Source organism: Perognathus longimembris, chromosome 16, assembly GCF_023159225.1.
Source record: "Perognathus longimembris pacificus isolate PPM17 chromosome 16, ASM2315922v1, whole genome shotgun sequence".
Classification (NCBI taxonomy): Eukaryota; Metazoa; Chordata; class Mammalia; order Rodentia; family Heteromyidae; genus Perognathus; species Perognathus longimembris.
This window is the reverse complement of record NC_063176.1, coordinates 19,674,012-19,818,190: the sequence shown is the minus strand read 5'-3', so window position 1 is coordinate 19,818,190 and position 144,179 is coordinate 19,674,012. Positions and strand designations below refer to the sequence as shown.

General features: G+C 40.1%; 2 protein-coding genes, 1 long non-coding RNA gene and 2 pseudogenes across 35 annotated transcripts in view; 1 reads left to right on the top strand and 4 right to left on the bottom strand.

Annotated features, from left to right (window-relative positions):
- Nucleotides 1-51,287, bottom strand: part of Sec31a (SEC31 homolog A, COPII coat complex component) — a 69,884-nt gene extending 18,597 nt beyond the window's left edge. For 3 of the 28 annotated variants that reach the window (XM_048364573.1, XM_048364575.1, XM_048364579.1), the window contains exons 1-22: nucleotides 50,470-51,286; nucleotides 44,931-45,010; nucleotides 43,910-44,033; nucleotides 41,517-41,715; nucleotides 39,186-39,281; nucleotides 37,523-37,663; nucleotides 36,296-36,438; nucleotides 32,388-32,487; nucleotides 29,463-29,624; nucleotides 29,124-29,276; nucleotides 23,006-23,239; nucleotides 19,852-19,926; nucleotides 18,755-18,793; nucleotides 18,202-18,279; nucleotides 14,390-14,465; nucleotides 13,487-13,665; nucleotides 11,433-11,559; nucleotides 9,342-9,487; nucleotides 7,440-7,613; nucleotides 4,638-4,814; nucleotides 1,336-1,428; nucleotides 294-417 (exon numbers count right to left, since the gene is read on the bottom strand). In XM_048364573.1, the coding sequence (XP_048220530.1) occupies nucleotides 294-417; nucleotides 1,336-1,428; nucleotides 4,638-4,814; nucleotides 7,440-7,613; nucleotides 9,342-9,487; nucleotides 11,433-11,559; nucleotides 13,487-13,665; nucleotides 14,390-14,465; nucleotides 18,202-18,279; nucleotides 18,755-18,793; nucleotides 19,852-19,926; nucleotides 23,006-23,239; nucleotides 29,124-29,276; nucleotides 29,463-29,624; nucleotides 32,388-32,487; nucleotides 36,296-36,438; nucleotides 37,523-37,663; nucleotides 39,186-39,281; nucleotides 41,517-41,715; nucleotides 43,910-44,033; nucleotides 44,931-45,010; nucleotides 50,470-51,044 (3,295 nt within the window). In that variant the 5' untranslated portion in view covers nucleotides 51,045-51,286. Of the gene's footprint in view, nucleotides 1-293; nucleotides 418-1,335; nucleotides 1,429-4,637; nucleotides 4,815-7,439; nucleotides 7,614-9,341; nucleotides 9,488-11,432; nucleotides 11,560-13,486; nucleotides 13,666-14,389; nucleotides 14,466-18,201; nucleotides 18,280-18,754; nucleotides 18,794-19,851; nucleotides 19,927-23,005; nucleotides 23,240-29,123; nucleotides 29,277-29,462; nucleotides 29,625-32,387; nucleotides 32,488-36,295; nucleotides 36,439-37,522; nucleotides 37,664-39,185; nucleotides 39,282-41,516; nucleotides 41,716-43,909; nucleotides 44,034-44,930; nucleotides 45,011-50,213 lie in introns of all 28 variants that reach the window. The other 25 variants (XM_048364584.1, XM_048364590.1, XM_048364589.1 and 22 more) reach the window with 22 other exon arrangements.
- On the bottom strand, nucleotides 19,945-21,867 carry LOC125364849 (annotated as a pseudogene).
- A 1,861-nt stretch (nucleotides 51,288-53,148) lies between the features above and the next one.
- Nucleotides 53,149-62,406, bottom strand: LOC125364852. 3 transcript variants are annotated; one of them, XR_007213577.1, is made up of 5 exons: nucleotides 62,090-62,406; nucleotides 61,847-61,984; nucleotides 58,239-58,286; nucleotides 55,150-55,230; nucleotides 53,149-53,517 (listed from the first exon to the last, which is right to left on the bottom strand). It is a non-coding gene; the product is annotated as an uncharacterized LOC125364852 (long non-coding RNA). The 3 variants fall into 3 exon arrangements; XR_007213575.1 differs by having other exon boundaries at nucleotides 62,110-62,406; XR_007213576.1 differs by having other exon boundaries at nucleotides 62,291-62,406.
- Nucleotides 62,407-71,868: 9,462 nt separating this feature from the next.
- Lin54 (lin-54 DREAM MuvB core complex component) lies at nucleotides 71,869-132,607 on the bottom strand. 4 transcript variants are annotated; one of them, XM_048364754.1, is made up of 13 exons: nucleotides 132,465-132,607; nucleotides 117,710-118,425; nucleotides 113,337-113,460; nucleotides 106,542-106,684; nucleotides 88,813-89,029; nucleotides 83,019-83,092; nucleotides 82,495-82,692; nucleotides 80,608-80,699; nucleotides 79,674-79,745; nucleotides 78,814-78,916; nucleotides 78,534-78,671; nucleotides 75,361-75,563; nucleotides 71,869-72,982 (listed from the first exon to the last, which is right to left on the bottom strand). In XM_048364754.1, exons 2-13 carry the CDS (start codon nucleotides 118,391-118,393, stop codon nucleotides 72,781-72,783), a joined length of 2,250 nt encoding a protein of 749 aa, XP_048220711.1. In that variant the 5' UTR covers nucleotides 118,394-118,425; nucleotides 132,465-132,607; the 3' UTR covers nucleotides 71,869-72,780. The 4 variants fall into 4 exon arrangements, with proteins under 4 accessions (XP_048220711.1, XP_048220713.1, XP_048220710.1 ...); XM_048364756.1 differs by having other exon boundaries at nucleotides 118,373-118,425; XM_048364753.1 differs by lacking the exon at nucleotides 132,465-132,607 and adding an exon at nucleotides 130,286-130,547.
- On the top strand, nucleotides 104,812-105,138 carry LOC125364987 (annotated as a pseudogene).
- Nucleotides 132,608-144,179: the final 11,572 nt, after the last annotated feature.

Genomic DNA, 144,179 nt, shown 5'->3' with positions numbered 1-144,179 from the left:
TTCTATATCAAAATCATAGGACTCTGAATACTCTTTAAAAAGTCTTAGTAATGGCTCAGGAACAGTGCTAATTGTTCTGAACAGTGTGATAAAGAAGCTACTTCGTACTATGATGACTCAGGACACCTCTTAGGGAAACTGTTTTTCAAGAGTAGGAACTTGCTTAGAAGTCTTCTCAGAGTACTTATTTTATTAAAACTGATTAGACTGTAGCTGTGGTGCAGCTAAGTCAACGGTTACTACATGAGATAAGCCATGCTTCTGTGAAAAGACCTCAAGGTCAAACTACTTACGCTGTGTCTGTGGATAAGGTGGTACCTGGGTATGCATATGACCCGAAGATGCAGAAAACTGAGAGGCAGCATTTGGAGTAACATTTCCATGCAGTATAAAGCCTGGAGGTGGAGGATTTTCTCCCTAATAAATGAAAATATGGTTAAAAAAAAGAAGAAAAATATTATATTTGGGACCAAGAACCAAACAAGATAGCCTTATAATGTCTGAAATGGAAGTATCTATTGTTTGTGTGTATGTGCTAGTTCTGTGGCTTTAACTCAGGGCCTAGGCACTGTCCCTGAGCCTTTTGTACTCGAGGATAGTGCTATAGCACTTTGAGCCACAGCATCATTTAAAGATTTTTTTTTCCTAGTAGTTAGAGAGAGTCTCACAGACTTTCCTGCCCAGGCTGGCTTTGAACCAAGATCCTCAGATCAGAGCCTCCTGAGTAGCTAGAATTACAAGCATGAGCCATCGATGCTGGCTCCATTTCTACTTGCACAACTTTATTGTACAGGAAACACCGTATCTTATATGTACTATCTTCCTCCGAAAACCACACATTATGAGCAGTACATAATGATTTAAACATCCAAAATAATTACAATAAATGACAAGATGCTAACAGCCTCATAAAGGTTTCAATAATACTTGTAAGTCACCAGAACTTTTCATCAGTAATTTCCGTCCACTACTCCACACTCTAGAAATATGTATAAATGTCAATTTCTGCAATGCCAAATTAAAAAAGAAAGAAAGAAAAAGAGTAAACAGGAAAAATACCTTCAGGAAAATTACACTTAGATCATGGTTAGAATCTTGGTTGATATTTTTGTAGCTCAAGTCAATTTAGAATTGTGCAAGGAAAGATAGGGTAATAAATTAATCAATTGCCCTAAAACTGCCTCTTGCATCCCCAAAGCAATAAAATGCAATAAGCAGGCAGACTAATGCAGACAGGGGAAGGGCATGAAGAAAGGAGGGGGGGTTAGAGAATATATAACTACATCTATTTAGGTGAGCAGAATCTTGCTCAAAGAGGAATAACGAAGGATATACCTGTGTGTCAGAGGGAGAGGCTGCAGGTGGATGGCTGGGAAGGGCAGTAGGAGTTTTGTTACTCCAGGTAGTGACAGTAGGGGCAATTCTAACCTGAATTGAACAAAGAAATACCAATCACAGAAAATAAAAAATAAAAACGTTAAAAGAAGAAAAAAGAAAAACTTAAAAGGTATTAATAGCCGGATGCAAAGCAAAAAGTAAAAGCAGCAAGGTAACGTATATTAGTTAGGTGATTGCATTCAACAGTAGCTGGGATTTCAAAAGAAAAAAATATGGTGCAATGAAATAAAGGGAGGGAAACAGAAAAAGAAATCAATGTGAAAATGTAAATCAAAGCAAAAGAATGCCTTTCAAGAATCAAGAGCAAGTAGAGGAAGTGAGATCCTTTAAGATTCTGGAAAGAATAATGAGTAAAATAATGATGTCTGAAGCATTCCTATCTTTTCAGCTGCTAGGATCTGCAAACTTATCACTTATAAGCTCACTTTTTCGGAAATTATTGCAGTAAAAAAATAGTTTCAAGGCTGGGGATATGGCCTAGTGGCAAGAGTGCTTGCCTCGTATACATGAAGCCCTGGGTTCAATTCTCCAGCACCATGTGTACAGAAAACGGCCAGAAGTGGCGCTGTGGCTCAAGTGGCACAGTGCTAGCCTTGAGCAAAAAGAAGCCAGGGACAGTGCTCAAGCCCTTAGTTCAAGGCCCAGGACTGGCCAAAAAAAAAAAAAAAAAAAAGTTTCAAATGAGGCTTAAAAATCGCACAGAATATTTAAGTTGAATGTTAAGGATTAACCAGTCTAAGTCTTGCTCACAAAAATCAAGGCACAAAGTATGTGAGGGGCTTGTCATACAACTCACTGGTGACAGAGCTGGGACTGATTTCACAGCTCTGATTCTCACACTGGTGGCTTTGTATGTCACCCCATACTAACTACATCCGAGTCTTTTTTGAGTTTTGTTCTGTTTTTGTGGTGCCAATCCTGGGGCTTGAACACAGGGCCTGAGCATTGTCACTAAGCTTTTTTGCTCAAAAGTAGTATTCTACCACTTGAGCTATATCTGGCTTTTTGCTGGTTAACTGGAGATAAGTATCTTATGGACTTTCCTACTTGAGCTAGCTTTGAACAGATATCAACATCCTGAGTAGCGAGGGTTATAGATATGAGCCACTGGCGCCTGCTTGAAACCTGTTTTTTCTTTCCTTTGGTCAGTGGTGAGGCTTGAACTCTGGGCCTGGGCACCGTCCCTGAGCTCTTCAGCACAAGGCTAGTGCTCTACCACTTTGAACCACAACTCCATTTCTGGTTTTCTGGTGATTAATTGGAGATAAGAGTCTCACAGACTTTCCTGCCTGTGCTGGCTTTGAACTGTGATCCTCAGATCTCAGGCTCTTGAGTAACTAGGATTAAAGGCGTGAGCCACCGGCGCCCAACTTGGAGACTTATTTTTAAGCCATCAAAATCATTTTTGTAATAAAAACCTTTGTAGAAACTTGTGTATATGTGTGCATGTGTAAAATAAAAGGAAAGCTGTACTAGTTGAGGTGGGAGTAGAATATACAAATCTAGCCTCTTCATTCTTTTATCTGCCTACAAACACTACTTTAAAACTGCAAGCTGTGTCATGATTCACTCAGTTTATCATAATCTTTCATCAAGAAAAATCACTAATTTATGATTGCATTTTTTCTTAAAATTTAAGATTTGTAAATCAAAGTCTTTCAATGCTTTTACTACTTCCTAGAAAGACAGAGAAACCCAAAGACATGAGAAATAAATATTCTCTCCTCCCACTGTAGTTGCCTTGCTTTCGTACCCTGAAAGACAGCTATCCTTCACAAAGGGGGCATGAAAGTTCTAATCCCAACTTGGGTAACAGAAAAGAAGACACTTTGGAAAGAGAAATAATTAAGTAAAATAGTAATCTTTGAAATGTTACTATCTTTCAGGCTACTAAGAATGTATAAATACACTGTTCATAAGTTCTCTTTGCTGGATTTCATGATAGTCACAAAAAAAAATGCACAAGGGTTAAACACAAAACACACGAGAGACTATGAAAATCAAATGGTAAGTATTACCTAGTCTGCCAGAAAGGAAAACCAAAGCCCAGAGATGTGAGGGGACTAGTCAAGGTTCATATAACTCTCTGCCATGAAAAACTGAGAAATTACAAAACTCCGTGCCTTAGAACTCTGACAAGATGCTTGACATCTCTGCCTCTTATTTTTCCCAGACAACATCTGGTCTACCCCACTTTCATTACCAACTTTCTAAATGCAATACAATCCCCAAGTGGGTGCGAAATTTGTGTATTTTGTTTGGTAGGATCATCGCAAGCTAGAACAATGCCAGAAACTCACAGTCTCAAAAAGTAATTGTCAAATAAATGGAAAAAAATAAAATGGAGTGCTCTAGCTAGTAGTTTTGTTTAAGGTAACATATTCTGATTAAGTTCCAATCTAAAACAGAAAAAGAGTAGAATTATTTTTTCAGTTTTGTCTGATTTTGTTATAATGAAAAGTAAAAGAGCCTATCAACCCTATCACCAATTTTCTCTTCTTTAAATAAACAATCTGTTAATATTGTTATTAATCAAGACCATTTAGTAATTAAGGAAGAGAAACAACTTTTCATTTAGGAACATGAAGGTCATCTGTTGATCTGGAAATATAAGTTTCTAAGTGAGACAGTAAAAAACTGTAAGCCCACATTATATGCCATTAAACACTTAGTAATATAAATGAAATTATTAATCCTTAGCATTCTCCATGACTACTTTACCTTCATTAATTTGCTTTTCTCTAACATCCAAGGTATCTTTAAAAAAGGGGGTTATATTCTAGATTGTCTTTATTGTGTAGAAACGGAATACAGTTAACTTGTACTAAGGATGGAGAAAAGAATACTTTATAAAAATTATTTTATAAAGTAGTTTAAAAAAACTACATTGTAAGATTTTCTCAAATCCTTAAAAAGATTGTTCTCGGTACCTAACAGCTTTTTAGATTAATCAAATGGAAGTCTCAAGGAAAGATGCACATGCGTAAAGGATGTCTGATGAGAAATTACTGAGAACAAATCTTCCTATAGAGTTTAAAACTAACTTGTATCAAAATATAATCTATTTGATCAGACTAAAGGGATTATTTCAAATAGCAGGCCATAAACCCCACTTTCAGGCATCTACACAGTACAATTATTAAAACTATGTTTTTACCATCTCACAGATCTTTTGCCCAACAAACTATAAATTTAAATAAGAATAAACAGTCCTACTTTATTTGAATCATGTTACTCACATGGGGATAATATTGTTGAGGTTGAACTCTTGGCATCTGTGGGTGCCCAGCAATTGACCCAGGCCTGCCCTTGGATGGCTGCTGCTGCCTCTCGTAAGGAATTCTGGATAATTCCTGTCCTTGTACAGGTTGTCCTTGTGCTCTACACAGTCTGTCACGAAGCTGCACAATATTTGGCTATAAGCAGCAAGGAAGAAAAGAGAAAATATTGTTGCATTCACACAACAATGATAGCATGTTGATTTAAAGTAATGTGATTATGCGAGAGGCCATTTTTGTTAATATGGTATACAAAAAAAAAATCATACAACAGTCCTTGATATGTAAGGATTCAACATTGACTAGTACCAAAGGACCATCATAAATAGTGTGGCTTGTAGTTTAACTGAGGCAAGGATTTAAACCATGCTTATTTCATGTCACGTATTACCACTACTTTTTAAAATATTTATTTACTGTCAAAGTAATATACAGAGGGGTTACAGTTTCAATCACTACTCTTGTGATTTTTTTTCTTTATGAATCAACTAAATAAGGTCCCCAAAGAAAATGAACTTGCTAAGATACTGATGAAAGCAAACAATGATCTAAAAATGAATTTTTAAAAGAAGAGATTCTTTAAATAACTTAAGATACTAAGATGTCAAATTTGGATCTCTAGCACATTTAGATCTATGATTATATAGATTTACAAAAGTTGAGCATATATATGATGGCCATAAATACGTTTTAGGTGTTAGCAAAAATTTTAAAAGCAATGTGTTAAAATGTTTCATCAATAGCTTGTTTCTATGTCTTAAAAATTAGGCAATCATATAAATTTGTTAAAGGCTTTATGGGGTCATTTATACTTATAATATATTTTGTCTTTTATAGGGAGCAATTATATACTACAAAGATATTCCACAGTTTTAGGACTATTTAAAAATAAACTTGCAGTTTCTGGTTATATTGAAGTATATTAGTGTATACAATTATTAATGTAATTATATAATTATTAATATATGTTATATATTAATAATATACCTCAATATAACCAGAAACTGCCAAATAAGTAATACCAAAGAATGTTTTTTTTTTATATAAAGGATGTTATGAAAAAAGCATGAGAAATCATGTACAGAAAATGTATATAAGAGCCAGGTGATGGTGGCTCATGCTTGTTAACCTTAGCTACTCTAGAGGCTGAGATCTGAGGATTGTGGTTCAAAGCCAAACCAAGCAGGAGAGTCTGTGAGACTCTTATCTCAATTAACTACCAAAAAACTGCAAGTGAAGCTGTGGCTCAAAGTGGTAGAGTACTAGCCTTGAGCAAAAGAGCTCAGGGACACCACCCAAGCTCTGAGTTCAAAACCCATGACCAATAACAACAAAAAATACACCAGAAAATGTATATAATGCCAAGTGTGGTTGAACTTGCCTATAAATCTGACAATCTCAAAACAAAAGAGTACATTATAAGCAGTACTAAAAACAGTCTAATCCCTTTTTCTTTGTCTATCTCAACTATATCTCAGCTTTTGTGCCCATGGCTAGGGTTAGCTGGAGCTAAGAGTCTCACAGACTTCCCTGTCTTGGATGGCTTTGAACAAAAGATCCTCAGGTCTTAGCATCCTGAGTAGCTAGGATTACCAGCTAAACATAGTCTGATCTTAAGACTAGATGATCTAAAGGTCTAAGATTAAGTTAGTCTAGGATATAAGGTCTTATTAATATATCTCAATATAACAATAAGAAAACCAAAAGTTGTATAAACCGGGCACTGGCTACTGAGCTACTCAAGAGGCTGAGATCTGAGGATCATAATTTAAAGCTAGCCCAGGCAGGAAACTTGGTGAGACTCTTATCTCCAATTAATCACCAGAAAACCAGAAATGGAATTGTGGCTCAAAGTTGTACAGTACTAGCCTTGACCAGAAAAGCTCAGGGACAGTGCATAGGCCCTGAGATCAGCCCCACAGTTGATTTAAAAAAAAAAAAAAAAAAAGTGGGCTGAGACCGTGGCTTAGTGGTAGAATGCTTGCCTAGCATGCATGAAGCCCCAGGTTCAATTCCTCAGTACCACATAAACAGAAAAGGCCAGAAGAGTGCTAGCCTTGAGCAAAGGAGGCTCAGGGACAGGGCCCAGGCCCTGTGTTCAAGCCCCAGGACTGGGAAAAAAAAAAAAAAAAAGCTTTATAAAACTTCTTGTGCTGCAATCCTAGCTACTCAGGAGGTTGAGACCTGAGGACCACAGTTCAAAGTCAGCCCAGGCAGAAAAGTCCCAGAGACTCTTATCTCTGAAATTAAACACCAGAAAACCAGAAGTGGTGCTGTGGCTCAAGTAGTAGAGCACTAGCCTGGAGCTGAAGAGCTCAGTGACAGCACCCAGGCCCAGAGTTCCCAGCCCCACGACCGACCAAAAAACAGCTTGTGCTAAAATCACCATAAAGAAACACTTTCCCTGTCACCCAGCATTCCTATTAACAAATATTTTAAGATATGAGCTGGATCCTACAGTTAAGAATACACAAAAACAAATAAGCAGACCTGGATATATGGTGTGTGTCTGCATATACACATACATGTATATATTAAGTGCATATATTATACTACAATAGCCATCCTATGTCCCTGGCAGAGCTAGGGTACATCAAAATGATCCTTGAATTATGTAAGTAACATTTTCCATTTCACCTATTTAGGCAATAGAAATTCAACTGTTTCAAACCCTCCAGGTGCATGTGCATGTCTAATACCAATACCATGACTCATTTCATTCATTCATTAAAAAGACGAAAACAAATTGATGTTTCTAATTACCTGATTGGTGTTGTCAGGCAGAAAAGCCAAGGCTGCAGCAATACTACCCTGGGCTGCCAACAAATTGGCATACTGACTCATCTTCTCAGCTAAAAGAACTCCTACAGTATTTGTGTCCGTGGCTTGGGTGAATTGCACAGCTTTTCGGAGGATGACAACTTTCTCAATCAGATCCTAAATGAGAAAAATAAGGGAGAACAGAAATGCTAAGATCATTTGTATGAGAAGCAGTAGGAAAAGAGAAAGGCACTGAGATTTTCAAAACCTACTACAATTCCCATTACCAACCATATTTGAAAAGTGCATAGTATATTTTATATACTATATGTAATATATATGTACATCTATATGTGTGTGTGTATATATATATTTCATTTTAGGAAATGGAAAAAGAAGTGGGGAAGAGGAAGGTCTTTTACTTATGGATAGGACGTATGCTACTCCCTTCTCCTAAACATTCTTTTTTTTTTTTTTTTTTGCCAGTCCTGGGGCTTGGACTCAGGGCCTGAGCACTGTCCCTGGCTTCTTTTTGCTCAAGGCTAGCACTCTGCCACTTGAGCCACAGTGCCACTTCTGGCCATTTTCTGTATATGTGGTGCTGGGGAATTGAACCCAAGGATTCATGTATACAAGGCAAGCACTCTTGCCACTAGGCCATATCCCCAGCCCCTCCTAAACATTCTTAAATTGCTAGTTACTTGTCTACTGACGTAAGACAGGCAATTAGCCAAAGTGAAAGTGACTGGCAAACAGTTTCTGCCTTTAGGTAGAAAGTGTGTCCTAGCAAGCAGAGGAAAATTATGAGTGTAAACATCATATTATCTTTCCTATAACAATACCATTACTGTGGAGTGACCCATGAGCTTTAAAGGGAATATATGCTATAGAGTATGTATTGCTGAATGTATCCCAAGGGCCCAGTGACTTGGTATCCAAGGTGGGACTATTAGGGTCAGACAGTGAACCCTGTAAGTAGGGTGTACAAAGAGTGAAACAAGTGTTTTTCTTTCCGAAGCTCTTAAAAGGAACACTTTGATTTTCTACCTTATTTTTAGTTCCAGTAAAATGATCTTTAAAGCAATGACTCTGCTGATAAAATATCTTCCTATAGAGAATAAATATTATTAAGAAAATGTAAGACTGCTAATTATATGCTCTGGAAAAAAATCTAAAAATATTGCTGATTCAGTTGCCTGAGACTAGTCCCATTTTTACTTCTTCTCTTGTTTGTTTACTTGTGCTACAGGGAACTCCATTTACTTTTTTTTAAGTTCTTTTTTTTTTTTTAAGCCAGTCCTGGGCTTGGACTCAGGGCCTGAGCACTGTCCCTGGCTTCTTTTGCTCAAGGCTAGCACTCTGCCACTTGAGCAACAGCGCCACCTCTGGCCTTTTCTATATATGTGGTGCTGGGGAATGGAACCCAGGGCTTCATGTATAAGGCAAGCACTGTTGCCACTAGGCCATATTCCCAGCCTCCATTTACTTTTTACTTTCATTTTTCCTTCCTCATGAAGATTTTCCATTGGTTCTTGCATGCCTCCTATCCCTTAGCCAACAGCTCTTGGTGAAGTCACTGAAGGATGAAGGAAGGCAGGAGAGAGCAGCATAAGGTAAAGAGCTAAATCCTATGTTCAGTGTTCCTGCCATCACTACCCCTAATAAACTTCTATATCAGTCACAACCTTGACCTTGCAAGAGCTGCAATCCCATTTTTCTATTCTATCATCTCAAACATTGCTCCTTTAAAGACAGAAATAAATGCACATAATTATTCAGCAAAAAACTATAAAAAGTAAAAGATGAAAGCAATACATATCTAGAATAAATGAATTTCTAGAATATAATCTGATCTTAGAGTGAAAGAAAATGCTACAAAGCAAGTTTTTTTTTCCAGACACTAACCTGAAGGGACAGAGGATTGCTACCATCTTGTGCTTTAGTCCAACAGGCAACTAGTTTTTCTACATTCCCTGCACAAATATAGCAGAGACATGCCTGTGCCTGCAGGAGGCTATCTCCTTCACTTTCAAGCCTAGCTCCCAAAAGATCTACAAATCAAGAAGAAAACAACAAAGTTAATACATACATACATACACACACACACACACACATATACATACATACACATACACACACACACATATATATGGTTGTGAGCAGCTCAGTAATATTTTTGAGGAATGCACTAAATTTCATAGCCAGTGAGTGGCAGAGAGAAACAAAATTACTCTAAATGCTGGGTAAATATTTATCTTTAGTTAAGTAAGTGGAATTGGATTATAAATCACAAGTAGTAAGTGATTCCCAAAGATTCTATATCCAGCTGTAAAAATGATTTCCCTAAACCATATTAAAATAAAAAGGAAGAATATTTGAAAATAAAATTTCTAATGGTGAATGGAGAGTGAGCAAATGTATATATAAAAAGTTTTATGCAGGGCTGGGAACATGGCCTAGTGGTAAAGTGCTTGCCTTGTATACAGGAAGCCCTGGGTTCGAGTCCTCAGCACCACATATATAGAAAAAAGCTAGAAGTGGTGCTGTGGCTCAAGTGGTAGAGTGCTAGCCTTGAGCAAAAAGAAGCTAGGGACAGTGCTCAGGCCCTGAGTTCAAGCCCCAGGACTGGCAAAAAACAAAACAATAAAAATTTATATGTGTAAAAAACTACTTAGGGACAGGAAGAATAATGAGGGAGAACAATGGAAGGGGTGACATGGACTAAGAAGCATTGTACTCATAACTTAACTTATGGAATTGTAGCCTCTTTGTACAACTACTTAATAAAATAATTCCTAATGTCTCATTGGGAAAAAACTTATCAGTAGTAGATCTATAAATTATTTAGCAAAATACAGTTAATTGTCTAATTTTCATACTTGAATGTTTTCAAGGTAGGAAATGGTTGAAGCTTTTTTTGCATGGCATCCTGGGGCTTAAACTCAGAGGTTGGGTGCTGTCTCTGAGCTCTATTGTTCAGTGCTAGCACACTACCACTTGAGCACAGCTCCACTTCTGGCTTTTTTAGGTGCTTAATTGGAGATGAGAGTCTCCTGTCCTGGCTGGCTTCAGACTATGATCCTCAGATCTCAGCCTCCTGAGTAGCTAGGATTACAAGTGTGAGCCATTGGCACCCCAGCTGTTTGGAGCTTAAAAAAAAACAAAAAAACAATTTTGTCATAGCTAACATTTAGCAAATGAGCAATATATCAGTGCCATTTAGAGATGAATTCAATGAGATTTTAAAAAATAAATTTTTCCTAGGTAATAACAGGAGCAAGTAGCAGAGGCAAATATCTGAAACCAGAATCACAAAACAGTATTAAAAAGTGAGGCTATGGCTCAAGCAGTAGAGTGCTAGCCTTGAGTGAAAAGCTAAAGGACAGCACGCAGGCACTGAACTCAATCTCAGTATGGCACAATGAACGAACAAATGGGGAAAAGAAAAAAGTAATGTACTTGATTAATATATATATTTGTGTGTGTGTGTGTGTGTGTGTGTGTGTGTGTGTGTGGTGTTGGAGATTGATCTGAGCCCCTTTAACTTGCTAGGCAAATGCTCTGCTACTTAGCTTAGCTATATCCCCATCTCTATTTTATAATTCGTGTGTGTGTGTGTGTGTGTGTGTGTGTGTGTGTACACATGTGCACTAGGAGCTTGAACTCAAGCCCTGGGCGTTATTCCTTAGCCTTTTTACTCAAGGTTGGTGCTCTACCATTTGAGTCATAACTCCACTTCCAGTTTTTGGAGATGAGTCTCATGGACTTTCCTGCCTGCTCTGGCTTCAAAGCACAATCCTTAGTTCTCAGCCTCCTGAGTAGCTTGGATTACCGGTATGAGCAAATGGAAATGGCACTTGGTTTGTATTTTGAAATTCTTATTTGTGATTAGTAGGTTTACAACAATTTCTAATAAAGGACTGTCATTAATTTTATTTACAATATACTATGTCATTTATATAACATAATACAGTTAACGGAAAGCTTATTTCTTACCACAGAGGGCTGAAAATTCATCTGGTTTTGCGTAAGTCAATACTGCAGCTAAAGCCTCTCTCCAATTTTTAAGATCACAAGATTCAACAATTTCTTTCCAGTTCTTCATTACCACTGCAGTGATGAGCTTGGGAAAGGAAAGTGAAGGGAAAATTAACTTTTTATAATATTAACGTACTTTCCCCCCGCCCCTCCCAGTCCTGGGGCTTGCAGTCCCTGGGCTCCATGTTTTGTTCAAGGCTTGTGCTCTACCCCTTGAGCCATATAGCCACTTCTGGCTTTTTCTATGATTAGCTGAACCTACCAGGCTGGCTTTGAACCATAATCCTCAGATCTCAGCCTCCTGAGAAGCTAAGATTACAGGCATGAGCCACCAGTGCTAGGCAAAAATGAACTTTATAAATGCATAGTTAATTTAAAATTAACTCTGAAAAATTAACTCCGGCTAATCAATTACATCTTTCTTTCAATTCATTCATTCCTGCACTCATTCATTCATTAATTGGCTCACTCACTAACTTGTAGTACTAGGGATCTAACCAGGACCATATGCATAAAATCCACTACTGAACAGTATTTCCAGCAATTACTTTTCAAAACCACTAATCACAGTATTTCATATTAAATAAATTAGCTGCAAAGTGAAGTATATAGGTCAACCAAATGGCTCAATAGATAGCTTATTTTTCCTTAGAAAAGCATACAACATATTTTATAACATGCTGAGAAGAAAAGTATAACATGCTAATAGAACAGGAAGATGTCTGATGAATGAGGAAAACTGCCTAAATGTACAAACTTTTGAGAGGTAATTTAAAGTAGGAAATAACTTCACAGGAAGAAAAAGACATTCCAGGCCAAGGGGACACTGGGGACAAAGTCCCCACAGAAAGTGTATGTATGGGGTAAAAGGCTAAAGACAGTCACTGTGGCTAAAATACACACAATAGAGAGAAACACAAAGTGAAAGAGAAAGAGAAACTTGAGCCGAGGCTGCAGAAACTGACAACCAGTGTTGGTGGGATTCAAAACGGGTGTGATTTTATGCAAATAATTTCCACAAAAATTGCTCTTTATGATATTGAACATTCTTAACAGCTTAACAATATTCAGACTCTCTGCCCTAGAAATTCCTCTCCTAAAAATTAATCCAAATTTTGCACGAATCTTTACTCATAATGAAGGTTTTATTCCTGTACAAACAATAGTGTTTACCTACATGAAATCTTAGTATACATCTGAGCATCCCCAAATAAAGTATATATCTTTCCCATATTATAGATCAATTTAAATTTTTCTAAGAACCTTTAAATTATGTGGAAAAATGTTTCCAATGAAACTGTAATACTTACAAAGTCACATACACATATAATACACATAATCTACTTTTAGTCAGAAAAAATTCTATAAACACGGAAAAAAATCTGGGAAGCTATGTACCAATCCATTGGCAAGATTGTGGGCTGCTATGTTTTTATCAAATTTCGTGCACTAACCTCTTAGAAATATTATTAAAACTTTAAGTTTAAAAATTACATACATGGGGCTGGGAATATGGCCTAGTGGCAAGAGTGCTTGCCTTGTATGCATGAAGCCCTGGGTTCGATTCCCCAGCACCACGTATATAGAAAATGGCCAGAACTGGCGCTGTGGTTCAAGTGGCAGAGTGCTTAGCCTTGAGCAAAAAGAAGCCAAGGACAGTGCTCAGGCCCTGAATCCAAAGCCCAGGACTGGCAAAAAAAAAAAAAAAAAAAAAATACAAGAACCACAAAAACTGAAAAACATCTTGCCAAAGTGTCGACAACTATTTCTGAGTCAAGAAATTATAAATGGGTTTTTAAATTATAGGTTGTTTTCTGTACCTCAATTATATGTAATAAAAGTATATTACTTTTATAATCTAAAATGTATAAATATTTGTGTAATTCCAGTGCTCAGGAAACTGAGCAAGAAGATCAAAAGTTTGAAGCCAGTCTGGCTACATTTTGAGACTCTGTGTCAGAAATAAAACAAAAAGATAAATGTTAATGTTTACACTTTGAAAAATTACATACCCTGGTGATTTTGCTTTGGGATTTTGCAAAGTACTTTTTCTGGGTCCGAGCCAAGAGTTCTTGTCCCCCTGCTATGGCCAATATAATTGCATCAGCCATTCGATTATCATGTAAACAAAGGTCAACAGCACTCTCAAAATTACCAGTCAGTAAAGCTTGAGTAATTAAACCATCAATATCTGCAATAAGGAAATAAAACACGCAAATTATCAGAGATAGTTGTTACAACAAAAATGACATATGCCTGTTTTTATACATGACAAAAATGGAGAACATAGTGCCAATTTTTGAAAACTGGTGGATAAAATTTCTAACACAAATGTAGTATTTATGAAGGAGAGCTATAAAACTAAACTAAGATACATGTAAGATAGCATTTGTAGGCTGCTTAAACTGGGTTACTGAAAAATCACTTAGGTATCAGAATATCCTTCCTAAACTATACATTATCTCTACTAATTTCTTCCTCAATTCTTTCTATCTTTGATAAAATATTTCCAACCAGGCACTGTGGTATATGTCTATGATCCCAGCCCTTGGAAGGCTGAGACAGAATAATTACTTGGAAGACTATCCTGGACAAGATCTTATCTCAAACAAAGCAAAATACACATATATACACATACAAATGCACATACAAATGCTTCTAACTTAAAACTATCTTCAAATTCTTTTTAATAAACTTAAATCAACATTGGCCCACCTGCGTGTGGCAAGCTTGACCATGTGGTGTTTGCCTTCATAACCTGAACCTGAGATCGGCCGGGGGCGCGGTCCCAACTCCTGAGTCTGGGCTGCAACCCTGGCCAGTCAGTTTACTTTTTACTTCCCCAATAAATCCATCCTTTTATCATCTTTTTGCTGGGGGGGGGGGGAAGTTAAATCAAAATAACATGTACTTACCCCCACTGATGGAAATATTAAATGTTCCTTTAGCTGAGGGTAGAAATTCAGAGTCTTGCATTTCTTCTTTGATACACTATGGAGATGAAAAGGGAGCAATTTAGTCAAAGCCAAGTATAGAATAATTTTGGGGTTTTTTTGGCCAGTTGTGGGGCTTGAACTCAGGGCTTGAGCACTGTCCCTGGCTTCTTTTTGCTCAAAGCTAGTACTCTGCCACTTGAGCCACAGCGCCACTTCTGGCTGTTTTTTATATATGAGGTGCTGAGGAATCGAACCCAGGGCTTCATGTATACGAGGCAAGCACTCTTGCCACTAGGCCATATCCCCAGACCCAAGTATAGAATAATTTAACCACAAACAAAATTTATATCTGATGATTCTTACTGACAATAAATTGATAATATGCCAACTTAATCCAGAGATGGTTTCTTATCTTAGTTTACACTAGGCTCTATCACTTTCTGATTTATTATTTTCCTTACGCAGACAGAAAAAAAAAACAAAACCAAGGTGATCAGAAATGTTCTTAAAACAAACTCAAGCCAGGCCCTGGTGACACATGACTGTAAATCCCAGCTACTCAGGAGGCTGAGAGCTGAGGTTCATGGCTCAAAGCCAACCTGGGTAGGAAAGTCCGTGAGATTCTTATCTCCACCTAACCACTGGAAGTAGGGCTGTGGCTCAGGGACAGCACCAGCACCCAGCCCCTGAGTTCCAAGTCCCCACAACAAAACAATAACAACAACAACAACAAAAAAAAACCCTCAAGTGTATATATTTATTATAGGTATCAGAAAAGTTATTACCAAAAGTTAATAATCTGCCAGGCACCAATGGCTCATAATTGGAATCCTAGCTACTCAAGTGGGGATCACAGTTCGAAGCCAGGCCAGGCAAGAAAGTCCGTGAGATACTTATCTCCAATTAACTACCAAAAAGCTAGAAATGGAGTTGTGGCTCAAAGAAGCACAAAAGCTCAGGGACAGTGCCCAGGCCTTGAATTTAAGCCCCAGCACAGGCAAAAACAAATGAACAACAACAACCAAAAAAAAGTGAAGACTCTGTTTTCTTAGATACCCCAATTCTGAGTAGCTTGAAACATCTAAAATGTACATGATTTATATATAATTTAAGCCAGGTACCAATGACTCATACCTGTAATCCTAGCTACTCAGGAGACTGAGCTCACGATCGTGGTTCAAAACCAGCCCGAACAGGAAAGTCCGTGAGACTCTTATCTCCAATTAACCACCAGAAAACCCCACTGGCACTGTGGCTCAAGTGGTAACCAAGTGCTAGCCTTGAGCTGAAGAGCTCAGGGACAGCGCCCAGGCCCAGAGTTCAAGGCTCATGACTGATAAAGCCAAATAAATACATAAATATAATTTAAAATTTAAAACAAACATATTCGACACATCTAAAAATTCCAGTCTATTAGGTATGCTTATAGGGTCTTTTTGCTTTAATTAAATTATGAAAAAAATCCTTGATGTTTCTCAGTACAAAAGCAATATAGGGCCAGGTACCAGTCGCTCCTACCCATAATTCTATCTACTCAGGAGGCTGCTATCTGAGGATCTTGGTTTTGAAGCCAGTAGAGGCAGAAAAAAACAAAGAGACTCTTATCTAAAATTAACCAGTAAAAAAGTTGGAAGTGGAGGCACGGAAAAGTGGTAGAGCACTAGTTTTGAGTGAAAAAGTCTAGCAGGAACTTGAGGCCCTGAGTTCAAGTTCCAGTCCTAGCAAAAAAAACAAAACCCACAAAAACAACTAAACCCTCAAAAAGTACTATAGGGGGCTGCAGATAAGTGTAACTCAGTAGTAGAACACTTGCCCAGGATATGTGAGGCCCTGGGTTTGATCTCCAGCACCATAAAGAACAAATTCTATTTGTATATATTTGAACATAACCAAATCCAATTATATATTTCATGTTTACTCAAATTAGTCCTATCTGTCAAAACAGGTTAAACCGGATATATGTGTATGTGTGTGTGTGTGTTTGTATATGCACATACATAGATCTGTGTGTATAATTTGTAAGGCAATAGTTTGAGCATTGAAAAAAATTGAAATCTAAAATAATTCAAATCCCAAACTCTAGTCACATTAGGAACATGTAACTTATAAAGGCTATATTAATATTCTAAATCATTTCTTCTTAAAGAAAAATACTGCTGGGTACTGGTGGCTCACATCTGTAATCCTAGCTACTCAGGAGGCTGAGATCTGAGGATCATAGTTCAAAGCCAGCCCAGCAGGTAGGTCTGTGAGACTCTTATCTCCAATAAACTAATCAGACAATGCTGAAAGTGGAACTGTGGCTCAAGGGGTAGAGCACTAGCCCCGAGCACAGAGGCTCAAGGACAGTGCCCAGGCCTTGAGTTCATGCCTCAGGACAAGCAAAACAAAACAAAACAAACCAACCCTACTCTACAATATAAGACAAACTATCTTTTGTGCTTGTGTGCTAACTATACTTTAATGTAAAGCCCTAGAATTCAAAGTATTGTGGAACTGAGACAGTGCAGAGTACAGCATAACTTCAGGCAAAAAGTTTAACTCGTTATTACAAAATATCAAATATAACAGCTTCCTTTCCTCAACTGAATAAAAGCATTCAGAAGCAGCATGGAAGAGACCTTGGTTTTAATCCCCAGGATCATATACAATGCACACATACAAATTTTCCTTAACTGTTTTTCAAATTAGCTTTCTACAGCCTTTTATGTATGAATTTTTAAAATATACACAAGGTCAAAATGGTACAAAATTGGTAAAAGTGTAGATTTTATCCCTTTAAAGACAATTTTTCAATAATTGTTACCTATAATTCATGCTATATTATCAAATTATCTTTTACTTAAAATACAGTTAATGGAACTAAACACAAATGAATAAACACAGTAAGTATAAATAACATTTATCTATCTACAATTCTCTCAAGGCATTCCCAAATTAGTTCAAAAATGTTTAAGATTTTATCCCTATCTTGTTTTCTTGTTAAATGCTAGGAGACTGACTTCAAGGAAAAAATGCTTTTTAATGATCATCTTAAGTCTAAATATATTAATATATTGTTTTCAAAACTTACTAAATGATTATATAAAATATTCCATACTCAAGATATTCCCATATCACAAAAGGCAATGAAAAAGAAAAAGATGAGATGAGAAGTAAGAACTTGTGCATTAATTTTCCAAAATAAAATCAAATTAGAAACAAGGGAAGCAAATTATAGTCGTAGTTATTAGTGGTTAGAGTGCTCCAGAAAATCAAAAGGAAAAAAATTAACGATACAATTCTGTGTTCAAGGACTCTTAATTAGTGACAGCAATTATCAAGCATAACTAAGGAGCAATGAACAGTAAATCATGACAATCAGTTTAGTTCAGTGAAGTGTTCTTTATTTGCACTCCAAGTTCAGGGGCTAATTCAAAGCCTATACTATAGGTAATGGTCACTAAATATTAGTACGCTAAGAAAATGATTAAGTTGACATGCAGTAAGCAGCAAATTTCCAAATAAAATCTTTCATTTTAACATGCTAACAGCCACCTTACTATATTCAGTTAACTTCAAATCAGCTGTTATTTTTAAACAGTCCAATACACAAACTAGGTAAGAGAACTAGAGTTCAGGGGTGATACTTCTATCAGCCTAGGTAAATAGATTCCTACTGTATATAGCTTTAGGAAAACACTATGCTACAACTTCATTTTGTAAGGTAGTCAAGATAATTGTCTATGTTTCAATGTGAGATACATAAATATCACATACTTGCCCAATATAATATGAAAAAAAGTAAGTACCTCTCCCAAGAGCTGCTCTTCAGCAGCAGGGGTCTCCTCCCCATCACTCTGTGCTACTTGGTCAGGGTCTTTAAGAGCCTTTGGTACACAAAACAATTACAGAGGAAGTTGAAGAAGGTAGCATTAAAAGTTTATTAGTAACAAGGAAGACGAAAGACCAAACCAATAACATCCAGAGCTAGTGTGATCATAAGAAGGAATACCAAGTAAATTTACTTGAGAAACATTACAAGAAAAGCAAAGAACAATTACTAATATCTTCCCCCTTTATTCCTACCAAATGTCTCCCATTTGTTGCCTCAAGTATCTGAGCAGTCATTTGATTCCAATTTTCTTCTTTTACAAAACTTAACTATACCAAAATAAAGGAATGCTTTACCAGCTAAACTTAACTGAGAATTATGAATTTATTAAAATATTTAGGATCAGCATTATTTTTGTACCATAAAGTACAAAAACCATAAACAAGTTCTTATACTTTTTTCTTATCAACTTTCAGAAGGTAGCTATTTACTTTTTTCTCTGAAGGTGCTATTTTTAAAGACCTCCTTACCACATCGGATCCATCCACTTTGTTCAAGGCCAAAGCAATCTGAAATAAAAATAACAACTCACCTACTAACTGGAATTCTATTTTAGGACATACAACAAATGTTCACCTCTTAGCCTATTTTTGTTGGCAAAAATCCACAGAAGTTCTTATTAGGGATAGGTTTTTTGCTTTTTTTTTTTTTTTTTGAGGAAGGGTGATTGCTTCCTTTGAGCTGGTTTGGGGGCAGGAAATCAGGGCCTGGGCTATCTCTGAGCTTTTTTGCTCAAGGCTAGTGCTTAACCACTTGAGCCATAGTTCCACTTTTGGCTTTTTTGGTAGCTAATTAAATGTAAGAGTCTCACAAGCTTCCCTCCTGGCCCAGAGCTGGCTTTCAAACCCAGATACTCAGATCTCAGCCTCCTGAGTAGCTAGGATTAAGGGCACAAGCCACCAGTACCTGGCTGATTTCACCTTTTTAAAAGAGATTTTTAAAAAGAGAATTGCATTGTTACTAAGATGTTGTACAGAAGGGTTATCATTTTGTAAGTCAGGTAATGAGTACATTTCTTTTTTGGACAATGTCATCCTAAAAGGGATTTTTCTTTAAAGTTAAACTATGGAGCAAATCACTTGGGACTTTGGTTTTTATTCAGATTCAGTACAAAAATTCATACTTTTGTTGCAAAATATTTACTTGTTAGCCGGATCAACTCAACACAGTTTGAAAACTGTGTGCCAAAAGTATAAATAAATACAACTCAGGTGGATAAGTGTGGTACAAGGAAAAACAGAACTTGGGGGGGGACTTCTAAGTTTCTTCCCCCAACAAAGCCACTGTTTACATACCCTGTTAAAATCTCAATGTTATTTCTACTATTTGAGACTCATAGTGTGTTATTTGTCAAGGCCAAATTGTTCCTGACCATTTTGATTGGTTCTGGCAAATTCTAAGTCCAAGTACAAAGTAAGAGTTTTGCATTTCAAAATTTTAGCAAACTAGCACCAATTCTTATAAAATGTTTACTTTCAGATTGGACATAATTTGTGAACAACTTTATTAAAAGAGATAAGTGAATATTTTATTAAAGAACAGACACTTAACTTTCCCACAAGTTTACCTTCTTTCCAAGATCTTCTTTTCTGTATCCTAGAAGCTCCAGGTATTTCCCACGAGAATCATCCTCAAAATTTACCTAACAAAAAACAAAACAGATTTTTTTTTTCCTGCTAGAACAACATTTAGTCTTTAATCCCAGATCTCTGAAGGTGATGTCACAACAGGTGATTAAAGCTCAAGATGCAGTTTTATTGAAGCTGCATCTGCCCAAACTCTAGGCCTCAGTTCTCTCAGACAGAAAGCTTCAAGGCCCTGTGGTCAGTGTGGTCAGATGATTGGTTGCTGTTTCCTTGTTCTTCTGCCTTCAACTGGTAATGTGCTTCAGTAAGTGCCCTTAACTTCTCTGCAGCCTGCTCAGGGGTGAGGTCCCTCTGAGCCTGGGCAAGCATTTCATACCCAACCATGAATTTCCAGACTGTATCAGAGTATAGAAGTGGAGGGTAGTAATGAGCATGCAGCTTCCAGTGGTCCCACTTGGCCCTAGCTTCTGACCCTGTAGGAGCCCCATGCCAGCCCATGGAGTAGGGAAAGGATGTCTCAAATAGGTTGTCATACTTGGTCAAGAGCTTCTTCATGATGGAGGCTAGTTCATCTTGTTCAGCAGGGGTCAGCTCAGGCAGCCTCCATACATGCCGCCGTGGCAGCAGCAGCGTCTGGAAGGGCCACACTGCCCAGAAGGGGACCAGCACTAACCAGTGCTCACTTGTTAGAACCAGACGTTCCTTCCTAAGGAACTCCTGGCAACCATACTCCATTAACAAAGGCTCACCATGCTGACTCTGATAGGCTTGCTGAGACTGCTCCTCGTGCTGAGCAATATCTGGCAGGAAACTGCTGGCCCACACCTGGCAGTGGGGGTAGGGGTTAGAACAGCCCATCATAGCTCCTTTGTTTTCAAAGATCTGTACCCAAAGGTACTGAGCACCCAGCAACTCTGTGACTGAGGCCCACGCATTGATGACAGCTCGAATTTCAAGGAGCGACATGAGTGGCAGTGTCACATCCGACCAGGGGTGGAAGCACATGACTTTACAAACAACTCTCTGTCAGCCTCTGCTTGGAAAAGGGGGTGATCACTGGGACCTGGATCAGGAGCATCTGACAGCAGAGCTGGGAAGTCAGTGTCAAACAGGAAGGTGCCATCATAGTGGGGTTCATCTCACCATTGGCCCTTGTGGCCCCAGGACACAGAGGGTTGCAGGGGTCATGGCGGGGCACTGTTTTCACATGCTGGGGCTCCACTTGCCCTTGCCAAGGCCGCTTCATGCGATGAGCTGACACCAGCACCCACTCATCCTGCAGCGGGCTGTAGCGAACATGCTGATGCTCCCACTGGCTGCTCACTCATACAAGAGGAAGTGAGGGTAGGGATAGGAGATCTGCTTTTCTATTCTTTCAGCTGTCTTTGTTTGAGGACTACCTTTTGTAGACAGCTCCCATGCTATTTCCTATATCATACCAGCTGACTCCTGACTCCCTTCAGGGAAATCTCCATAGCACTCCTCTCTCTGTATCAAAACAGATTTTTTTAAACAAAGACATATTTAAAGCCTATGTATTTATAAGAACTGGTCAAATTGTAAGCAAGTTATTACAAATATTTAAAATCTACTGATCTGGAAGTCACTACTAGCCTTGAGCTCATAATTCTTCCTGCCTCAGCCTCCCAAGTACCAGGATTACTTTTTAGGTGTGTTCCACTACACCTCATTAACTGGCTACTACTAATAGTAAGTGTACTAGTAACTAATTAACCTGGTTGAAAAAGCTTATTTGCGATCTATAATTTTGCAAAGTACAACTCATGTTCAGTTTACGTGAGTACAAAACTTACACTATATGAAACATTCTGTAATCTAAAACTTTCATCAAAATTCACACTTAATTATGAAATATAAAGCCTACAATTTTAGAATTTAAATACGTATTACAGTAGAAGCAAAATGATCCGTCAGGAAATTTTTCTTGTTGATCTATTGTATGTTTGTTTGTTGCCAGTCCTGAGGCTTGAACTCAGGGCCTGAACACTGTCCCTGGCTTCTTTTTGCTCAAGGCTAGCATTCTGTCAACTTGAGCCACAGCTCCACTTCTAGCTTTTTCTATATATGTAGTGCTGAGGAATCGAACCTAGGGCTTCATGTATATGAGGCAAGCACTCTTGCCACTAGGCCATATTTCCAGCCCCTTGATCTGTTGTGAAAACTGCACTCCTATGAAAGGGATTTCTTACCTTCCTGAAATTCCTCTTTAATGAAAGGATAAAAACTATCTCTAACTTCTCCTATATGCCTCTTCTCTTTCTCTCTTCTCCCATTTTCCTTAACTAGTTTCCTTTTAGATACTAAATATTTTGTTTCTATTATGGTAAACTTTATGTTCTAATTTAAAATAGGTCTACTGAATGTTCTTTTCTTAAATATATCTTTGTATTATTATTTTAAAAATACTTCAATTTGGTTTGTCAAAGGAAAGAAGGAAGAAATCTTATGATGTAAAAAGTTATGTTGCCGGGTGCTAGTGGCTCATGCCTGTAATACTAGCTACTCAGGAGGCTGAGATCTGAGGATCATGATTCAAAACAAACTCAGGCAGTAAAGTCTCAGACCCTTATCTCCAATTAATCACCAAAAGGCAAGAAGCAGAGCTGTGGCTCAACTGGTAGATTGCTAGCCTTTAGCAAGGAGTAATGTTCAGTCCCTGAATTCAAGCCTAGGATCAGCACACAAACAAAAAAAATAAATAATTTTCTTAGAACTTTCAGAAGATTTTAATTGAAGTCCATGAAACTCGAATTAAACTCCAAAAGTGGAGCTGAGGCTCAAGTGCTGGAGCACTAACTTTAAACACAAAAGCGCAGGGACAGTGCCCAGGACTGGTTTAAAAAAAGTAGTTAGGTACACTTCTTATTAGGTTTTCAGTCAGTTTCTTTCCAATATAGGCAAGAATGGCCTTGACCCAAGATCTTCCATTCTTAGCATCTCAATTATAGGGATTATAGGCATGCAATACCACCTTAGCTCTAGTTTCTTAAATTTCACCATAAAATTCCTTTTACACCTTTTTAAGGCTTTTACACCTTTTTAAGAGCGATCTTAAAATAAGGACAGGTAATTTTACAAATAATAAAATACAATGGTTTCAAATACTAACTTTACCTTCAAAAAGGACCACACATTTTTCTCAAACTCAGTCTGAGAAGCATCGATTTTTTTCTGGCAGTAATTGCTAAATCCTTGTGACTGGACGACCTGCTGCAGTTGATCTGACCGGCTGAGAAACTCCTTTTCTGTTACCACTTGACTAATAAATACACGCTGCGGCAGCTGCTGCTCAGCTCCCTGCTGGGCCTGCACTCTGACGTTCTCAAAGGTAACTAGTTTGCCTCCAAACTGTAACAGAAGAAGTGAATGGGATCACATTTAACCATCATAAAACACTATTGGAAATGATCAACTGTGGACCAAATACATATCAATTTGGATGAATTTGGCTTATATTCTCCCCTTCTTTTTCAGAACTTATGAAAATAAAACTGTAAGTAAAAGGCACACAAATGAGCAAAATAAGTTTTAGGTAGTACCATGATTTGGAATTTCACAAGAAGATAAAACAACCGAGTCTCCCTAGCTAAGTTCTATACTGGGTTTCATAAGAGATTTAGATTCATTTATTTACATGTTTCTATGGAAAATAAACACTAATATATATGAAACATACATGCAGCAAGCTGGCAGAAATGAAGAAAGAAAACAGGAACTAGGTAACAAAAGATTTCAATCTCCCACACTCAGTAATAGATATATGGACCAGTCAGATGACCAGTACATTGAGAGGATTTGGAAAACACTCAGATAAACGAAACTCACAAAATATTACAGAACACTTCATTCACCATTAACAGATTATACAATTCTCATCAAAGTCACACATAACTTTCTTCAGGGCAAAACACCTATTAAGCCAGTGAACAATCAAAAATTTAAGATTAAGGGGTATGAGGCAAAGTTTAAGTGACAGAACATCAGCCAATGAGCAAAAGCATCAGATCAAAAATTCAAAGTTTGGTCTTGGCCCAAAATTTAAAATAATTAAGACTGAAATTGTACAAATCATATAAGAATACAAACTTAAGACAGAAATGATTGAAAGCAATTTTTTCCAACCATAGTACAATAAAATTTTAGAAGCAGAGATAACTGGAAGGTTCACAACTATGTGAAAGTAAAATAATGGATTCTTGAACTAGTAAGTCAAAGAAGAAATTACAAGGGATATTAGAAAATATCTTGACATGAACAGAAACAATAATCTAAAACTTATGAAATGTATTTAAAGCACTGCTAAGAGAAAAATTCACAGCAGATAATACACTAAGAATCTCAAAGCAACCACATAATCTAACCCCAAAGGAACAGAACAAAAAGAAAAAAACTAATCCCAAAGTTATTAGAAGACAATAATGAAGATAAAGTAGACAAACTAAAGTGAGTAAAAGAAACAATTACTGAATAGCCTGAGATCTGAGGATTATGGCTCAAAGCCAGCCCAGACAGAAAAGTCCAATTCACTACTCAAAAACCAGAGCCGAGCTGTGTCTCAAAGTGGTAGACCACTAATGTTGAACAAAAGAGCTCAAGGACAGTGCCCACACCCTGAGTTCAAACCCCATGACCACCACCAGTAACAATAAGAGTTGACAAATGGACAAACCTTAACTAGGCTGAATAAGAAAAGAAGACTCAAATAACAAAAACCACAAGTGGAAGCACAGATTTCAGTTTTTTTGTTTGTTTGTTTGTTTTTTGGCCAGTCCTGGGGCTTGGACTCAGGGCCTGAGCACTGTCCCTGGCTTCTTCCCGCTCAAGGCTAGCACTCTGCCACTTGAGCCACAGCGCCACTTCTGGCCGTTTTCTGTATATGTGGTGCTGGGGAATCGAACCTAGGGCTTCGTGTATCCAAGGCAGGCACTCTTGCCACTAGGCTATATCCCCAGCCCGGAAGCATAGATTTCATATAAGTGATATTGAAGAAATAAAAGGGCTATCTAGTCTATTACAAACAATTATAAAACAGCAAATTAGATAATCAAAAGGTATAAATTCCTAGGAATATCCCCTACACTAAGCAAAAAAAAAACACAAATAGAAGAAGGAAAGGTCAGAAAATAGTCATTATATTAAATGTACATTATATAAAAACTGTATTTAACTAGAAAGTAGGGATGGGATGGTAGAGATGAGGTAGAACAATGGAAGGGGTGACTCTGATCAAGATGCATTGTCCTGACTTCTGAATTGAAACCCCTTCGTACCACCATTTAAACAAACAAATAATAACGAATTTCTAACTATTAAGGTGATGAATCAGTAACTGAAAATTTCCCTCAAAGGAAAGGCCAGGCCTAGATAGTTTTACTTGAAAATCCAAACATTTAAAGAATTACTAAAACCACACCGGTCACTGGTGGCTCACACCTGTAATCCTAGCAGTTTAGGAGGCTGAGATCTGAGGATCGAAGTTCAAAGCCAGCCCAGGCAGGAAAGTCTATGAGACTCTTATCTCCAATTAGCCACCAGAAAACCCAAAGTGGTGCTGTGGCTCAAGTGTCAGAGCTCTAGCCTTGAGCTGAAGAGCTCAGGGACAGCACCCAGGCCCAGAGTTTAAAGCCACATGACCGACAAAAAATAAACTAAAAAATTAATGTGCTATGGTACACTATATAGAGGATAAAAATCACAAAATCCTATCAATTGATGCAAAAAGGACACTAAACACAATTCAATATTCTTCCACAATGCAGTGCACAAAGCAGGAATAGAGGTCCTATGGAAGCTGGGCATTGGTGGCTCATTCATGCCTGTAATCCTGGTTACTCAGGAGGCTAAGATCTGAGGTTTGAGGTTGGAAGCTAAAACGGGGAAAAAAGTCTGTGTGACTCCTATCTCCAGTTAGCCACAAAAAGCCAGAAGTAAAGCTATGGCTCAAATGGTAGACCACTAGCCTTGAGCACAAAAGCTAGAGTCAGTGCCCAGGCCCAGAGTTCAATCCCCAGGACTGGCAAAGAAAAAAAAAGTTGCTATTCATCATCTCTGGCATTCATGTTGGAACTTAAAATTAATATGGCAGTATTTGATGTAGGACCTTTAAGAGGCAATTTAGTCAAGAGGATGGAATATGTATGAATTAAATAAACACTTTATAAATGAATAGAAAAAAAAACTAGCCAGGACTTTCTCACATTTTAGCACACAACATTCTTTCCCTCTGGAGCATGCTGAAGCAATGCTATCTCAGAAGCAGAGACCAGGTTATCACCACCACTAACCTGCTAATGCTTGATCATGGACTTCATGAGCTTCTACTGTTCATAAATATCTTAAAATATCTATAAGCTACACACTCAGTGGTATTTTATTATAGCAACAGGAATACACTAAAAGGAAATTTTTCTCAACTCATAACCTAATATTATACTTACTGGTGAAAAACTAAGTTTGTCATCTAAGATTAGTAATAAGGATGGAGCTCTCACCACTTCTCAATATAGTACTGGAAGTCTTAGCCAAAGTTAAGGAGCAAGAAAAAGAAATAATAGCAAGCAAATTAAAAAAGAATAGTGTAATCCAGGCACTAGTGACTCACATCTGTAATCCTACCTACTCAGGAGGCTGAGATCTGAGGATCAGGGTCTGAAGCCAGCCAGGACAGGAAAGTCCATGAGACACTTATCTCCAATTGATCGCCATAAAACCGTAAGTGGAGCTGCAGCTCCACTGGTATAGCACTAGCCTTGAGCAAACTCAGGGACAGTGTTCAAGCCCTGAGTTCAAGCCCCACAACCGACATTTTTAAAAAAAAAGGTATAATTGTTTAGAAACACAAAATCAAAGCCCAACAAAATAAGTACCAGAAAATGGATTCTTTCAAGAGAGGGGTAGTGCCAAATGGAGAGGGTTAGTGGTAGGTAGCTTAAAGGTGGAGTTAGGGTTTGAGGAGAATGCAGTCAAGAATTCATTATAAGCTGGGTGTTGGTGGCTCACACTTGTAATCCTAGATACTCAGGAAGCTGAAATCTAAGGATTGAGGTTCAAAGTCAGCCCAGGAAGGAAAGTCTGTGAGACTCTTATCTCCAGTTAACCACCAGAAAAACTGGAAGTGGAGTTGTGGCTCAAAGTGTTAAGAGTGTTTTGAGGGCTGGGGATATGGCCTAGTGGCAAGAGTGCTTGCCTCGTATACATGAGGCCCTGGGTTCGATTCCCCAGCACCACATATACAGAAAACGGCCAGAAGTGGCGCTGTGGCTCAAGTGGCAGAGTGCTAGCCTTGAGCAAGAAGAAGCCAAGGACAGTGCTCAGGCCCTGAGTCCAAGCCCCAGGACTGGCCCCCCCCCAAAAAAAGAAGAGTGTTTTGAGCAAAGAGTTCAGAGACAGTGCTCAGATTCTAAGTTCAAGCCTCATGACTGACAAAAAAACCAAAACATTCACTGTATATACCACAAAATTAAGAAAAGTATAAGGGGGCTGGGAATTTGGCCTAGTCCCAGGACTGGCAAAAAAAGAAAAGGGAAGAAGATGGTCAAGATAGGGTCAGAATGTTGAAGGGAGTGACCATGATCAAGATAAATTATATTCATACTTTTTTGTTAAAAGGCACCTCCTTTGTACAACTACTTAAAATATTTTAAAAGGCAAAAATATTATGTATTGTGCTCCTCTGCTAGGACTATCCTAGACAAGTACTAATTGTTTCCAATGAGTGAAACCATAGAGTCCATATTAATTTGGGTCTTCACTTAGTTTGATTTTTTTTCCAAGTCTTTCCGTTTTCTCATGAATGCAGCCAAGTCATTCTTTCTAATAGAAGCATAGAATTCCATTGTGTATATGTACCACATAGCAATGTACATATGGCCATATAAGATGATGCTACGCAAAATTAAGTACAAGATTTGGAAATAAGTGGTTTATCTTTGTTGTTGTTATTTTCTACGTATCATGAGATTATGCCTTTTTTTCCCCTTTCTTCCCCATGACTTTACCCTTGATGTCACTGTAATTGACTTTGTTTTTGTTTTTGTTTTTGTTTTTTTTGCCAGTCCTGGGCCTTGGACTCAGGGCCTGAGCACTGTCCCTGGCTTCTTTTTGCTCAAGGCTAGCACTCTGCCACTTGAGCCACAGCGCCACTTCTGGTCATTTTTATATATGTGGTGCTGGGGAATCGAACCCAGGGCTTCATGTATAGGAGGCAAGCACTCTTGCCACTAGGCCATATTCCCAGCCCCACTGTAATTGACTTTGGTACACAGGGTATTGTATATATGTTTATCAGAACTAGGGAAGGGGAACACCAAAATGGAGAGACAAAGGGTAAAAGGCAAACCAATGCAATAGCAATACTTACAAGACAGTATGCTGTAAACCAAATGGATAACTTAGGGGAGGATGAGGAGAGATCCCGGGAGGGGGGAGGTAACCTCTCTGTACATCACTTTGACAATAAATATTTTTTAAAAGACAAAAGTTTATCTATTCACAGATGACATCTGATATATAGAAAAGCCAGAAGAAACCACCAAAGTCCTGTTAGAAGTAATATGTGCATTCCTATGTCTGCATACCAACAATGAACAATGTGAAAAGAAATTGAGAAAACTATTACAACAGTATCAGAAAAAAGATATTTAGGAATGGACATAAAAAACGAGACGAGCCAGGCACTGGTGGTTCATGCATGTAATCCTGGCAACTCAGGAAGCTGAGATCTAAGGGTTGTAGTTTAAAATCAGTCCAAGCAGGATAGGCCATGAGAGTCTTACGTGCAGTTTAAACTAAAAGGCCAGAAGCTAAACTATGGTCTTAAGCAAAGGCTCAGGGACAGTACCTAAGTCCTGAGTTCAAGTCACAGGACCAGCCCCAGACACTGAGTGAATGAATGAATGAATGAATGGAGATGAGCACCAGTGGTTCACACATCTATAATCCTAGCTACTCAAGAGGCTGAAAAAGTCAGAGACTCTTACTTCTTATTAACCATGAAAAAAGCAGTTATGGCTGCATAGTAAAGTGCTAGCCTTAAGAAAAAAGTTCAGGGACAGAGCCCAGGCCTTGAGTTCAAGATCCAGGACTTGTCACATACACACAGACAGACAAAAATGGTAGGATGATATATGAACAGACTACAAATACATCTCATCCTAAACTTTTGCCATTTGAATGGTTCTCTTTACTAGAAAATTTCTTTGTTTCTATGAATCATAAAGTAAAATCCACCTACTGAAAAGGAAGCTCCCACAGGCCTTCGGATCCATTTTGGTGGCTTCTTCAGAGGCAGCACTATACTATGCTGAGCAGTCTGCTGTGGAATTTGTAATGGAGGAAGAGGCTGTCCTGTGCCAAAGGGATCCAGATTCCCAAAAGAGGAAGAAAGCTAAAAGAAAAAAGGTAGGAAACTGTAACATACATACTACTTTGCATTTCTATCAAATTATATTCAAGAAATTTTAAAATCATAATTATTTAGACATCCACACTGTTGAATAAAGTCATTTTAAAAACAATTATAAAGTATCTTCTTCAAGGGTTATAAGCAATAGCCTTAACGCTGTTCTATTACCTTGTCAACTTGTTTCTGCCTTAAACCATCTGTGCTCCCTCCCATGATAGAATAAACACTAATTCGACCATCAAAGGAAGCAGCTGATAAGACGGCAGGATTTCGAGGACACCACTGAATATCAAAACACCACTGAGTGTTGGTAGGAAGTTCATATAACACCTAGGATAAAAACAAATTAAACACAAGTCAGAAAAGGATACAGACACTTTATAACTAAAATACCTGAGATTATGGCCTAAGTACAGTTAAACTTTTATTATTCTTTTTTTGTGGCACTGGAGTATAAACTCTTTTTCTTGTTAGGCAGGTGCTGTACTATTAGAATCATACCCCTAGCTCGTCTTTTCTTTTTTTTCAAAGGTCTACGTATTTTTATTGTGGTCAAACTCAAACTACAATCCTGTCAATCTCCTTTCAAGTAGCTAGGATTACAGGCAGGAACCTTCCCACCTATCAAGCATTTTCTTAAAACAAAGCAAACAAAAAAACCTGTCTTTAGCCAGGAGAAGAAAATGTATAAGGCTGGGAATATGGCTCAAGTGGTAGAGCCCTAGCCTTGAGCAAAAGAAGCTCAGGGACAGTGCCCTGAATTCAAGCCTCAGGACTGGCAAAAAGAAAAAAGAAAAAAAAAGAAATTGAACGATTTTAACTTTAAGTACAACAATGGGGCATCATAACAGCCAACTATGCTAAACAAGAATATTACCAAAATTTTAACTAAATTTGAACATCTTAAAAACTGAGGTTCTTCTTGAATTAGCAGTAATTGTTCTGAGAGACCAGAATATTCTTATTTATTTCATGAAAAGGGAAGGTCAGACTTAAAAAAATCAATCTTAAAAGGGAAGCATTAATTGACAGACACAGCTTTTAGTTAAGAGAGGAATTATGCATACACTATTTTGTTGCACAAAAATAACAGAATTTGGCACTAACATCTTTCTTTAGAAGAAGAGGATTAAAAAAACATAGAAAAGAGTTGATATAACATCTTTACAATGGTATTACACTTGCTAATTAAAAGCTAATGTGGTAAGCTAATGTGGTAGCAACTGATAATTCACAGAAGTGTGGGTTTTAGGCATTAAAAAATAAGTCAAGGAGTTGGGAAGGGCTTAATGATAGAGCACTTGCCCAGCATGCATGAAACCCTAGGTTCAATTCCTCAGTACCACATAAACAGAAAAAGTGGGAAGTGGTGCTGTGGCTCAAGTGGTAAGAGTGCTAGCCTTGAGCAAAAAGAAGTTCAGAGACAGTGCCAAGGCCCTGAATTTAAGCCCCAGGACTGGCAAACAAACAAACAAAATATAAGTCAAACGTCCTTAATTTGGACTTTGCATGACATTTAAAATGCTTTATTTAAAAAAAAAACAGAAATATTGCAATACCATCTAGCTTTTTCATGTCTTTGATGGTTATATTGACAACTGATGAACTTAAGAGTTGTCCATTCCTAATTTAGATAGATTAAAAAAACTTTTTACTTGTAGCATGCATCAAAAGTCTACTCCTTCAAATTCTAAGCACACACATGCAAAACTGGATTTATTAAATTGTGTGATTATGAAAATGATCATTAAACAATTAGTTCCATAAATTTTGAACTTACTTGGACAGATACAGTATAAAACAAAAGTTATTTACTTGATCTACAAGTCACAAGAGGTAAAATTTGTTGTTTCATTTTTTTTATCTTTTGCTTCCCTAGTTTTAAAAGTTCCTATATTCTTACAAGTATCATTTTCAAAAAATAAACCATAAGGGGCTGGGGATATGGCCTAGTGGCAAGAGTGCTTGCCTCGTATACATGAGGCCCTGGGTTCAATTCCCCAGCACCACAAATACAGAAAACGGCCAGAAGTGGCACTGTGGCTCAAGTGGCAGAGTGCTAGCCTTGAGCAAAAAGAAGCCAGGGACAGTGCTCAGGCCCTGAGTCCAAGCCCCCGGACTGGCAAAAAAATAAAAATAAACCATAAATCAAATAACTAAACATGCTAGAGCACTCAGATTAAAATCTATTGGAAATGTGCGTGTGTGCGCGCGCGCACGCGCGAGTGTCTGTGTACATATTGATGCTGGAGATCAAATTCAGAGAGAGCCCCGGGCATCCTAGGCATAACTGTAGCATTTAGTTGTACCTAAATCCCAAGAGACTCTTATTTTTTTATTAACATTCCATCCAAGTAACTACAAGAGCACTTAAAATAATCTACCTTACTAGAATGTACAGTTCCAAAGGTAGGGAAACCATCCTATATAAAATCCCATAATAGGGCTGGGGATATAGCCTAGTGGCAAGAGTGCCTGCCTCGGTATACCCGAGGCCCTAGGTTCGATTCCCCAGCACCACATATACAGAAAATGGCCAGAAGCGGCGCTGTGGCTCAAGTGGCAGAGTGCTAGCCTTGAGCGGGAAGAAGCCAGGGACAGTGCTTAGGCCCTGAGTCCAAGGCCCAGGACTGGCCAAAAAAAAAAAAAAAAATCCCATAATAAAATTAGAGTAGTAAGCGTGGCTCAAATGGTGAAGTGCTTGCCTAGCAAGCAAAGTCTTGAGTACAAATTCTAGCCAAAAAATAAAATATAAAAATAATAGTTTAATAGCATTTCAGCTCCATTTGGATTCTTTTAGAGATTTTATCAAGAATATTATCTCAGCTTTCTCTTCTTTTCTTTTTTTTTTTTTTTTTTTTTGCCACTCCTGGGCCTTGGACTCAGGGCCTGAGCACTGTCCCTGGCTTCTTTGAGCCTCAGCGCCCCTTCTAGCCGTTTTCTATATATGTGGTGCTGGGGAATTGAACACAGGGTTTCATGTATACAAGACAAGCACTCTTGCCACTAGGCCATATTCCCAGCCCTATCTCAGCTTTCTCAATCAGAAAAATTACAAGAGCTATAAGTTTGAGAGACATTTCTTCTCCATACCTCTCCTGTGTTTGGGTTCGCACAGAGAATTTTAGCATCCTTCCCACAGCTCAATAACAGTTCAGGATCTGCCATGCTCCAGGCAATTGCCAAAATTCCCCTACAAAAAACACAGAAGGAGAAAATATACAAAGAAATGTTTAATCTTGAGAAACCAAAGTTAAATTATTCTTATCTAGGATAGGGATTCATACACTGCTTACAGAAGTATAATTTATTGTAAATTTTCTAGAAGACAATGCATATACTTTGATCATTACAAACAAGAGGTTAAATATAATAAAAATGCACAACAGCAAAATATTGAAAATCCCAGCATAGACTATGTAATATAAAATGGGCTTTTTGTTTTGCTTTGCTTTTTTGGAACTGGGGATTACACTTCTATGTATGTCTATTTATTGGTAAGAAGATAAAGAGTCTTTCTGACTAAGCCTGGCTGACCTCAAACTTGAGAACCTCCAACTCCTAGGTAGGTGGGATCAATCAGATAGGTAGATCCTCCATCTCCCAGGTAGGCAGGATCACATTTAGTGCAGGTTGTCTTTTGATGAGAAAGTGAACAGATAAAACTAGATGGTAGAGGGTTTGGAGTTGTAGCTCAATGTCTGAGTGTTTGCTTAGCTATATGGTTTGATTCCCAGACCAGAAAATAAATAAATAGAAATCTACTTCTAACCCAAGAGGTGGTGGTTCATGCCTGTAATCCTAGCTACTGAGGAGGCTAAGATCTGAGGATCACAGTTTGAAGCCAGCCCAGGCAGAAAAGTCCTCATGAAACTCTTAACTCCAATAAATTACACAAAAAAACACAATTAGCTCAAGTGGTAGAGTGCTAGTAGCCTTGAACACTGCTCAGGGGCAGCGCCCAGGCCCTGAATTCAAGCTCCAGGACGAGGAAAAAAAAAATCTACTTCTAGTCTTTATGATTAATAAAAATAGGCTGACAATAGCTAAAATATGGAAACAACCCAGATGCCCCTCCACAGACGAATGGATCCAAAAAATATGGTACTTATACACAATGGAATACTACATAGCGATTAGGAATGGTGAAATATTGTTATTTGCAGGGAAATGGTCGGAACTCGAACAAATAATGTTGAGTGAGACAAGCCTAGAATACAGAAAACAAAGGGGCATGATCTCCCTGATATATGACTGTTAACAAAGGGAGACGGAGAGACAGTAGAGACCAAGTCTGTGAATACTGTATATGTTCTTGATACATTGTATATTGCATATATGTCAACCTGACCTAGACAAGGGATAGAAAAACAGGTTGTAAGATATCATAAGAAATGTACACACTGCCCTACTATGTAACTGCACCCTCTTTGCACAACACCTTGTAAAAAAATTTATGTCCAATTAATAAAAAAAAAAAGAAAGTACTCTCACAGATGGTAATAAATGTACGAGAATTTAAAAAAAAATAGGCTGACAGTATGCATAAGCTACTTATTTATAAAAAGATCTATAAGAATTACATAAATTAAACAAATATAATAAAATTTACTTATGGAAGGCAAAAATGCAACTACTTTATATTTTCCTTTTGTTTATATTTTCTAGCTTCTGTTAGATAAGTACTCAAGATTAAAAGAAAAAACTTTGGAGCTATAGCATAAGGAATACTCCAAACTACATTTCAGAGTATGACTTTATAGTTATTGTGCTATCATTATTTTACATTTTTAACCTTAGTATAGAAAAACTTTTTTTTTGGCAAAAGTTCTGAAAATTCAGATTAACACAAAGAAAACAAAATTTCCCTATATCCCCTATCCAGAGAAAGTCATTATCAATATTCTGTCTTTACTATAATGATGCCTATATTAGAGACTCTACTAGAATTACAGCTGGTAGAGAAGACAAGTTATGTGATGTAAAACTTAGTCTATAAATCACTAAATGATGATCCCTAAACGTATTTAGAAAATACTACTAAAATTAGTACTTCTTTCTTAACAATATTGAACAAATTTTTCATAAACTCTCTGGGTAACTAAATACCAGTGACAATAAATTTACCAAATTACTATTATGAAGATTCATTTTCATAATTCTGATGACCCTAGCAAAGATCAAATTATACAACACATTTCAAGACTTGTCTAAAAGTATATAATATAAGCAATTTGATCTATTACCTATTAATTGAAATAACTGCAGAAAATCAATATTATTATGGTATGACCTATTTTACTACTTTGGTAGAGACAAACTCGTGGCTTTTTTTGCGTGTGCCAGTCCTGGGGCTTAAACTCAGGGTCTGGGCACTGTCCCTGAACTGCTTTTCCTTTTGTCTTGCCCTCTTCCACTTGAGCCACAGCTCCATTTCTAATTTCTTTTCATTTTTGGGGGGGAGGAGATAGTTAATTGGGAATAAGAGTCTCACTGGCTTTCCTGCCAGGGCTGGCTTCAAATCATGACCCTCAAATCTCAGTCTACCGAGTAGCTAGGATTACAGCCATGGGCTGACACTCGGCGATCTCATGGCTTCAGGTTGCCTAAAACAAAACTAAACCACTTACACCAAGTTTCATAAGGAAAAGGTTGATATCGGAATTATTTTTAAACTCATATAATTCATCTATAGCATATATATTTTCCTTGTCCATCATGAGAGGACTAAAAGAAGTTAGCTAAAATTTACTGCATTCAAAAGAAATCTGGGGGCTGGGGATATGGCCTAGTGGCAAGAGTGCTTGCCTCGTATACATGAGGCCCTGGGTTCAATTCCCCAGCACCACATATATAGAAAATGGCAGAAGGGGCGCTGTGGCTCAAGTGGCAGAGTGCTAGCCTTGAGCAAAAAGAAGCCATGGACAGTGCTCAGGCCCTGAGTCCAAGCCCAGCATTGGCCAAAAAAAAAAAAGAAATCTGGAGTGGGCACGTATCTGACTGCAGGGTTGAAAATTCAGGTTTTCATATTTGATGTGGTTGTTGGAGATTCATCAGCAGAAAGTAGCCTTGGACAATTGCTTCTGTATAACTGAACCCAAGGGCTTAGTTTTCTCTCAGCACAGCATGTAGAGCCAAGGTTAAGGACAGGAAACTTTTATGGTTATATTTTTTGTCTAAAAATTCTTCCTTTTTACAATTATCTTATTTTTTAAAACTAGTTTGTTCTACATTGTACATGTCATTTCATATTTGTCTAAACTCACTGAATGTGTAACCAAGATTAACCAATTTTAACCAAGATTGAACCTAATATTCACTACAAACTCTAGCTGGCCAGATGCAGTAACAATGTATCAACCTCCCTGTCACTTTATCTACCTCTCTGGCAGGAAGTGTTTATAAATGAGGGATTCTATGTGTGAAGATGCCAGGGGCATACAGAGCTCCATTTTGTTGTGAAATGTAAAAATATTTGAAGCAAAGTCATTCATAAAATAAAAAAGGCAAGAGAAAACAAACAGTTAAATTATCTAGCCAGGTGGAGGGTGGCACATACCTATAATTCTAGCTATATAAGAGGCTGAAGCCAGAGGATTTGTGCTCAAAGCTAGCTTAGGCAATGTAGCAATACTATTTCAAATTTTTTAAAAAGTAATTGAAAAAAAGAAAGACAGAAAGAAAGAGAGAGAGAGAGAGGAAGAAAGAACCCTACCAGAAGCCAATGGCTCACACCTATAATTCTAGCTGTTTAGGAGGCTAAGATCTGAGGAAAATCTATGAGACTGTTTTCTTCAATTAACCAACAAAAAGCAAGAAATGGAGATGTGGCTCAAGTGGCAGAGATCTAGCCTTGAACAGGGGACAGCACCCAGGGCCTTTGTTCACTCCATAGTACTGGCACAAAGACCAAAACAAACAAGTAAATAAAAACCTACTAATGTAAAGTTGTATGTTTTAGAACAGAAACAATCAAGTTCCTTGAAACAACAGTATGATACCTGGCATGGTTTTCCAGTAAGCGGAAGGGAGAAGTGGCAAATCGAAGATCCCACATCTGGATCACTGGTAATCTATCATCCTCCGAGGCAAGGACCATTTGAGTAGCAACATCAGGATGCCATGCCAGCCCAGAGCAATGCATCTGCAGACAGTTAAAATTCACATTTTATTAATCATATTCGTTTACAGAAAAAATAAAGAAAAAATATTTTGAAAACTACCATCTAAATTTTATGCGGGACAAATTAATATTATTATTATTATTGAGAATTACCCAGAGGTTCACATTCTTTTATATGTTCGATAAAGATGACTAAAATGATTTTTGTACGTTTTATACCTTTGAAACTTCCTGATGCACCTGAATGAAATATACTTCTCTGAAGGAATAGTCTTAACAGATTTTTGCTTTTTAAAAAATATGTATATATTCTGGGCTGGGGATATGGCCTAGTGGCAAGAGTGCTTGCCTCGTATACATGAGGCCCTGGGTTCGATTCCCCAGCACCACATATACAGAAAATGGCCAGAAGTGGTGCTGTGGCTCAAGTGGCAGAGTGCTAGCCTTGAGCAAAAAGGAAGCCAGGGACAGTGCTCAGGCCCTGAGTCCAAGGCCCAGGACTGGCCAAAAAAAAAAAAAAAAAAAAAAAAAAATATGTATATATTCTGACTTAGCCAAACTTATTTTAGAAAAAAAATCTCAAATTAATCAATATGATAAAAGCAAAGAAGCCAGAATTGTGTCTAAATTATTTCTAGTATCTGGTAAGATAAATTTTTAAAGAATTTGTAAGGTTGAGATGTTCATGTGATCTATATCAGCATATACTGAGTAAGCGGGAGAAAGATGTTAGCTTCCTTTATCTCTAACCTAATCAGAGGAAGAGATAAAGCTAGGAGTTTGGAAATCACAAGTTCACACTTACATTTCCAATTGCAAGAAAAATTCTTATGATCCTAGGAAAAGTTAATGATGAATTTTAAGAAGTTGCTGCAATCCTTCTAAATAGCTAGCCAAGCAAAACAATTGTGCCACTGAATACTCTTTTTACTTACCCAATTCCTGTCTTCATCATTAATAGTATGCAAACTGGTTTGCCCAGAATTTTATAGCTTCATTGCATTTACCCCAGTACCAATGAAAAGATAGGATAAAATTTAGATTTGTTATCTTCTCTGACAAATAATCAGAAACACAACATGTTAAATATAAATCACATACTTACCCTGTTACTATGATCACTGACTTTGATGATTGGTTCATTTTTCCTAAGATCCCACACAGTGGCCCGGCCACTAGGACTGGCTGATGCCAAAATATGTTGAACTTGTCTGTTCCATGCAATGCAGCTGATATCTTCTGGGGGCTACAAGGAATAAATTATCAAAAATTACTTCTTTATTGTAATAGAACCTAATTACAAAATTTAATTCTATTCTTTTGGCTGAAGTTGGTTGTAGGGCTTGAACACAGAGCCTGGGTGCTATCATAGCTTTTTCCCCTCAAAGCTAGCTCTCCACCACTTTGAGGCATACCACCACTTCTGGTTTCTGAGGGTTAACTTCAGATAAGAGTCTCATGGATTTCCTGCTGGGGCTGGCTTTGAACCACAATCCTTAGATCTCAGCCTCCTAAGAAGCTAGGATTACAGATGTGAGCAACGGTGTCAGACTAAATTTTTTTTTTTTTTTGGCCAGTCCTGAGGCATGAACTCTGGGCCTGGCCACTGCCCTGGAGCTTTTTTGATCAAGGCTAGCACTCTACCACTTGAGCCACACCAGCCTTTTCTGTTTATGCAATACTGAGGAATCGAACCTTCCAGCTTTTTCTGTTTATGTGGCACTGAGTAATCGAACCTGGGGCTTCATGCATGCCAGGCAAGCACTCTACCACTAAGCCACATCCCCTCAACTAATTCCTTAATTTAGAAAATCTGGCACTGGTGGCTCATATCTGATAATCCTAGCTACTCAGGAGGCTGCGATCTGAGGAGCTTGGTTCAAAGCCAGCCTAGGCAGGAAAGTCCGTGAGACTCTTATCTCCAATTAAGCACCAGAAAACCCAAAGTACTGCTCTGGCTCAAGTGGCCTTGAGCTGAAAAACTCAGGGACAGCTCCCAGTCCCAGAGTTCAAGCCCCACAACCAACAACAAGAACAAAAAAAATCATTACTTAAAAATTTGACTTATCCATTTCAAATTTCAATTACTAGCTTCTCAGCACAAACAATACAATTTAGAACACATATTTTTTTCCAAATTGTCTTATTTAACATATATTTATTGAACTATTGCTATAAGCCAAGTATTTTTTATTTAATTGCAATTGTTGCAAGGTGGATAGTAGGAAACATGATCAACATTTAGGCAGAAAAGGTTTATACCCTGGACTACAACAAAAAATAAGGTAGGCTATATGTTACCAATATGCTACATGTAAGGATGTCAAAATGTTTGGGTCTGTTACAGTGGCCACTAAAACCAGCCATTATACAACAAAGAGAAACTCAATGAAGAGCAGGGGGAAGTCTGGTCTTACCCAACTTATTAGAAACATAGAGAAAGGGTATCTGGCTGTTAGAATCCAGGGAATTTTTTTAAAATAATACTATATGTAAATTATTAAAGATCTTTGTTCATTTTGTTTACTTTTCTTTGCCTATTACAATGAAAAGTATCTAGCAGGTGGTAGGTTCTGAATAAAGGATCTACTATCTTACTTTAAAGGGACTTACTGACATTTTAAAGTTACTAACTAAATACTATGCTGAAGGAAAATCAATGACATCTAAGCAATGATCTGATGAAAAAGAATTAAAAACGGAAACAAGTAAGTTTAGAAGAGCTACTCTGGTTTCTTTGATATCATTGTTCAAAATCAATACATTACCTGTGTTTTAGCTCCTGGTGTCATTGGAGTTGCAAAACTGTTTAAATCCCAAATGTAGATTTCAGATTCATTAGCACCAGAAGCTACCAGATTATTCTACAACACAAATGACAACTACTTATAAAATGGTAAAACAATAATGGTTAAAATAATAATTCAAAAAGAAATAGTAACAAATCACTTTTATAATAATAATTTAAAAATAATAACTAAAGGGCTGGGGATATAGCCTAGTGGCAAGAGTGCCTGCCTCGGATACACGAGGCCCTAGGTTCGATTCCCCAGCACCACATATACAGAAAACGGCCAGAAGCGGCGCTGTGGCTCAAGTGGCAGAGTGCTAGCCTTGAGCGGGAAGAAGCCAGGGACAGTGCTCAGGCCCTGAGTCCAAGGCCCAGGACTGGCCAAAAAAAATCAAAAAACTAAATAGTATTTATGAATAAAGAAAATTCGAAATAACTGCTCAGATAAAGAGAATGTTAAGTTTGGTAGATACACTTTTCTATATTATTAAAAACACATGTCTAGTTCTTAAATATTTGTGTATAATTCTTCATCAAAATTAAAAGTTTTTTAGAGGGCTAAGGATATAACTCAGAGGCAGAGGGCTTACACAGAATGTCCAAGGCTCTGAATTCAATCCTTTGTACCATTAAAAAAATAAAAGGTGAAGGAAGAGTGAAAGTTTTTTAGAGAAATATATTACATGCCTATTTAAAATTTTTAAAAGTCTGAGAATGGAATTAAGTTTAAAGACATTACAAAAATAATTACATGAGGGGCTGGAGATATAGCCTAGCGGCAAGAGTGCCTGCCTCGGATACACGAGGCCCTAGGTTCAATTCCCCAGCACCACATATACAGAAAACGGCCAGAAGGGGCGCTGTGGCTCAAGTGGCAGAGTGCTAGCCTTGAGCGGGAAGAAGCCAGGGACAGTGCTCAGGCCCTGAATCCAAGGCCCAGGACTGGCCAAAAAAATAATAATAATAATAATTACATGAATAAACTTTAATCAATCATTTTAAGCACACAGAAAAACTATTTTCTGCAGTTTTACATTTGATTGTATCAGACAAAAAACTCAGCAATAGATAAGTAGGGGAGGAATAGATAAGTAGGGGAGGGGGGAACAGAATTAGCTAAATCTACCATCATGATGGCTCATGTGTAACCCTACCTACTTGAAAGGCTGTGATCAGAAGGATCACAGCTCAATGCAGCCCAAGAAAGAAGTTCTTGAGATGATATCTCAACCAATGACCGACATGTGTCTGTCACCCCAGCTCCGTGCAAATCATAAAAGATTGCAGTCTAGACTGGCCCAGGGGAAAAGTGAGATACTATTTCAAACTAATGAAAGCAAAAGGACTAGAGATGTGTTCAAGCAGTAGAATGGCTACCTAGGAAGTATGAGGTTGTGAATCGAACTCTAGAATCACCAACACACATACATACACACACATACACACACAGAGATACTAATAAAGGTGATAGTAGAGAATATCAATTGGCTACATTAAATTTCCATTATCTGTATAAGTTTTATTATATTTCAAATAGTTGTAAGTAATATCTTTGTCATAATTACAAGATTTCTCAGTTAATATAGTAATTTATCTAGACACTACAGCACCAGCATAATGCAGACCTAGCACAATTTTTTCAAGCATTACTATTTATTGAACCACTATTTTATGAGTTAGATAATCAACTATGAATAAAAACAATGACTACTGTTGGTGCCTTTAACAAATGAAATATTAATCAAGGAAGTAAAACAAAATGAAATTCTAAAAGCAAAATTACCTCAGACTGCAAGCATGAACTTTTACAAGGTAAAGTTTCTAACCTCTGAAATTTCTAATAATTAAAACTGTCCAGGGCTGGGGATATGGCCTAGTGGCAAGAGTACTACTTGCCTCTTATACATGAGGCCCTGGGTTCAATTCCCCAGCACCACATATACAGAAAATGGCCAGAAGTGGTGCTGTGGCTCAAGTGGCAGAGTGCTAGCCTTGAGCAAAAAGAAGCCAGGGACAGTGCTCAGGCCCTGAGTCCAGGCCCCAGGACTGGCCAAAAAAAAAAAAAAAAAAAACTGTCCAGTCAGATGACATAATACCTCCAGACCTATTAGCCTGCAGCTTCCAAGGAGTATTATTCATCCTGATCATAACTCTGAACTTACCATTCTCAAAACAAATACACTCAATCAATCTATACAGGCACAACTTTTTAGCATTAATACTAAGATTAAGGCATAGCAGATTTATACATTTATTTCAAAAGGTTAATAGATATTTGGAGAACTCAGAATAAATATCAAAATCAAACCTGGAAAATGTTTACATCCAAGGCTCTCACAGGACCAGTATGCTTGTCATTCTGGGAAATGACAACATCTTTGTCTCCAGCTATAATTTTAGAAGGATCATAAAGAATAATATTTCCGTTTTCTCCACCTGCAATCAGAACTCCAGAGACATCTCCTTTGGGATTAATCTTATGAGGCCCCCAAATCAACTTGTGATACCTTTAGAAGAAAACGAACATAGTAACATATTTGTGAAGCCAAAAAGAATTTGTAGAAATTAGTAGAAAAGAATTTGCAATTACATTTAACTTCTTATGTTTTTCCAAATACAATGAAAACATTGTTTCTCCTCAACTTCTAGTAGCTGCATGACTTTGGTGAAATGGGGGTGTTATGTTTTACTTATAGTCACATCTCCATATTAGATTTTGTAATCTCCAAAGCATAAAACCTTTTCTGTTGTTGGGGGTTCGTTTATTTTTATTTTTGTTGCTAATACTGGGGCTTGAACTCAGGGTCTTGGGTACAGTCCCTGACACTCAAGGTTGCACTCTACCACTTGATCCACAGTGCTACTTCTGGGGTTTTTTTAGTGGTTAATTGGAGATAGAGTCTCCTTCCCCTCAGTCCTTAGAACTCAGCCTTAGTGAGTAAAGAGGATTACAGGTGTAAACCACCAGAGCTGGCTAGCATTAAGATTCCTGCAGCAGTAATACAAAGTAGCAAAGTTTACTTATGTATCAAAAGATACCAGCTTGAAAATGTTTCTTCACATTTAGAAACTGTGAGAGAGACCCTGGGTAAGTTATTTAATCTGTTCTGTCTATAAAATGGAGCTGCTACCATCAACTTTTCTTGAAAAAGAGTGCATACATTCTATATGAAATAGGTATCCTGTTTTTAACAGTGCTGGTTTGGAGGGAGTTACCTGAAATTTTCTAAGGAAAACAGTGTATCAAAGGTGATATCAAAATTACATCTATGGCTGGAAATATGGCTTAGTGGTAGAATGCTTGCCTAGCATGCATGAAGCCCTGGGCTCAATTCCTCAGCACCACATAAACAGAAAAAGCCGGAAGTGGCACTGTGGCTCAAGTGGTAGAGTGCTAGCCTTGAGCAAAATAAGCTCAAGGACAGTGCTCAGGCCCTGAGTTCAAGCCCCAGGACTGGCCCAAAAGTCTAACAAAAACTTAATAAAAAGAGGAAATAGGGTATTAAAAAATTATATCTATGACTTATGATAGAGAACAAAAGAGCATGGTGTGACGTGGAGGTGAGACATAAAGGTGGCACACAGGCATGTGGTGAGACATATGGTGGTAAGGAAAAAAACTGCAAGAAAAAAAGTCTCCTGGCTTCCCATCACAACAAAAGGCTTTACAGAGTATGAGAGGGCCCATAAAACTCCATGATTTGAGCTATATTGTTATGTAAGGTACAATCTCTTTAAAACCTGATAAAACACTGAGACAATATGCTTATTTTATTACTCAATGAAAGCACCGTTTTCCGCATTATCATAGAGCATAAGTACTTAAAAGGGTGATCTAAATACTTAGCGTACCAGAAATCATGTCAATAATTTTTTTAATGAAATCTGTTTCTAGCTGGGCACTGGTTGCTTGAGGCTGAGATCTGAGGATCATGGCTTGAAGCCAGCCCAAGTAGGAAAGCCTAAGAGATGCTTATCTCCAATAAAAATACCCCAAAAAGCCAGAAGTAGCACTGGCTCAAGTGGTACAGTGCTAGCCTTGAGCAAAAGAAGCTCAGGGACAGTACCCAGGCCTAGAGTTCAAGCACCAGGACCAGCCAAAAAGAAAAAAAAAGTTTCTAAATATAGATAAGAACAAAGAAGAAAATAAAAATAACTTGCTATTAGGAGAGAATCACATAGACATCGTGGTTAATATAACTGCTCCTTTCCCTAGACATAGCTACATGAACAAGATATGAGATATCAACAAAGTTCACTAATAAGAAAAAAACACTAAGGGGGCTGGGGATGTGGCCTAGTGGCAAGAGTGCCTGCCTCATATACATGAGGCCCTGGGTTCGATTCCCCAGCACCACATATACAGAAAATGGCCAGAAGTGGCGCTGTGGCTCAAGTGGCAGAGTGCTAGCCTTGAGCAAAAAGAAGCCAGGGACAGTGCTCAGGCCAAGTCCAAGCCCCAGGACTGGCCAAAAAAAAACACTAAGAAATGAGCTTCTCTGTCTCATCCTACACATTAGAATCAGGAGTAAGAGTCAATAGGATATATAAACACTCCTTTCATTTTCACAAAAATACATTTATGTTTTCACAAAACACTTCATGCTTAGTTTCTAACAATTACATAATCACTGACCCAAGTAGGCATCAATTATAACATAAAATTAAATAATCACATGAATTTAAGGCTGAACCTCATACCTATGAGACGAAGGAAAAGTAGCACAAGATTTCATATCCAACGATGGATCTGAAAGGTCTAATTCAAATATCTCAAGGGAAGCATTGGTACTAAATGTTGCATCCAACTGCTGAGCAGATGTTCCTACAGAAAACAGATTTATAATAATTAAACATGAAAAAATGAAAGAATACAAGAAAGTGGTATAAAATAACATTAGAACCACGGTTTTCTGTTATCTTGTTCATGACTACTATATTAGTGCATATGCTATTGAGAACATGCTTCAATTACTCTAGTAATGAAACTGTACACAGTGCTAGAAGATGATGTGTGGGTAGTACATGTATTTTCTTAGGCCTGTAGATATATAAACTACACCATTATTTACTTTAACTACTTGTAGCCATACACAATATATAACTCTACTTCTCTTTATATAAAAATGATTCATCAGCTGGGTACCACTGGCTCACATCTTTAATCCTAGCTATTCAGGAGGCTAATATCTGAGGATCACAGTTCAAAGCCAGCCCCACCAAAAAAGTACCTGAGTCTTATCTCCAAATAACTAGTAAAAGCTGGAAGTGGAGCTATAGCAAAAAGTGGCTGAAGTTGTACAGCACTAGTCTTCAGCAAATAAAAAGCTCAGGGACAGGCCCAGGCCCCAAGTTCAAGCCCCAGTACCAGCACAAAAAGTAAATAAAAATGCTTGCATCAAATTTGTTCTTCATTTATTCAGGCTGTATTTTACATATTCATTGTTCCTTATACTGAAAGAGTAAAGATAAACACAATCCCTGTGCAATAGGAAAAGATAGGTAACATAACATGTCCTGATCAATGAATGTTATAATGTACAAGGTGTTAAGAGAACACATAAGATCATCCAACTTAGCTGCCAAGGAGAATGGAAGTATCTTACTTGGAAAAGAGATTTTTCAGGAGATGAGCCACATCTTAATAAGACAGTCATGAATAAACCAGAGATAAAAGATAAGAATTAGGTTACTCATGCCATCTTCTCTGTTTTGAACCTACCTGTGGCTAGGTAAATGGGGTGGTTCTGGGCAGGGCTCCATGCCTGCATGGCTGTACGATCTATTTCCTTTAACTTCATTCTGTTAAATAGAACATTTCATAAAGACATATGAATATGAAAGGGGTGACATTGATCAATATGCATTGTATTCATAATCTGCTTTGTTAAATGGCAACTCCTTTATACAACTACTTGAGGAAAATAAAAGTAATTTAAAAATAAATAAAAGAGGCTGGGGATATGGCCTAGTGGCAAGAGAGCTTGCCTCGTATACATGAGGCCCTGGGTTCGATTCCCCAGCACCACATATACAGAAAACGGCCAGAAGTGGCGCTGTGGCTCAAGTGGCAGAGTGCTAGCCTTGAGCAAAAGGAAGCCAGGGACAGTGCTCAGGCCCTGAGTCCAAGGCCCAGGACTGGCAAAAATAAATAAATAAATAAATAAAAGAAATATATTATTTGCCAGGTGCCAGTGGCTCACGCCTGTAATCCTAACTACTCAGGAGGCTGAGATCTGAGGATCAAGGTTCAAAGCCAGCCTAGGCAGCAAAGTCCCTGTGAGCCCCTTATCTCCAGTTAACCACCAGAAAACCAGAAGTGGTACTGTGGTTCAAGTAGTAGAGCACTAGCCTTGACAGTGCCCAGGCCCAGAGTTCAAGCCCAAAGACCAAAAAGAGAGAGAGAGACAGACAGACAGACACAGACAGACATATGAAATATACTAATATATTCTGTAACACAGTACAGAACCATAATGAGCAAACCATTCCAATTTAAGCAATGTTCAAGTAATGCCAATGGACTTAAGACACTGCTTGTTGGAAATATTCAGTATTAACAAACAAACCTGGGTTGACAATACAGTTCAATAACAGAGCACTGACTAGCATGTACAAAGCCCCTAATGTTCAAGTTCCAGAACCACAAAAACTTTGTGGTGCTATTTTGATACAGACATTGGGCTATTCTAGTTATAGATTGAATACCACTTATCCCAAATGCCTGGGACCAGAAATGTTTCAGGTTTCAGAGACGTGTGTGTGTTTCTTAGGGCTGTACTCAGAGCCTGGGTGCTGTCCCTTGGCTTTTATTGCTCAAGGCTCGTACTCTACTACCACTTGAGCCACATCTCCACTTCTGGCTTTTTGGTGGTTAAATAGAGGTGAGAGTCTCAGACTATCCTGCCTGGGCTGGCTTTAAACCATGACTGTCAGATCTCAGCCTCCTGAGTAATTAGGATCACAGACATGAGCCACTGTTGCCCGCTGTGTTTGTTAATACCTACAGACTTTACTACCCTGAAAATCTGAATCCCTACTAGCAGCACAATGCAATTCAGTTGGATAATATCACTGCCCCTCTTGCACTACAGTTATAGTCAACAGCACTATCTTTTCTTTACCTTTGCACTGTTAACTATGCTTAAACTTCTACTAACGTTATTTGTCAGCTTTAAATGATGTCCTTTGACTCCCGGCTATCACAGATATGGCAATATAAACTCTTTTTCTACTTTCTATTTTCTTTCCACTTCTTTTTACTTGGGGTTATTTTTTCTTCCTTATACCCACTTTTGTTTTAGCCTTAGGTATGTAGTTAAATATCCTCAATGCTCTGTAACAGAACCATTTGTCAGTTTCCATAGTCATCTTTAGAAGATTAAGTTCATACTCTTTTAACAGTTTCTCTAGGAGAGCCTTAAATTAACACTATGTTTTAATCTTGTCATTTAAATGTTTTCTATTTGAACATTTTACAGGTGGTAAAATTAAGGAGCAGAAGGGTACATATTTTGCATGCTAGCACAAAAGAGCGAGAGCCAAGATTTGAGATCACAAGTTCAGCTCCAAAGTCCATGTGCTTATTATTTCTTCTTCATTTTTCTTCTTGGGGCTTGAACTCGGAGCCTGGGCACTGTCCATAAGCTCCTTTGCTCAAGGCTAGTGCTCTACCACTTTGAGCCACAGCTCCACTTCCTAGCTACTCAAGAGGCTGAGATCTGAGGATCATGGTTCAAAGCCAGCCAGGGCAGAAAAGCCCATGAGACTCTTACCTCCAACTAACCACCAGAAAACCAGAAATGGCGCTGTGGCTCAAATGGTAGAGTGCTAGCCTTGAGCTGAAGAGCTCAGGGACAGCGCCCAGGCACAGAGTCCATGCCCCATGGCTAATAAAAAAAAAATTTTTTTAATTAATTAACACAGGTATTGGAAGAGTGGCTCAAGTGGTATAGCACCAGTGTAGCAAGCATGAGGCTCTGATTTTGAACTCAAAGACAGAAGAAAAAAAAAAAAGCTTCAAGAGGCTGATTAAAACATCACACCCAATATTATTTTGGGTGAAGCATTCCAGCTTATCCTAAGTAAAGCAGGGAGTGCTCTCTTTTTAAACTTTAATAGTAAGTTCAAATTCCAGCTCTTTCATGAAAACTGCTCTGTTAATCCAATCCACATTGACCTCAATAAGCTCTGTACTGCTTACATGGATGGGTCAGTGCCTCACTTGAGGCATCTTGTAATGACTCTCTGCTTTAGCTAGATACTTCAAAATATCTGATTGGCAAAGATTGTTTTATATTGTCCAATTAGAGTTTTTTACAAATTTAATGTGCTACCTTGTTAATTTTCAATCTCAATTTTTATCTTTTGGGTTTAAAACTGCTGGTATTAAGTATGCAGATGTTTTGAATATGAATGTTTAAAGGAACATAAGTAACTTGATGATCTTGAAAGACCAGTTTTATATAAAACAATTTTCGAATTCTTAACTGCTTAGAGGAACTTTTACTACTTAAAACATGGGGAAATATTGTTAGGTGGAAAAAAGTTCCTGATTTCAGAATAAATCCTAAACAAGAAAAACAAGATAGCTATTTAAAAATGATTAGAATTATGGTATCTCTAGCAGCAAAGGTCCAAGGGCTATTTAGTGAGTGCTTAATGTGTAACACAGAGAAACATTCACAAGTACTACCCCAGTTAAGTGGAATTTCAAAGATTTATTAAGTTTATTTCTTAGTTCAAGTACTCAATGTTCTGTTAGAAGCAGTTCCACTTGAATACAACGGTTAGTGGCATCTGTATAAAAGCAAAAACCCCCACTAAACTACATAATGACTTAGACCATGTAGTAAAGTCTACCACAATCTACCTATTGTACTCACTCTCAAAAGCATTCTAAAATACAGCTTTACTGGATCCATGTGTATTTCCTTCCCTTAAAAACACTCATTTCATTGCAAAAGATTTTCTGGAAATTATAAAGAATGTTTAGATGAAACAATATTTATTTTAAAATAAGACTAGCTTAAAAAGTTGTGTGTAATTTTGTTCAATGTTATATGTTTTAGAATTCACATTATTCATACTTACTTCATTTAAATACATTTTATACAGAACATAGACATTATAAAAATAAAATACAATTTTCCTAAGGACAGTAGCTTATTCATATACCACCAGGAAAATAAAATTTATAGCACAGCAGTTAGTTTGGGCTATGAAACAGACACCATAAGTTTAAATCTCAGTCTCAATGTCTCAGCTCTAATTCTGGTGAGATAACTGTACTTATGGATAGCTTGGCTCCTTTCTTAGCAAAATAATACAGTAAGAGTACCTACAATCATCCCTTGTGAGAACTGAGTTACTACTACTCTATAAGTACTTGAACAGTCCCTAGCATAAATAAATGTTCATAAATGAGGATTACAAAAATCACAATTTTAAAAGTCTATCTCAATTTGTCTTCAGGAACACAGGAAGGAACACCAATGTTCCTTACTTTTCATCCAATAATTGTCCACAATAATTGCATTCAATTAAATGAAATCTTTCTGCTCCTTTTCAAGTTGCAAATTTTGTGAAGCAAACCTATAATCTGAAGAGTACTATTCTTTGAAAACTAGCCAATCTTCATATGCTTTGTATGTGCAGAGCTGGCCCAGTCATCCCTCAGAAAGTGAAAAGTCAAAGAGGTAATGGACTCTATACTTTCAACTCCAAAGTAGCAATATAATCCCTCACCAGCATTCATTTTAGTAAAGATCCATCCTGTCTGCACAAACTAGCTACTAAAGACAGGAACATTTGTTCTACAGGTTTAATTTAGTATTGTCACTATTCTAGGTTCATCTCACCCAACCAAACACGAAGAAAGGAAGCTATTCTGCATTGTTTACTGAATTAAATATACTAATCTGCTGCACGATAAAACTTTCTGAGCTGAAGTTAACCTATGTAAGAATGGAGATACTTCTAATGGCAATGTAACATTTACATTCGACTCTAAAAAAAGATATAAAAATCAAATTTAGTAACATCACCTTATATCACCTCATAAACTTGGGATTTGTAAACCTCATCAAAGCACACAGAAAATTGTAGGTGTGTAGGCATGTTTTTCTAGGCAATGGCCAAATATTTTAATATTCTCAAAAAGGAGAATCTCAAACGATAGCTAATCAACCGGTTCTTTTTATAGTTTACAAATTTCTTTCCACTCATACTGCTATTTCAGAAAATAGTCTAGAATAGTGTAGAAGTAGGATAAGCCAAAGCCATCTGAAATTCAAAATTTCTCAAGTAACTCTAAATGTGTGCAACATTAGTTAATAATTACAAAAACAGTTCAAACTACTCAAAAGTTCTTAAAGCCTATAAACTTTCCCCCAGAACTGTAAGGCAAAACTGGGAAGGAGCACAGAACCACCACTAAAAAGGAAGCCAAATGTTAGCCAGCTCAAGAACTATCGAGATGGAAGGAAAACAAGGATACTGTGATACAAGGAAAAGCTAATTATTAATTAAATGGAGTTACAACTGACGACGAAAAACCAATTTCCAGTTTTCTGCAGACAGTTTAGGAGACCACATCACACCATCACAATTTCAAAACAGACTTATGTAAAATTAGTTCTCTGAGCTTTCGGAAAAATTGATAAGGCTCACGGGTCCAGGCAGTATTTTGAATTAATTTACCCCACAATTTAACTTAGCACCACAACTTTCAGAAAAATCATTCAATACTTAATGCCACTTCCTGGTCATTCCACGTATGGGCTGTGACTGACCGACTATTGATTTCCCGCCCCCCCCATCCAACCCTAAATGATAAGTGGCCTTCCGTTCCAACCTCTGAACCCTTAAAACTGGCAACCGCTCAAATACAAACAAACAAACATCCCAAGCAAACCCGAGTCAGCGAAATCATCGGAGGCTCGTTCCCCTTCCTCGCCCTTGGGGAGCGCATCTCTTTGTGCTCCGGGTCTGAAGGTCTCCTAACCTCAAACTCCGGAGAGCAGCCCGGCGGCGACTCCTGGCGACCGGGCGAGCGGCTGTCCTAAGCCTCAGGGACGTCGGGCTCAGCTGGGAATTGGAGGAGGAGGAGGACGCGCCGGATGGTTGAAGGAGAGCCGAGGCCAGGCGTTGTCCCGCGGAGCCCGAGGACGCCGGGGCGCGCCGTCACCAGGGACCGGGCCTCAGCCTGACGGGGCGGGCGGAGAGCCAGGCCGGGGTCTCAGCTTTGGCCTAGACTTTACCTCAAGCCCTGACGGTCGGCGAGGAGGCCCAGCGGCAGCAGGCCAGCCAACACGCCTAACAGAGACGCTCCGCGGCCGGCGTAGCGCCCTTCGGACTCTCCCAGGATTCGCCACCGCCCCTCCTCCCCGGCCAGGGCCACCTCCACGTTCCGCTCCAACGTGGCAGCCGCAGCCCCGCCCTGCCGGCCGACACTTCCGGATGCGACGTGCTGCCCCGCCCACCCGGCCCGCCACAGCACTTCCGGGAGCCGCTGCGGGGGGCGGGGCCGCGGTGGGAGGGGCCGGGCTCTGGTTGGCCGAGCTCGGGGGTTACGGGTCACGGACACTTCTTTGAGGGTTGGCGCCCTGGGTGTGGACGCCAGATTTGGGATTGAGGATGTGTCCCTCTGGGCGTAGCCAGCGGACTGAGGGACGGCGGTGGCCCGCGGGAACGCCACGTAGCACTGAAGAGCATCGGCAGCACACCGCCAGCCGCAAACCACAGGAAAACCGGGCTGCGAGTACCGTATGGGCCGGTGACCCGGCTCGTTGCCAGTGTGGTGCCACTTATACCAGGGATGCTCAACCTGTGACATCTACAGGAATACCCCCAACTTGGGAAACCTGGGACCCTCTCAAGGCATTTCGTTTAAGGAATAGTGATAGCTTCAAGTAAAACGTAGTCTTTGTGAGTTGCCTGCGTGTACTTTTAGTTTTCGTAGCAAACATTTTAGTGGTCAGGACAGAGGCTTTCTGGACCCACTTTCTCATACCCATGACCCAACGCTCAGCACCATTCCCAAGTGCAACTGGAAGGTAGTTTGCTCTGTGCACACAAAGGTAAGGTGTCACAAGCTGAAGGACTTTGAGTTGGAAGCCAGCCTAAGATGCATAGGGTCTCAATTAAGCTGATACACATACTTTTTTTTTTTTTTTTTTTGCCAGTCCTGGTCCTTGGACTCAGGGCCTGAGCACTGTCCCTGGCTTCCTTTTTGCTCAAGGCTAGCACTGTGCCACTTGAGGCACAGCACCACTTCTGGCCATTTTCTATATATGTGGTGCTGGGGAATTGAACCCCGGGGTTCATGTATTCGAGGAAAGCTCTCTTGCCACTAGGCCATATTCCCAGACACACACACAGCAAGTAAAACGTGGCCAAAACTGCTTAAGCACAAGAAAAAACTTTTTTGTATTCACTGAACTAAGTACCCCTAGTGTCTTACAGGTGTGAACACACAAAACTAAATTTACTTAAACCAAATCTAGCTCAGTTAGCTTACAGTGGCCAATTTCTAGTTATAAATGCCTTCCGTTGTAATTTACACCATCAAGTTAATTTACCTGTAGAGGTGGCCAAAAAAAATCCGACTTTAATTTGAACAAGGTACCTGTGACTCAAGCCTACATTCCCATTATTCAGGATGCTGAGACAAGGATGGTGGCTCTAGGGAATGCCCAGGCAAAAATATCCAAGACTTCGGCTACAAATAATAACCAACAAACAAAGCAGGCTAAAAGTCCAAACTTTGGTATAGCCATAATCAAAAAATAAAGGGCATTCACATGAACAGATAAACTTTGGAACTTTCTCCTTAGTGTCCAATTAACTAGCAAAAACCTGCAAGTGCAACTGGGGCTCAAGTGGTAGATAGAGGTCCAGCTAAAAGGCCTTGAATTCAGCCCTAGTACCAGCATGCACATACACACGCAAGATAATTATTACAACTGAAAACTACAAAATTTAAATTAATTTTTTTGCATCTTATTGGACTATGTTCACTCAATGGTTATCTTTGTCTCCTTTTCTTAAGAGCAGTTAAGTAGCCTGTGTACAAAACCTTCATCAAACTCTAAACTTACAACATGGAAAATGTTCCCTTTAGGAAAATACTTCCATTACCCAAGGCTTGGACTAAATGATACAAAGTCCAATGATAAACTCAATTGCAATGTTAACTTAATCTAAGAAAATGTGAGTTTTTAGTATCAATTTCCTTGCGGTTGACTAGAAATATAAAAATTCCTAGTTTAGATGAGACTAATCTCTAGTAGTGTAAAATATTAGAAAGTGATGGAGTGTTTTTGTAATTTCTCAGAGTAGTTATCAGTACTTGCATTTGTCAGTACACTTAAAGTCTTTCCCATGCATTATCAAAATTTTATCCTTTGTTCTTTCAATATCATGAAGTATCTTAAGAATTTTCTAATGTGAAAATTTTGCTGGTAATACTTGAGACATTGTTACAACCACTTCTCACTAGGACCACCAATAGGCTTGTTATGATTAATACAGTGAGCTTAATTGAATAAAATTCCCCTTCCTGGTGATTGTGATTATATAATGCTCCATCACACCTTAGCCTCCATAATGGACTGAAACATTTCACCTATGCTGCATATTAGAACTGCATAGAATGGAAGCAGTAATAACATTCCCTTGCTTACATCTTTTATAACATAACATCCAAATCCTGCAAAAGTTTTACACAATACGGTCGTAACTACTGTGCAATTTCACCATACAATTTCATTGATTCACACCAACAAGTGACTAGCCTTTACTAAACAAATACTCATTTATCACTTAATACTCAGTTATCACGTTTTCAATGCACCAACTAACACCAATGCTTTAGCCTGAACCCTGGCCAAACTTGAGATTTGCTTTTTATTTTATCTAATCCAAAGTAGAAGTAAGCATTTCATTCCAACCATAGGTAGCTTTATTACTAGAACAATTTAAACTACCAATGCTGATGTTACCTATACTATTTAATAAAAGAAAAGGAACAAGATGTTGAAGCAATTTTATTTTTTTTTTAAAAAGCATCATAACCATAGCTTGATACAAGCCTAGGTTTGACCTAGGTTTGCTTTGTAGTCATCATCCAATTTCACTGGCAGTATCATTTTTATTTGTTTGCTGTCCTGTTATTTGGTTATTTTCTTGATAATCCATTTTTATAAATTGTCATGAAATTAATCTGCGCAAGTAGGCAATAGCATTATTTACAGGTTGGTCTTCAATAATCACATGTTGGAAAACTGCAACTCAAGGACTACCTGTATCTAAAAAAGTAAGCAAACATTAATTACTTCCAATTATTTAAATTTACTTTAATGTACTACTAAACAAGTCTCATCCCAGAGCAAATAAAAAATGTAGACTTCTCAGATTTTTAGATTTAAAATTCTGAATTACAACCATCACAAAACACAAATACAATGCCATTTGCTCTATAACAGCCAAGAGCATGTTTAGCTGAACAGAGGAAGCCAATCAATGTTTTCGTTTTTTAAAATGTTTCATAAGGGGCTGGGGATATGGCCTAGTGGCAAGAGAGCTTGCCTCGTATACATGAGGCCCTGGGTTCGATTCCCCAGCACCACATATACAGAAAACGGCCAGAAGTGACGCTGTGGCTCAAGTGGCAGAGTGCTAGCCTTGAGCAAAAGGAAGCCAGGGACAGTGCTCAGGCCCTGAGTCCAAGGCCCAGGACTGGCCACAAAAATAAAAAAAAAAAACAAACAAAATGTTTCATAAACCTTTAGATAAGGGCTTCAAAATCAACTTTTAGGTTTGTATACATTTAAAAAATAGAAAATACAGAAATATAATAAATATACAGAGAGCCTGTAACCCTAAGACAAGGTTAAAAGCCAAGCTAAGCAGACAAATTCAAGACCCTTAACTACTCCAATTATCAACAAGCAGATGGAAGTGGAGTATGGCTCAAGTAGATCTTTTGAGCCAAAAAGCTAAGAGAGGGTATGAGGCCCTGAGTTCAAGCCCTAGTACCATCACAATAAATCATCTATCTACAGCACCCTTATATATACATCTACATACATCTATCTATCTGTCTATATACCTACAGCACCCTTATATATACATATAAGCAAATTTGAAAAACGTCTAGCATGCCTAATCAGCAACAGAATTGGTGTTCTGTTTGAGATTCTCAGCTTCATTTTCTTTCCTACTTTTGTTCCTTCCTATTATTGCTCTCTATTATTGATAGGACTATAATCCCCTGGTATACTTAGGTGTTATTTCTAATAATTTCAGGGACTAAAAGGATTGTATTGTTATTTTTAATTAATTTATTTGAACTCATGGTCTGAGCACTATCCCTGGCTTCTGTTGCTCAAAGCTAGCACTCTACCACTTGAGCCACAGCACCACTTCTGGCTTTTTTCTGTTTATGTGGTACTGAGGAATCGAACCCAGGGCTTCACGCATGCAAGGCAAGCACTCTATCACCAAGCCATATTCCCAGCCCTGTATTGTTATTTTTAAAAGATAACTTTTTTTGGGGGGGGCTGGGGATATAGCCTAGTGGCAAGAGTGCCTGCCTCGCATACACGAGGCCCTAGGTTCGATTCCCCAGGTTCGATTCCCCAGCACCACATATACAGAAAACGGCCAGAAGCGGTGCTGTGGCTCAAGTGGCAGAGTGCTAGCCTTGAGCGGGAAGAAGCCAGGGACAGTGCTCAGGCCCTGAGTCCAAGGCCCAGGACTGGCCAAAAAAAAAAACAAAAAACAAAAAAGATAACTTTTTGACCTTTTCCCATTGCATTTCTCAGATCTAATTATTAATCTGGAAGCTTTGAAACCCTATTTTACTTTAATTCAGACTTCAGTATCAATCTTATTCTCTAGTAAATATCAACTTTCTGTTGACCAAATAAAGCTCTTACCTTACTATAGATATTCAAATTCTTGATCAAAGAAATTGGACGGATGACACTTCCTAAGAAAAATACCTTTCAGTTTTATTCCTGTAAGGGAAAAACATTCAGACAGGCAAATCACTACAATCATATATAATTAAATCTCACAATTTTCTTTTTCTATAATGTCCTCATCCACATACATTTAATCACAACAAATCATGATGTGAACAGCAGTGGAAAAGTTTAATCATTGGACATTTACCCTTTCTCATTAAGGCTCTACTACTCATGGTTTTTCATTGCTTTACCTAGCAAGAGTCTATTTCAGTAAGTTTCCATTGTATAGTGTAGAACAGATAAGACCTCTGATTTTACTATGAATGGAAAAAAGAAGGATTCTTTCACTGGGCACCAGTGGCTCATGCCACTGAGATCTGAGAATTGTGGTTCAAAGCCAGTGTGGGCAGGAAAGCCTGTGAGACTTTATTTCCAATTAATAACTCAAAAGCCAAGTGGAGCTATGGCTTAAATGGTTCAGCGCATGCCTTGGCACAAAGAATCTCAGGAATGGCACTAGCCCTAGGACCAACACCAACACACACACACACACACACACACACACACACACACACACACACACACACACTTTATTTCAAGCAAAGTGCTGGTGCCTCTTACCTGTAATCCTAGCTACTTAGGAAGCTGAGACCTGAGGATCAAGGCTCAAAGCCAGCCGAGCAAAAAGGTCATGAGACTCTGATTTCCAACAAACTACTCAGAAAAGGCCAGAAGTGGTACTGTTGTACAGTGCTGCCCTTGAGCTAAAGAAGCTCAGAGATAGCCCCTAAGGCCCTGAGCTCAAGCCCCAGGACCAGCACCAAAAAAATAAATAAAATTTATTCACCTCATCTTGAAGTAAATTCTCAGCATCAGGCCTGATATGGAAAGGGTCACTACTTCATTATAAAACTGCTTAATCCTTACCTATGTTATGCTTTTGTAATTAAGCAAGATTTCATAGGGAAACATTTCAAAAGAAAAGGGGAGCATTTTTTCTTCTAGCAAGGAAATTGACAATAGTAATAAAAGAAAGTAAAAGACAAATTGTTAAGTCTCTAGCACCAAATGTGTTCTACCATGGGCATTCTGATTGCTTGACGTAGTATTTATTTTTTAATCTCAAAGAGGCAGAAGCCCAGAGACTGGGAAATAGCAGCACAAGGAAAATAACGTATGCTCATAATGGAAAAAAAAAAATTCAGGGGCTGGTAATATGGCCTAGTGGCAAGAGTGTTTGCCTTATATAGGTGAAGCCCTGGGTTTGATTCCTCAGAACCACATATATAGAAAAGGCCAGAGATGGCGCTGTGGCTTAAGTGACAGAGTGCTAGCCTTGAGCAAAAAGGAGCTAGGGACAGTGCTCAGGCCCTGAGTCCAAGCCCCAGGGCTGGCCAAAAAAAAAAAAAAAAATCAAGCTTTTGGGGAAGAGACCAAAATGTTTCAATGATGCTGAATACCATATCCTTCATTAAACAAATCTTTTTGTAACTGCATATTAAGTAATTTGGTGACATAGTTAAAACAACTCTGAACAGTGTAACCCTTGCAATATAGTGGCATCCCAAAAAATATCTGAATGGGTACCCAATTTATAGCAATAATTCTAGTTCAAATTAGAAACTTGGAGTATCACATCAGTTATTTAACATCTATACCTACAGCTATATGTAAGGGAAAGGGCAAACTAAAACTAAATCATACATCTTAGAAAAAAGAAGCCAAGGATAGTGCTTGGGCTCTGAGCTCAAGCCTCAGGAGGGGCCAAAAGGGGGGGGGGGGGAGGGCACTGCTTCTAATTTGCTTAAATACTAACTTCTTTAATAAATTGGAACTGCTACATCTACTTCAAGGGTGAGTATTCACTATACCCTTGTACACAGTTACCTCCTTCAATGTACCAGGACCAAGTCTGAAGACAAGCTTTCATCTTGGCAGTTTGTTTGGATCAATCTTTCTCTCTAAAGGAAGCTAGCTATTCTTTTAAGACACTTAGACGTTGAAAAGGTGTGCATGTGAGGAACTAAATTCTATAGATAATAGACAGAAAGGAACCAAAGTGCCAGGTGAGCCTGGAAGCTGATGCCCTCCTCTCCTTCAGTATGTAGCAGTCCGGGCCTGAATCTCTCTGAGCCAGAACCACCCAGACTCACAGAACTGAGATAGTGTCTTAAGCATTTTTCCCTCTCTTTAAAACATGGTCTGGGGGGCTGGGGATATAGCCTAGTGGCAAGAGTGCCTGCCTCGGATACACGAGGCCCTAGGTTCGATTCCCCAGCACCACATATACAGAAAACGGCCAGAAGCGGCGCTGTGGCTCAAGTGGCAGAGTGCTAGCCTTGAGCGGGAAGAAGCCAGGGACAGTGCTCAGGCCCTGAGTCCAAGGCCCAGGACTGGCCAAAAAAAAAAACATGGTCTGGGTGGGATTTCAAATTTTTGCCTGGGGCCAGCCTCAGGTTGCATCTTCCTACCTACTGCCCATACAGGCATATATCACCAGGCCTGGCCTGAGTGGAGATGTGCCGCCCCTCCCTGGTCTTGAGCTGCAATTCTCTAAATCTCCACCTCTCAAGAAGTGGGGGACACAAGCATAAGCCACCTTGCCTAGCCTTATTTGGAACTATTTAATATTGGCTAGTAGAGGGTCACCCCATACTCATACCCCAAAAGCAAAATGTGTAACTTATAAGTTAACCGAAAAGATTCAAGCCAACACAAATTTAAAACTCAAGGCGGCTTTCAAAGTTTATGTCTGCCTTCACAGAGTTATAAAAAACCAAACAGAAGCCTTCTCCCTGTGTACTAACCTTTGCACAATGCTTGGTATACACTAATAAACATTAGCTGTCATTATTCTTTCCTGTGTGGCCAGTCCCCATCACGTCTATCCACAAGACTGGCAATTAGATTTCACTAAGGCCTTTTTGGAAAAAAAAAAATAATATTTCACTGGGACAACTGTCCATTTTCAAGTCACTGCTATTATTCCAGGAATAGCTAATAGCTCTGAAACAAAGACATACATACTACCTTTCTTGCAGATATCAAACCATTACCTTCCAAGATCTGTGTAACTTGTCCAGATATTTCCAAGAGTATAATTCCTGAAAAAAGAGATATTTTCTTTTAAGTCATTTTGTGCAAAGGTCAATGCCTTCTGCAGTAACACTAGCTTTTTGTAAAGCTCACATATCCTCATTTAAACATTTGGTAATCACAACAGTTCATTATGTGAACAGCAGTGAAAGGTTTAATCATCGGATATGGACTTTCTAAAGAATGCAAAGATTGCTGGGCAGCAGTGGCTCATACTGTAAGACTAGCTACTTAGGAGCCTGAGATTTGAGGACTGAAATTTGAAGCCAACCTGGGCAGGAAAAGTCTATGAGACTCTATCTCCAAATGACCAGAAAAATGGAAGTGGCACTATGGCTCAAAATGGCAGAGCTCAGGGACAGCACCAGGCCCTGAGTTAAAGCCCCAAGACCAAAAAAAAAAAAAAGAAAGAAAGAAAGAAAGAAAAAGAAAAAGCAAGCAAAGATGTAGCGGGGTGCTGGTGGCTCACATCTATAATACTAGCTACTTACTAAGGAGGCTGTGATCTGAGGATCTCAAGTGGCAAAGCACTAACATTATGAGCAAAAAAAGTTCATGGACCACTGAAGACCCAGGACTGGCACATATACAAAGATACAAAGCAAAAATGTAGCCAAATATCAACTTGAGGATCTTAAAAGGCACTAAGATCACATTCCTACTTCCTCTTCCTGAGGAACTCTTCAAGAGTAAGTATCACACACCTCCATCCCACTTTCTGGCTTCGGTTAAGTAAGCCAGTGGGTTCTACTCATTGAGTCTTTAAGCAATTTTTTTTTCCTAAGAGCAGTTCTCTGCAACTCATTTGCACTATAGTGAGATGGAATCCAATCAAGCAGAAAAGAGCCATTACTGCAGGTACTGAACTGGTTCCCTTTTAAGCAGTTTAAGTTACTGTTGAACCCATTTTAACAGCACTCCATGATGAACCTACAGCTCTACTTCCATGGTGGGCTCAACTGCCATTTCAAAGGTAAGTACTCTTCAATAGTAACCACTTCAAAAATATTTTAGTGATCCTAACTCAGAATTTGAATACTGGAGCTGGGGATATGGCCTAGTGGCAAGAGTGCTTGCCTCATTCATATACATGAGGCCCTGGGTTCAATTCCTCAGCACCACATATACAGAAAATGGCCAGAAGTGGCGCTGTGGCTCAAGTGGCAGAGTGCTAGCCTTGAGCAAAAAAGAAGCCAGGGACAGTGCTCAAGCCCTGAGTTCACGGCCTAGGACTGGCCAAAAAAAAAGAATTTGAATACTATTATATTCTAATCCTATTTTTCCCTTACATCCTCTAATTTCAAATACATAGTTTTGTTAAGCATCAAAAAATTCATCTTGCCAGGCACCAGTGTAATCCTAGCTACTCAGGAGATCTGAGGATCCTGGTTTGAAGCCAGCCTGGGCAGAAAAGTCCCGTGAGACTCTCATTTCCAATAAACTACTCAAAAAAGCCGGAAGTGGCATGGTAGCTCTAGTGGTAGAGCTAGCCTTGAGCACAAAGAGGCTCAGGAACAGCACCCAGGCCCTGAGTTCAAGCCCCAGGACCGCCCCCCCACAAAAAAAAATAAATACTTCTTAAGCTGTTGTCACTAATCTCAAAAGAGTACCTTCTAGGTTTCCCACAAAGTTTTGAGTCTTTAACAAAAAAAGTGGCCACACAATATCACCACCGATGAAAATATGGCATAACTTGAACTCATCCATCTGGTGAAAATTTGATCCTCATCATGCTGGTGAAAAGGTAAAACAGTGTACTTCTTTTTGGAAATAATCTGGAAGTGCCTCACTAAATAGTTAGCATATGACCTAGTAATTTCACTTAGGTATACAATAAAGCAAACAGGTCCACACAAAAACTTATAAACCAATGTTCACAGTATCATTCATAACAGTCAAAAAATGCTAACAACCTCAAAGTTGGGCTGAAAACATGGCTCAAGCAAGAAGCCCCAGAACACCCCCCCCCCAAAAAAAAAAATCACAAATGAATGTAGCCAGGTCCTGGTGTCTCTCACCTGTAATCCTAACTTCTTAGGAGGCTGAGATTGGAGACTGCAGGGGCAGAGAAGTCTTTTTTAAGATACTCATCACCAATTATCCACCAGAAGTGGAACTGTGGCTCAAGTGTAGAGTAGCCTTAAGGATAGTGCCCAGGTCCAGAATTCAAGCCCTAGGAACAGGAGAAAAAAAAAAAAGGATGAATAAATTGTGGCTTATACATACAATGGAATTCAGCAATGAAAAGAAATTAAGGATGGATATGTTACAATTTTGCTGAACTATGATTCCATTTTATGTGAGGAATACAGAACAGGCAAATCCACACAAAGTAAATTAGCTGTTTCTAGGGACCAGAGAGAGGGAGGGCTAGCTGTAAGTATTGGTTTCTTTTTAACACAACGAAAATATTCAAAAATTGGCCAAGTCCTGTACTTCCAGCTATTTAGGAGACTGAATTGGGAAGGTTAAGTAATCCTAGTGCCACAATTTCAAACCCAGCCTGGGCAACAACAGTGAGATCTACCTCAAACAAACAAGCTGGACGCTGGTGGCTCACACCAGTAACCCTAGCTACTCAGGAGGCTGATATCTGAAGGCTGTGGTTCAAAGCCAGCCCAGGCAAGAAAGTCCATGAGACTCTGATCTTCCAATTAACCACCAGAAAACTGGAAGTGGATCTATGGCTCCTTGAGCAAGAGCTCAGGGACAGCTTCCAGGCCCCACTACTGACAAAAATAAGTAAATAAAATAAAATTAAAATAAAGTTCAGTGTGGCACAGAGCTGGCCTAGCATTTACAGGGCCCAGGCTTCCATCCTCAGCATTGCAAAATACTGATTGTGCTGATTGTTGCCAATTGTCTAAGCATATGCTGTACGGTATTCAAACTGTCAAGAAAACTGTTAAGAAGTGTAACTTTTTCTCAAATATAAACTAGAAACAATGCCATTTTTTCTTATTTATCTTAATTCAGATCTTAATTGGCTGAGTACTTAAAAAAAAAAGAAGTATTTCAACCCTATCCCTAGCCGCATCTATATATCCAAACGCATTTGCCTTGGTCATCCCACAACATCTACAGTTCAGACTATTCTTAGGCCTGTGCCTTTTAACAAGACACAAGTAAAAGCTGTTAGTTTCATTCAGTTAAGGTAGAAACCCATCATTATGAAAAGCAGGTGTGAATAAGTAATATCTTGACAGCAATTTTTTAATGGATCTAAACAAAATAGAAAGAGGAAAGGAAATAATCTTGTTAGGTCTACAAATCGAGTTACATGAGCTAGATAGAGTCAGTTATGAGTTACTAACACGACTGTTTTCCCACCACGGTTTGTAACGTTATGGAGGAGGCAGTTTAACTTGCTGAGTCTCTTTGTCGAAGATAAAATAAAAACGATGCCCTAAATTGACCCCTTTTCTTATTTCTATTAAAACTCAAGTCTCCGCGTGTAAATACAAAGGATTTAAACGAGGCACTGCTGTGAAACCTCAATTCTGAAAGCAATCAACGATGCCCCATTTCCCCACCGCACTGCAGCTTCCCAGATCCCTAAGGGTCTCACCTCACTGGCTTCCCTCATGGTGTCAAAATGACTTTCGGAAAAGGAACCACCACTGAAATAAGACTCGGCAGCTCCTCATCCAAGCTCCTCTGGAATCTCATGCTGCCACACGCGACTACGTGTCCTCCCCATCACCAGCTGAAATGTAAGGAAATGATTAGCACCTCAGAAAGTCACTTACGCCTCCATGCTTTCTCCATGCTCTGTTTCTTGGACACCGTGACCACCATCACTACTACCCACCAGTCCCCCTCTCGCCGTACCCTCAACAGTTCTAGAAACCATGTGCAGAGATCCACCGGCCTGCAGTGGATTCGCCTTCATTTTTGGTTCTGCCTCGCGGCTTCTCATTCCCTCTACCAGCCTCACAAAGACGTGATGGAGACGGATTCACTAGGAGCAGCCGAGAGGAACTGAGGCGCCAACTGCAAAGTCGCTACCCACTCGGCAACCCAGAGAGCGAGCCCTGCGTTCCTAATTGGCTGCGGCGATATCACCTGGCTTCCGATTGGCTATGGCAACGAGCTCTGCGCCTACCGCGACACAAGGTGGAAGCCGAGTCGTTTAAACGTCGAAGGGCGGGACTAAGGTTAATCGTGATTCAAGTTATCGCGGGAATTTGAAGCGGGAGCCTCACGAAACAAGACGACCCCAAGATGCTATGCAGCGGGGCTTCCAGGACCTGGGACACTGTGGGAAGCCGGGAGCGCGGTCTGTCCTCCCCTCCCCCCACACCCCCGGCACGTGAGAGCCGGCCAGCAGCTACCGGATCGGTCGGACTATCGGCGGGGTGGGCGGGGTCAGGAGGCCGGTGTTGGGCCTGACAGGCTGTAGGCCGGTGGGAGGTGACATTGCGTCACGACGTTTACGTGACGTGCGTGTTTGTGGGGCGGGAAACGTGACAGGGCCGCTTCGGAAATCCGACTTTGGCTCCTGTAGGATTCAGGGCTCACCTCCAAGTTTGCACCTTCTTTCTACCTACCTTCCGGTTACCGGTTATCTTTGACGGCGGTTATCCACTAGGGGATCTGCTTGCCTTGGTCTTGTTATTCCACTGAGGATCGCACCGGAGCCCGGTGTTATCCTGGGGCATACCTGTAATCCTTGCACTTAGGGGGCGGTGGTCAAAGATACCAAGTTCTAGGCCAGCCCAGGCTACTTAGCCCTGGAAAGAAACAATGAAAACACAAGGAGGGGCCAGTGGGAAAAACTACATTAAGCGTGCCCGGTCCTTTTAGATTGCATGGCTTCGTGGTAGATTGAATGGCATCGTGGTTAGGTAGAGTACAAGCCAGATTTTTGCCTGACCTGCCTAACTCTGAGATTGTTCACTACTTGTTAGCCCAACTTTGCAAGACAGGCCTGACGCCCAATCTGGCTGGTAGGAAGTTGTATTTAGCACAATTTCAGACCAATCTAACCTGAACTCAGATTCTGTTGGTATAGGTTATTCAAATAAGCATGGAAGGCATAGTTGAGGAGAAGTGTGGGTAAATGAGAAGCCTGCCCACAAAGAAGTATAAGTTAAACGATTGGAAAGCATTTTTATGAAAAAAGAGCTAATGGAGTAGGAAGAGTGTAAAATGGGATGGAAATGCTGATAAATCTAGGATTGTAGAGTGGAAAAGTACCTTAGAGGAAAATTTTATGATTTAAATTCCAGGTTATGGAATTTCTCAGCAGCCATTGGCTTTTCATTTGTCTCTGGCATTACTGGAGTTTTGTCTTGGACCCAAATCCGGTTTTGCTTTTGTTGTTTTCCAGAGAGGGTCTTGCACTTTTTGCCAGAGCAGGCCTCAGACCAAAATCTTCCTACAGAAGTTGCCCAGGAACCAGGATGACAGTCATGAACTATCATAGTCAGCTGATTTGTAGAGATGGAGTTTTACCAACTCTTTGCCTGGGCTGGTAATCTCTGCCTGCTTCCCAAGTAACTGGAAATAGAGCTATGCACTGAGAATACTAATGTAAAAAAAAAATGGCAAGTAGGATTTGAACTCAGGTCCATGTACTTGGTAGGCAAACACTCTACTACTTGAGCCACACCTCCAACCCTTTGTGTGTGAGGTTATTTTTTAGACAGCCTCCTATTTGTCCAAGCTGGAATTGGACTACGTGGCCTCCCATGCTGCTGGGACCCCAAGTGCACAGCGTCACACCCCACTTATAGAGGTGGTGTTTTGTGAAATGTTGCTCTGAATTACCTCAAACTGTAATGTCTTCCTCTTTCTTAGGTGGGATTATAAGCAATAGCCACCATATTTGCTCCCCACAAAAATAAATATATTTAAAACAAATTTACAAAGTGTTTGAATATACTAACGGGCTGTAGCACTGTCCTGTTTTCTCATTGCCTTACTATATACACTTTTTTTATTTGAAAGTTTGTTAGCAAGAATTTTAAAATAAACTTCTCAGTTTCCTTCTCAGACCACAGTTTTGAGTTCACAAACAAGGTTGCCTTATTGTGTATATTATCGAAAGATCTATCGGCTAGGACTGGGTAGTTCCTTTGTATCTTCTTTAAAGAATAAAAGATGGGGTAGGGGGACACGGGGTGATGAGGGAGGAGGTAACAAGTTGGATAAGAAATGTACTTGCCTTACATATGAAACTGTAACCCCTTTGTACTTCACTTTGACAGTAAAGAAGAAGAAAAAAAGAATAAAAGATATAGTAAAAATTGTGTTGTATTTTTACATTTTAAGGCATGACTTTATGTCTATTTCATATGTTTGGAAATATATTATTTGGTAATTTACATTAGGTGGCTTTATTCTCCAGAAAATATCATCTGCTTTAGTACTATTTAAGACATTTTCCTGTTCATCCTGTAATGATTTCCATTTCTTCTAGGTGGTTATCTAGATGCAAGCACAGTTCAAGTCTCAACAGCAACATATTTTCTTCAACAAAGAGCAGGATTGGCAACGAGCTGTATCAGCATTGCTCATTAGTGATGGTGTGTCTGACTCTCAAGTGGCAGCTTCGGTGGGAGCAGCTTCAGTGACACCCCAGCAGTGAAAGTTCACAGGGCTTTATGGACTTTGGGCTTGGGAAACGTGATGCTGATGAAAGAAACACCACTTGCCTCTGAAACTTTTGTCGATGGCAGTGGGTATTTTTGGTCATTGGAGAACACCTCTTGGGTTTTTTTGTCAACAGAACATTAGGAATAGTGACATAGGGATCACAGCCTTGGCTGTTAGGTCCAATGCCATGGCTCACAGTGTTCAAATGGCAAAGGCTTTAGGGGTATGTGTCAATGGACACAACATGAGGTGCACATGTTAGCACTGTTTCAGCCAACGGGTTGCATTTGATTCCTTTTTGATCCTTGCTACTTGCTGAGATTGATAAATGCATTTCAGAATTTTCACAGCATTCACTTTACTAATGGCACGGTGCACATTGGCAGCACTAGTGGAATTAATGGAACTCAGAGAACAGGACTTACCAAAGCTGGAGGGAATCTTAAATAACCAGGAACATCTCCCAAACCATGTACTGGCATTGAGTGCATTGTGTGGCCCAGTTCTTCAGTGAGAGCATGGCTAGCACATTGGAATATCTGTGCTGGCTAGGCCTGCCTCCTTTTCAAAACTGCTTTAGCACCATCTGCTTTGTTTTGTTTTGTTTTGTTTTTTGGCCAGTCGTGGGGCTTGTACTCAGGGCCTGGGCACTGTCCCTGGCTTTGTTTTGCTCAAGGCTAGCACTCTGCCACTTGAGCCACAGAGCCACTTCTGGCTGTTTTCTATATATGTGGTGCTGGGGAATCAAACCAAGGGCTTCATGTATACGAGGAAAGCACTCTTACCACTAGGCCATATCCCCAGCCCTACTGCTGCCTCACCATCTGCTTTTGACATTTAATTAATAATCTGTTTGACATTTAATAATAGGAACTGTTATGGGAAGAGAATTTAAAGGATCTCTACTGCCTGGAACCTTTAGGAAAATTAATTGAAGCCCAAGCTATTTTTTTACTTTACCTGATACTGCCAGTAATTAGATCATTAAGCTGGACACCAGTAGTGCACACCTCTAATCCTAGCTACTCAGGAGGCTGATCTATTGATCCCAGTTTGAAGTCAGGCGTGAGCCAGCAGCACCTAGTTGCTATGGTCTTGAGAAGGGTGTCTCTGCCTGCCTGTGTAAGCCTGGACCATAAGTTGCCTATCTTTGGTTTCCCATGGTAGCTGGCATGGGTGTGTGCCATGGAGTCCAGCTTCTTCCATGAAGATATGATCTGTGGACTCTTCAGCTTGCGTTGACCTTGGCACCATGGTCATCCCACTCTTCCTTCTCACCTGCCTAGGAAACAAGTACATGTCTGTGCTAAGCCATATTCCCAGCCCCTACTACCTCTTAGCATTTTGCATTATTTGTCAAGTGTTGAGTAAATTAGGCAGATAAATGATGAACATGAGAATATTTCCTTCACTGCTTTGTAACCAGTTAATTGCTCTTGCACTTCAGAAAGCAATCATAGTCTTGTTGGATTTACCTAATAGACATTACAATGAAATCAATGATTCATTCCTATTTGGTTAGTGTAGTTGGTTATAATTTCTATTCTGCATTTTGGTTCTCTCTTCAGCAAAAACATTCTCTATTTCATCCATCCTTCGAACAAATAGTTCTTGGACAACTGGATATGCACATGCAAAGGAATGCAACAGAAAGACCTAACTAAAAAGTAAAGCTATAATATGGTAGAGTGCTTGCCTAGCATGCATGAAGCCCTGGTTTCCATTCCTCAGCACCACATACACAGAAAAAGCCAGAAGTGGCGCTGTGGCTCAAGTGGTAGAGTACGAGCCTTGAGCAAAAGCAGCTCAGGGGCAGTGTCCAGGCCCTGAGTTCAAGCACCAGGACTGGCAAACAAAAAGTAAAGCTATAAAACTTAAAAGGTTGGGGTGGGGATATGGCCTAGTGGCAAGAGTGCTTGCCTCATACACATGAAGCCTTAGGTTCAATTCCCCATCACCACATATACAGAAAACGGCCAGAAGTGGTGCTGTGGCTCAAGTGGCAGAGTGCTAGACTTGAGCAAAAAGACGTCAGGAACAGTGCTCAGCCCCTGAGTCCAAGCCCCAGGACTGGCCAAAAAACAAACAAACAAAAAAAAAACCTTAAAAGGCAGGGGGTTTGGAATATGGCCTAGTGGTAAAGTGCTCATCTTGTATACATGAAGCCCTGGGTTTTCCTCAGCACCACATATATAGCCTTGAGCAAAAAGAAGCAAGGGACAGTGCGCAGGCCCTGAGTTCAAGCCCCAGGACTGGCAAAAAAAAAAAAAAAAATTTAAGGCAGTAAATCTTTGAGACTTGGATTATGTGTTGGCTTCTTAGCTAAGAGACCAAATGAACAAGAAAATAAATTGGATTTCACTCAAATTATAGCCTTGTGCTTCAGAAGGATCCTATTAAGAGAGTCATCTGAGAACACAAGCTTGAATGAAAAGAAAATCGTGTAGATCATTCATCCCATAAAAGGATTTCATTCTAGAATGTACAAAGAATTCTAACTCAATAAAAGGACAATATCAAAAATTTTAAATGGGTAGGATATGAATAGACATGTTAAAGGAGATAGTCAAATGGCAATGAAATAGAATGAACGCTGAGCATCATTAACCATGCAGAACAAACTAATAAGACATCCCTTTTCTTTCATACCAACTACGCTGTCTGGAATAAAGACAAGTGCTGAACTAGGCTCCAGTGGCTCAGATCTGTAATTCCAGCTACACACAAGGCTGAGATTTGGGGATCATTGTTTGAAGCCAGCCTGTAAAATCCATGAGACTCTTTACCTCCAATTAATCACCAAAATACTGGAAGTAGAGGTGTGGCTCAAGTGGTAGAGCACTAGCTTTTAAGCAAAAAAAAAAGCTAAGGAACAGTGCCCAGGACTTGAGTTTAAGTCCCATTACAGGAAAACACACAAAAATAAAAGTGCTAGCTGGGTGCCAGTGGCTCAGGTCTGTAATCCCAGCTACTCAGGTGGCTGAGATTTGGAGATCACAGTTAAAAGCCAGCCTAGGGCTGGGGATATAGCCTAGTGGCAAGAGTGCCTGCCTCGGATACACGAGGCCCTAGGTTCGATTCCCCAGCACCACATATACAGAAAACGGCCAGAAGCGGTGCTGTGGCTCAAGCGGCGGAGTGCTAGCCTTGAGCGGGAAGAAGCCAGGGACAGTGCTCAGGCCCCGAGTCCAAGGCCCAGGACTGGCCAAAAAAAAAAAAAAAAAAAAAAAGCCAGCCTAGACAGGAAAGTCCATGACACTCCTATCTCCAATTAACCACCAGAAAACCAGAAGTGGCACTATGGCGCAAAGTGGCAGAGTTCTTGCCCTGAGCAAAAAAAAAAAAAAAAAAAAAAAAAACAGCTCAGGAACAGTGCCCAGGCCCTGAGTTCAAGCCCCATGACAAACAAAAAAGAAAAAAAGGTAAGTGCTAGTGAGAATGTGGAACAATTGGGACCCTCATTCACAATCGGTGGGAATGTAAAGATAGTACAGATGTCGGACATACTTTGGGATAAGTACAAGGCACCGAGTTCAACTATGAGTACTGTTTTACTCCCCCATCAAAAGGTGTATCAGTGGGGGCTGGGGATATGGCCTAGTGGCAAGAGTGCTTGTCTCATATACATGAAGCCCTGGGTTCAATTCCCCAGCACCACATATACAGAAAACAGCCCTAGGGGTGCTGTGGCTCAAGTGGCAGAGTGCTAGCCATGAGCAAAAGAAGCCAGAGACAGTGCTCAGGCCCTGAGTCCAAGCTCCAGGACTGGCCAAAAAAAAAAAGGTGTTTCAGTTACCGCTGACTTAAATCCTAGGTTTGTAACCAAATGTAGACATGTCCCATGTGACTGTAGCCAGACTGGATTGCAATCCTACCTATCCCTCCCATGTGACTGGGATTACAATGCATTCTACCATGCTTAGATAGTTGAGATTTGCTTAATTCTCTTTGCGTGTGCTGTCCTCAAACCACAGTTACTACCTTCCAAGTAGCTGGGATTACAGGCAAGAATTGGCATCTTAAATAACACTGAACTTTTCAAACCAAGAATGGGTGGTAGGAAAAGGCAGATGAGGTTTTGGCTCAAGTGGTAGAGTGCCTGCCTAGCAAATGTGAGGCTCTTTAGCCCCTCCCCCCAAGTTCTTCCAGCTTATTTTTCGTGTATATTCCTTTGTTTTTGTCTAGGCTGGCTTCTATAGAGCTAGGATTACATTACATCTGGCTTATTTGCTGTGGACTCTAATTGTTGTCCGAGCTGGCATTTAATGATCTGCCTCCCAAGGAGCTGGGATTACAAGCATGAGCCAATGCACTTAGTCCCATTTCCTACTTTTTTATTTTTGGTATATTGATTCAGTGAACTGCATGGACTTTTCTTAAAATGTTTTATCATCAGTCTTGTTCCTAGGACAGATTCCACTTGGACATGATGGGCTGTTCTTTTTTTACATTGCCAGATTTCAGTTGCTAGCACAAAGTTCTTGTGATTGTACAATAAAACATGTACTTTTTGAATATACTTAATGCTTTTGAGTAAAAATGTGAGAAAAATGCTTAGGTAATTTTCATAATAGACATTAACTCCAATAGTAAAGACTAGCTGACTGGCTTTCTTGGATGTTAGTGGTGGCTCTAGGATTCCTATGTATACATAAGAGATGCAGTGTGACCACAGGAAGACTGACTGAAAATGTTCTTTTTCTTATTACTAGGTGTTATAGAAAATGAAATTTTTTTCTAAAGGTATTTTTGTTCACATTGTACATAAGACTGGGAAATACCAATTCTCAAATGTCAAAACCTGAGGCTGTTGAGGGGGGAGGGGGGAAAAAAAACCTGAGGCTGAATCGTTGGGTCTACTTGCTTATTAGTACCTATAGCATTAAGCCTCTAATTTCCAGGGAAGGCTGCAGGTTGCTTTTAGTTCTCCAAAGATAAGACACTATGAAAAGTAGTTGTTTTTATTTTATTTTATTTTTTGTGTGCCAGTCCTGGGGCTTGAACCCAGGGCCTGAGCACTGTCCTTGGCTTCTTTTTGCTCAAGGCTAGCACTATACCACTTGAGCCACAGTTTCACTTCCAGCTTTTTCCATTCATGTGGTGCTGAGGAATCGAATCTAGGGCTTCATGTATACAAGGTAAGCACTCTTGCCACTAGGCCATATTCCCAGCCCCAGTAGTTGTTTTTATGAATATCACACATCAAAGGGTGAACAAATGCAACAGGGGGACACTATGTGGAAAATGAATTATATATCTTGTAGGTAAGAACAGGAGGGAAATACTGGGGGAAAAGTGATGGAAGGGGAGAAGTGGTTCAAAAAGAAGTGTACTCATTACCTGTATTCCTATAACTGTAACTCCTCTGCATATCACCTCTACAATAACAAATGTATAGATATGATATATAAAGAGTACCACATTAAAAAATGGAGGTGAGTTACTAATCCTAGAACAAAGTAGACAAAAGTAGAGATTCTCATTTGAAAGCAATTTGGGCTAAGAACCAGAGTTCTTTCGTGTGTTTTCAGAAACAATGTCAAATATACTTGAAAATCAGATAAAATTAGGTTTCTTGCATGTTGAAAAGGTTAAAAGTGATGTTATTAAAAAGAAATGCAAAAACATTTTTACAGAATAGTATAAATGTTTATTTTATGTATGATTTCCTTTCCTGTCCTGTTTTTACAATATAGAAAAGTGTATTTTTTGAATAGCTCTAGGAAATATAAATTTAATTTTTCTACTTTGGGATGTAAATAGAGCTAAAAAAATTATATATCCAGCCCTCCCCAAATAGTCTTTTAAAATTGTTGAATTAATGTGACTATTAATCTTGTTCAGCAATTTGATGCAAATGCCTAAATACAAAAAAGTTGTTTAGTAAGTACTACACAGGAAGAAAAGCTTAATATTTTAGTTTCTTGAAAATCAAAAACTAGTAGCATTTGATTGCACCTTTAAATTTTTACAAGCAAGACATTCTTAAGCAATGCCATCATACATAATCTACAATTAAATGAGAACTTCACAAACATTTCTGCACACTGTATATAAATACACATCACAATGGTGTAATTAGAATTAAACAGAGTATATACAAAATGAACAAGGTTTAGGTTTAGACCAAAAACTTATTGCAATTTTTTGAAAAATAACTTGATTACATATTTTATCCTTACACTAATTTACATTTATACAATTTTAATTAGACATACTTGAATGAGATGCTAAGAACATCTGTATTATCTACATTTAAAGTTACTGCACTATTGTTTTATACACCTAAATTTTAAAAGGAGGATACTTAAATGAATAACGGAATCCTCTTTTGTATTTTTTCTATTGCCTATATCTTTCATGTTCATATGAACATATATACACATTTAATACATACAACTATAGATAGTCCTTGGAGGAAATGGAATAATCATAAGCTAATAATTACTGAGGATTAAGGAACAAAATGTTTGAATTTCAACATGGTTTTTTCCTGACATAAAATCAAGACTCATATTACAATAGGCTCTTAAATTCATAGAGCTCTTTAATTACTGAAAATGATTTACCTTATGTTAGCAGTTATATGATATGAAAACACGCATCTTACTAACTCACTGCCTTAAAATAAACCACATTAAAGATTCCTTATAAGAAGAAATCCCATTTCAGCTCTGAAAGTTTTGTTAGGTGGCCCATTTTCAGTACATCAAGTAAGGATCAAGTACTGTCTGAAATGACTCCATTCCAAAGTCTACAAAAAGAACTGTGCTGGGGCTGGGGATATGGCCTAGTGGCAAGAGTGCTTGCCTTGTATACATGAGGCCCTGGGTTCGATTCCCCAGTTCCACATATACAGAAAACGGCCAGAAGTGGCGCTGTGGCTCAAGTGGCAGAGTGCTAGCCTTGAGCAAGAACAAGCCAGGGACAGTGCTCAGGCCCTGAGTCCGAGGCCCAGGACTGGCCAAAAAAAAAAAAAAAGAACTGTGCTGAAAAGTCCTTCCCTAAATTCATCTCTTTCCATCTCAAAATTCCTGACTTCTCTTTCCAAGCCCGGTGCTGAGCCTGATCCTTATTATATGTGATCCATGCTGTCCTGTCTCAATGGAATGGCGTGTACTTCTCTTCCCAGTCCTCTTACTTCCACATGACAACTGTTCCCACATGCACCACTCTGAAAGGAATCCCGACACGGAGCGCAGGTAGCCATTCCTCACAGGAGCACATGCCCTCCTCTGAAATCCCTTCCTGCCCCTGAATGCCTTACATGTGGATTTATTTTTTTAAAACAATTTTTTCATTTTAAAAGTGTACGTGGGAATTACTACCCTTTTTGATATTTTCAGAGATAACAGGACATTATTCCAGAATCTATCCTAAAAAGCTGATTTTTTTTCTTAAAAAGATAGTGCTTTTTCTAACCCAAAACATCATTTGAATCTATTTCATTTGAATTTGTTATGTAGACATTCTAGCTGCATATCTGAATGTATTCTAGAACTAGAACCAAAGATGACTGGGCCCATGCTACTTTGGCTTCTTCTACTGAACAAAGTCATACAACGCCATACATTATAAATTATATTACAGTAATTTATCAGTGTTCTTTGTCAATAAAATCAGAAGGATAGAACATCTACTTCTTAAGAAACTCAAGCAAATTAAACATCTATATAATACAATAAAGGGAAAAATAAGCTAAATTCAATTTAGAAGGGGCATAAGCAGAATTAACTGGTATTTAAAATGTACTAATTCCCTCATTTAAAATTTCTTCTCTCTCAATATTATCACCTCAGGTTTTTTAAAACAAGGACTGAATTAAAATACAGAACTGTCAAAGCTAGCTTGCAAAAAATGAAATTTCCTGTACAACTCCATTCCTTGTCTCCTGGGCTGGAGTTAGCAATTCATGGCACAGGGGTCGCTCTTCGCCTTTCCTGCAGAGTTGATGACACTCATCAGACATCGTCCAAACTCCTCAAGTATCATGCGTTCCGCTGCTGCCTTTGATTTTCCTTTCTTGTCTGCCTGCTCAGCTTGGGCAAGAAGGCAGTTACATGTGGCTTCAGCCACTTCCTTAGTTACAAATGTAAACGGCAACCTGAAATTATTTGAGGGAGAGAGAGAGAAAGATGATGACAGTGATTGGGTAAATGCTTCCTCTGGGAATCTCTATTGAGACTTCCACACCTCATCCACATGTGCATCAAAATTTACATAGTAAACACACTAAAGACTTGCATAAAGTTAGATTTTTTTTTCAGTCCCTGAGCACATTTGAAAAGGTAGTTCAGGAAATAAACGATTTAATATAAAACATCTGATCTATTACTTACACAAGATCATCTGGTTAACTAAAAGACTAATTGTACCAGTATACTGGATACTTCTATAAGTGGATTCCTCCCAATTCATGAACGGAAACTCCACAAATGCTTTGATAATTCTGCTGTTTCTCCAGTGTCTACAACAGTGCTAACCTCACAGATACTCCCTGAGTACTTAACACATTTAACACTTTTAACACATTCCTTTGTGGTGTTTGTAAAAAGTAAGAATAAAAAGCAAATAAGCATACCAAAATTCTGCATTGTTCCATCACAACAAAGAAAAAAAGGGGAAGCCAAATACTGTTCATCACAGTGTCACTGATACAGAGTTGAACTATACTAAGGAAGGAAAGGGAAGGGGAAAATAGAGGGAAAGGGAAAGGGAAAGGGAAGGGGAAAGGGGAAAGGCGAAAGGGCAAGGGCAAGGGAAAGGGAAAGGGAAAGGAAAGGGAAGAAAAGCCTTACTTTTCTAAGCAACAAATTGGAATTTACTTCTTTCTTTTATGTCAGTTATGGGCTTGAACTCAGGGCTTGAGTACTGTCCCTGGGCTCTTTTGCTCAAGGCTAGTGCTCTACCACTTTGAGCTACAGCCTTACTTCCAGTTTTCTGGTCACAAACTTCCCTACCCAGGCTGGCTTTGAACCTTGATTTTCAGATCTCAGCCTCCTGAGTAGCTAGGATTACAGGCGTGAGCCACCAGTGCCCAGCTTAAGTATTTTAAATAAGAGATGCCAGGTCTGTCTCTTAATAATTTAATCTCTAATAAATGAATGTAAGTCCAAATTATTAACAAATAATGTTAATATAATAAACCTAAATCCAAATTGTTATTTGGTATCACTGACAAACACCTACAATGAAAATGTTTCATTGCTCACAATCACCTGTAAAAGTCTCTCTTTTTTTTTTTTTTTTTTTTTTTTTGCCAGTCCTGGGCCTTGGACTCAGGGCCTGAGCACTGTCCCTGGCTTCTCCTTGCTCAAGGTTAGCACTCTGCCACTTGAGCCACAGCGCCACTTCTGGTCATTTTCTATATATGTGGTGCTGGGGAATCGAACCCTGGGCTTCAGGTATACGAGGCAAGCATTCTTGCCACTAGGCCATATTCCCAACCCGTGTAAAAGTCACTTTAAGGGTAAGAAAATGTAGGTTATAAGTAGAGCTACTTTGGGCTAGGAATATGGCCTAGTGGCCTTATGTACATGAAGCTCTCAGTTCAATTCCTCAGCACCACATATATAGAAAAGACTAGAAGTGGCACTGTGGCTCAAGCGGCAAAGTGCTAGCCTTGAGTAAAAAAGCTCAGTGACAGTGCACAGGCCCTGAGTTCAAGCCCCAGGACTGGCAAAAATAAATAAATAAATAGGTAGAGCTACTTGTTTAACTCACTACTAAACAGCATAGACAGTATTAAATGACTAGCTCCCTCTTCTACCTTTTCAAAAACATTTGGGTATATAGATCTTCAAGTAATTTGTTTCTCGTATGTGTGCATGTATCACTGTGTGTTTGGTTTTATTTTGGTTTTGAGATGGGTCTTACTGCATTGATCAGGCTGGTCTGAAACTCCTGGGCTCAAGTGATCCTCTGCATTAGTCTCCAGAGTAGATGGGACTACAGGCACTCACCACTGTGCCAGTTACCTGACCTAAAACTTTTTACTGTCAAAGCTTTTTGCTTGTCAAAACGTTTTACTCCAGGGCACAACGGTCTAGTGAAAGAGACAACAATCATACTTCAATGTTACAGTGTCATGGTGGTCTAACAGAATAGAAGTGCTCAAAGAACAAGGAAAAGGGAAGGGAAGGCAAGAAAACATGAGAAACAGCATGCACTAAAAGAAATAAAAATTGGTTTTCTTAAAAAATTCTCAAATATTTTTAGCTCATCTTAGTAGAGATAAAACCAATTAAATTTTAAACACAGAAAATTAAAACACTACTATGTACTTTAGAATAATACAACATATAGTGTTTTCTGTTACCTTAAATTCCTTCACAAGTAAGAAAGATGGAAGGTGAATGGAAAAACCAGGATTTAAAATAACTATTTCAACTTTGACCTTCTAAAGAGAAATCTTCCTTATCAAAATGAGTATTAGAAGGAAAAAAAAAAGAAAAGAAGAAGAAATAAAAACTATGGACTTACTTTCCTCCTCCACTATTTAAAGTGGGCGTTGGCCTAGTAAGCAAATCTGAAATCTGAGAAGATAGCTTCGTCTTCGCCGCCGTTTGCTGCTGGACCCTTACTTCAGCTGCATCTGCTAAGTGCATCAGTGTCTTTCTTTCTGGGCTTTCTTCAAAATTCTTACAGCCAATGCACTTACATATTGAAGAACACATTATTTTTGCCTATAACATTTACAGGAGAGAAGTTTCCAAATTAAAACAAAAACATCACTGTAAGTTGATTTCAGAATCAAATCAAGAAACAATTGCATTCATTATCTGGTCAGCTGACAGAAGGGCTGATGGAAGTATCTTTTTCTAACAAAGCCTACACAATCAGCCGCTTGTGGGTAAAGTCTGAGCGAGGCTGACCAATGTCTGTGTTCACATCTCCCCAATATGAATACCACATACTCTTCACAAGGAGTATGAATGCTACATTAAATATAAAAGTAGCTCAGAGGTCACTGTTACCATGTCACTGTCTTCCATTCATGCAACCACAACCTCAGTTCACAAGAAAAGGATTTCTTATGTTGTTTACTACAGATGGTTCCTTCACAGTGAGCCCATCACAAGCATTTAAAAAATGTTGACAGCATGAAGCCCTGGGTTCCTTTCCTCAGCACCACATATATAGAAAAAAGCCAGAGGTGGTGCTGTGGCTTAAGAGCTAGAGTGCTGGCCTTGAGCAAAAAGAAGCCAGGGACAGTGCTCAGGCCCTGAGGCCAAGCCCCAGGACTGGCAAAAAATAATAATAATAATAATAATGTTGACAGCTACTCATTCAATTAATTCAGCCTTGAAGACATGACAGGATCTTGAATTTCCAGATGCAAAGCAACAAGATAAAAAAGCCAATTGAACTCTAAACCAATGTGTCAGGACAACAAAAATTCAACATAGGCCAAGGTAAGGTGCTTGCATCTGTAATCCTACTAAGTGGCAAACAGAAGTAGAAGGATGATAGTCTAAGGTTGGCTCTCGGTAAAAGTATTTAGACTCTACAAAAAAAAAAAAATGATCAAAAGCAAACAGGAGTAGAGGTAGGGTTCAAATAGCAGAGTGCCTGCCCTGCAAGACTGAGTTACTGAGTACAAACCACAAGACTGCCAGGAAAAAATTAACATAAGCTGTCAGACAATATAAAAAAATTTATAGTGACTGCTGGGCACTGATGACTCACATCTATAAATCCTAGCCACTCAGAAGGCTGAGATCTGAAGATAGAAGTTCAAAGCCAGACAAAGCAGCAAAGTCTGTGAGATCCTTATCTCGGATCAGAGAACCATCAGAAAACCAGAAGTGGAGCTGTGGCTTAAAGTGTTAGAGTGCTAGCTAGCCTTGAGCAAAAATTGCTCAAAGACAGTGTCTAAGCCCTGAGGTCAAGCCCCACCACTGGCCAAAAAACATTATAACAAGTCAAATAGCCACTATAATTCATAGATATATATATATTTTTGGAATGAACAAATTAACTATTAGAAATGCTGTCTAAAAGAAATGCTGTCTATTCTGACATTTCTTAAGAACAACCAGGACAGGTATCTCTCTTCACTTGAACCATCCTACTTCTTTTTCTACTTTTATCAACTCACAGACTAGTTCATGTGTTTGCCAAGTTTGTACATGAAAGAGCATTGCCATTCTGATCTAGCTTTACAACAATTTCCATGCTAAAAGCAATCCTGGTTTGAAAACTTTCAAAAACAAAATTAACCAGGTTAGTCCTTACATTTTCATAATAACACTGTACGATGTAGTAGTTTATAAACATAAGTCAACTATTTTTACCAGGCAACCCAACAGAACATAGTCAATACATCCCAACAGTTGATGAAAATCTGGCTTGTTGGACTTAACATGTTATTTAGGAGTCCTCCAAAATTCATCTTAATACAGTTTTCATTCATACTGACAGTAGAACAAGATATTATTATACTATACTACCTTTAGTTCTGAGAAATCCTTGACTTTCTAAATAGTAAATTCAGAAAGAATTCATTACAAAGAAAATGCAGTAAATGACACCTTCAGTATGACATGTTTTATAGAAGCATACATGGCACTGCAAATAGTTTCCTAAGTGCAAAAAGCAAGGCTTTCTGCCAAAACTAAAAAGGAGGTTCCCTCAATGAAAACAACCCAAAAGACTATGGATATCTTGAGATGAGTAAGAAGCCAATTAGGGAAACTAAGACTTTCCTTGTCATGACTAGATTGCCATCTAAGTTTTGAAAGTGTCTTGAGGTGGGAAGTGGAGGACTTGTGCAGTGCCTGTCGCTTCTGCAGAGAAGATGGCAGGTAAATGACTACCTACTATGACACTGCAAATCCCCTCACCATAGTTACATCATTTGGCTATATTCCATATTTCTCCTTTCCTGGTTTAAGGCCACAATCCAAACTTCTTAATGTGATTAGTTTCCCACACAGCAATATTCTTCAAGGATCTTAGTTCAAGACAATCTCTGATTTCAGGATTGCATCCCAGATAGGGCAGTGATACCCACTAAAGACTTCCAAAAAGCCCAGGGAAACCAGCAGTCAGCATTGGCCCTCCACTGAGAAGCAATGCTATAGTTCCCACACCATTTCCATTTTATTGCTTCTTTTGAAAACTCAATATACTGGGTTATGTTCTTACAGGTATTAATGATTGAGAAGTTATGAGCTAACAAGCAGCAACTGAAATCTGAGCTATAATAATGAGCCCAAGGTACTGTTCCTCTCAAGTTCTCCATGGGAAGACAATGAGGCATTCCTCCAACAAGGGGTCTTCAATTTGTGCATACTTTCAAAACAAGAAAGTTTTTTTTTTGTTTGTTTTTTTGTCAGTTGTGAAGCTTGAACTCTGGGCCTGGGTGCTCTCCCTGAGCTCTTCAGCTCAAGGCTAGTGTCCTACTGCTTGAGCCACAGGGCCACTTCCAGTTTTATGGTGGATAACTGGAGATGAGAGTCTCATGGACTTTCCTGCCCTCGCTGGCTTTGAACTGCGATCCTTAAATCTCAGCCTCCTGAGTAGCTAGGATTACAGGCTTGAACCACTGATGCCTGGCTACAATATTTTCCAAATATCCAACTAAATGTTTGTAGCAGGTTCTTTCTAAAACTCTCCCCAAAAGATGATTAAGACATCCCCCAACATCATACCTCATAGCATTCACAGTAGTTTTTAAGGCATCCTGACCGTTTGCAGTTACACCCCTTGCTGTGCCGTCGATCTGATTCTCCCTCCTTTCCTTTCCCTATCTTTGGTTTAAAGGCTTCTGGATTTCTGTCAAGGCATGCCTATCAAAACAGATCAAATAGAAATTGAATTTAATCAGATTAAGCACTACAAATGGAACTAATAGTTTTTGTGGTAAGACACTTGAGTCTTTTTTTTTTTAAAAAGGGTAAAGTATTATCTGCTAAATTAAAAAAAAATCACCTTTATTGCTTTTTGCCTTTCATTTTCATGTTCCAAATTGTTATAACAATTAGTACAATTGCAGTTGTTGCAAAATTCACCATTGGCAAAACAATCACAATATCTGGAAGATAAAATGAATGCAAATTTTTAAAAGTCATTAGTAAATAAAACTAGTAATTATTTGATCATATATAGTCCTATGTTTTATGTGTATCACATTATATATGTGGTGTAGCTCAGAAATACACTCAAAGCCACCTACCTACAGAGTTGAAACATATAGCCAAACACAAACTAGAGCTCAAAATTTTACTTACCAACTCTCAGAATTTCAACCTAAAAATCTAATCCGATAAAACTGCCAACACATGAATTTATAAGCCCCAAGTAAGTTGTCTCACATTTTGGAGAAAACAAATGTTTACATTCTGTTGATGTCATCTGCTCATGCAACTAAGCTATTGTGCCTTGGGATTCTAAGCTCTAGAGCTCTGCATGGAACTATCATATCAGATCTGTTAGCTTAATTCTAATAGGCAAATTAATGATTCAATGATCCTCCAAATTACCCCAAGTGTGACACTTCATGGAGGATACCAAATACCAAGGTCATAGACAAGATATACTTATTCCTGTCAAAAATATAAACTATTTATAACTCATGCTGCAGAGGTCCTATGATATACATAGCAAACACTTAACATTATTTCTTTTTGAACCAATGAAAGAATATTTTAAAGTGTTGTCTGTTCCTGTATGTTTACTAAAATTACTTTCACTTGTAAAATTTATCTATTAAGAAATTTTAATTAGTTACACTTAGTTTTGAGACTATTTCTGGTTGTATCAAGTAAGGAAACAACAGCAAAAACACTTACAATTTCAAACATAGAGATTTTGTACAATTGCAGGGCTTCCTGGGCCGACTGGCAGACTCCGATGGGATTATGCTACTCAGACACAAAGACAAACATGTCAATCAACTTAAAATAATTATTTAAAACTAGAAAAGTTTACCATCTACAAATTTCTGCCAAAAGAAAACTTAAACAAATGTACCATCTTTACGAGATGTTATATGTTCCATCTTTTTTTTTTTCGCCAGTCGTAGTGCCTGGGCACTGTCCCTGAGCTTTAATGCTCAAGGCTACAGTGCTCTACCACTTGAACCACAGCACCACTTCTAGCTTTTTTTTTTTTTTTTTTTTAGTAGTTTATTAGAGATAAGTCTCACAGACTTTCCTGCCTGGGCTGATTTCCAACAGCAAAACTCAGATCTCAGTCTCCTGAGTACTAGGATTATATACCAGAACCTAGTTCCATTTACATTTTGTAAAGAAGTGATCAGTAGCTCTATAGTACTCTTCCCTTGACTGAACAAAGGTTGGAAATAGCTCAAAATTCTTGAGATTCAATTATAAAAGCCAGTGAGGTGAAAAGGGGTGTGCAGAAGAGGCATGAGGGTGGCAGGTATATTCTGGCTTTGAGCTAACTGAAGCACAGCTTCTAAACTGATATTGCAAAGACAGTGATTAACAGATTAAAGAACAAAAACCAACATCTAATATAGTTAGATAGTTAAGGGAGGGAGGAGCAAGGGGACAAAAATAGGTAAAAAAAATGACATATCTGAGTAAAGAGCACATGGGACATGGCTATTTCTATCACCTATCTGTTTCAAGTATTTCAAAGTATTTTAGAGAAATGCTCACATAGATTTAAGGGGGAAATCAAATAGATATAGTATGGAATGAATAATGTTGTACTTAAGCTGATACAACAACTTAACTTACACATTTTCAAAATACGCACCCATTGAATGGAAGCCTTGCCTGTGTCTGGATGCCAGATGTTCCAGTGAAGTTTGAGTTGCTTGCTATGGACACATATGAAGACTGCTGTAGCTGTTAGGAAAGGTAAATTCAAGTCACACTTGCAAAAATAACACTTTCAGATACAATGATTAATGAGAAACAAAAAATTCACAAACATCTATCTCATGGATCTTTTCTAAGGACTCTGACCAATACTAGAGGTGAAAATAACTTGAATGCTTTGCAGTACTAAATGCTTCAGAGATGACTGAATGCACCCAAAAGTACTAGAATAGCCTCCATGGGCTAGAAGGTATAATATGCCTCCCTGTAAAAAAGTGGGCACTCTATGAATTAATCATCCTATTACCAATCAGTGAATGAGAAGTTTTAGGAAGAGTTACTTCAATTTCTAAATATAACAAATGCTAATGATAGGGGCTGGGAATATGGCCTAGTGGCAAGAGTGCCTGCCTCATATACATAAAGTCCTAGGTTCGATTCCTCAGCACTACATATATCGAAAAGGCCAGAAGTGGCGCTGTGGCTCAAGTTGGCAGAGTGCTAGCTTTGAGCAAAAAGAAGCCAGGGACAATGCTCAGACCCTGAGTTCAAGCCCCAGGACTGGCCAAAAAAAAAGAAAAAGCTAATGATAAAAACAATGAACAATCTCATCCCTTGATCATTCTGCCTTGAACCATGGCTCCTTCTTAAAACAGGTTTAACTGCTGAACATTAATTTTTAATCTAACTATACATTTTCCTAAAGTAAGCTAGGGAGTTTTTATTTGAGCTTCCCTTTCCTCATTTATAATCAGAGTTGATCAACTCAACTAACTAGAAATCTAGAAATAACATGCCAATCTGCTAGATCCTCCCATGAAAACCTCTAACTTCTTCATAGAAACCGCACTCCTAGGCCCATCTAGCCTACATGGCTTCCATTCTAAAGATGACAACAAGGGGGCTGGGAATATGGCCTAGTGGCAAGAGTGTTTGCCTCATATACATAAAGCCCTAGGTTCGATTCCCCAGCACCACATATATAGAAAACAGCCAGAAGTGGCGCTGTGGCTCAAGTGGCAGAGTGCTACCCTTGAGCAAAAAGAAGCCAGGGACAGTGCTCAGGCCCTGAGTTCAAGGCCCAGGACTGGCCAAAAAATAAAAAAATAAAGTGCTTTATTTAAAAAAATAAAAAATAAAGATGACAACAAGATTATAATAGATACATCACTGATTACGTCTCTTGGAAATGCTGCTTAATGAAATAAGCACCAGTCAGTAGAATACTATTTGTGTGTGAGGAAGGCTTTACTTTAGTGAGTCTTTTCTAGGCATTGGAACTCTGCTGATTTTAACTTCAACTTTACCTTTTTGTGTTTGTGTGCTACTATTAAGGCTTGAACTCAGGATAGGCACAGTTCCTCAGCCTTTTCACTCAAGGATGGTGCTCTACCAGTTGAGTCACAGCTCCACTTCCAGCGTTTTGGGGGGAGAGTGGGGAGTTGGTTAACTGGCAATAAGAGTCTCATGAACATTTTTGCCTGGGCCAGCTTCCATCTTTGGCTCTCAGATATTAGCCTCTTAAGTAGTAGCTAGGATTACAAGCTTTAGTCACTGGTGCCTGGCTAACTTCAATTTTTCCCCTTCTTCATAGTTTTGCTCTCCTACCAAACTGCTCCAAATTGTGCAGCTTATTTCTAAATGCTGAAGCTATACAGAAACAAACTAAAATGTTTTAGCTATCATGTCGAGTTTTTAGAAACAAGCATTTTCATACTAAGTTATATTTTCTTTTTTAGCAGTACCAGAATATGCTAGCTAGCATCAGATATCTCACAATCAATTATCACTTTGAAATGCAATGACTTGGTTTTTCACACACCTGAGTAACGTACTGTGCTGGAAGCACTGCATAGCCCACGTTTCCTGTTCCTGGAGCTGGAGCCAGGACAGTACCCGGGGGAAGGTTAGTGAGGTTGGGCTGGATCTGTGGCAGTGGTGTAGCAGGCATGATAAGCCGTTGCTGTGGCTGGCTAGTGGTTACTATTTGTGAAGTTGGGTTGATTGGTTTTGGAACAACCTAAAGAAAAAGACATTTAGATTAATAACCACAAAATAAGTTTTGTAGCTATTTAAGTCAGCATAAATCCCGATTCTTTCCCCCCCGCTCCAGGCCTGGGCCTTGAACTCAGGGCCTGAGCACTGTCCCTGGCTTCTTTTTGCTCAAGGCCAGCATTCTGCCACTGAGCCACAATGCCCCTTCTGGCCATTTTCTATATATATAGTGCTAAGGAATCGAACCTAGGGCTTCATGTGTACAGGTAAGCACTCTTGCCACTAGGCCATATTCCCACCCCCAAATCTTGATTCTTGATAAGAATCATTTGGGAGTAATGTGACACTCACCTGTTTGACAGTCTGAGCTGGGACAAATGGAACTGACATCCGTACTGGTGTTGTATTAACCACCACTGGCTTCGCTTTTTAAAAGAAAAAAAAAAAGATGAACAACTTGTTTACAGAAAGCAATATTCAAAACTTCTCTCTCAAACTGCTCTCATAAAGAAAAGGCATTTGTTTCCAATTTTAACTAATCTTTAATGAGCACAGTTACTTTTCAAAATTGTTTACCCTATCTACCAGAAAACTTATATACAATAATCTATGTATTTTATCTTTTCTTTTCTTTTTTTTTTTTTTTTTTGGTACTAGGGATCGAACCCAGGATGTTGCACTTAGTAGGCAAGCGCTTTGCCACTGAGCTACATCTCAGCCAACCTATGTATTTTATGAGGAAATTTTTATAGGCTTGGGGAAGTTTATTGAGATGTGTATACATCTAGCATTAAATCTAGTCAAAGGAAATGTAGACATAAAAGAGCTGCTATGCATGAGACTGAAGAATAAGACTGTTCCATGCTACTACTTCTCATTGCTGTTTCTGTTCACACCAGAGAAAATACACTCATGTACAATTCAATATTTACAGAATACAAATGAAAAGGCAGCATAGCATATTAGTATGGATTCTAAAATCTTAAAACTCTGTGAGTTCAAACCCCAGTTCTTCATGCTTGCTCCTTCCTCTTCTTCCTCTCCTCCCCTTCCTCTTCTACCTCCCCTTCTTTCCCCTTCCCTCCTTTTTCCTCTCTTTTTTCATTTTCTTGAGGGTAGTATTGGGGTTTCCTTCCTCCCTCCTTCTTTTTCCCTCCCTTATTTCCTCTCTTCCTCTCTGTCTGTCTGTTTCTTTTTTTGGGTGAGGGGAAGGTATTGGGATTTGAACTCTGGGCCTTGAGCTTCCTAAACAAGCACGTTATCACTTGAGCCACGCCCTTAGTCCCCAGCTTGGCTTTCTTTCTTTCTTTTTTTTAATTCTATTGTTATTATTAATTTGTACAGAGGTGTTACAATTCTGTAAGTCAGGTAATGAGTACAATTCATCTTGGACAATCACCCCTTCCCTTTACTTTCCCCCAGTTTCCTTCTCCTGTCCCAGTCCAAAAGCTGCATAGTCATTTCCCACAGTGTTTAATGAATATCACAACTACCATTCCTCCCTCCATTCTTGTGCCCTCCTTTTGTCCACCCTAAAAAGACAACAACCCAAAACAAAAACAAACAACACAAAACCATGTTTCCATTTCCTGGACTTTGTGTTGATAAGTAGATTTTAGATCTTCAGAAGCGGTCCGCTTTTGGGTTCCTCCCCTAACAGTATCCTCCTTTAGTCTGTGTGGGTGTAAATGCCTGGAACCCTATATAAGTTATCATCATCTCCCGTTATTTTTAGATCTAGCTTCCACATGAGCGAAAATATGTACAGTTTGTCTCTGAGTGTGGGTTACCTCACTTAATATGCATTTTCCTGCAAATGATATAGTAGTATTCTTTCTAATGTCTGGGTAAAATTTCATTGTGTATAGGTAACACATTTTTTTGATCCACCCATGTATTGTAGGGCATATGGCTGTTTCCATAACTTGGATATTGTGAATAATATAGAAATGAACATGAATATGCAAGTGCCTTCACTGTACCCTGACTTGTAATGACCTGGGCAGATGCTCAAGAGTGATATGGCTGTACCAGGTCTGTGAAACCAAAAACTGCTTGTCAAATGGTATTTCCCACAGAATTGGGTCAGCGACCCAACATTATGTAACTAAAACTAAACAACTACTCAACATATAAAGGTCAAAAATTGACCTCTCAGTGGAATACAATAGCTCATAAGCTATGTATGTACGTTCATATAAGACTACTGCCGACATATTGTCTAATGTCGACATTACATTTAAAGCCCTAGGCGAATTTTCTTTGGCGTAGGCCACGTGGCTACTGTATATGTTCTTGGTACATTGGGTATTGTATATATGTCTGCCTGACCTAGGGTAGGGAAAGAAAAACAGGGTGTAAGATATCACAAGAAATGTACACACTGCCCTACTATGTAACTGTACCCTTTTTGCACAACACCTTGTAAAAATTTTTGTTTAATTAATAAATAAATTTTTAAAAAAGAGTGATATGGCTGGGTCATAGGGAACTTCTACTATTAGTTTTTAGGTGTTTTTTCTGTTTGTTTGTTTGTTTTTTGTGCCAGTTATGGGGCTTGAACTCTGTGCCTGGATGCTTTTCTTGGGCTACTTTTACTCAAGGCTAGTGCTCTACCACTTGAGCCACAGTGCCACTTCCAACTTTTTCTGTGATTAATTGGAGATTACAGTCTCACAGGGGCTGGGAATATGGCTTAGTGGTAGAGTGCTTGCCTAGCATACATGAAGCCCTGGGTTCAATTTCTCAGTACCACATAAACAGAAAAAGCCAGAACTAGAGTGCTATAGCTTGAGCAAAAAAAGTTCAGGGACAGCGCTCAAGCCTTGAATTCTAGCCCCAGGACTGTCCAAAAAAAAAAAAAAAGGCGCATGGACTTTCCTTCCCCAGGCTGTCTTTGAACCGCAATCCTCAGATCTCAACCTTCTGAATAGCTAGGATTATAGGCATGAGCCACCAGCACCTGGTTTATGTTTTAGATTTTTAAGGAACTTCCAAACCACTTTCCAGAGTGGTTATACTATTTTACATTCTCACCAACAGTATAGTAGGGTTCCATTTCCCCCCAGCATCCATGCCAGTATTTGTTGCTGTTTAAATTCATAATGTTGGCCAATCTAACTGGGGTGACATGGACTTTGAGTTGTTTTGATTTCCATTTCCTTTATGGCCAAGGATGTTGACCATTTCCTCCTATGTTTCTCTGCCATTATTACCTCTTCTTCTGAGAGGTCTCTCCTTAGCTCCTTTGCCCATTTAATGATTGGTTTATTAGTTCTATTGGGGGAAGGGAGGGGGTTTACTTTCTAACTACTTAAATCTTTTGGCCTGTACACTCATCTGCAATATGGGGAGGAGTATGTACTTTATAAAATATTAGGATTACATACATTAACTAGTGAAAATTGATTAGAATAGTGCCCAACCAGATACTTAGTGCTCAATAAATGTTGGTTGCCATTATTGTTACTGTTAGTATTCCAAACATTATTAAATGGCACCTTGACCAATATTTCAGGGAAACAAACAATAAGACACCTGCTCTCACGATTAAATTCTAGTAGACCAGATTAGGCAAGAGCCCACATGGATGAAATATTACTTAAAGAAGCTAACCGCTGTGGGATTTGAAAAGAGAATATCCACCTTACTGGCAGATGATAGGAATGTGGAAAGAGGGCACACAGGCTACAGCAGGGCACACTATGCATACAGGCAAGCCGGAAGCATACTTTTAACATGCTCATGAGCGGACCAGTTTGGCTAGGATCTAGGTTTGTGTGTACATACACACAAGAACTCTGAATACTAAAATAGATATTTGTATATTTGATCTACAGTTTTAACTCTGTGGCCAATGAGAAGTGTCTGAGGATTTTTAAGTACAGAGGTATTTTTGGAACAGTACATATGGAAGTTGTGTTTGACAGCGATCAAACTTCAAGGAACAAGACAAGGCAGAAGAGTGCAAGAGATGAGCACCAGAGGTAACTGCACTGAGAGTAGAAGTACGGTGAGAGTGAAAGGGATGTGATGTAACCACTAAACAGTAGGAACTGTGTTACAGAGCTCTCTCTCACACATACACAGGTGAGCCTACACACATACCTATCCAGGAACATGCATGTGTGTGTAACCCTAGAAAACTCAGGTATCCAAGTTTGTATTGGTAAAATACCTGCATGCTGAGTTGGGCATTTTTATTTTGATAGTTGTGCTAGAGATTAAACCCATGGCCTTCAACATACTAGGCAAGCAAGTGTTCTACCACTTTGTTAATCCCCACCCCGTTTATTTGAAACAGGATCTCAGTATGAACCTCATGGTAGCCTAGAATTCACAATCATCCTGCCTTTGCATGCCTGCCATGCTGTGCTTAACTAATGATTGAGAAAGAAGGTAACTAGAAATGAAGTGGTCAGAAAATAAGACACTATATATAATACCCAAGAGAGGAGATGTTATAAATATTACAGAATTCAACAGTTTGTGTTTCTTTTATATCTAGTCTTGGTTTCATCACCAATAATGATGAAATTTTTACAAAGACTAGTGCAATCTTCAAATTTTTAGTCTTTAGAAAGAGCTATAAATGATTCTTTAGATTGGTTTCCCTCTAAACTTCAGGAACCATTCTGGGAAGTGTTTGATGCTTTTACTTCCTAAAACTGATTTGTTTCTTCAACAAGACAGCACAAAATATCCTGAAGCAGTCAGGCAAGCACACTTCACTTCCTGGAAGAGTCAGCAGCTAGTACAGGAGCCTCTGACTGCTGGTGCTTGCAGTCGATGTTGTTTGCGGCGTGAGATGCATAGCTTAATTCCCTTTGCATTTAAATAAAACATTTTTATGGAGAAAAAAATGGAATAGTACGAGAGAAGGGGTGACACTGTCCAAAAAGAAGTGTACTCTTGCTATGAGCTAGTGGCTCACACCTGTAATCCTAGCTACGTAGAGGCTAAGATCTAAGGATCGTGGTTGGAAGCCAGCTGGAGCAGAAAAGTTCCCATGAGACTCTCATCTTCAATTAACCACTCAAAAACCAGAAGGGGACCTGTGGCTCAAAGTGGTAGAGTGCTAGCCTTGAGTAAAAAGAGCTCAGAGACAGAGCTGAGGCCCTGATTTCTCTTTTTTTTTTTTTTTTTTTTTTGGCCAGTCCTGGGCCTTGGACTCAGGGCCTGAGCACTGTCCCTGGCTTCTTTTTGCTCAAGGGTAGCACTCCGCCACTTGAGCCACAGCGCCGCTTCTGGTCGTTTTTCTGTATATGTGGTGCTGGGGAATCGATCCTAGGGCCTCGTGTATCCGAGGCAGGCACTCTTGCCACTAGGCTATCTCCCCAGCCCTGAGGCCCTGATTTCAAACCCAAAGATAAGGAAGGAAGGAGGGAAGGGAGGGAAGGGAGGGAAAGGGAGGGGAGGGAGGGAGGAAGGGGAGGGAGGGAGGGAAAAGTACTCTTTACCTGACTTATGTAACTGTAAACCCTCTGTATGTAACTTTTATAGTAACAATTTAAAATATTTTTTAAATCATAACAAAAAAAAACATCTTCAGAAAAGCATGCTAATATATTTGATGAACTAGAGTAACTATTTACAGTATCTCTGAGTTCAAACTATACCACCAAAAAAACTAATAAATATATAAATCAGCAATAAAATAGCCACAAGTTAATGAACAAATATAATTATCTGGTATTACAGTGCCCCTGTACCCTGTGTCTGTTCTTGGCAGACTGAAATCTCACAATCATATACAATAGGATCCTTTTTCTGTTTTCTGCAGCAACTGCTGATTCAAACTGTCAGCTGAATGATCACACCTAATTAAGAGTTCAGCAAGAAAAGGATCAATGCTCTTTCATCATGTTAAAAGCATCCACTGTTGCCTCATGCCTGCAATACCCCACTATTCAGGAGGCTGAGATATGAGGATCTAGGTTTGAAACTAGCCTGGACAGAAAAGTTTGTGAGACTGCAGGTTAATCAATAAAATGCTGGAGGAGGAGCTGTGGCTTAAGTGGTAGAAACACCAGCCTTGAGCAACAAGGAGGGCCTGAGACCCTGAATTCAAGCCCTAATACCAACACATATACACACACATAGACAAAGTATCCATTGCTGTTCTTTTGTTTGTTTTTTGACTAACCTTGCTGAAGAGGTTGAGTGTTCGTACTGGGATTCTGACTGACTGGCTGGGTTGAACTGCTGGCTGTTGTGGCAGTAACCAGCCGCACATAATGGAACTTGCTTCCAGGCACTTGAATCTGCTGGACATTGGGAGCAGTTGCCAGAGGAATAATTGTCTTAAATTGTGATGTGTTTACTCCTCCAACAGTGATGGTCTGCACAGCTGACTTTACTGCCTATTAAACAACAATACAACACAGCCATTGTTAATCTGGTCTTTAGCCTTCCTCTCATGTCAACTTGTGGTAATTCAAGTAACACAATGTGTTCCTGCAGGTCAACAAAAGCTCTTGGAAGGAATAACATGGTCAAAAGAAGCAAAAGGAATAGTAATGAACACAAGAGAAAAACCAAAATTAGTAAATTCTACCTTTAATCGCCAGTAGTTCATTTCTTCCATACTTCAGGTCAAAAAATTTCCTAGAAAGATATTATTACTTAATTTGCAAGAATGGGTACCTAGCTTTGTTATACTGTCGTAAAAATTGTAAGAAGTATTTTAAAAACTTTCAGAACTAAGCTTGTCAGTAGAGAAAGAAGAGAATTATTTCTACCAAAACTACTGTAAATTTTATATTCAACATGTTCTAAAGGAAAACAAAGTCCTCCTCTGTACCCATAAGTCTGGTCCATTCTGAAAGGCTTATAATACACCCACCCCTCATATACAAAAGTACCAACTAGTATATGAAAAAGGATGCTAAATTTAGTCCAAAATTTTGGTTGTCTAGGGAAACTAAACAGTTTTGAGTGAATCAGATATGAACCAATAAACCATTTCTCGACTAATTTAAATCCTTTTCTTCAGTCAGACAAAAAAAAATGAAATATCAAAGAAAATGCAGGGCTGGGAATATGGCCTAGTGGCAAGAGTGCCTGCCTTATATACATGAAGCCCTGGGTTCGATTCCCCAGCACCACATATATAGAAAATGGCCAGAAGTGGCGCTGTGGCTCAAGTGGCAGAGTACTAGCCTTCAGCAAAAAGGAAACCAGGGACAGTGCTCAGGCCCTGAGTTCAAGGCCCAGGACTGGCAACAACAACAACAACAACAAGCCAGGGACAGTGGTCAGGACCTGAATTCAAGCCCCAGTACTGGCAAAACAAAACAAAACAAAGAAAATGCAGATGACCATATTTTATGCAGGTCTGTGATGACCCTATTTTATGCAGAATAGTCAATACATTGTCAGAAAACTCAAATGTTCAATTAAGTGTCTCTAACTTGTGATAAGACATTTTATAAAACGTCAGGTCCCCATCTATTCTACTCAAAGCCTTCATGTCAAAGGACAACTGATATATGATGGATGAAATCTATGTTCTCTATAAGGATAGTAAATTAGATAGTAATTCATGAAAGAATCTGACATCTTGAACATGTTCATAAAATTTCCAGAAAAAAAATGGAGTATCATTTAATTAAAAAATTCTAGTATTAGCCAGGCACCAGTGCTTCATGTCTATAATCCTAGACTCAGGATGCTGAGATCTGAAGATTGTGGTTCAAAGCCAGCCAGGAAAGAAAAGTCCCCATGAGACTCCAATAAAGTACTCAAAATGTCCAAAAGTATGCTGTGGCTCAAGTAGTGGAGTGCTCGCCTTGAGCAAAAGAAGCTCAGGGCCAGCACCCAGGCCCAGAGTTCAAGCCCCAGAACCGGGCAGGGGGAGGGGGGGACTCTAGTATCAGAGCTTAGATCCACATAAAATAACTCATGTATTATCATTAGGCAGAGGAATCAAAAGGTCAAAAGACTGTATCAAATTAAAGATAAGAGAAAAAAGTATGCACAACAGTCAGTAAATTTAATGAAAACTGAAGCATAAAGAGTAAAATGTATAATCATTGAAGCTACTGTAAAGACAAGCAACCTACAAGACTAATATGTTCAATAGTGCAAGAGTCCTTGCTACAGGTCATCTCAAATGCAGGAGATAGCACTAGCTTAAGGAACACAGTGCTTCAAACATAGTTGTAATTATTGGGCAGTTAACAGGCACAGAGGCAGCTCCAAAACCAGAGTAAATGCAAGGACTGGTTTGCAAAGTTTCCACAGTATACCTTTTCTCATAAACGAATTTTACTACGTATATTTTAAGTCTACAACATTATGTTACTGGTATTCATACAGACAGAAAAATGGATACAATAGAGAGGCAAATGAACAAATCCAGTATCCCATACAGTTGTTTTCTATGGGAAGAATAGCTAAAAATCTACTCATTTAGCAGGAATCCCAATACACATCCCAATAAAGTAAGACATTATTACCTGGCCCAGAGCCGGCTCCAGGCAAAATCCTTTTACATATACTTTCTACATTGTAGAACCTAAGGCATGTATCACCACACCTAGCTTATTGGTTGAAATGGTTATCTCACTAATTTTTGCACAGGCTGGTCTTGAACTATGATCTTCCCAGTCTCAACCCATTGATGGTCACCTTGGCTATTATGAATAGCGCAGAGGAAACATGAGATTCAGATTGGCATTATCAAGAATATTTCCAAAAGTGGTAGTCTTATTTTTCATTTTTTGAGGAAATATTCTTGAATGTGTTAATCCTAGTTATCTTTATTAACATCTGGGTCTGATAACTCTCAATACCTATATCTATCTTTTAGTTTTGAATAATTTCTTCAGATGTCTAATGAAAGATTTAGGAGATAATCTGAGGCTCTAAGTGATGTTATTTAATAGCAAAATAGATAAGGCACTTTGCTTTCTGGCTGGTAGTTCAGACTAAAGAAAGATTCTCCTAGGCAAATCACAACGGAGAAGACTGGAAGCTGGGCTTCAATTTTTGCTAAGCCAATTCTTTCTCCATGGACCACCACTTCAGTGGCCCCCAGAGAAAGGATTTAGGGTCTTAACCCTAGTTTTTGTCAATGAGACTTATAGGCCAACAGTCTTGCTCGGTCCTCAACCTCTCCGTGGCTACTTTCACTTATTCTCTCCATCTTTCTCCCGTAACTACAGACCAGCATTGGCCCAGAAGGAAAACTCCCTAGGCTTCCCTCTGCTGCTAAAGTCCTCATTCCCTTAGGATAGCTACAGTGCCTTCAAAGAGACTTTTAAAATATATTTCATTCTGCTTTTTAGTTGCCATTGTTGGAAAGTTGCTCTTCGGCAATCCAGTTCTATACAGCCCAAAACAGACAATCCAGACTGCCAGGATTTTAATCTGGGTTCCACAATTTCCTACTTGATGGATCTTGACTACAGAAACTTTATCAAATGTGAAGATGGTACTTTTGTCATAGGGTTGTTAGAAGGACAGATGAGTTAAATTACAGAGTGCAAATGATAACCAATCACATACTACAATGCTCAATAAAAGTGAGTCACGGGCTGGGAATATGGCCTAGTGGCAAGAGTGCTTGCCTCATATACATGAAGCCCTGGGTTCGATTCCCCAGCACCACATATATAGAAAACAGTCAGAAGTGTACTGTGGCTCAAGTGGCAGAGTGCTAGCCTTGAGCAAAAAGAAGCCAGGGACAGTGTTCATGCCGAGTCCAAAGCCCAGGACTGGCAAGTCACTATTTGTATCATCATTCATATGCTCATTCTAGGTAAAGAAACTAAAGCTCAGAGAGTTAATTAACTTCCCCAGGACCACAGAGCCAACAAGTAGCAGGGCCCAGGATATGAACCAGATCTATCTCCAAAATCCAATCTCTTAACAAAAACATTCTACTGCCTTCCTACTGCAGAGGTTAGATGAATAGTTATTAACTGACAGAATAGCATTCTTTTTTTATATTTTTTATTTTTTTGCCAGTCCTGGGGCTTAGAGCACTGTCCAATGTCCCTGGCTTCTTTTTGCTCAAGGCTAGCACTCTGCCACTTGAGCCACAGCGCCACTTCTGGCCATTTTCTGTATATGTGGTGCTAGGGGAATTGAACCCAGGGCCTCATGAATACGAGGCAGGCACTCTAGCCACTAGGCCATATCCCCAGCCCCCAGAATAGCATTCTTAACAAAAGAAGTTACACATTTGCTACAAAGATACACAAAAGTACTTTCAATATATTAAACATTTCTTAATTCTCAAAAAGCTGGTAAAGAGGGGCTGGGGATATAGCCTAGCGGCAAGAGTGCCTGCCTCGGATACACGAGGCCCTAGGTTCGATTCCCTAGCACCACATATACAGAAAACGGCCAGAAGCGGCGCTGTGACTCAAGTGGCAGAGTGCTAGCCTTGAGCGGGAAGAAGCCAGGGACAGTGCTCAGGCCCTGAGTCCAAGGCCCAGGACTGGCAAAAAAAAAAAAAAAAAAAGCTGGTAAAGAAAAAGATGCAAAAAGACAGTGTATCTGATGGTAGCAAACCAAAGAGATGCTGCTGACAAACCAAGGGGTTTTGTCTGGGGTCTGGATCCTGCATCAATAATTGGTGTCACCAACAGCAGTGTGCAACTGATGTTTCTCAAGCAATAAAAAGATTCAGAAGAGGCTGACTTGGCACTGGCAGGGACAAAAAGAAGAATCCTCAATTTTTATATATTTTTTGCCAGTCCTGGAGCTTGAACTCAGGGCCTGAGCACTGTCCCTGGCTTCTTTGTGCTCAAGGCTAGCACTCTATCACTCGAACCACAGTGCCACTTCTAGCTTTTTCTATATATGTGGTGCTGAGAATCAAACCCAGGGCTTCATGTATGGGAGGTAAGCACTCTACCAGTAGGCCATATTCCCAGCCCCCTCAAATTTTTTATGGAGAGACTAACTAGACACTCTTGTGTCCACAGATAATGCTTAATAATTGCTTGTATTATACATATATATACCCTCATATATATATACATATATATACACACACACACACACATAAAATCTGAGTCTTTGAAATAACAGTGTGAAAAGTCATAATAAAAATTAAGTTGGATTCACTGATTTTGAAAGTACATCAAAGTATTAAGGTAGTTGTTTTCTTTTTTGTATTGTTTTGTTATTTATTTGCATCAAAAGCACGTTACTTTCAATAAGTACAATAAAAGATTCCTCAACTTGCTTCTTTCATTACCTCCATGATTTAATCATGTAAGAGCTTCATAGCAAAAACAATCAACTTCTGAAACCACTTACTTCCTCAAACCTGTGTTATCTTTCAACTTTACAGGACAGATCACGTCCTTTGAGTATGGCTTCCATAAAGAGCTGCAAAACATATTCAGTGGCCCCTGCTTGCCTTGGACCCATCTGGCACACAAGTGTAACAATTATGATGCAAACTTCACTTTCTTACTTTACTATGTGTCTCCTGTTTTTGTTTCTCTTTTGTTTAAGACACGTGTTGCTATTAGTCCAGGTTGGTCTTAAACTTGTGATCTTAGTGCCTCAGCTTCCCAAGTGCTACCAATGTGCCCAGTTTATTATCTCTTGCTGTCTCAGAATCATCCCAAATACATTTAATGATAAATTAGGCCTATATTTGCTTTGTTTTGTAGATTAGTCATAATCTGGCCCTAAGTCTTTTTCCATTGCTTCCAAAGACTTAACAATTCTATCATAGTGGTGTCTTACAGTCCCATGTGTTCATCATATAGACGTTCCCTCTGCTCCTTCACTTTGGAGGCTGACATCTGCTTTAAAAAAAATCCAGGCCAGGAGTTTGGCCTAGTGGTAGAGTGCTTGCCTAGCATGCACAAAGCACTGGGTTCTATTCCTCAATACCATACACACAGAAAAGCCGAAAGCGGCACTGTGCCTCAAGTGGTAGAGTGCTAGCCTTGAGCACAAAGCGGTCAAAGACAGTGCCCAGGCCCTGAGTTCAAGCCCCAGCACTGGCAAAAAAAAAAAAAAAATCCACATAAAGCCTTATCTCAAGGATGCCTCCTCTAACCCTCTTAACAGGAGCCAAATCCCTGTATAGAGCCTCCTCACTTTGACAATAAAGGGAAAAAAAAGGAAGAAAGATGGAAAGAGGAAGATTTTTGACTACCTATGTGGCATTTTCTTTTGTAGATGTCTTAATAAAAATGATTTATAAGTTAAAAAAAGCCTCCTGACATCATGGATCTTTTCTTAATTTTATGGTTTGATGTTTGTGCAACTATTGATTTGTTGCTGTAATACTCCCTTCCTCACTACTAACAGACTTTAGGTTCCATATATCTTATTTTTGCTCTCTAGTATTTCCCCCAAAAGAGCACAGGCTCTAACACACAGTAGGCATTTGCTATGGACTTTGGATTACCAGGACTAATTTCCTCTCTGTACTTTTATTACCTCTATACCACACACTTTAGCAATCATGTCATTACTCATTATTTAACTTGGATTCAATTTCAGCTGCCCAACCATGGTAAGCTTTTCTGTAGTTCCCATAGCCTCAGCCCAGGGCACATAGAGACATCAATAAATACTTGGTAGCCACTGTAATTACAGGCTAGAAGAATGTATCTTCAAAATAGGAAGGCTTCATCATTATTCAATCTCTAAGTATCCTGCTTATCTAATGCCAACTGTCTATGTTAATGCAGCACCTTTGTACAAATAATGTTAGACAATTATACTGCAGATGGCTTATTTCTATCCATATTCTCTCTGCTTCCTAGGTCTGTAGCTAAATTATATTTTCTGATCTGTTTCAGTAAGGCTAGGTCATGTTAAGTTTTATCTACAGAAGTGAATGGATACAATACACATACTTTTGGGTCTGCTGCCTTCCCTTCCTTTTCCCTCCCAACTCACTAGAATATAACTAACCACTGGGAAGAGCAGAAGTTTTACTTAGCCAATTGTAAATCTTAGCCTAATATAAATATTAACATTGTAAATAAAATTGCTGCATCATTTAAAAAATATGTTCAATAAAATCAAAACAAGTAAACAGTGATTTTTTTGTTGTTGTTATTGCTGTTGTTTTTCTTATTTCTGTTCCCTCCTCCCAGTCCTGGGCTGGAACTCAGATCCTTGGCACTGCCCTGAGCCTCTTTGTACTTAAGGCTATTGCCACAGTACACTTCCAGCTTTGTCTGAGTAGTTTACTAGAGATAAGAATCTAATGGACTTTCCTGCCTTGGCTGGCTTTGAACTGTAATCTTCAGATCTCAGCCTCCTGAGTAGCGAGGATTACAAGTGTGAGCCACTGGTACCTAGGATTTTTTGTTTTGTTTCCTTTTTAATTTATGAGATCGTCTTGACTACACAGGCTAGCTGGCCTCAAACTCATGTTCTCTTGCCTCAGCCTTCTGATAGTAACATAATTTCATTCAAATGATAATACTGATAAATGATTATACTAGCCACTATTTTCTTTAAAAACTGTTACTTAACAGTCAAAAATGTATTTTTTTCTTCTCCCTCTGTGAACTTGTATTTGAATTCTATCATTTCTAAAAATTTTAACACAATCCACCATTTTATACTTGAAATTCTTCTACCATGTTGTCTGAAACAAAAAGATATATAAATTGAAATTTTTTAAACATATCCTAAACTAAAAATTTTCATTTATATTGAATTAATACAATACCTCTGATCTAGATCTTCAGTTCTTTTTTCTTTGAGACAGAGTTGCTAGACAGCTCAGACTGGCCTTGAACTTGCTATGCAACCCAGGCTGGCCCTAAACTTTGGATTGTCCTGCTTCTGCCACAAACACATAAACATAATAGTTTGTTTACAAAATTCCCTTAAAGAAATTTTTTTTATTTTTTCCCTTTATTGTCAAAGTGAAGTACAGAGGGGTTACAGTTTCATATGTAAGGAAGTGAGTACAATTCTTGTTCAACTTGTTTCCTTCTCCCTCATTTCCCCCCTCCCCCTTCATCTCTCCTCCCCATGAGTTGTACAGTTGGTTTACACCAAATGATTTTGTAAGTATTGTTTTTGGAATCATTTATCTTTTTATCCTTTGTCTCTCGATTTTGATATTCCCTTTCCCCTCCCTAGTTCTAATACGTGTATATAGAGTATCCAGGGTATTCAGGTGAGATACAGTAATAGCGGGGGTACAACCACAGGAAGGGAATAGGAGAGAAACAAATAAGAAAAAGGTACAGTTTCACATGGCATGTTGAAAATAATTACAACAATGATATAACATTTATTTCCATAACATGGAGTTCATTTCACTTAGCAACGCCTTATATGTTCATAAGGGCATTTTATTGTGATCAACAACTTCCCACCCAGATCAGAAAATCAGATAAATCCTGGTTTTCTTCCATTAGCTAAGCAAGACCAAGCAGACACTTAAGGGTTCCTGCAGTAAGCCATCCTGACTCATGTAATACCTAAGACTTGGCTCATGAAAATGTAATCAATCAGTCGGTTAAAGATGTTAACCATTTAGGACCTGCTAACATGAGAAGAAAAATTATCACTATTGATCTGCATGCTTTTTCATTACCCCAACTCATTCCTTTCACATAGGCTTAGTCTTTTCAGTATTGAGTTACTAGTTCTGCAAAAACCAGAATCAGAATGTTACCCAATTGAAATAATGGTGAAAAATAATAAATAATTTTAAATTTCTTAAAAAAAAAAAAAGAAGCTGAGTGTGGCAGTACAAGCTATAATCATAGCACTCGGGAGGCAAGAGGATCAAAAGAGGCTACATGTTAAGACCTTTCTCAAATAAACAAACATAGAAAGGGGATTTTAGGACTTTACACCTCACGTCACTAGTAACGCTTTAGCTACAAGTCCAACTCAAATATTATGAAGTACTATCATAATCCAACTTTGTGATTCTATACCTTGGTCTACATATTAGCACTTAAAATATTAAATGTTATTTAATATTAATTAAATATTTCTTTAGTATTAACAATATTAAATACTTATGAAGTGCCAGACTTTGAAGTCAGGCCCCACTTTACCACGTGAACCCCACTTTAAAACATGAACCCCACTTTACCATGCAAATCTGAGATAAGCAGGCCCTGTGAGCAAACCCAGGACAAGCCCATTAAAGCCCAGCCAGTCAAGAACTCTAACCGCTGGGAATGCTTAACTCTGACTGCCCCCCCAGAGTGCCTCGAGCCCTGAGCCAATCAGATTTGTACCTGTGTCCTAATCTTGCTTGCTTGAACACCTGATTGTTGTAACTTTGTTTTTGCCTTTATAAGCCCTGTGTAATCGCAGCTCGAGGCTTCCTCCTAAATTCCGCTGTGTCGGTGGGTAGGACGAGGCCCGAGTTGCAGCTTGCATGAATAAAGCCTTGCCTTGCTTTTGCATTTTGGAATGGTCTTCTTGGTGGTGGTTTCGCAACTTGGCACAACATGTGGGGTTTCGTCCGGGATGGCCCCAGAGACCCCCGAGACCCTAGACTGCGAAGGTAAGAAAATAGGGCTGTTCATTCTGTGTGTCTGTGTCTGTGTGATCTGTAGTTTTGTTTTCTGTTTAGGCCAGCCGCCTGAATCTGAACCTGTAGGTAGTGAAGGACCAGCTGGAGTGGACACGCTCGTATGGGCAGACCTGGAGGACCTGAGGGACACCTCAAGCCCTCCACAGGGGGCTCAGGCTTCCCACTACCACCCTGAACCTGAAGGACTGGACTGGGAGGCCCTTCTAATGGGCGCCCGTCCAGTCCACTCTATATTCGGGGTTGTCTGGTCCGCTCCTACACAGGAACCGGAGAGAGAGAGAGCCTCAAGACTGTGTGGTCTGCCCCCTCACAGGGGCAGGAGACACAGTGAGACTGTGTGGTCTGCCCCCTCACAGGGGCAGGAGAGACACAGTGAGGCTGTGTGGTCTGCCTCCTCACAGGGGCAGGAGAGAGACAGTCGAACCTGTAAGCCGCGGCTCCCTAAGTCTGTCTGTAAGTGTTGTCTGGTTTTTGTGCCTGTGACTATTTTTGTGTGTTTCTTTCTTGCGCTGTGCCTGACTGACAAACGGATGATGGGGAACGTTCCTTCCACTCCCCTGGACTTGACTTTAGCTCACTGGGAAGATGTACAGGTGACAGCCCACAATCAGTCAATCAGTGAGAGTGTCTGCAAAAAAGAACTCTAGGGGGACCCCCACCCAGCCTTCTTAAGCAGAAAATTGTTTGGTATGCTAAAATGTTTTACTAAAACTATCAAGCCCTGGAAAATGAGGCTGGAGAATGCTAAAATCATTTGTTAAAGGTTTTTGTCTTAAAATGTACGGCCGATGCTTATTCAGCGGGCTTTAAGATCTTTTGAAAATGTATGTGTGTGTGCATGTGTGAGTGTGAACATGTTCAAGACTGCAGTATGATGCAAAACTAAGTTTAAGTTTAAAGTCAAAGGGTCATCAAGTTTGGGCATTACCAAATGCTTTAAAGGATTTCTCAGGGTTCTTTAATTAAAATTAAAAAAAATCAGAGCTAAGCGTCAGAAATTTGGATTTAAAAGGATACATATATACTAAACTAATGGGGATAGAAGTAAACTCTCATTAACTCTATGTATGTAGGAAGAAATGGCAAAATCGGCCAATGTTTCTCACTAATATATTGGAAAGCTGAATGGATAAGTATTTCTAATTGTAATTCTTGCATTAAGGAAAAATTCAAAGGTCTTCATGCCATGCAGTAACTGGGACTGAAGAAAAAAAAAAAAGAGGCTCTTTTGAAACAAGCAGCCCATAGGCAAAGGGTGGCACCTGGTTTCAGAATGCCTGTGAGCTTCAGTTTTTCCGATGCAGATAAAAGCTAAAATGTTGTGTTAGTGTTAAAAAGGCTTTGGAAATCAAGAATACATTTCTAGATAAGAAATTTGGAAGTAAAATTGTCCTAAATAATTATTGCAAAGTGAGAAAAGGAGAATTATGGCTACCAAAATGTTTAATTGCCATTCCAGCTTCTTTGTAGGTTTTTTGTAACCGTTTCCAGCAGGCCCACAGAAAACCACAGGTGATTCCTACAAGTTGGTCGAGATCTAATACTGACCCTTAATAAGTTCCAGGTAAGAGAGCATGCTTAAAAACTACTTCTGTGTGGACCACCTTGTTGCTTATAATTGGAGTAAATTGGCCCCTTATAAGACTCACTGATCTGAATCTGCGGTTCAAAGCCAGCCCAGGCAAAGAAAGGTCCCTGTGAGAGACTTGTCTCTAATCAGCCAGCAGAGTGCTGGGAACGGAGTTGTGTGGAGCTCAAAGTGGTAGAGTGCTAGTCAGCTGGAGAGCTGGGGGACAGCGCTCAGGCCCTGAGTCCAAGTCCAGTGGAAAGTCACTCCTCCTGGGACAAAAGTGATGGAGCATCCAGAGGCAGTAAGCTGCTGCTTGGATGGCAGAGATGGTGTCAGATCCTACAGTCACTCCTGTTTGGCCTTTCAAAAGTTAATCAAAGCCGGGAAGTCCTAGAAGCATAGTTCATAAGCATGCCTTTCCAATGCCCATGTCTGTCTACTGGGCAGGAACTTGCCAGTCATCTGTGATAGTGGTTAGTAAGGGTAAGTTTGTCAAATGAGAGGATAGATTAAAATCTCAACCCCCTGCATTTACTCAAAGCTCTGACTGGCAGTGAGAATTTTAAGCTGATACATCTGTTTAGGAAAGAAAGCTTGTAGACCTGAGATTGTGTCCTTATTGAGATCTGTTAAAGGCCTGCAAAGGTAACTTTTTAGGTCATCAGAGATCAGTTCCCCAGCCAGTCAGGAAAATGCTTTTACAAACTAGAATGTTAAAAGGCACAAATTTGTAAACCTGAAGTCACCCATCTGGGCTTCATATTAAAAGAGAGCAAGCGTTGGCTGTCAGATGCACGTAGACTGTGCTGAAAATCCCTGTGCCTAAATCAGCCAGACAAGTCAGAGTTCCTGGGAACAGACTTTAGTAGACCCAGGGCCACGAGCTTTGCCTCCTGTGCCCCAGTATTCCCAAGAAGACTTGGAGTGGATAAAGAAAATTCCCATGGCCCACAAAACCCTGGACAGAGAAGGAAACAATGACTGGAAAACTTTTGAAGGGAAACTTATCCTGCCACAAGGGCTGGGTAAGGGGATCCTTAAGAGAATCCACTGAGTTTCTCACATGGGAACCCGAAAAATGCAGGACTTACTCCGACATTCCAAAGTGAAAATTAGACAAGGAGATCAATTTACTGAAGATATTGTTAAAAATTGCAAGGCCTGTCAGCTTGCCAATGCCCCCAATCAACAGATTACTAAAGGGGCTCGCCTCTGTGGGAATAGGCCAGGCGTGTATTGGGAAGTAGATTTCACAGAAATTACAAATATTTGCTAGTTTTTGTAGACACCTTTTCAGGATGGGTTGAAGCCTATCCAACAAAGCATGAGACTGCGAATGTAGTGGCTAAGAAGATCCTGGAAGAAATCCTACCCAGGTATGGCTTCCCATCCACCATTGGGTCAGACAACGGACAGGCTTTCGTCTCAAAGTAAGTCAGGGAATAGCTGCAGCACTGGGGACGGATTGGAAATTGCATTGTGCTTATAGACCCCATAGTTCAGGACAGGTAGAGAAAATGAATCGGACTCTAAAAGAGACCTTAACTAAACTGGCCTTAGAGACTGGCGCAGACTGGGTGTCACTCCTTCCTTTTGCTCTGCTTAGAGTAAGAAATTCTCCCTATCAGCTTGGCTGTACGGGTACCCCCCGCCCATTATCCCTAGCCTTCAGACTGAATTGCTTGCTGATTTGGATGATGCTGAATTTTTGTGTAAACTCGATTATTTGCAGCTCGTGCACAAGAATGTGACCCCAACTTAAGTCATTATATGATTCTGCTTCTGTCCCTACTCCCCATTTATTCAGACCAGGGGACTGAAATCCTTAGAACCATGGTGGAAGGAACCCTAAACGGCATCGCCACTTGGGTTCATTGCTTCCACGCCAGGCCAGCTGACCCCTTTGCCCTGGATGACGACTACCGGGGTGGAACATGGGAGGTCTCCAAGCACCCGACTCAGCCGCTTCGCCTTCGCCTCAAGAAAAGAAAGTTAGACTGACTATTGTTATAATTTTCTTTTTGCCTTCTTTCCCTACTACCCTGGCTAGTGTTGATGTTATTTTGGCAGCTCACTCCAAAGTGAAGTGACCCCCTTATTTTAGGTAGTTTTGGGCTTGCTCAGGAATACGGTATAGCCACCCGACCCTTAGAGCACAGCTGAGAAGTTTATGTATTTTGTTGCTTACATTTGGATACTAAACACTATACAGCTAATGGTAAGTCTGTATAGCTGAAAGCTAATTTTCAGTTTGCAGTAATCCTGCAGTCCCTTGGTAAAGTAGACTAAGGTTATAGGTTCCTGGGTAGGTAAGGTCAATGCCCCTGAGTCAGCCTGAAGAAGTTACAGAAGATGGATGATCTTCACCCATCTGCCCCCCTTTAAAACCGAGGGACCAGAGTTGTTTTTGGGAAGATGAGGCAGGATAAACTAGAGGCATGCAAAACAGAGGTACAGAGACTGTACTTGTAAGAAATGGTGACAGGCCCTTTGGTTACTACATTGGGCCCTACTGGCCCATGCCTTACCTCTATATCATCCCCTAGACATGCAAGCCATTGAAGTGGACAGAATGGAGCCATGATTGGCTCCCAAGGTACCAAAAAGAAAAAGGGGGAAATGAAGTACCAGACTTTGAAGTCAGGCCCCACTTTACCACGTGAACCCCACTTTACCACGTGAACCCCACTTTACCATGCAAATCTGAGATAAGCAGGCCCAGTGAGCAAACAAGCCCATTAGGGCCCAGCCAGTCAAGAACTCTAACCGCTGGGAATGCTTAACTCTGACTGCCCCCCAGAGTGCCTCGAGCCCTGAGCCAATCAGATTTGTACCTGTGTCCTAATCTTACTTGCTTGAACACCTGATTGTTGTAACTTTGTTTTTGCCTTTATAAGCCCTGTGTAATCGCAGCTCGAGGCTTCCTCCTAAATTCCGCTGTGTCGGTGGGTAGGACGAGGCCCAAGTTGCAGCTTGCTTGAATAAAGCCTTGCCTTACTTTTGCATTTCAGAATGTCTGAGTCTCGGTGGTCTTCTTGGTGGTGGTTTCGCGACTTGACACAACACTTAAATAATTGTTTATTTAAATATTAAATATTTAAAATATTAATGCCTAGATGTTCTGACTTAAATGGGGTCTAGCAGGAGATAAGCCAGGAAATAAGTATCTTCAAGAGGCCCCAAATGGGGTTGGGAAGGTGGCTTAGTGGTAGAGTGGTTGCGAAGCATGCATGAAGTCCTGGGTTCAATTCCTCAGTACCACATAAATAGAAAAACCTGGAAGTGATGCTATAGGTCAAGTGCTAGTGTTCAGAAAAAGAAGCTCAGGGAAAGTGCCCAGGCTCTGAGTTCAAGCCCCATGACTAGCAAAAAAAAAAAAAAGACCCCAGTGTTTAAAAAGTATAGCCAAGGCTGAGAACCATTCATCTGACTGGGCTCTCCCAGAATCCAGTGAACACAGGCAAGGGTGATCCAAAAAGACTTCTGGGAAGACTGGCAGTAATTTTTAAAAGGGACAAGTGATAAGTGAATCTTTGGTTCACAACATATTGATACAAGCTATCAAGTCCATCTTGGTCTAGTCACCAGAACGCTGTGTAGTGAGGTTTTAACAGTACCTGTCACTTATCCTCAGGAGTATAGGGGAATATATAACACAGAAAAGTGACCCAGTCCAGAAAAGTCTGCAAGAAAGAAGATGGATGCAGCTATCGTAGTGGCAAGGAAAGGACACAGAAGACAATGGTAAGGTAAACTGCATCCTACCACTGGAGTTATTACACAAGTAAGTTTCCACTGACCAAGTAGTACAGAACAAGGGCTAAGACATCTTGATAGGACCCTGCAGTTAACAGACTGTAGGAAGCAAGAGCTAAAAGGGAAGTTGCAAAGGTACCTAAAAGAGAATAGGGCACTGTGGACATACCCACAAAGGCTTCCCAAAACGGCATCCTATGCACTCAACTCTAAAGTCACATTCAGACACCTGGTATACAGATACTAACAACAGCTATATTAACAACAATCCCTGTCATGTAAAACTTTGTCCTTTTCCTTCAAATCTTCCTTCTAATCAGAAAGGAGAAAATGAAGGAAGGGGCAACAAGGTATTAGAAGAGTAGTGAATGCAATCTTCTTCTCTACTACCGATCTCTGAGCCAGGGGAAGCTTAAGTCAATGACAGCTTTAAATAAAACTTCTCATACCTGCAAATCTTTTTTTTTTTTTTTTTTGGCCAGTAGTGGGCCTTGGACTCAGGGCCTGAGCACTGTCCCTGGCTTCTTCCCGCTCAAGGCTAGCACTCTGCCACTTGAGCCACAGCGCCGCTTCTGGCCGTTTTCTGTATATGTGGTGCTGGGGAATCGAACCTAGGGCCTCGTGTATCCGAGGCAGGCACTCTTGCCACTAGGCTATATCCCCAGCCTCATACCTGCAAATCTTAAACAGTAATACCATGACTATTCTACAGTTGAAAACAATTCATCTCAAAAGGTAAATAAGGCTTGGTGTGGTGGTGCATGCCTGTAAGCCCAGCACACAGAAAGTGGAGGTAGGATGATGATGATCACTAACCTGAGGTCTCTCCCAGAACCCAGGCTTCCTTCCTCAAACTATCTTTCACAGCTGCTAATATCCAGCCTAACTCAAGAGATTGAAACAGAATCACTGTGGATTAGGACCAGGCACCAAAAACTCCCCAGGTAACTCCAATGTGCAGCCAAGGGTAAAAACAACTGCTTTACATGCATTTCTGAGGACAATAAGATCTTTAATCTGACCATAGCACTCCAAGCTCTTACACCACCAAAACAATGGAGCCCCCTAAAGAAGTCACACTTTGGAATTTTTGTGTAAATTATTACCTTAACCCAGAAAGCTCATTCCCATGTAAGTCTCACCTGCCATTAAGATTTGAGATCATTCAGATAGTCTTTGAATAGAGTGGGTAGTGCCCATCTGTAACACCAGTTGCTTTGGAGGTGGAGGTGGGAAAATCAAGAGTTTGAGGCCAGGCAAGACCCTGTCTTAAAAACAAAATATAACCTTCCGCCGCAGCAGCCATTGGAGAAGTGCAGCCATGGCTCTGCGCTACCCCCATGGCTGTGGGCCTCAACCCTAAGGGGCACAAAGAGACCAAGAACGTGAGCAAGCCACGGCACAGCCGCCGCCGCAGGCACACCAAGTTCGTGCGGGACATGATCAGTGAGGTGTGCGGCTTCGCCCCATACGAGCGGCATGACGTGGAGCTGCTCAAGGTGTCCAAGGACAAGCGGGCCATCAAGAAAACGGTCAGGACACACGTCCGCGCCAAGAGGAAGCGCGAGGTGCTGAGCAGCATGCTGGCCGCCATGAGGAAGGCAGCCGCCATGAGGAAGGCAACCGCCAAGAAGGACTGAGACCCCGCTGGCCCCCAATAAATAAACCTTTGCTCCCTCCCCCCCCCAAAATGTATATTATATAAATATATAAATAAAACAAAAGGACTAGGAATATGGCTCAAGTGGTAGAGCATTTGCTTAGCATGCATATGGCTCTAGTCTAATCCCCAGTACCACAAAAAAACAACAGAATTTTCTTCTCTATATATACCTTTACACAGAGAGAGAGAGAAAGAGAGAGAGAGAAAGAACAGAGCCCAATCCAACTTTAATCATTACAATTCTGTGGAGAATTTTAATTTTTTACTCCAAATTCCCTTAATAATTCCTTTAAAAATCTTACCTTACTGGTGTTTGGGTTCAAGTACATATTACTATGCATTTTATTCAGCAAGCACTTAAATATCTGAATTTATTCCATTTCAGAAAGATTTGTCGACATTAACTGGGCAGGTAGATGTCTATTTTAACAAATTGTACTTATATAACATGTAAGGCAAATGTTTAATATTTGTTTTACTTATGAACCCCTCCCGCTCTCCTGATTCATGCCTCTTCTCCCACCCCTCTTGTGCTGGTACTACACTTGAACTCGGGGCCTAGAAACTGCCCTTTAGTTTTTTTGTTCAAGGCTGGTTCTCTACCACTTGAGCCATACTTCCATTTGTGGCTTCTTTTTTTTTTTTGCCAGTCGTGGGGCTTGAACTCAGGGCTTGAGCACTGTCCCTGGCTTCTTTTTGCTCAAGGCTAGCACTCTGCCACTTGAGCCACAGCGCCACTTCTGGCCGTTTTCTATGTATGTGGTGCTGAGGAATCGAACCCAGGGCTTTATGTATACGAGGCAAGCACTCTTGCCACTAGGCCATATCCCCAGTCCCATTTGTGGCTTCTTGATCATACAGATAAAAGTCACAGACTTTCCTGTCTGGGCTGGCTTCAAACCACAATCTTCAGCTCCTGAGTAGCGAGGCTTACAAGCATGAGCCAGTGGCACCCAGCTACTTACAAACACTGACAAGCCAATGAAGAAGGCAGATACAAAACATATTCTGTTTTATGTGTCTGGAGTCACAAGAGTGGCTGGCATCTTATAGAATAATGCCTGGATTTCTACCTGAATAATGTAACTTGTAAAACATTCCTTTTTCATTCGTTTTTATACACTGGCATAAAACTATACATTATCATTCATATTCATTCATATTCATATGGGCATGAAAAACATCTTAGCATGCAAAATGATTATTATCATGTTTTTAAAAGTAAGTTTCGGTTGTTACAATTCCTTGATTACAAAATAAATTCAAGATTCACTGAATGCCTATTACTTGCCTGGGGATATATGAAAACTAGAATATCTGAATGATTAGTTAGAAAATAAAGGCATCAACCACAATATTTGTCATTTTCATTTTTTTTACCTTATTTGGTGATTTCAAAGGTGAGATGGCTATTTTATTTGGTGTCTGTGTTGTAGAATTTATAGTTGATCCAATAACACCACTCTCAGGTATTGTTATGGTCTTTGATGGAGTTCCAGGAGTAGATTGTGAAAGAACCCTACCTGCAAATGAGAGGTAGCACATCAGTTTGAATTTTTTCAATAATGGTATAAAAATATATGTAATGATGATCTACACCACAACATTTCAGTATGTGTTCATTTCTTAGGTATCAACATGGGACCTTAAACACTGAAGCAAGTCCCTCATGAGCTGTGGTGATGCTAGACAGAAAGAAACAAAGCAAAGCTGTTTAGGAATATTTAATATCAGTTTACTGGGACAACTAAGCAAGTGCCCCGTTTACATAGTTTCTGAAAGTCAGTCTCAAAAGTTTAGACTCTGTATTCTATTGTGCTATGACTGTCATCTATCTGAGCTTAAATCATGAAAGGAACACTTACATCCTCATTTATAAAAAAAAAACAGCTATTAGATGGACTAACCTGAATATTGTCAGGGTACTTACAGTCTGATTTTAGACTGCCAAAAGGGAGAAGAAAAAAAACCTTACAATTTCTTCTAGCTACCCTGATTACATAATGTGTTCCCTAATGGACAATAACACTGCAGATACAACACTGAAAAACTGTAGTGATAGTGGAAATGGCCTAGAGAATTCAAAGTCATGTTACAATAAGGCAAAAAATTAGGACTTTTTATGATAGGCAAGAACAGAATCTCCAAATTCTTAAAAGATTATATGAGTCATTATGCTATTCAGCAAGTATTTTGTTTCTTCCCTGTTCCAGGCACATGGTAGAACTTACTTGTACTTCCTATTCAATCCTCCCTCCTACTGTATATTAAGTGTATATATGACTACTTGTCGCCAGTGACTTTTAAGTAAGTGATATGTGATTTCTGAGTCACAATATTAACTCCTAAGCAAGGCTTCCCAATGTACTTTTCCTTTGCCACACAGGAGATGTTGTGATCCTTCTATTTACACTTCCCACTGGATTCAATTCCTCAGTACCACATAAACAGAAAAAGCCAGAAGTGGTGCTATGGCTCAAGTGGTACAGTGCTAGCCTTGAGCAAAAAGAAGCCAGGGAGACAAATATTCTTCACACACACACACACACACACTTATTCTTATGAAGTTGCCTACTTGGGCTGGCTTTGAACTACAGTCCTCAGATGTCACCTTTCTGAGTAGGTAAGATTACAGATGTGAGCTACTAGTGTCTAGCTTCCTAGTGATCATCTATTTTAACCCTTTTGTACTGATCTTTGCAAAGGGTGCAGGTCCATGACTGGTGGATGCAAGTGGTTATTAATCATTCTTTGGAGAAAGCCACTAAGGGTCTTGACTTTATCAATCTTAAGGAAAACAAATGATCTAAAAGATTCTGTTGGTCCATGACTTTTATGTTGTTATGGACAACTTCTGCTACTGCTAGGGTTAGCTCAGTGGGAAACAGGGTGAATGTGGGCGGGGTATTCTGAAAGGGAGAAAAGAAGAATAAAGCAGGCTCCTAAATGACCTCTAGAACAGTTTTATTTTATTTTTTGCCAGCCCTAGGGCTTGAACTCTGGGCCTGGACATTGTCCTTGCCCTTCTTTTGTTTAAGGTTAACATTCTGGGTTGGGGATATGGCCTAGTGGCAAGAGTGATTGCCTTGTACACATGACACCCTAGGTTCAATTCCCCAGCACCACATATACAGAAAATGGCCAGAAGTGGCGCTGTGGCCCAAGTGGCAGAGTGCTAGCCTTGAGCGAGAAAAGAAGCCAGGGACAGTGCTCAGGCCCCCAGGACTGGCGAAAAAAAAAAAAAAAAAGGCTAACATTCTATCACTTGAGCCACAGAACCACTTCTGGCTTTTTTGAGTAGTTTATTGGAGAGTCTCACAGACTTTCCTGCCCACCTTGGTTACAAACAGCAATCATCAGATCTCAGCCTTAGATCTCAGCCTCATAAGTAACTAAGATTATAGGTGTGAGCCACTGGTGCGTGGCTAAAATAGTTTATTCAGGAAAGAAGGAAAACAAATCTAAGAGGGAGAAAGGATTTACTTGTATAAGTACTTATTTTTAACACAGGTGAATTCAAAGGAAGAAATACCATTATTGTGTGTGTGTTTTGTACTGTTTCTGGGCTTGAACTCAGGTCCCTGAGCTTTTGTGCTCAAGAGTAGCACTCTATCACTTGAGCTTCAGCTCCACTTCTGGCTTTTTCGGAGTAGTTTATTGGAGATAAAAGTCTCACAGACTTTCCTGCCCTGGCTAGCTTCTAACTTTAATCCTCAGGTTTCAGCTTCCTGAGCACAGGTGTGAGCCACTAGCACCCAGTTTTTTATTTTTCCTTTTTTGTGTCAGTCGTGGGTTTGAACTCAATGCCTAGGTTCTGTCCCTTAGCTCAGGGTTGGCCCTTCACTTTCAAACTTTTGGTGGTTAACTGGAGGTGAATCAGATCTATCTTCAGACCTGGGCTGGCATTGAATTCAGAATCCTACCTAACCTTTCAGTATTAGGATTAATGGCAGGTACCACCACACCCAGATTGTATTTGACTTTTTTGAGCTAAATCTTACTATACAGGCTAGCCTCTAACTTCTGATTCTCCTGCCTCAGCTTCTCAAGGGCTGGGATTATGGGTGTGAAGCACCATGGACAACTAGGAAAGCTTTGTATTACTGTGTGCATATGTGTGCGCGCGCCTGAACTGGGCCTTAAAACTCAGGGCCAGGATGATATTGCTTAGCTTTTCCTCTCAAGACTAGCATTCTACTACTGGTACCACAGTTCCACTTCTGGCTTTTTGGTGGTTAATTGGTAAGTCTCACATACTTTCCTGCCCAGGCTGGCTTTGAATCGGGATCCTCAGATCTCAGCCCCCTGAAAGGTATGTGGGGCGTGGTGCCTAGCTGACCAATCACCTTCAGCTCCAGGAAAGAGAAGTCACTGATAATTATCTTATGTGGAAGGCAAATGGCCCCTCAAACGCACAAACCTTCTACTTACCATCTTAAAGAAAATAGTCCATTTTGAAGAAGGCTCTATGTAAATATGAAATACTATCGATTAAAGTTGGTTTATTTGTGGAAAAAAAAAAGAAAGAAAAGAAAATAGCCCAGCTGGTTGCCAATGGCTCACACCTGTAATCCTATCTACTCAGGAAGCTGAGATCTGAAGATCGTGGTTCGAAGCCAGCCCAGGCAGAAAAGTTCACAAGACTCTTATCTCCATTAAACTACTCAAAAAAGCCAGAAGGGGCACTGTTGCTCAGGTGGTAGGGCATTTACTTGCCTTGAGCAAAAGAAGCTCAGGGACAGCACACTCGGGCACAGAGTTCAAGCCCCAGGACTGGCAAAAACAAAAATACCAAAACAAACAAACAAACAACATCAACAACAAAAAATAGCTCCAACCTCAGATCACCCCCAGGTAACTTATTCGTGTTCAGTCCCAAAGGTACAGTGCTAACTTGGTATATATGTGATACTCCAGAGACACAATGCAAATCTTAAGTGATTCTCTCAAACTCAAACAGTGAAGAATATTACTAAATACTTTCCAAACCTTCTCGCAAGCTCAAAAATCTCTGACAGGTTCGGGGAGGGGAACCTCTTTTTCATCAATACCTCTAAGCCCTTCCCATTTTCAGCCACTTGCTACCTCCTCTAGAACCATTCTCCAAATCAAATTCTTTCCAATTTCCTTTTAGGGCCATCTTGTCCCCTATGATAATCTCAAGACAGTCTCCTCCTACACTATCACAAATCTCAAATGAAAGCCAAAGGAAAAAGAGAACAGATCATCAGCCAATACTGCCCTCACATATGAGATCACTGTTTCTCTTCCTCTCCTAAAACATGCAGCTGGGCTGGGAATATAGCCTAGTGGTAGAGTGCCAGCCTCATATATATGAAGCCCTGGGTTCAATTCCTCAGCACCACATACATAGAAAAAGTCAGAGGCGGTGCTGTAGCTCAAGTGATAGAGTGCTAGCCTTGAGCAAAAAGAAGCCAGAGACAGTGCTCAGGCCCTGTGTTCAAGCCCCAAGACTGGCAAAAAAAAAAAAAAATTGCAGCCTGCTGTATGTGATTCAAGCCTCATGAAAATGACAAATTACTGCTACTGACTTCAGAACTGCCTACTGCTACACTTATACAGTTATTAAAGACAGTAATAAATGGTTTGGACTTTTTTCTATCATTCTTTTATTCAATTCCCACAATAAGTGGTTTGAGTACATTTGCTAGGCGGGTTAGTTAACTTTTCAAATATCCACATCTAGAATACCCACTCTAGCCAGACGTTAAGTACTAAATGGCTTATACCAACTATTTGGGAGGCTGAAAATGGGTTTAAGGTCAGCCTGGGAAGAAAAGTTTGTGAGATCCTTCTTAAACCACATCTGGGTAAACCTATCATCCAAGGTTATGTAGAAGGACTGAGAGGATTAAGGTTCTAAGCTGGCCTGTTCAGAAAAGTCCACAAGATTCCATTTCAACAGAGGGAAACTGACCACAGTGGTGTGCTCCTATCATCCCAGCAACAAGCCTAAAATTGGTGGATCATAGTCCAGGCACATATCCTGGCAGGAAGTAACACTCTATCTCAAAAATAAGCAGCACCAAACAGGGCTGGAGGTGTGTGGCTCAGCAGTAGAGTACCTACCTGGCAAATTCAAGACCCTGAGTTTAAATCTCCGTACTACTAAGGAAAAAGAAAAGAAAAGAAGGGCTGGAGGTGTGGCTCAGTGCTAGAGTACCTGGTTATTAGTAGGCATAAGGCCCTGAGTTCAATCTCCAGTGACCCCCTTCCTTAAAATAACAAGGATATAAATATCTAGCATAAATTATAAATAAACATCAAACCAACTTTATTAATTTATTGAAAACCTTCTTAACTCTCAGAATTATTTCACCCTATTACTTTGGAAAACAAACTGCATATTTTAAGAATCAGTCATGAGTGTTTTCAAGTTTCTAAGTTGGAAATCTACCATCTAGCAATGCCGCCATGTAAATCTTCAGCACAATGAAAAGTAGAAATAATCTTATAACTGGTGAAAATGAATAATGTTAACATAGCTCTAAATTAAAAACTGGTCACCATGGTTGGGTGTTTTTCTCTCAATTGACCTATTTGCATAACTTCTTGCAAGATAAAGAATAAGGGGATTAGACTGAGCCAAGCCATTACAGAGAGACAAGGAAAAGACAATAATGGTGATGGTCATGGATTCCACGTAAAGACGGTTGAGGACAAAAATAGTTATTATTATTATTTTATTGTATGTGTACTGATCCTGGGCTTGAACTCAGATCCTGAGTGCTGTCCCTCAGCTTCTTTTGCTCAAGGCTAGCACTAGGCCACTTGAACCACAACTTGAACCACAGCTCTACTTCTGGCTTTTTGGTGTTTACCTGGAGATAAGAGTCTCACAAATTTTCCTGCTCTGCTGGCTTCGAACATGGATCCTCAGATCCCAGCCTCCTAGGTAGCTAGGATTACAGGCATGAACCACCAGTGCTCTGCTAAGAGTAGCTATTATTAAAGAGAAAAAACAAAAAACAAAAAAAAAAGCAATGGATTTTGGGAAGATGGGAAACAAGGATGGAAGGAATAACTGACATGTTGAATTAAAAGCCCTATGTACAACTAAAGATAATTTAGTTGTACAAAGATTGCAAAGTCAAAAAAACAAAATCAAATAAGAATTAAGGGAAGAATTAAGGGAAGGAGATACATGAACTTCAGATTTCTGAGGTAAAATAAGTTATTGGTGATGATAAATTTTAAAGTATAAAATAAAAGAGAACTGAACTACATTAAGAAGTACATTGGTAAAGATAATCTAAAGTTCTGTAATCACTTAAATGACCACTATCATGGTGACAATTTTATTTACAAAGAAGTGTGCAAATGTGTGTATATATACACATATACGTGTGTATATACATACATACATGTATACCCATATACATATGTACATATATACATGTGTGTATATATAGTACACACATAACAAAAATATTGAAACCCAAAATTCAAATCGAAACTATGAATAATATACTCTCATGAACATAATTTAAACCTATTAGACTTAGTACACGTAATCTGGAGACAAACTGCTTAGATTCGAATCCCAGCTCAGCCATTTAGCAGCTGAGTGCCTCCAACTTTCACAATGGCAAAATTGGTATACACACAAGAAATCCTACCTCTTAGGATTGCCAAAGAACTGGTTAAGTTACTGTATGTAAAGAGTTAAAAATAGCATACAGTAAACACCATATACATGACCTAGTATTACTGAGGTTCAAGACTTTGCTGCTGGGGCTGGGAATATGGTCTAGTGGTAGAGTGTTTGCCTCCTATACATGAAGGCCTGGGTTTGATTCCTCAGCACCACATATATAGAAAAAGCTAGAAGTACTGCTGTGGCTCAAGCGGTAGAGTGCTAGCCTTGAGCAAAAAGAAGCCAAGGACAGTGCTCAAGCCCTGAGTTCAAGCCCCAGGACTGGCAAAAAAAGACTCTCCTGGTAAAAAGTAAGGAGCCTATGGTAATGGAGTGATTTTTTTCCATAAGACATTCTATTTGAAGCATTCTTTTAACAAGTGTAACATTTCTATGTACAATGCTCTACAATAATAAGCTATCCTTGTGCACTACAACACTTTAAGGTGGCAGGACTGCCACTTTTAAACCTCAAAGAAGGCAAATTACATAGCTTAACAACTATAAAGAAATATAACCTGCAATGACCGGTGGTGATACTTGAGTTGTCTGTCCTGTAACTGCTTTACTATTAATTGGTTTTGCAAAGATCAGCTTCGTGATCACTGGACCAGAGGTTGGTGTTCGAGGCTTCTTAGCAATCTGAAAAATAGAAATAACTTTGAAGACTATTTGTTATTTAAAATACCTACTCAGTCAAAACTAGACAAAAGATTCATACACAATAAATAGTACATGTGAAATCAGCGTTTAACAAATTATACCCATGTATTAATGCTAAAGGCATTTAAAATGCAGCCATTCATAAAATACTAATATGATCATATCCCTAAGCCTAAATATACCAATACCTTTGCATTTTTAATATAAAATAGTCTCTTGGAAATATACCTGTGATGAAAACCAAATTAGTGTTAGCAATTTAATAATCAAAATTTAAAACTGCACAGCAATGTTAGTCTTAAAAACAACTTATTTTTTAACAAAAAAACTGAGTTAGAAAGCCTTAGTACAAATAACAAAGCAATCAACACAGACATATGTGTGATTGGCCCCTGGTCCAAAATACCAGCACATTTTGAAACAGATTATTGATGAGGTTTTCATTTTTGAATCACTAATTCATAAGTAGATAAAGGAAGAACTGAACAATCTCAACTCCTACATTAAAGAGACAAATCTGATAGAACAAAAACTTTTATAAAAGGAGGAAGTGGTATTGTGGCTCAAAGTGGTAGAACACTAGCTGTGACCAAAAAGAGCTCAGCCCTGAGTTCAAGCCCCATGATCAAAAAAGAAAAAAAGAAACAACACCCAAAACATCAAAAAACAACAACAAAAACTTGAAATGTCCAGGCATTCTTAATTGAAATGCAAATAAAAGTAAAGGTTCTGAAATCTATTTATTAAAATATTGTTCATTACTCTTTAAATTCCTTGAAGTTACATTTTGGCACACTAATAACCTGAACTAAAATCCACTACAAGTCAATGAAAGCAGAAGTAACAAAGACTTTATATTGAAATTATCACCACAAGTTTCTGAAAGACAAAAGCAGAAAAGTACCTATCATAAAACTTGTAGAATTATAATGTGTGAAGTACATTAAAAGTTAACTTCGGGGCTGGGGATATGGCCTAGTGGCAAGAGTGCTTGCCTCGTTAAAAGTTAACTTCATCTTTTTTTCTTTTTTTTAACTTCATCTTTTGACAGATATAAACACTAAGACCTAGAAGTACTATTACTGAAAATAACTCAAATTAATATGACCAACATGAATGACAGAAACATACCAAAATCTGTAACAGACCACAAAGCTAAATACCAGTTCTATGTACACAAATTATAAATTAGTAGACTAACTTGCACTCAAAATACATTATTTTCTAACACTCTCAACTTATTATTGACATACATACATACATACATACATACATACATACATACATACATAAGATGTACATGAAATATCAACCACTTTTTAAAGAGGAGATCTATTAATAGAATAAAAAATACCCAGCTTACAAAACTATGACATACCTAAGTGAATTCAAAACTGTACTTTGGAAAAAGGATATATTCCAGGGATACATACTTCTTTTTTGGGGGGGGTGGGGGCAGTCCTGGGGCTTGGACTCAGGGCCTGGGCACTGTCCGTGGCTTCTTTTTGCTCAAAGCTAGCACTCTACCACTTGAGCCATAGAGCCGCTTCCGGCTCTTTCTGTTTATGTGGTGCTAAGGAATTGAACCCAGGGCTTCATGTGCTAGGCAAGCACTCTACCACTAAGCCACATTTCCAGCTCTGGTTGGAATTTCATTTATACACAGCATAGCATTAATGATGCTATGGTGTTAGGCTCTTAGAAATACATATGTAGAAAGAAAATACTTCCACTACAAAGACCTTAAAAGTATTTCTCCCTTTTTACTTTCATACTCATATTCTTTCCAAATACTTACCAAAATGGAAAAATATAAGCAATGAAACAAAAAAGCACATTAATTATGCAAATGAATTCATGTTGCCCTTGAGGTTGAATTTCTTCAGTGGAACACTGCTGAAAATAGCAACTGCCAGTTCCATGAAAGAAGTATAATTTTTTGCATTAAGAATTCTAAGCTACCTTAGAACAAAATTCCTTTACTAAGTAAGGTCAAGCATGAAGGATCATTTTTACACAAATTTATCTAGCCAGCAGATTAAGGGGGGGGAGGGGAAACAAAGAAAAAAGAAATGTGGTTGAATATGTCCTCAAATAATTTATGTAAATAATTTTCAACACTGTGCTGGACAGATTCAAGAGCTAGTAAAGAGTTATGTCCCAGTGACTAGTTATTTACTGTTCCTACAGCATGCACACAAACTCTGAGTAAATGTCTCTATATCCTTTGCTGCCTGTGGCGTCAGCACCACTTTTCTATTGCTTTTGAAGTTGGGTCTACTTTCCAGTAGTCCTGATGGCCATACCCCAAAAATCTCCAACATTCTGATTAAAGAAAACACTTAGAACTAGCTAGGAAAAAACAACAACAGAGTATTATTCACACTATGGAACAAACCAAATATTCTAAGGTCTAAAATGGAAAACACATATGTGTATTTATTTTCAAAATGCTTTAGAGCTTTGTAGGTTACTTCTGAGTTGGAAAGATCTGAGTTGGCTCCCTAAAATAAATGGATAAATAGAATGATATTCTAAACAGATTTCTTTGGGTTTCTAACTTTTTTTTTTTTTTTTTTTGCCAGTCCTGGGCTTGAACTAGGGGCCTGAGCACACTGTACCTGGCTTCTTTTTGCTCAGGGCTAGCACTCTACCACTTGAGCCACAGCGCCCCTTGTTATAACTTTAAATAGAAATTCTTTTTTATAAATAATCTGGTTTTATAAAAGTAACAACAATAAAAAAACAAGTCATGGGCTGGGAATATGGCCTACTGGTAAAGTGCTCGCCTCGTATACATGAAGCCCTGGGTTCAATTCCTTAGCACCACATATATAGAAAAAAGCCGGGGAAGTGGTGCTGTGGCTCAAGTGGCAGAGTGCTAGCCTTGAGCAAAAAGAAGCCAGGGACAGTGCTCAGGCCCTGAGTTCACGCCCCAGGACTGGCAACAAAAACAAAAACAAAACAAATATAAACAAGTCATAAGAATTCAACCTCAGTCTTGGCTTTTATTGTCATTATGTAGAAAATCATAGTTGAAAACTAGTGGATACAAGTACACCTATTATTGAAACAATATGTACACATTGCTCTTATAAATATGAAAAATACAACATTCTGATTTTATGTATCAGTTTCTTATGAACATGATTATTATCTACATTGTAAAAGCCAGATAAACTCTGGCAAACCAGTGAAAACAAGATTCAATACTTCAGAAAAGATGCTTCATGGTGATAGGATATCTCATTCAAAAGTTTCTCAGCAAAAATAGGAAGTAAAAGGAAGTCATAAGTGGGAGATGATGGTGAACAAGAACATGATATGTTAACAGTGTCAGAAGGCACATGGGAAAATTACAAAGTTTGAGAAAACTTTCAAACTTATTAAATGCAAAGTCCATGAAAAGTAAATTTCAAATTCTTGCCCAAACAGTAACCAAAACTCTTCTAAGTATCAGTTGAGAAGGCATAATTCTCCCAAACTTTCCCACTTCCTTATATACTTCCTTTACTAACTTTAAATCTGCCTTATTTTCTTCAAAAGGAAACTTTCGAGCAGGAAATGCAGTCTTAAGTGAATTACTGCATTTCTAAATGTTGATGGTGGCCTAAGAAGGATATTTGGGGCATGAAAAACTAAACACTAATGTATGTTCTTATAAAAGTTCTATCTAGAGTCCTAATCATACTAACAGGTAATTACCTTTTTGAAGGTCCCTCCATGTTTTAAGAACTATACAGTATTATTTCTTTCTTCAAGTTCAAATACACACACACACACACACACACACACACACACACACACCCCTATTGGCTAACATACCCTATTGCTGCTCCAGGGTTTCTCAGGGCAACAGTCTTGTGAACATTTGGCCATGAGTTAACCAAAAAAATTCTTGTCTGAACGATTTTATGGAGCAAATCTGACATTTTTATACTAACAAATCATTCACATAATAACCAAACTATCATTAAGAATAAAACATTTTGAAATAAATAAAAGGCTATAGAGTAATAAAGAATTTAATCATATTTTAGTTTGCTCTAGGTTCTCTGGAAAAAATATTTCCATAAGCATTAGGCATATCAAGCTTAAGAACAAGAATAAAAAGCCACACTTAAACTAACATTCAAAAGAATTCAGTAATTAATAACCTTAATAAAACATCTATGAACTAGTTTAATTTTTAACATGCATTTTAATTAGTAAGCCCCCTTTTTTTTACCTGTACTGTTTTTAACTGTTGGGTCTGTAACACAGAGGGCTGAGTTGTAGTATTAATCAGTTGATTTCCTGGGGTCAATGCTGAGACACCAATGACAGGTTTCACATCTGGCCTCCCTCCAATGGTAACTACTTTAATTTGCGGCGGTGGTAACTTAGCATCTCCTGACTGGGACTGAGTTGTAACTTTCTGAGCCTGGGGTAGTTGGCTATGGGGTAGTGCTAAAACAATTGGTGAACCAGACTTGCCCAAAGTTGTTAAAATTAACTTCTGTCCATCTGGTTTAAGGGTCTGATTGCCAAGTTTAAGATCAGATGACTGTGATACTTTGTTTAAAATAATCTGATTGGCTGATATAGTCACAGGAGTCTGAGCACCAAGTTTTTGAAGGCCACTTGGAAAAGATGGTTTCACTGTGGTATTAGAATCTGCTTTAGTAATTGTGGTATTCACTGCAACTTGGTTAGTGTGGTTACTGTACACTGTGATTGATTCCGTGGAAATGGGCGTGGCTGCAGAGTCACCAGTAGAATGTATGTTGACAATTTCTTCCAGTTCTGTCTCCATAGGAATTGGGGATGAAACAATAACAGCCTCAATACTATCATCATCCACTAAAGTTATACCAGTGTCCATTATCTCCTCTGGAAGCAAACTATTCACCTCAGCTGGCACCACCTCCATGATCGTTCTCCTGCTACAAAGGTGATCAGGTGCTGTAATAAAAGTTGAAAATAAGTAAATTACTAGTTTTCAAAAGAAAAACAATCCAGAAAAATTCAAATAACAAAATAGTCATTTTTAAAGGTGATATCCAGTTAAATGAAAGATATTAATGGTACTTAGTTTAACCCAATTTTTAACAAATTCTTAGCTTTCAAGAATCTGAAGTAAGCCATTTGGGATGCAAAACTAAAAGCAAGCATTCTTATTTACTGTTCTCAACTCAAAAGCAATCCCGAATTCACACAACATTATACAAACATTCCCAATTCTTTTCCCAATTCTTTATGCCCTATCATAAAACCTTTTGGTCTTTCATGAGCCTAATCATCTTACTTCTTTCCAACCTCTTTTCTCTGGAAAGAAGACTTGAAAACTGTCAATTTACACAAAGAAGGACTTAAATGTTAACATTTAGGAAAATAACTTCAAATCTCCAATAACCTAGAGAGTACTAGACTATAAAAATCCATTACAGAAACTAGGCACTGGTGGCTTATGCCTGTTATTTTTCCTGCTCAGGAGACTGAGATCTGAGGACTGCGATTAGAAGCCAGTCCAAGCAGGAAAGTCTATGAGACTCCTCTCCAATTAACCACAAAACGCCACAAGTGGAGCTATGACTCAAATGGTAGAGCACCAGCCCTGAACAAAAGAGCCTAGGATAGCACCCAGGCCCCCAGTTCATCCATCATGTAAAGGGTTACAAGAGGAACTATTTAAGAAGTATACAGCCAATTCCTTTGAATAATAATAATAATAATGCTTTTAGCCAAAGGTCATTTAGAGCATCCAGTAAAGGAGTTCCACTGTCTTCATGTATTACAGTATATCACGTTTATGATAGACTAAATAGCAGTAACATTGCTCAGATAACATCAGAGATCCATAGAACCTAATCAGCAACTCTTTTCTTCTTCCTCTCTCCCTCTCCCCCCATATAGCCCAGATTGCATCGAACTCATGATCTTCCTGTCTTTGCCTCCTGTGCTAGAATTACAGCACCTCTGTAAACATAGAAAAATACAATAACCATTCTAATATTCAAAGTAACACGAGTAACAAAGTATACTTATTAACATTGTTAAATACTGCTACTATCACCAATGCTGGGCAGTTACTACATTCGGAGCAGTGATGGCATAACTTAATCCTTATGACAATCCATTCTCATCTCTATTTTATAGACGAAAATTTTAGAAAGGTTAAATAACAATTTGCCTAAAGTCACAGAGCTAGTGAATGGTCAAATAGCTACTCTGAGCCATGATTCAAATTCAGGTTTTCAAACCAAATTTTCCCATTTTAGTTACAAATCATATTATCTTAAATTCTTACCACTAGTGTTCTGAAGTGGAGAAAAATTAGAGTTAACTCTTTATCCTGAAATCTCATCCTACACAACGACTAACCCCTCTGTATTTAGCCTTTTTGCTCACACTGAATAGAACTTCACGTAAGTGGAATCATACACAGATGCTCCTCAACTTATAACCTAGTAAACCTATTCTGTATACTTTACCTTATATAGGGCATATTCACGTGCTATCTGCGGGGGGGTGGGGCACAGAATTCAAGGAAAAAGGGTGAGAAAGTGCAGCAGTGGAGTGCACTGGACATTGATGAAAGTGAACTACTTAAATTCATGGGTAGACATGAGAGGAAGGGAATGGGAGAATGGGAGATGACACTGTACAAAAGGAAATGTACTCACTAGCTGACAGTTGTAAATGTGTCTGTATATCACTTCTATAATAATAACAAAGTAAATTCTAAAAAAAGAAGTCAAAGTACACATAATGCACCTAATCTACTCAAACCATAGCTTAGCAACACAAGCAATTATACAGTCTTGTGATCACATGACTAAGGAGCCTATGGCTCAATTCAGTGCATAGTATCTAAAGGGATGATTACAGAGCATTATTGTTTGCCCAAGAAAAAAATCCAAAGTATATTTTATATCTTATGCTTATATTTTATACTTACATTTTTGTACCATTATAAAATCAAAAATCATGGGTAGACAACCATAAGTCAGGGACTTCTTATGTTATGTAATTGTGACATAAACTAGTCATATAACATGAGCTTTTCCTCTCAGCATGCTTTTTGACATTTATCTTGACTGCTGCACTGATTAGTAGCTGCACTGATTAGTAGTTCTTTTCCTTCTTATTGGATGAATAAAATTCCACTGTACTAGTCTACAATTTGTATATCCATTCACCTTGATAATAGACATTTGGACTGTTTCCAGTTTAGAACTACCATGCATAATGCTATAAACATTTTTTTTATGGATAAATACCTTTTGGATAAATACCTAGAAGTGGAACTGTTGCGTTATACAAAGTTTATTTTTAAATATATATATGAAACACCTAAACTATTACATAAACTACTGCATCATTACACAATTTAAATGCCCACCAATGAGTATGAAGGTTCTTATCCTCACCAAAAAACTCATCTTTTAATTTTACCACTTTGTTTTTCAGACAAGGTCTCCCTATATAAGCCCAGGCTGGTCTAAAACTCACAATCCCCATGCCTTAGCCTCCTGAGTGCTGAGATGACAGAAATAGGTGTTTTTAAACATCTTAATGTATATAAAGTGATAAACCATTGTAGTTCCTTTCTTTTTTGATACAAGGTCTCATTATGAAGCCTAAGTTGGACTCAAATTCTCCATCCTCTAGCATCAGTCTCTAGAGGGCTCTGATTGCTGGTGTATATCACCACACACAGCTTTTTCTTTGATCTTTTGTTTGTAGTGGCCTATCATGTGTTCTACATTGAGCAACACACCCCCAAACCTTTCATTGTGGTTTTACTTTGCAATTCCCAGATGCTTAATAATACCTAAGAATTTTTCACGTACACATTGTCTACCTGTGTATCTTCATTTAAGAAGTGTTTGTTAGTCTTTGTCATTTTTAAATAGTTTTCAGACTTCTGATTGAATTGGATAAAGTTGCAATAACTCACTAGAGTTTCAGAATGCCAAAGTAATAACCCTGTTTTGGAGGGAGGAGGGACTAGGAGGAAGTAAAACCTAGGGCCTTAACCATCCTAGGTAAGTTCTATCTCCAGCCTCACTAGCACTTTTTCACAAATGACTTGATAAGAAGAATCCCCTTGGTCCTTACAGTTGTTCACTGTATAAGCATATGAAAACACCAGTACTAATTATTCAACATTCAGCAAGGAAAGCCAAAACACAACAGTACATGATCCACCCAGGATGTCATGCTGACTTTCTTCACTTACTACAAAGGTTACTTATACCCCTATCAGCTGAATGGGAATGCTCCACACATGGAAAAGTTTGACTCCTTCCTCTCTCTGAAGGTCTCCCAGCATATTTAGATACATAGGTTTGGCCACTGGTCCTCTGCAAGGACAGGATACCTCAGTCCAATCTGTATTCCGCTTTCTCCTTAAAGTAGAAGTCAAGGAGCAGAAAGAAGGAAAGATTAAGATACAGAAGATGGAGATTCCCCCTTAAGAAGTATTTTTTTTTTCAGTTCCAAGCACCCACACTTTCAACTCAACTGAACTAACATTTTCAATCCAGTCAAATTTTTCTATTAAAAGGGCTGACATTAGTCCCTCCACTCCTCGCTTTGAGAGCTTCTTCCTTCCTGGGTAGCTACAACCCCACTGCCTTTCAACAGAAGCCACAGAATATGGTATGGACAACAACAACCAAAGCACCATCAGGTGGCCTGTTTTAAATCTAAACTTCTTGGCTACAGCTAAGCCTCAAGATATTCTGTCTTCAGACAGAAGCTGTATTTTAGCTTTATATTCTTATTCTCCCACTGCACTTTTTCTTGTTGGGATTTTATACTATGAAACCACTGTATTTCTCTCTTGCATTTCTTTAAGCATTCTAAGTTACTGGGTTTTGTTGGGGGTAATTTTTTTTTTGTATGTATGCCAGTATTGGAGGTTAAACTTAGGGTCTCACACTCCTATTCCTAATGTACTTCTATTATTGTCAGAAAATATAATACCAAGAATCTTTCCACATTTGAAATAGATTTATTTTATGGTACAGTGTATGATGTGTCTCAATGAATGTTCCTTGTGTACTTTAAAAGAAAATTCTGTATTCGCTGAGTAAAGTGTTGTATAAATGTTAGTGAAGTTAGATGGTAGTATTATTCAGACTTCTTAGACACTTACTAGTTTTTAGCTGGGTGCGGTGGTGTACTAAGGTAACCCCTGCAACCAAGACACTTAGAATGAGAACCATGATTTTGAGGCTCCCGAGAAATAAAGGACTCTATAGCCAAACAAACAAAGTAAGTTGCTGAGATTTTTTTAAATAATTCTACCAACTACTGAGTATTAAAATCCCTAAGTGTAATGGTTTTGTTACTTCTCTTCTTCATGCATCTTGCTTTGTACACTTTAAAGCTGTTACTAATATTTTGGTTTTTCTTTTTCTTCTTTTCTTTGCAGTACTGAGGTTTGAACTCAGGGCTTCACACTTCCTAGGCAGGCACTCTACTGCTTGAACCATACCTCTAGCACATAGAATGTGTTTTTATCTGTCCTAGAGTAGAAAAAACTCTAGAAGCAACCCAGTGTGGCAACACACACTGTGATGCTAGCACTTGAGAGGTAGAAGGTAGAGGTAGGAAGATTTCCAGTAAGTTCAAGGCCAGCCTGAACTAGACTCTAGGTCAAGGGAAAAACAGAGAGAGAGAGAGAGAGAGAGAGAGAGAGAGAGAGAGAGAGAGAGAGAGAGAGAGAGAGAGAGAGAGAGAGAGAGAGAGACCCAAAGGAGTAGAAGCTTCTCCTTGAATTAAGAGTGCTAGTTCAAACTCTGAACAAGAAAAGGTCTGACTGGTTCAGCCAGTCTATAAAATATAGGACTGTGTAGAGTTTGGAGCCACAGTATCTCAGAAGTCACTGAGCAGACTACTAACTACCTTATAACTATATATCCTTATTATGTAAATCAGTCAGGGTTACACACACAGAGGGCATGGTAAATAACTTTTCAAAAAGTAGCGTGTAAGCACACCAGGGAAAGGCATGACTATAGTTACATGAATCATCACCCTAATTTTATCCCTTAGGAATGGAAGTTATGTACTAGCACATGTGTCCTCATCATCAGTGTTGAGAACTAGAAAGCCAAGAGAGCCTCAAGGAGCTTTAGGGTCACTTCACTTAATGAGGAGTTACCTATAAAAAGAAGCTGAAAACTGGTGCCCAGACACTCAGAAACCTGAGATCTGAGGATCGAGGTTCAAAGCCAACCTGGGCAAACAAATCTGTAAGACTTATCTCCAACTAACAACCAAAGCTGTGCCTCAAGTGGTAAGACACCAGGCTTGAGCAAAGAAAGTTCAGAGACAGCACCCAGGCTCTGAATTCAAACCCCAGGACCAGCAGAAAAAAATACAAAAGTGCACTATATTATCCATGTCTCCAACACTTAAATTCATAACATAAAAAGTTCTAAAGGCAGAGTAAGCCAATGAATCTTTTATTCCTTCATAGTTGAACACAGTTGAAGGGTTTAAATCCAATAAGATTTAGTCACTGTTGTCAAGAGCCCTAATAAATTCTAAGAGAGTTTCAACTACATTAAAAGTTCTATCTAAAAGAGCACCCTTACTTGGGGTGGGGGTGGGGGAGCACTGGGGAGGAAGTCCCGCCTGTAGTCCTAGCTACTTTCAAGAGTCTAAGTCCAAGGGATCACAGTTCAAGGATCACAGTTCAAAGCCAGACTGGGCATTAAAGTGTATGAGACCCTTATCTCCAATTAACAACCAAAAAGCACAAAATGAAGTTGTGGTTCAAGTGGTAGAGGGCCAGCATACACACACATACACACAAAAGGCACTCTTAGTCAGGCACTGGTGGCTCACACCAGTAATCGAGATACTCAGGAGGCTAAGATCTGAGGATTGTAGTTCAAAGCCAGCCAGGCAGAAAAGTCCCCATGAGACTCTTAATCTCCAATTAACTATACAAAAACCAGACGTGGTGCTGTGGCTCAAATAGGTAAAGTGCCAGCCTTGAGCAAAAGAGGTCAGGGACAGAACCAAGGTCCTGAGTTCAAGCCCCACAACTGACCACAAAAAAAAAAAAAAGGCACCCTCATCTGTACTGGCCCAGGCACTCCATCCCACACTACTCTAGCATTCCTATAAATAGCCCCTATCACCATCAAAAGGCTCTAGATTCTAAGTTTACAGTGTGGTTACCATGTCCCCATTATTTGGAATGCAAACTACACGAGGACATGTAATGGTTGGTCTTCAGCATCACCAAATCCTTATCCTCAGTGCCTGGCAAGCAGCAATAATCTCTCAGGTGCTTGGGGTGTAGCCCTTATAGTAGAGTACTTGCCTAGCAAGTGCAAGGCTCTCAGTTCAAACCCAGTACAACCAAAAAGTAATAATAGTCTCTCAATATAAATATGAATAATATGAATAATAGAGAAAGAATATCATCAAAAACTCTTATCAGTATTTCTGCTTGGCTTAGAATATGTCTATTTGAGTAGACATGTTTATATAATGCTATGAGATCACAACACTTTACCTAATCCACATCCCCATAAAACATAGTAACAAACTAAGCAAAGGTTTTCAAAAAGATTTAGATTCTAGGCTGGGAATGTGACTTAGTGGCACAGTGCTTGCCTAGCAGGCATGAAGCCCAGAGTTTGATTCCTCAGTACCACATAAAACAAAAAGCTAAAAGTGGCACTGTGGCTCAAGTGGTAGAATGTCCTTGAGCAAAAGAAGCTCAAGGACAGTGACCAGTTTTGAGTTCAAGCACCCCAGGACTGCCCTCCAAAAAGGGGGGGGGGGGTAGATTTTAAATAATATCTTCCACAATTACATTTCCTCTAAAAAATCTACAAGGTTTTATTAACTATCTGATCATTTTTTCAGGCATTCAATTAATGTAATTGCTTCTCAACTTTGTGAAATGCTGGGAAATTAAAGCCCTTACCCTGAGTAGATGAGAAATCAACAGAGGAGTGGCATGATCACAGCTGTACTTTGAGAGAAGTAACCTCATCTCAGGATTGGATTGGATTGGGGCTAGTCAATGAAAAAGTCACTAAACAGTTCAAAGTAAAAATAAATGCAAAGCATGATTTAGAATGATAACAATAAAAATAGGTAAAATAAATAAAATATATAATACAATGGGCAAATGTCCTATGCTTTTATTTTTTTTTCCACCCATCATGGGGCTTGAACTTGGGGCCTGAGCACTATCTCTGAGTTTTTTACTCAAAGCTAGCTCTACCACTCTACTTTGAGCCACAGCACTATTTCCAGGTTTTTGGTGGTTAATTGGAGGTAAGAGTCTGGTGTACCTTCCTGCCAGGGCTGGCTTCAAACGGTCTCAGAACTTGGCCTCTTGAGTCTGAGTAGCTATATTACAGGTGTGAGCCACCAGTACCCAAATGGCTTTTATATTTTAAGGAGTTTCTTTTTTTTTTAACAGAATATTGCTACTGTAGAAATGATATTCTTCTCTCTTAGTTATAAGAGGAAAAATATATGGGAGGACATTTTCATTTTTGTATATAACATGAACAGATGAGCCATTGCTGTAGAACCAATGAGCAAGTAATCAGATGTTTGGATAGAAATGATCTGAGTATTTAAGTGCCTAGAATTTACTATCATCACTAATTATATATACAATGTAAATTTTAGCTTTGCTTTCTAAACCTAAACACCAACAATTCAAAAACAGGTACAAAACTATATTTTCCAAAGTAAACTGGAAATAGTGGACTACAAACCATGATTTCTGCTGAAGTTTTGAAAGATTTGCACTTTCATTTTGATAGCATGCTTTTAAAGACTTATTCTGAATCAGTTACATAGCCCTTCCACAGTCAAAATCAAGGATGTGAAAATTCAAGGATGTGAGAATGACAGTAGACTAGAGAAAAAGAGACAGAACCTGTAAGATAAAAGACATTTGTGCCAAGTAAAAGCCAAACCACTTAACCTGTAACATAAGGAGAAAAGTTCTGCACTGTTCAAACTACATAGAAGAGTGGTTAGGAATTGAGTAAACACAGGATAAATATGATATAGAAAACTGCACACTTGTGTCAAGGCAGACAATAGTATATTTATAATACAAAGGAAGATTTAGTTACAAGCTAGGCATAATGTTGCATTCCTGTAATCCCAGCAGCAGAGAGGCAGGCAAATCAAGAGTTTAAGGCCTGCTTGGGCTACACAGTAAGACACTGTGTCAAAAGTGGGAGGGAGGTAGTTAGTTTCTATAAAACAATATCAACCTATATTTTATCTTATACTTTTTTTATTTTATCTAAAAATTTACTTTCATTTTATATATGTGTATAATTAAATACCTTCATAATTTAGAATACTAGGGATTCAAAATTGCTTCAGTTAGAAGGGAACTTGCGTTGAGTACCCATGGCTCAACACCTGTAATCCTAGCTACTCAGGAGGCTGAGATCTGACAATATCTGTTCAAAGCCAGCCCAGGCAGGAAAGACTATGAGACTCCTTTTGCCAATTAATCACACAACACACATACACACACAAACACACACACACACACACACACACACACACACACACACACACACACACAAAGCCAGAAGTGAAGAGATGACTTAAGTGGTAAACTGCTAGTGCTAGACTTCAGCCCAAAGCTCAGGGACAGCACCTAGGTCCTAAATTCAAGCCCTAGCTAGGACAGACACCAAAAACAACCCCCGCCCCCCCGCAAAAAAAAAAAAAACACCCTAAGATTACTACATTGAGGCTAAAGCATTAAGATCATAAATTTGCACTTAGTCTATGCTACTCAGAGAGAGGCTATCTCAATCAAAAATAGATTAATTAGGATTTAAATCATAAAGACTCATTCTCAAATCTTGGGCCCCCTACTTGTTCATCATGCAATCTCAGGCAATACTATCTGAGCCTCAGTTTCAAGTCACTATGAAGACAGTTACAGGTACATTGTAACTCCAATTATTTTCCTACTTCTCTAACTAAATTAGCTTCTCCTTTTGATTTCCCTACATTTTTATGACAGCCAATATTCTATCAAACAGCAAAGTTTAAGACTGTGTCATCTGTGACATCTCAAATAACATACATAAAAGTACACCTTCTCAATGACTCTACCCTCTGCAACCAGTAATTAATATAAAGCTTAGAGCCAATTATAATATTTTTATTCCTAACTCATCTCACCTACAACATATCCATACACCTAAATATTCCTGGAATGTTCAGGAGACTATCACTATTCTAGTGAAAACAAAAATAAAAACAAAAAACCTCCAGCAATAAGAATCCACCCTCCCCTTTCCCTTCCCCTTTCTGATGAAGACTTCTAACACAGGGTAAGGTCTCAGTGGGTAACTCAAGCCTGCCTAGAACTTTTTTTTTTTTTGGCCAGTCCTGGGCCTTGGACTCAGGGCCTGAGCACTGTCCCTGGCTTCTTTTTGCTCAAAGCTAGCACTCTGCCACTTGAGCCACAGCGCCACTTCTGGCCGTTTTCCGTATACATGGTGCTGGGGAATTGAACCCAGGGCCTCATGTATAAGAGGCAAGCACTCTTGCCACTAGGCCATATCCCCAGCCCCTGGCTAGAACTTTTGATTCTCCTAACTCCACCTCTTGAGGGCTGGGATCACAAGACTGAGCCACCATGTTAACTATTCTTAAACAGAAAACTCCTTGAGACAATAATACTGAGGTTGTTTTTAGCTCTTATCCCTAGCATAGTATATGACCCATAAAAGATACCCTGTGCTTCAGGCTGCCATAGTGGCTTAGCAGTAGAGTGCTTGCCTAGCATGCATGAAGCCCTGAGTTCAATTCCTCAGCACCACATAAACAGAAAAAGCCAGAAGTGGTGCTGTGGCTCAAATGGTACAGTGCTAGCCTTGAGCAAAAAGAAGCCAGGGACAGTGCTCAGGCCCTGAGTTCAAGCCCTAGGACTGGTTAAAAAAGAAATACCCAGTGCAAGCTGACTATCAATTCTCAAAAGGAAATATTCCAAGTTTTCAGATTGTGGAATTGCATAGACTTTACCATTAAGCATATCCAAATCAGCAAATGTGAAAAGCTCCCAAATTGGATGCTTTCTGAGTAAAACATTCTGGATTTTAGAGTTTCAGATTAGGACATGCAGCACAGAATAGTTTGACAAACAGTAATGAAAATCTAAAGCTGGGCACAGTGGTACACACCTAAAATCCCAGCACCTGGAAGGCTCAGGCAGGTGGTTTGTAAGTTTGAAATCAGCCTGAGCAACATAAGACCCTGATCCAAACAAACTAAGAAAATTAATTTGACAACGTTTAAATCTCTCTAGTTTTTACATCTTAGTTATACTACTAAATAAACTGGGTTGGCATGAACCAAATAATTGCAACATGAAAAGTATAATTAAAAAACAAAGAACCAGTTCCTATTATATAACGCAAGAGCAAATGATATTTTAATGAAATATTTATCATATTAAATTTGATAAATATTTAATGACATTTTAATTATTATTCAATGTTCTAAGCACTTCTCAAATATTTCCTCAAAAACTCTTTTGGTCATTCATTCTTGAAGTGAATAAGAGCCAAAAGTCCAAACTATACATACATTTCCATAAAGCAATTCCCTTCTAAATACAAAATACAATGTATGGCATTGTATAACGTCTATGGTATCACTCTTCTGCAATTTGAACAAGGGAATTTACTGGTAAGCTTGAGTGTTACTACTGAGTACCTCTTAAATATTAATCTCTACTCTCAGACACTCAATGTTACTAATCTTGCACTACTGAAGGTGTGGAGAAGAGGCTCCTAAATCAATGTATAAAAATTTGATTAATATGTAACCTTTCAGTAACATTCCTTTCATATGCAAGGAGACAGACAGCTTAGGGATCCTGCAACATAATTAGATAGATAAGATAGATCTTTACATAATGTGGCCATCATACAGTCAATCAGCCCTTCTCCAGTCTCTAAACAAAGAGCTATCCAGCACTTGGAATACAGCAGCAGTCTGGGTTTCTCTACCAACTTACTGTTCTCATATCCAACCACAGCTATGGCTTGCATCAAGCCATTACACCTCCCTTTGACAATGAAGTAAAGTTCATGACCAAAATAGAGATTCCTGAACTGAATTTCCCGTGGAACACAGCCTACTGTAAAATCTTCCATAACTTTATTCTCCGAATTCATGAAATCAGAAGGGACGGGTGAAGAACTTCCCTGAAGAGCGTGGATATAAAATATGACTGACAGTATCTCAATTATTATTTGCCAATTGGCAGGGGCAAAGGCCACTCTTTGGTTGACAAAGCCATAAAAGAAAAGAAAAAAAAAAAAGAACGGGTTTTGATAGATGGCTACAAAACTGGTCCATATGCTCAAAAAACGTGAGGTTCCGCACCCCAACAAGTTACAGACTATGATCTAGGTCGGACCTAAAATGCAGAAGGAAATGCCAATGCTTTGCCTCCCTAAAGAAACATGCAACCCCATAAAACTGGTGGATACCACCAAGCCAACAACACCGTCAGAGTGGATATTTCAGTATCACCTCAGGCAATCATGATCCGCACCGGCGGCTCCTCTAGGCCTCAGCAGCAGCCTGAGGTGTGAGAGCAAACTCGAGCCCTCTGAATACTCGAAGAATAATGTTGATGTCATGACGAGGCTGCCGATCCTTTGCACTGTGGACAAGTCATTCCCGGATCCACACGCAGTTCTTCCTCCACCCACCCACATCTCCCCAAAGAAAGCGACCCCCAGACAGCCAAGCCCTCGGGTACCCCGTCCTTCTCTACCTCTGCCGGCTGCCGCTTTGCTTTCTCCTCCCTAGGGCTCCGAGGCGGGGGCTCCAGAAGGTCCCGGGCAATGCCGAACCCGGGCAGTGCTTGTTTTGCCCGTGCACAGTAGCTCTGCCCAGTCGCTTCCTTTCCCAGTTTGCCCGGACTGGAGTGCTACAGGGCAGCCCGGGGCCGAGGAGGGAGCCCGGGTGGCGACGTCGCCGCCGCCGCCGCCTCTGGTATGTCAGGGGCCGGGATTGTATTTCGAAAGATCCGCCATTTTCACCTCGTCATCACCATCACAGCTCAGCAGCTTCCCCGACAGCCGAGCCCGGGCCGGCGCGCCGCCGCCGCCAGTCACCTCCCCCTTCCTCCCGCTCCCGCCCCGGCCCGCCCTCCCGCGCCGCGCCGCGCCGCGCACTCCCACATATCCGGGGACACCTCCCGCCGGCCCCGCCAGCCTTCACACGCGCGCCCAGGTTCAAGGGCTCACCTGCGGGGCTGGGCCAGGACCCTTCACCCCGGACGAGACACCCGGCCTCCGCGGCAGCCGAGGGGCGGCGCAGGACGCGGGGTCCCGAGTCCGGCATGTTCTTTGCTTGGCAGAGCCAAAGCCTTGAGGAAGGTGGTACAGGACAATAAAGAGAACCCAGACACTTTCATTTTCAGAAAAGCACTTGCAAGCCCTGGTGGCAAGTGTTTCATTCACTGTATCCGTCTCAGACGAGGAAGGCACTATGGAGCCCTTTGATGTCAACTCACTAACTCTGACATTCCACTCCACCACCGAAACTACTTTGACAGCAGGAGCTACACCCACACGCACGCCTGATCTCTGGCACCCTGGTGAATTACAAGCACCGATCCTCAAGCGGATACACTGGTCGATATGTTGGATTACTATTTTTTTAAAATCCTCTCCACTTATCTGGTCATTTTCCTCTCCACTTATTTATCTGCCTATGAACACTGACTTCTCCAGTTTGTCATTGATTTAAGAAGACAAAGCCATACTGGATTTTAAATGTATTGAACCAACTGTGGAAACTTTCCTTCTAAAATATAGAAGACACAACTGTTAACTAAATTCACCAAATGTTTTTAGAATAGACGTCAAACTAAAAACTATCTCCCACTGATAGTATTTGCTTCCATACAGTGCAAACAACCTATTTTAGAACAGGACCCCAGAGCTACCTAGGCAACCCTAACAGCCCCTTTCACGATTCAGTTTAATAAGAAGCTAAGAGAGCATAGGTATTTTAAAAATCTTCAAATAAATAAGAATACGAGCTGCAAGGCTTCTGATCAGACAGATTTTTTTTTTACAAAATCAGCTACGTCTGTTAATTTCAGGAAGATTTAATAAGCACCCATCCAAAAGCTGAACTGTATAGTCCATTCAACCACAAAGTAAGTTCTGAAAGACCTATTTGAAAGGAACAAACTGAATTTCAAGGTTGCCAACAGGGCCGCTGTACTGTTGTGTGTGTGTGTGTGTGTGTGTTGTTTTTAAGCCATTTCATTTCCCTGCCTTGTCTGGATGACAACTCCACCGAAAAGTCAGCTGAACGCTGCCTACCACCCACTCCAAGCCACGTTTCCACACGCAGCCTGCTGGACACGAGCATCACCGGGTTCCTAATTTCTTCACCTTTAAACTTTATTTGCCCACCAACAGCCGCGTCCAGCCGGCAGCCCGAGGGCTGTTTACCGTTGCCTGGTCAAGCTCGGCCCCAGCCCGCTCCCTTCCCGAGCACCTCGGGGACGCGGTGACATCTGGCTGGTGGGCTTCGCGAGGGACCGGACACCACCCCGAGGGGCGCCCATACAAAGAGCGGGGAGCGGCGGCGACGAAAGGAGGGACTGCGACGAAATGACACAGCAGCAGGACCTGTTCCCAGAGCCGGGGCCGCCGCCGCGGCTCCGCCGGCCGAGCTGCCTGCGTGTCAACAGCCGCCGGGCCCGGCCGACTGACAGCCGCGCTCCCGGGGCCCGCGCGCAGGGACCCGGTCCCCGAGGGCCCTCCGCCCTCGGCGCTCCCCGCCCGCGGCTTCCCGCTCCGCGGCCCACCGGCCCGGGCAGCCCGAGACGGCGGTCAGGCGCTCTCCGCCCGCGCGCCCGCACGCAGAGGGGCCAGGCGCCCCTTCACGCCCTCCCGCTCCCCGAAGCCCTTATCTCGGGGGCTGACACTCACCAAAGCCGGCGGCGCCGCCGCCTTCTTCTCGCGCCGCGATCCCCGGGCTCCCAGCAGCCGCGGCGGCGGCGGCGCCTCCGAGACACAGACCGGGGTTTGTTCAAAATCACGCGCCCAGCGCCATTCCACCGCCGCATCCCATAATACGCTGGGCCCGCCCCGCCCGCGCGGCCCTCCCCGCCCACCCTCCGCCCTGCCCCTCCCTCCCGCCCCGCCTCCCCCAGGCCGGCTTCCTCCGCCCCGCCCCTTCCGCACGCCTGGCCCCGCCCCTTGGCAACTGGAGCCCGCGTCATTCCGCAAGACTCCGAGTTACGCTCCAGTAGCACGTGACTCGGCTGGGGCGCCGGGAGCGGGGGGCGGAGGTTGGCGGTGGGATGCGCTGGGTCCTGGCTTTGGCTCGGAATGTTCCACCGGACTGAGATGGGGCGGGGGAGGAAGCGAAGGAAGGCCCGGTTCGCGCCTGCGGTTGGGAGGGACCCGTCTCGCAGTTTCTGGCATTCCTTGTTAGGAAGTCTGGGCTATAGGTGAGGTTTCCGTCAACCCCCTGGTATTATTTAATGGGCTTGGGTAAGGAGCTGATCATTAGTCACAAATGCTTAAATCTCTCTGACTTTTAGACACAAATTTCAAAAACAGTCGTCAAAAAGGAATGTGGCCTACTGGTAGAGTGCCAGCCTCGCATACATGAAGCCCTGGGTTCGATTCCTCAGCCCCACAGATATAGAAAAAGCCAGAAGTGGTGCTGTGGCTCAAGTGGTAGAGTGCTAGCCTTGAGCAAAAAGAAGCCAGCGACAGTGCTCAGGCCCTGAGTCCAAGGCCCAGGACTGGGGGGGTGGGGGGGTGAGTGGGGAATGCTTTGAAAGAGATGTTCAATACAGATATACCTAAGACTAATACAAAACATGTTTTGCTTTCAGTCATCCTTTCCTTCATCTATTTTTTTCCACTATTTATAAGATCCAAAAGTGGATTCAGATAAAAAACCAAGGGGATAGCTGGGATGGTGGCTTAATGGTAGAGTGCTTGCCTACCTGCACGAAGCCCTGGGTTCGACTCCTGAGCATCACATAAACAGAAAAGGCTGGAAGTGGCGCTGTAGCTCAAGTGGTAGAATGCTAGCCTTGAGCAAAAGAAGCTCAGTGACAGGGGTCCCTTGAGTTCAAGGACTGGCAAAACAAAAAACCTAGGGAAGTATTCAGTTAATTATTCTTGGAGCTTGAACTCAGGGCCTGGGTGCTGTGTCTGTCTTTTGCTCAAGGCTATGGCCCTACCACTCGAGCCACAGCACCACTTCAGGTTTTCTGGTGGTTAATTGGAGGTAGGAGTCTCACAGGCTTTCCTGCCCAACCTGGCCTCTTGAGTAGGTAGGATTACAGGAGTGAGCCACCTGCACCCAGCAATTTCTATATTCTTTGCTAGTACTGTCATTTGAACACAAGGCCTCACATTTGCTAAGCTAGCCCTCTATATCACTTGAGCCATACATCCAGCCCTTTGGCTAGTTATTTTGGAGATGGAGTCAAGGTAACTTTTCTGTCCAAACTACCCTCAAACCATCATCCTCCAGATCTCAGTATCTTGAGAAGTTATATTTCCTTTTGTTATTTTGTTTTTTGAGACAGGGTCTCACTGTGTAGTCCAGGCCCTTGAAAATCTTGCCTTAGCCTCCCAAGTTCTGAGATTATAGGGATATGCCACCATGTTCAGCATACTTCTTTTATTTCTGTTGTTTTTTGTTTATCAAGGGGGAGAAGGTTGTCATTGATTTAATGTATTGCTGTTTGACATCCAGTGACACTGACACATTCTGCCAGGCCTGCAACTCCAGCCTCCAGCAAATAGTAACCTGTCCAATGAGCTACAGTACAAGGAGTCATTGGCCATTCACATGAATCCACTATGAACTAGTGATTCCAACTTTTAAGATCTCTGTATTCCTGTAAAGTTGTGGCTTTTGTTAGGCGATCTAGGTGAAAGCAGAGAAGTAGAGAATCCTCAGTGACATTCTGGTATACTTATCCTGCTACAGATATAGCCATTCCTGTAGTTAGAACGGGGATTCCCCTTGAAGGATGTTGATATTGCTAATGCCAGTCATCTGAGAAGAGTAATGTCATGATACAGGATATGGGCACTTGAGAGAAGGACTCAGACTAACCAAGGGGAAAACTTTCCCCTTTCTAGCCCCTGCTGTTGATGTTTGAACCTGGACACAAATTATTCCCTCCAATAAAAGGAAGAAGATATCTGCCCCTAAAAAAGACCGGAAATTAGATAGAACCTTCATTACAAAGGCTGGGCACTATCCCTGAGCTCTTTTGCTCAAGGCTAGCACTACCACATTGAGCCACAGCACCATGTCCAGTTTTGTAGTGGTTAATTGGAGGTAAGAGTCTCATTCATGGACTTTCCTGTCAGGGCTGGCTTGCAACTGAGATCCTCAGTTCTCAGCCAACTGAGCTGTTAGGATTATAGATGTGAGCCACCAGTGCCCAGTTTCTTTTCTTTCTCTCTCTTTTTCTTTGCCAATCCTGGTGCTTGAACCCAGCGGTTGGGCACTATCTCTAAGCTTCTTTTGCTCAAGATTAGACTCTACAACTTGAGCCATGTGCCACTTCTGGATTTTTCAGTTTATATGGTAGTGAGGAATTGAACCCAGGGCTTCATGCATACTAGGCAACCATTATACAACTAAGCCACATTCTCAGCCATCAGCCACATTTCTTAATTCTAAGGCCAACCTGATAGAGCTTTAGCTATCTTGGGTATGCACAACCAAAGGGAATTAAATGGAAATATATCTTTTTGTTGTGGTTGTTGCCAGTCCTGGGGCATGAACTCAGGGCCTGAGCACTGTCCCTGGCTTCTTTTTGCTCAAGGCTAGCACTCTACCACTTGAGCCACAGAGCCACTTCCGGCTTTTTTTCTATATATGTGGTGCTGAGGGATCGAACCCAGGGCTTCATGTACACAAGGCGAGCACTTTACCACTAGGCTATATTCCCAGCCCGGAAATATGATATCTTTTTCACCCTACCTCTAACTGAGTAGAATACTGTCACTTCTACCTACTTTACATTGATCAGAATAAGACATATATGGCCAAACCCAACATACATGAAGTGGGAAAATACAGTACTTCTATTGTGGTGAGAGATACTCCAAAGGTACATGGCAAAGGTAACATGTAAATGTAATTTAGTACATAGAGGGAATAAAGAATTACAAGCAATGATCCAAACTACTACAAGACAGAACTATAAAGACCTTTTGTAAGGAGGCCTAGAATCTAGTTCTAGCCCGGATAGAGTGTTACGGTGTTCAAGGGACGAGATTCCACGTCCCTCCAAGAGTCCACCACCTCAGAGACGGTCTCAATCAAAAAGATGGATTTATTGGGGAAGCAAAAAGTGAACTGACCAGCCAAGGATGCAGCACAGACTTGGGAGCTGAAACTGTGACAGTGAAAAGTGGGCTGACCAGCCAGGGACACAGTGCAGACTTGGGAACTGCCACTGTGACAACTAACAGTCCTTGGGCTGGGTTTATAAAGGTAAAAGCGTAGCACAGATGTAGGGGGCTGAGGCAGGGGCTAGAGCAAGCAACAAACAAGTTAAGCAGAATTTTGGAGTCAGGTTGACCTAATCTACTCCCCCCATCATTTCCTATCATGCTTCCCCAGTCAAGATGGAGTCAGCTCTGCCCCCTACAATATCCACCCTTTTCTTTTAGCCTCGTCAAACCCTTGACTTATTTCATTAACATTGAGGGGTGTACTGGATGCATAGAACCATCAGTTTTATGGCCCCAATTCTTTGTACAAATGAAAATGTATCTGTGAGGCCTACCCCCAGGAGGACAAGTGCTCTCTCCTGTTTAAATCTCCATCCAGTTACCTAGCTAACTGGCACACCTAGAGGCAGTTACCTCCCTCCCTCCTGAGGTCGAACCCTAATCCATCTGGACACACCTTAATATACTCGGACACACCTCCCACCCTGGCATGGTCTGGGAATGACTCTCTAGCCTGCCACATATGCTTTATCCAATTTTCTTAATAGAGCTAGCCAACTCCAGTCAACTCAGGAGTGGGAAGGTTACCACAGAAAGAATGTCCCCCCAAAATCTTAAGTTTCAGCAGATCCATAGCTGCCTTCCAGCAGGAATCAGCTTTGTGTGATGGAGTCCCATCTGCTTTTACCACGGTAGAGGTGCTCAGGGGGAAGATGTAGTTTCCTCCAGATGTCTCTCAGGCTGTGCTTGATCTCAACCCATATGGAATGGGCAGGGGCAGTGGCTCCCAAAAGAATGTCTCACCTTCTGCTGGGTTGCCTGCAACTTTCTGCATAGACTGGTTAAAGAACCATCTCTCACAAGTGCAGTCTCCACTCCTGTATATTTGTTACCACTGTTTTCCATGCCTCTGAATTATCCTGCCTCATCTTTCCCCAAAATGACGTACCTTGATCTTAAAGGGCGAAGATCATCCATCTTCTGTAACTTCTTCAGGCTGACTCAGGAACATTGACCCTACCTAGCCAGGAACCTATAACCTTACTTACCCTACTTTACCAAGATGTCCATTAGGAGCTTTACTCCAGACTGGAAATTACATACAACAGTTAACTTTTAACAACTGCACAGACCTCTTTTTGGGCTTTGTAGTCTTTTAGCACTCTGGTTTGCAGAAGCATTTTCCTGACTGACTGGGGAAACTGATCGCCAATGGCCTAACAATGCCTAAATTACCTTTTCAGGCCTTAGACAGATCTCAATAACATGATCTCGGGTCCACAAGCTTCCTTTCCTGAACAGATATGCCAGCTCAAAATTCACTCAATTAGGGGGTTGGGATTTTAAACTATACCCCCATTTGACAAACTTAGCTTTATTACCCACTATCACAGATGACTGGCAAGTTCCTGCCCAATTACTTAGTAGACAGACATGGGAATTAGAAAGACATGCTTAAAAACTATTCTCTTAGGACCTCCTGGCTCCCATTAACTTTTGAAGGGCCAAATGCAAATGACTCTAGGATCTGACACCATCTCTGCCATCCAAGCAGTGGCTTACTATCTCTGGATGCACCATCACTTTTGTCCCAGGAGTGACCTTTTATGGTTGCTGGACTTGAACTCAGGGCCTGAGTGCTGTCCCTTAGCTCTCCAGCTTAAGGCTAGCACTCTGCCATTTTGAGCCTCAACACAGCTCACAACTCTGTTCCCAGCACTCTGCTGGATGATTAGAGATGAAGACTCTCACAGGGATCTTTCTCTGCCTAGGATGGCTTCAAACCACAAATTTCAGATCAATGAGTCTTACAAAAGGCCACTTTACTCCAATCAAAAGCAACAAGGTGGTCCACACAGTAGTTTTTAAGCATGATCTTACGTGGAACTTATTAAGGGTCAAAGTTACATCTGACAAACTTGTAGGAACCATCTGTCCTTCTCTGTAGGCCTGTCTGCAATTTTTTTTTTGGGGGGGGGGGTTTGCTTGTTTTGTTTTTTGCCAGTCCTGGGCTTGAACTCGGGGCCTGATCACTGTCCCTGGCTTCTTTTTACTCAAGGCTAGCACTCTACCACTTGAGCCACAGTGGCACTTCTGGCTTTTTCTTTATATGTGGTGCTGAGGAATCGAACCCAGGGCTTCATGTATATGAAGCAAGCACTTTACCACTAGACCATATTCCCAGCCCCCTATCTGCAATTTTTACAGAAAACCTGCAAGGCAAACTGGAGTAGCAATTAAACAGTCATCTTGGTAGCCCTAATTTTTTCCTTTCTCCAATTTGAAACAAACATTTAGGACAATTTCACTTCCAAATTTCATATCTAGAAATGTATTCTTTCTTTTTTTTTTTTTTTTTTTTGCCAGTCCTGGGGCTTGGACTCAGGGCCTGAGCACTGTCCCTGGCTTCTTTTTGCTCAAGGCTAGCACTCTGCCACTTGAGCCACAGCGCCACTTCTGGCCATTTTCTGTATATGTGTGCTGGGGAACCGAACCCAGGGCCTCATGTATATGAGGCAAGCACTCTTGCCACCAGGCCATATCCCCCAGCCCTCTAGAAATGTATTCTTGACTTCTAAAGCCTTTTACTAACCTCTGCTTTAACACTTACACTTTGGCTTTCACCTGCATTTGAAGATCTCTGAAGCCTAGAGGCACAGGTGCCAAGCATTGCTTCAGACTGCTCATTTTAAAAGAGCCATTTTTTTTTCCTTCAGTCCAAGTTACTATCTAGAACATCTGAACTCAATTGAGGTTTTCCTTAATGCAAGAATTACAAATACCAGAATTACAAGCACAAGAATCCAGATTGAGCATCTTCACTTTTTCAATACAACCAAATTGCAAAGTAGCACAGAAATCAAGTTACATCATACAAATAAACCTTTTTAACCCTCTTCTTTAAGATTTTCCGATTTTAATCCATCCTAAGGAGCAGTTTTAGAAATACCAATCAAATCATTCATTTTTACCATCAGGTTTCCAGTGTTCATCTGAAAACAAAAGAGACAGGGCAAAGAAAGGCCTCCATTGGCCTGTCCTACAGAATGGCCATATACTCATCCCACTCCTTAGAGCTTGATGAACTGCCTTGGTGCCAGCTTACCCTCTTCCACCATGCATGGACTCCCCCTCTGGCCTGTCCCACCATGCATGGATTCCCCCCAGGGCCTCTCCCACCATGTGTGGACCACCTAAGCTGCACCTTTGCCAGATCACCCCTTACTCCTGAGGATAGGCACATAGGCCTGCCCCAGGTTTTTTCTGCCCTTTCCTATTGATCTCCGACTGAGAAACCCAAGCAATTCTTTAACAGTGATAAACCTTTATATCCAAATTTGACATTTAGTCCCAAATCTTTAACAAGGAAGGAAACAAATTTCAAGTTCCCAATGCCTTTTTGCTAAACCAGATAACTTGATTACAGTGCAAACAGCCTTCTGCATTAAGATACCAATTTTTTCAACTACAAGTTAGAGAGATCTGTTTAACTGTTGTTTCTCTTTAAAACAATATAATAATCCTTTTAGACTTTTGGTAACACCCAAACCTTTTTTGGAGCTTAAACTTAAACTCACACATTTTTACATCATGCTGACAAATTTTTCACACACACTCTTATGCAATAAGGTCTTAAAGAGCACAAAAATGAACATTAGGCCATACATTTTCAGTGGCAAGAGATATTTACCAATCTTACTCTTGCAGGTGATCAAGACTTAACAAAACACTTTACCAGGCCCCTGTTTTTCCAGGGCTTGCTAGTGTTAGCCAGGTATTTTAGCATCAAATACTTTTCTGTTGGAGAAAGCTGGATGGGGGTTCCCTGGAGCAAGACAGCCCACAGACAGTACTTGACTCCAGGCTTTAGCCCAATTTACTAGCACATTTACATGTCAATTGACCCTTTAAGTGCCTTCAGTTGGAAGAAGAACGGTTATCTGAGGCTGATCTCTTAGCCCACCAGGTTGCCTGACTATCTTAGGCCAATTTTAGCCAGGAGCACTTCACAATTTCAATTTGTTCACTTTAGCTAGTTGTTAGTACAGTGTCCTCAACTGCCTACACACTCCCAACTGCCTCATTGCAAGAGGGGGCACAGCACAAAGCACACTCTTATTTCCCCTACAGAGACACAAGACTGAATGTCTGGCCACTGGAGGGCTTACTGGTGCCGGGAATAAACCACCTTCCTATTGGAAAACACCATCATCGGCATCAACCATTCCTAGAAGCACAAGCCTGAGACCCAGACTTGCAGAATAAGCCACGTGCTAACTACTGTGCTACCACCGCTGACCAAAACACCTTTTCCCCCTGCCATATAAACCCTGCCTGAGCCAGGCCCAGGCGGGACCTCTCTGATCCCTACCAGAGGGACGCCCGGGAGCGTACCCCAATAAACTCTCAATCACCTCTACTTCTCTCTGTGTGCTCTCTCCCCACCTAGAACCTTTCACTGAACACAACAAGAGACTCAAGACTAAGGCAAACACAGAAAAAAGCCGCTGACCCGGGGCCTCTCCCACCATGAGTGGGCCCCCCCATTGCAATGGCATGCAGAGTTCCTGAAGCACTTTAAGGAGTCCTTCAGTCACCCACAAGCAGGTTTGCTCTATTTACTTCCTCTTTCCTCCTCATGAGGCTCAAAGCCCCCCTTCCTTCTCTGTACCTCGGCCCAGGTGGGTTGATGAGTCAGAAAAAGAGTTTCTAACAAAGAGGTTAGTGTCTGAGGTTTCTCCAAGAAGGGAGGATTCTGTTGTTTCCAATTGAATAGATCACTGGAGGAGAAGGGGACATGAATCTCATAGAAAGATCCTCCTCCTCCTCCTCCTCCTCCTCCTCCTCCTCCTCCTCCTCCTCCTCCTCCTCCTCCTCCTCCTCCTCCTCCTCCTCCTCCTCCTCCTCCTCCTCCTCCTCCTCCTCCTCCTCCTCCTCCTCCTCCTCCTCCTCCTCCTCCTCCTCCTCCTCCTCCTCCTCCTCCTCCTCCTCCTCCTCCTCCTCCTCCTCCTCCTCCTCCTCCTCCTCCTCCTCCTCCTCCTCCTCCTCCTCCTCCTCCTCCTCCTCCTCCTCCTCCTCCTCCTCCTCCTCCTCCTCCTCCTCCTCCTCCTCCTCCTCCTCCTCCTCCTCCTCCTCCTCCTCCTCCTCCTCCTCCTCCTCCTCCTCCTCCTCCTCCTCCTCCTCCTCCTCCTCCTCCTCCTCCTCCTCCTCCTCCTCCTCCTCCTCCTCCTCCTCCTCCTCCTCCTCCTCCTCCTCCTCCTCCTCCTCCTCCTCCTCCTCCTCCTCCTCCTCCTCCTCCTCCTCCTCCTCCTCCTCCCCCTCCCCCTCCTCCTCCTCCCCCTTCCCCTCCTCCTCCCCCTCCCCTCCTCCTCCCCCTCCCCCTCCCCCTCCCCTCCCCCTCCTCCTCTTGGCAGAATGGCCTTTAGCTGTTTAGGAAGCGGTGGCCATGATTTCAAGTCCAAAACTGTGGTTGAAGTTTTTCGGGACAGAGGGCCACCCACCCAGTGCCAGGGGTAGGCCATGCAAGCCGGCAGAAAGTAGCCTGTTTTCCTGGGAAGACACAATCACCCAGATAACTTAGCTCTTTTTTTTTTTTCCTGAAATCTTTAAGATGTTGTAAGATCAGGTCTAGTTCCTCGGCAGATGCCACTTGTCGCATGTCTTCCTGAAGAATATGTCCAATCACAATAATAGCAAGCAAAAGCAGAGAGAACAGACACAGACACAACCATACACAGAACGAGGAACAAGATCAACATACACATCCTCCACTATGAGGACCTTCAGAAGGGGGTCAAGGCATCCCTTGACCACCCCAGCCTTAGACAGCTCCTGCATCCAGCTTCTCTCTGTCTCAGGCCCACAGACAGTGCACTTTTCTGATACAGAAACAGAGACACACACCTCCCACACCCTTGGAGGTTTCTTTTCTTTGCCCCCGGGCGTCTTCCCCCCCCCCCCAAAAGAAGGTGGTTAAGGACTCTTCCCACCCAACACACCAGAAATGTTTGAGGGAGGAGATTCCATGCCCCTCCAAGAGTCCACCGCTCAGAGACAGTCTCAAGCAAAAAGAAGGGTTTACTGGGGAAGCAAAAAGTGAACTGACTGGCCAGGGACACAGCACAGACTCGGAGCTGAAACTGCAACAGTGAAAAGCAGGCTGACTGGCCAGGGACACTGCAGACTCAGGAGCTGCCACCATGACCCCGAGCAGTCCTCAAATTGGGGTTTATAAAGGTAAAGCGTAGCACAGATATAGGGGGTTGACGCAGGGGGTAGAGCAAGCAACAATCAAGTTAAGCAAACCTAATCTACTCCTCCCAACATTTCCTACCATGTTTCCCTAATCAAGATGGAGTCAGCTCTGCTCCCTACAACATGGAGAAGGGCAGTACTTACAAGTGCCATGAAAATACCTTTCTTTGTCATGAAAATTAACACATAGGTTTAAATTTTTTTTTTTTTTTTTTTTGGCCAGTCCTGGGGCTTGGACTCAGGGCCTGAGCACTGTCCCTGGCTTCTTTTTGCTCAAGGCTAACACTCTGCCACTTGAGCCACAGCGCCACTTCTGGCCATTTTCTGTGTACGTGGTGCTGGGGAATTGAACCCAGGGCCTCATGAATACGAGGCAGGCACTCTTGCCACTAGACCATATCCCCAGCCCTAATTTTTTTTTTAATCTAATCAAAGTACTGTTCTTTTCTCCTCCAATTCTGGATGTGACACACTGGCCCAGGGCATGTGAACACACAAAGTTGCCCACAAAGACTGTCTGTGAATAGTTGTAATTTACTGTCTATAGTAATTGCTGCTTACAATTGCAAATGATGAAATCCAAGTAAAGATAGTTTATATTTCATGACTATATTTACACATGGTACAGTAAGTACAATTATTTTCTTATTATCCGAAAATAAAAAGATGAAAGGCTCTGTAGCATTGAGACACATATTCCAGCCCTCCTTTGCTTTTTAGTTTACCTTTTATGTGTATAGCACAGTACTGATTTGAACTCGAATCCTTATACTTCTTAGAGTGGCATGATGTTGCTGAATCACCCCTCCAGCCCTGTTTTATTTTATTTTATTTTTACTGGTTTGGGGTTTTGTTTTGGCTGGTTCTGGGGCTGAACTTTTTTTTTTTCTTAAGGGTAGTACTCTACTACTTGAGCCAAAACTCCACTTCCAGCACTTTGATGATTAATTGGAGATAAGAGTCTCACAGACTTTCCTGTCCATGCTAGCTTCATACCAGGATTCTCGGAGCTCAGCCTCCTGAGTAGCTGTAGTAGGATTACAGGCATGACGCCCTGGTGCCCAGCTCATTGGTTATTTTTTTGTTTTGCCAGTCCTGGGCCTTGAACTCAGGGCTTGAGCACTGTCCCTGGCTTCTTTTTGCTCAAGGCTAGCACACTGCCACTTGAGCCACAGCGCCACTTCTGGCCGTTTTCTATATATGTGGTGCTGGGGAATCGAACCCTGGGCTTCATATATGGAAGGCAAGCACTCTTGCCACTAGGCCATATTCCCAGCTCATTGGTTATTTTTTTACATAGTCTTACTTCCTGCCTGGACCCATACCTAAGCTGCACCCCATCTATTTTAGGCTTCCCATCATCACTGGGATCACCGTGCATGCCACCATGTCCAGCTTTCATCCATGGATAAGGAGGCTCATGTACTTTTCTGCTTAAGCCTGCCTTGAATCATATCCTCCCATTCTCATTTTCCCACATAGTTAGGATGACAGGTGCACACCACTGAATCCTAGCTATTGAGAAACCCAGATTGAGAAAAAGTCTCCCGAACTTTTCTGTTGATATTGTCCTTGAAATGTGACACACACACCCATTCTAAACCTCCCAAGTAACTAGGATTTTGTATTTAGGATTGAGGCAGGGTTGTTTTCTCACTGTTGTGCTTCCACTTTCAGCTTTGTGTCCTTGTGAGACTGAGAGGGTCTCTTTTTAAGTAAACTGCATATAACTTGGTGCTTGGTAGACTGTTTGAGTTTGGGGGAGGGTGGAGTCAGGAAGGAAGGGACACAGCTTTTCTGTGACCTTGTTCCACTTTGGGCTTTCGCATCTTGAATGGGGCTTTTTCTGTGCTCTGGGCTTTCCCTAGGATATGGCCGTGTGGTCTGTACCTAAGATAGTTTGCAGTCCTTCCTCAGGGGTAAAAGTATTTTTCCTTTTCTCATCCC

Bases quoted from the DNA above. Each gene is read 5' to 3' on its own strand.
- Lin54 (XM_048364754.1), bottom strand. From the start codon at position 118,393: ATGGAGGTGGTGCCAGCTGAGGTGAATAGTTTGCTTCCAGAGGAGATA. The intron at 106,685-113,336 runs GTTATATTTCTT...TCTCATTTGCAG, and splicing joins ATCACCACCGGTCATTGCAG to GTAGGGTTCTTTCACAATCT. The intron at 83,093-88,812 runs GTTAGTCAAAAA...TCTTTTAAAAAG, and splicing joins CACTCAACCTCTTCAGCAAG to CGAAGCCAGTGGTGGTTAAT.